This window comes from Leuciscus leuciscus (genome assembly GCF_965113295.1).
Source record: "Leuciscus leuciscus genome assembly, chromosome: 25".
In the NCBI taxonomy this organism is placed as follows: Eukaryota; Metazoa; Chordata; class Actinopteri; order Cypriniformes; family Leuciscidae; genus Leuciscus; species Leuciscus leuciscus.
The window spans coordinates 15961056-16104620 of record NC_138724.1 but is presented as its reverse complement, the minus strand read 5'-3'; the positions used below and the strand labels follow the sequence as shown (position 1 = coordinate 16104620).

General features: G+C 38.8%; 10 protein-coding genes across 14 annotated transcripts in view; 7 read left to right on the top strand and 3 right to left on the bottom strand.

Moving 5' to 3' along the window:
• Window positions 1–10282, top strand: part of dld (deltaD) — a 13054-nt gene extending 2772 nt beyond the window's left edge. The window contains exons 6-14 of the mRNA XM_082159325.1: window positions 3113–3213; window positions 3317–3457; window positions 4031–4132; window positions 4310–4500; window positions 4585–4755; window positions 4834–5023; window positions 5115–5252; window positions 5335–5424; window positions 10020–10282. Coding sequence (XP_082015451.1) covers window positions 3113–3213; window positions 3317–3457; window positions 4031–4132; window positions 4310–4500; window positions 4585–4755; window positions 4834–5023; window positions 5115–5252; window positions 5335–5424; window positions 10020–10085 — 1190 coding nt within the window. The 3' untranslated portion in view covers window positions 10086–10282. The remainder of the gene's footprint in view (window positions 1–3112; window positions 3214–3316; window positions 3458–4030; window positions 4133–4309; window positions 4501–4584; window positions 4756–4833; window positions 5024–5114; window positions 5253–5334; window positions 5425–10019) is intronic.
• A 14272-nt stretch (window positions 10283–24554) lies between these two features.
• On the bottom strand, window positions 24555–40388 carry sema7a (semaphorin 7A (JohnMiltonHagen blood group)). The gene is made up of 13 exons (XM_082159299.1): window positions 40180–40388; window positions 39870–40003; window positions 38737–38775; window positions 38544–38639; window positions 36904–36997; window positions 36629–36739; window positions 36039–36181; window positions 34948–35126; window positions 32894–33002; window positions 31366–31561; window positions 30749–30864; window positions 30468–30613; window positions 24555–28411 (listed from the first exon to the last, which is right to left on the bottom strand). The coding sequence occupies exons 1-13, from the start codon at window positions 40301–40303 to the stop codon at window positions 27988–27990; spliced, it is 1911 nt and encodes a 636-aa protein (XP_082015425.1). The 5' UTR covers window positions 40304–40388; the 3' UTR covers window positions 24555–27987.
• Window positions 40389–40816: 428 nt separating this feature from the next.
• commd4 (COMM domain containing 4) lies at window positions 40817–50706 on the top strand. The gene is made up of 8 exons (XM_082159347.1): window positions 40817–40928; window positions 41152–41223; window positions 41329–41394; window positions 41480–41519; window positions 42095–42214; window positions 49664–49744; window positions 49833–50009; window positions 50090–50706. The coding sequence occupies exons 1-8, from the start codon at window positions 40926–40928 to the stop codon at window positions 50128–50130; spliced, it is 600 nt and encodes a 199-aa protein (XP_082015473.1). The 5' UTR covers window positions 40817–40925; the 3' UTR covers window positions 50131–50706.
• Window positions 50706–56429, top strand: neil1 (nei-like DNA glycosylase 1). Of its 2 annotated transcripts, XM_082159334.1 has the most exons (11): window positions 50706–50786; window positions 53725–54218; window positions 54439–54558; window positions 54788–54872; window positions 54972–55065; window positions 55271–55392; window positions 55472–55499; window positions 55581–55642; window positions 55740–55941; window positions 56023–56124; window positions 56227–56429. In XM_082159334.1, the coding sequence occupies exons 2-11, from the start codon at window positions 53761–53763 to the stop codon at window positions 56274–56276; spliced, it is 1323 nt and encodes a 440-aa protein (XP_082015460.1). In that variant the 5' UTR covers window positions 50706–50786; window positions 53725–53760; the 3' UTR covers window positions 56277–56429. The 2 variants fall into 2 exon arrangements, with proteins under 2 accessions (XP_082015460.1, XP_082015461.1); XM_082159335.1 differs by lacking the exon at window positions 50706–50786 and having other exon boundaries at window positions 52662–54218.
• Window positions 56430–56518: 89 nt separating this feature from the next.
• On the bottom strand, window positions 56519–67213 carry man2c1 (mannosidase, alpha, class 2C, member 1). The gene is made up of 26 exons (XM_082159269.1): window positions 67040–67213; window positions 66673–66798; window positions 66478–66601; window positions 66325–66395; window positions 66070–66247; window positions 65733–65922; window positions 65063–65169; window positions 64726–64836; window positions 64301–64393; window positions 62465–62581; window positions 62290–62385; window positions 62058–62203; window positions 61745–61868; window positions 61204–61325; window positions 61037–61122; window positions 59627–59788; window positions 59384–59469; window positions 59216–59310; window positions 59021–59125; window positions 58748–58904; window positions 58499–58642; window positions 57706–57815; window positions 57518–57597; window positions 57089–57228; window positions 56894–56997; window positions 56519–56817 (listed from the first exon to the last, which is right to left on the bottom strand). Exons 1-26 carry the CDS (start codon window positions 67138–67140, stop codon window positions 56703–56705), a joined length of 3090 nt encoding a protein of 1029 aa, XP_082015395.1. The 5' UTR covers window positions 67141–67213; the 3' UTR covers window positions 56519–56702.
• A 1397-nt stretch (window positions 67214–68610) lies between these two features.
• On the bottom strand, window positions 68611–91489 carry ca12 (carbonic anhydrase XII). 4 transcript variants are annotated; one of them, XM_082159329.1, is made up of 11 exons: window positions 91163–91489; window positions 89695–89715; window positions 85100–85279; window positions 81744–81886; window positions 79928–80023; window positions 79619–79682; window positions 79367–79524; window positions 77455–77581; window positions 74919–74942; window positions 73841–73922; window positions 68611–71180 (listed from the first exon to the last, which is right to left on the bottom strand). In XM_082159329.1, the coding sequence occupies exons 1-11, from the start codon at window positions 91215–91217 to the stop codon at window positions 71102–71104; spliced, it is 1029 nt and encodes a 342-aa protein (XP_082015455.1). In that variant the 5' UTR covers window positions 91218–91489; the 3' UTR covers window positions 68611–71101. The 4 variants fall into 4 exon arrangements, with proteins under 4 accessions (XP_082015455.1, XP_082015456.1, XP_082015454.1 ...); XM_082159330.1 differs by lacking the exon at window positions 74919–74942; XM_082159327.1 differs by lacking the exons at window positions 68611–71180; window positions 73841–73922; window positions 74919–74942 and adding an exon at window positions 74968–76804.
• A 12875-nt stretch (window positions 91490–104364) lies between these two features.
• LOC309490269 (kunitz-type serine protease inhibitor A-like) lies at window positions 104365–109537 on the top strand. Its single transcript, XM_082159351.1, has 5 exons — window positions 104365–104472; window positions 108532–108726; window positions 108870–109046; window positions 109139–109185; window positions 109273–109537. The coding sequence occupies exons 1-5, from the start codon at window positions 104388–104390 to the stop codon at window positions 109327–109329; spliced, it is 561 nt and encodes a 186-aa protein (XP_082015477.1). The 5' UTR covers window positions 104365–104387; the 3' UTR covers window positions 109330–109537.
• Window positions 109538–109641: 104 nt separating this feature from the next.
• Window positions 109642–112773, top strand: LOC309490265 (boophilin-H2). Its single transcript, XM_082159344.1, has 6 exons — window positions 109642–109786; window positions 111404–111598; window positions 111796–111972; window positions 112059–112103; window positions 112186–112261; window positions 112367–112773. Exons 1-6 carry the CDS (start codon window positions 109702–109704, stop codon window positions 112494–112496), a joined length of 708 nt encoding a protein of 235 aa, XP_082015470.1. The 5' UTR covers window positions 109642–109701; the 3' UTR covers window positions 112497–112773.
• Window positions 112774–114518: 1745 nt separating this feature from the next.
• On the top strand, window positions 114519–129016 carry usp3 (ubiquitin specific peptidase 3). The gene is made up of 16 exons (XM_082159323.1): window positions 114519–114864; window positions 118353–118413; window positions 118677–118820; window positions 118943–119026; window positions 119117–119198; window positions 119495–119577; window positions 120265–120378; window positions 120947–121060; window positions 121944–122090; window positions 125755–125861; window positions 125937–126017; window positions 126109–126227; window positions 126322–126435; window positions 127060–127127; window positions 127315–127541; window positions 128362–129016. The coding sequence occupies exons 1-15, from the start codon at window positions 114774–114776 to the stop codon at window positions 127478–127480; spliced, it is 1575 nt and encodes a 524-aa protein (XP_082015449.1). The 5' UTR covers window positions 114519–114773; the 3' UTR covers window positions 127481–127541; window positions 128362–129016.
• Window positions 129017–132564: 3548 nt separating this feature from the next.
• Window positions 132565–142959, top strand: fbxl22 (F-box and leucine-rich repeat protein 22). The gene is made up of 2 exons (XM_082159241.1): window positions 132565–134082; window positions 139914–142959. The coding sequence occupies exons 1-2, from the start codon at window positions 133625–133627 to the stop codon at window positions 140260–140262; spliced, it is 807 nt and encodes a 268-aa protein (XP_082015367.1). The 5' UTR covers window positions 132565–133624; the 3' UTR covers window positions 140263–142959.
• The last annotated feature ends 606 nt before the right edge of the window (window positions 142960–143565 follow it).

The following is a 143565-nucleotide window of genomic DNA, read 5'->3' as shown; positions in this document are numbered from 1 at the left end:
GATGTAGGTGTCTTTTTTTTCAATTTGGATATTTTTAGGTCAAACCGTTCTTGTCTGTCAGTCATATAATGCAGGTCTATGGTCATTATCTCAAAACACATGCACAGAGTCCAAATTAAAACAATTCCCCGTCGTCCAAATTAAACAATTCCCCATCGTAAGTACACATTGATGGCCTAAGACACGAAACGAGCGGTTTGTGTGAGAAAACGAACAGTATATCGTTTTTACCTCTTATACACAGACATGTCCGAGTGATCTGATCTGACGTGCACGCAGACTGGTGCATAGTTATATACACTAGATGTAGCCTTAAAGACATTCGTTCCAATGAACTGCCGTAGACAAGGCGACATCTAGTGTGTATATATCTATGCACCAGTCTGCGCACACATCAGATCAGATTACTCGGACATGTCTGCGTATAAGAGGTAAAAACGATATAAATACTGTTCGTTTTCTCACACAAACCGCTCGTTTCGTGTCTTAGGCCATCAATGTGTACTTACGATGGGGAATTGTTTAATTTGGACGACGGGGAATTGTTTTAATTTGGACTCTGTGCTTGTGTTTTGAGATAATGACCATAGACCTGCATTATATGACTGACAGACAAGAACGGTTTGACCTAAAAATATCAAAATTGAAACTACTGCGGAAAAAAAGACACCTACATCTTGGATGCCCTTGAGGTAAGCTAAAACATACCAAAAATTTATTTCAAAGTGAACTATCCCTTTAAATCATTTGATAAAGGATCCAGTCTCTCTAAACTCCTGCTTTCTGAGAACCTACTCTGATTGGTCAGATGGCCGGTCTGTTGTGATTGGTCTACTCTGCTCTGATTGGTCAGATGGCCCAGTCTGTAGTGATTGGTCTACTCTGCTCTGATTGGTCAGATGGCCCAGTGTGTTGTGATTGGTCTACTCTGCTCTGATTGGTTAGATGGCCCAATCAGGGCTGCGTTCAGCCCCGACAAAACGTTGCACAACGTTTTTTAAACAGAAACGGTGATGCATTGAACACACTGTTCTGATGACGCAAGAGTTGCAACTATGGCAGCTGAGAAGGCTCATTCTTTGTGTTCTTTGTGAAGAATTTTCTGAGCCTGATGAAGTCGGTATAAATATGTGTTTAATACTACAAAATATGCTCGATGTTACAGTTACTGCACTTGCCGCCCAGAACAAAAGAGAACATCCCAATCGAGTGATGGGATTGCTGAAACTGAAATGGAAGCACACATCTTACCTAATTCAGACTAAAATACATCTATTTAGCCTCACATACTGACTTTATTTGTAGTTCATACTGTTTTAATACCCTGTATTTTCTTTCTCATTTTTAGGAAAAGCTCTTAATTACCATTGTTTATTTCTATACCAAATGTCATACACTTGCAATGAAGCTAAAAATATAAACAACTACATCATTATGTTGATATCCTATATTTTTACAATAAAACTTACGTCAAACATGTCTTCTAATATCCTCAGTTGTTGCGTATACCGAGCTGCATCGAACACATTTGTAAATTACTTTCCTTGACCCATTGTGCGAGTTCACTTTAATACTGATTTGTATACATGTTGCTTTATATACATGTTGCTGCTGATTGGACTGCAGTTCTGACACACCCACCAAACAAGAGAAAACGTATCTCAAACCCCGTTGCACACCGGTGCACGCCGTTTCCAGGAAACATGACGTTCAACCCGGAATCCGTAGCAAAACGTTGCGCACCGTTTTGAACTTGAACGTGCCCCAGGTGTGATTGGTCTACTCTGCTCTGATTGGTCAGATGGCCCAGTTTGTTGTGATTGGTCTACTCTGCTCTGATTGGTCAGATGGCCCAGTGTGTTGTGATTGGTCTACTCTGCTCTGATTGGTCAGATGGCCCAGTGTGTTGTGATTGGTCTACTCTGCTCTGATTGGTCAGATGGCCCAGTGTGTTGTGATTGGTCTACTCTGCTCTGATTGGTCAGATGGCCCAGTGTGTTGTGATTGGTCTACTGTGCTCTTGATTGGTCAGATGGCCCAGTCTGTTGTGATTGGTCTACTCTGCTCTGATTGGTCAGATGGCCCAGTGTGTTGTGACTGGTCTACTGTGCTCTGATTGATTAGATGGCCCAGTGTGTTGTGATTGGTCTACTGTGCTCTTGATTGGTCAGATGGCCCAGTCTGTTGTGATTGGTCTACTCTGCTCTGATTGGTCAGATGGCCCAGTGTGTTGTGACTGGTCTACTGTGCTCTGATTGGTTAGATGGCCCAGTGTGTTGTGATTGGTCTACTGTGCTCTTGATTGGTCAGATGGCCCAGTCTGTTGTGATTGGTCTACTCTGCTCTGATTGGTCAGATGGCCCAGTCTGTTGTGATTGGTCTACTCTGCTCTGATTGGTCAGATGGCCCAGTGTGTTTTGATTTGTCCACTGCTTAGAGCGCATGTCAGAAACCATAACATTATATCTGATTTTCAGCTCCAGATCTTCCTCAGCACTTTCATACACAGCGATATTAACAGTAACAATAGTGTGGTTTAACCGCATCAATTCGAGCCGACTGCCGAGTCCTTTGGAAGTGCATCAAAGTGGATTTGCTTTCAAAGAGCAAAAAACAGCATCTTCTCGACATGTTGACAACACAAACCAAACTCTTTCAGTCTCAGCTACAACTACAGGGATCAAGGGTGGGTTAAAGTCAAGTCAAGTTTATTTGTATAGCGCTTTTCACAATACAGATTGTATCAAAGCAGCTTCACAGTATTAAATTAAAATAATACAACAAAGTTTGTTTCAAGAGGAATTTATTGATTGATAAAATTAAATTAAATATCCCCAAAATATCCCCAACTGAGCAAGCCAAAGGCAACATATAAAGTATGTGGGTTCGAGCAGGAAGAAAGACTGGAATTACTCACGACTCGTTTCAGGTTCTTTCTTTTGGAAGACAATAACTCTATTTATTGTGCAGCTTGATCTATGAAACTTTGCAGACCTTCTACATTCATAAACAGCTTTATTGCGCTCTACATAAAAAGTTATATCTGAAAAAGCATAATAGGGGCACTTTAATAATTTTTTTAGTCATTTCCTAATAATTTATTTTTCATTAGTTCAGGGGATCTCACTGAACCTGGAGAAGATGATGGCGCAGAAGAGCGGGGCTGTCAAAGCTCTGACAGGAGGAATCGCACACTTATTCAAACAAAACAAAGTGAGCTTTTTCATTTGTTTTTGAATATTCATTGTTCACATGATGTGGCAGTAAAGCAATAAACCTTTTAAAGCCATACAGAATGATTGTTTTCGATCCATAGGTAACTCATGTCAATGGTTTTGGAATGATAACTGGTAAGAATCAAGTGACCGCAAAGACTGCTGATGGTGAACAAGTCATAAACTCCAAGAACATCCTCATCGCTACGGGATCAGAGGTCACCCCATTCCCAGGCATTCAGGTACATCAGCGATAGACGAGAAGACTTCCAAGCAGAAGCGTTTGATGTTAGCATGTTGCTAAGATAACTGCACAAAACTAATGCGCATAAAAAATATGTAGCAATATTGGGTAAAATGGTACATTTTAAATTATTAAAATATTTTATATTGATTTTTACAGTAAAATACAAAATCTGGTATATAAGAAAAAACATTAATTATAATAATAATTTTATTATACAGTACAGCTGTAAAATGACAATACTAATATTTATAACTCTTAATTTCTTCATTTTCAAACATTAAACTCACATTTTAACAGCTGGTTTTTCTCATTACAGGTTCATTTTGAAACACACAATACATATATTTAATTAAATCGCAGCCTTTGAAATTTGATAATCACACAGTCATATCACTATTTCATTTTTTTATTTTGAATATGTGTGTTAAATCATGTAAATATTTCGTGATCAACATTTTTCTTGCTTCGTACGCCATCTTGTATAATTATGCTCCCTAACAGCCTTTGTGTCAGCATGTTGCGTTCAGATCGTGAATATTAAATCTGAAATATTTTCCCCTTTTGACAGATTGATGAAGAAACTGTTGTCTCGTCCACCGGCGCATTGTCCCTCAAGAAAGTTCCAGAGGAGCTCATTGTGATTGGAGCAGGAGTCATTGGCGTGGAGTTGGTGAGTGGACGATTAGAAGGTTATGGAGTGAATATTACAGAATTTCATCCCCTATTCATCATAAGACTGATCTAAATGATTCATTTTGGTAATGAAAGTGCGTGTTTGTAGCATCTGAGGACTGATGATGCTTCTGAATTGGGTTTGATTATTGAGATCCCTTCTGTTTGTTCCCAGGGGTCCGTTTGGCAGAGGCTTGGATCCAAAGTTACAGCGGTGGAGTTCCTCAGCCACGTCGGCGGAATGGGCATCGACATGGAGATCTCCAAGAACTTCCAGAGAATCCTCCAGAAGCAGGGGGTGAAGTTCAAACTGGGCACCAAGGTCATGGGCGCCACCAAGAGACCCGACGGCAAGATCGATGTGGCGTGAGTGCGGCGTTTCTCCCAAATGATGTTTTAGGATTGAGTTCTTCTAGTGCTTTTGTCCATTATGTAATTTCCTTTGGATAGCGTGGAAGCTGCAGCTGGTGGCAAGAACGAGACGCTCACCTGTGACGTTCTGCTGGTGTGCATTGGCCGCCGTCCATTCACCGGAAGCCTCGGTCTCGAGTCTGTCGGGATCGAACTGGATAACCGCGGGAGAATCCCTGTCAACGGCCGTTTCCAGACCAAAGTGCCCAGGTATGTGGACTTCAAATGAGTTGTCTTGCATTTGTTGCGACAAACAAGTCTTAATTTGTGTTTTTAATCTCTTTTTAGTATCTTTGCCATTGGAGATGTTGTAGCTGGACCCATGTTGGCCCATAAAGCCGAGGATGAGGGTATTATTTGTGTCGAGGGAATGGCAGGAGGAGCTGTCCATATCGACTACAACAGTGTGCCCTCTGTTATATACACACACCCTGAGGTCGCCTGGGTCGGCAAGACCGAGGAACAACTCAAAGAGGATGTGAGTAGACCCGTTGTTATTTTAGCACACCTCTCCATCTTAGATTGTATGTCACATCAAACATTTACTTCTAAAATACATTATTTTCTAGGGTGTGCCATATAAAGTGGGCAAATTCCCGTTCGCGGCAAACAGCAGAGCCAAGACGAATGCTGATACAGATGGACTGGTAAAGATCCTCAGCCACAAGGACACAGACAGGATGCTGGGAGCACACATTCTGGGAACGGTAAGGATAAATCTGCTTTTGCTTTTCCTGTGTAGGATGTTTAATGATATGATAATTCATATATTGGATTTTCATTTTACAGGGGGCAGGCGAGATCATTAACGAGGCTGCGTTAGCTATGGAATATGGAGCGTCATGTGAGGATATTGCGAGAGTGTGTCACGCCCACCCTGTAAGTGTCTCTGAATATGGTTTACTGTTTTTTTATTTTCTCTAAGTTTCAGTTATTTAAGTGTCTGCGTACAGTGTGCGAGGAAAAAACCCTAATGAGCACTCAAATCTTAGCCATTTATTTATTATTATTTTAAATTAAATTAAGTAATGAATAAAAAAGATCTTAAAGTAAAATATTACTATTAATAATAGTAAATAGGGATGCACGATATATCGGCCACCATATCGGTATCGGCCGATATGTACATTTTTTATGTTATCGTTTTTGGCCTAATATAATTTTTTGCCTGATATGTTAAAGGAACACTCCACCGTTTTTTGAAATAGGGCTTATTCACCTTCTTTCCTACATTTAGATAGGTGGGAAAAATGCATTTTTGTGGACGATTACCGGTTTCACTATAAACCACGATAAAATGTACTGACGGTTAGTATTATCGTTCAAAATTTTATTATCATTAAAACCGTGTTTGATTATCGCGATTTTAATAACTCACTGTAAATCCTGTCCAGCCAGCAACAGGCTGACGCAGGCGCAGCACGCAATGTTGTTTTTTTTATTCGAGAAGGAATGGCGGCAGGCAGTGACCGTGCTCGGGAGATTTTTCAGCGTTTTAAGAGGACCAAATCTGAGGTGTGGTCATATTTTGGCTTTTACAAAAGTCCTGAGTGAAACTTAATCGAGGATGGTCACTACAGTAGGGGGGAAACACTTCAAATCTGCCGAGTCCTCTTGTGTGACCATCACCCACTGTTTATAGCAAGTTAACTTACCAAAAGCTACGTCTGGGAAATAATTGGGCACAAAATGTTGTTTTGAGTTGAAATATTTTCTCTCACTCACTTGAAATAAACGTGAAGCTTCCGTGAAGAAAAGTTTGCAGCAAGTGGCTTTGAGCCAAAGTCGAACGAACAAGTTCAAACAAGACTATCATTGTACACTTATTACACCGAATTTTATTTTTTTACCACACAATTACGGGGACATATTGAATTGAGATTAATGTTTTAAATCTTACCTGTTTATAAATCCATTTTGTACAGCGTACAAAACAATCGCCCAAGAACGGAGACACAAGACGGCAAGTTGTATTTGAATGAAACGAGAGAGCGCGTGCGCGTCCGTTGCGATACATGGATGTGCGCTGTGTTATAATGCGTTGCTATTGACGACGGTCATTATAAGGAAGGAAATGCCACAGAATATAATCTTGCTTAAAAAAGTGCATAGAGTTGCTTGTTTTATTTGTTGTTTGTTGATTTTCAAATATGAAACTGTTTTTAGTGTGAGCATCAGTTCTTTTTTAACACTTTCATCTCGTTTTAACAAAACCGTGATAATATTGATCATCACGATAATTTTGGTCACTATAATCGTGATATGAAATTTTCATACCGTCCCATCCCTAGTGCATGCATTGTTTTAGTATGACAGGGTCGGCGCTAGCTTAGCTTAGCATAATGAATGGAATCCTTTGTTGCCAGCTAGCATGTCCTGAGTAAAAGTGATATAAAAAATTAAAAAAACCCACCTAATTACTTCTTGTGGCCTGCGTATTCACAACAAGTACAAATAGCGATGCAGATTAACACTAGACGATTTCCTATGCAGATATTGACTTGGGACTATATTAGGGGGAAGCACAGTGGCCAGTTGCATAAACTGTTAAGACTAGTCTTACAAGTTAGTCATCCAGTTTTATTCTTTAAAACTGTTAATAACTTTTTAAAGTCAGTAACATAAAAATGTAGATTGGTCTAATTTGACACCGAACAGTAAGACTGATTACCCCTACCTAACTTCTAGTTGATCATACTAGTTCTTAAGACACCGTCTTAACATAATGGCTATGTTTATGCAACTGGCCCCAGGTGAAGCACTGCTACTTGGGCGCAGAGATATCACGCCCAAGTAGCAGTGCTTCGCCTGTGCTTCCCCCTAATATAGTCCTTAATATATAAGTCAATATCTGCCTAGGAAATCGCCTAGTGTTAATCTGCATCACTATTTGTACTTGTTGTGAATACGCAGGCCACAAGAAGTAATTAGGTGGGTTTTTAAAAAATGTTATATCACTTTTACTCAGGACATGCTAGCTGGCAACAAAGGATTCCATTCATTATGCTAAGCTAAGCTCACGCCGACCCTGTCAAACTAAAACAATTGCATGCACTGAGACAAAAATGCATTTGCCCACCTATCTAAATGTAGGAAAGAAAGTGAATAAGCCCTATTTCAAAAAACGGTGGAGTGTTCCTTTAAAGTCCCACTCCGAACATATTTTGAGCTATTTTTAAACATTCTCAGTGGTCTTTAAATGATGATTATGCCGTTTTTAGCCAAAATCACAAAACCTGTGCCGTTTTCTGGGACTTCTCTTCAGCAGAGCGGCAGTAGCTCATTAGCAATTCGCCTCTGCGTTGTGGGCGGAGCCGTGGGCGGAGCCGTTGGCTGAAGCGAGATACATAGGCAGCAACAGCCTCTTTCTGTCTTTCTTTGTCAACACAGAAAACATTTCATCACTGGATAGTTTTTTTCGTTTAATTAAAGTGTTGTTTTATGTCAGCTGAATGTCCGGAACGCTTTTCAGAGAAGATAAGGCAACTTATTTAGCACAATTCACACCCAGCGGCAATTCAGAAAAAGAAAAAAAAAATCTCAGAATGCTCCACATGAAACTTTGGTCTTCCGACCTTTTACCGCCGTGTCGATTTATTCTGATTAATATGTGCGAGGGAGAGAGAGCAAGACAGCGCTTAGTTTGGAGACGGTGAGGTCTTGTTTACATTTTCGCCTGGCTCCGAAGACAGAGAGTGCGCGCGCGCGCGTCCGGGTCTCTCTCTCTGCTCGTTCTTTCAGGTATAAACATGTCCTGTCACAAGCGCAGCAGTTCATCTACATTACTCACCGATCAAATAAGACTTTGGCGGGACAAAAATTCACTTTGGCGGGCGCTAAAACAAGTTCAATGCAGGAAAATTCATGCGTGAATTTAACTGAGTAGTACATGACTCTCAACAGCACTCGCACAAATGCGACCACATAAAATTTTAACTCGCACACTCAAAAAATGGTCGCAGTCTGGAACCCTGGAACGTAATCCATTCATCTCTCAACGCAACATGTTTTGGTAAAGCATGAAAGCTAATACCAATATCTCTCCTCTTAGCATTGCAACCCGGGCGGGGCGGAGGGGAGTATGAGCTTGTGGCCCCGCCCAGTGGAGTTACTACGTCACAACTCCAGTCTATTTTAGCCGGCATTTTAGCGTCTGCTACTGATTCACAGCCATTTGAATGCAGAAATACTCAGAAATACAACTTTGAGCTTATTTTTCTCAAGATATGTCCTCTAGCATAAGAAAAATGCCACAAGAACATGTTAACACCTAGAAAAACATGATTTTCATCGGAGTGGGTCTTTAAAGCCAATAAATTATGGATTATTTCCTTCAGCTGAGACGCTTCAGATGTGCATCTTGTTTGCCATGATGCTTTTGAATTGTTTGAAATATAATTAGAACCACTTAAAAAAAAGAAAAAAACGTTAAGTGCAACATGTGTTAGTCATATCGGCTACATAAAATAATAATGAGAACATTATAATTGTGTGCTTGGGATGTGGCTTTTAATGGTGAGACTTGTTTTTGTAATCAGGCTCTCAAAAATTATATAATAACTTTTTGAAAAGATTGATCGGCCAATATATCGGTTATCGGCTTTCAAATATAAAGAATTATTGGTTATCGTACCGGACAAAATGTTCATATTGGTGCATCCCTGATAGTAAATTGCAACATTGTTGTGTTGTTGTTGTTGTTGTTTTTTTTCAAATGTGATAACCAGCTTTTCCAAGTGTCTCTGAATATAGTCTACAGAATTTTTTTTTTTTTTTTTTTTACTTTATTTTCTCTATTAAGTTACAATTATTAACACTAATCTTGGCCATTTTGGGCCAAAAACAAATTTCATGTTTAAAAATATCTTGATTTAAAAGAATAAAATAGTAATAATAAATTGCAACATTGTTTATTTTTCAAATGTGTTACCTATATTTTTCCTCTTTGTAAAAGACTAAAAGCAGGAAGGATGGGAGGCTTTCGGGTTTAGCTTTACTGTACCTGATGACAGTCTCTTCCTTTGTTGTCTAAACAAAATTAACAGAATGTGGTAGAACTGCAGTTATGCTTAATATTAGAAGAAAATATACATACCGGTAGCACAAAAATTAATAAAAGCATATTACGAAAGAATACATTTAAATATTCATTATTACTGTTATTAATAATTTTTGCCCACCTCACAAGTGTCTCTGAATATAGTGTTTTTCTCTACTTTATTTTCTCTATTAAGGTACTATTATTAATAGTCATTCTGAAGAATGAGCGCACTAATCTTGGCCATTGTTTTTTGCATTTTTTTTGTTGTAAAATAATATTAAAATTACTTTTAAAAATGTTGTTTATTATTACTACTACTATACTACTACTACTAATAATAATAATAATAATATATTTTTTAAATGTGTTTTTTTTAAATAATTGTAACATTTGTTTTTTAAACGTGTTAATCAACCTCTTCCTCTTTTCCCAGACTGTATCAGAGGCCTTTAGAGAAGCCAACCTTGCTGCTTCATTTGGAAAAGCGATCAACTTCTAGATTTTCTTCACATACACTTGTATATAAATACACTATAGTATCTGCTGCATTTTTTTCTCCACCAAAAGAAAATCACACAATTTGTAGTTCTTCAATCTCTGGGCCTTCAGATGTACCCTTCATGCAGACATCCAGAATAATCCTGTAAAACATATAGTCTGTTATTTAAATGTTCTAATAAAGGAGTTTGGACCTTCGCCTGATCCAGAAAAATATTGTTTGGATTTTATAAATCAGTGTTGTTCAAGTTTCATGCCGGTGGTCATAAATAGTCTCCTGAACACCAAAGCAATAACTGTGATGGTTGGAAAAATTAACTTTGGCTGTATTGATACACATGGGGGATGAATAAAAGAAGTGTCATTATGCATTCATTAAGGGGTGCTGTGAATAACAGTTTAGGAGTTATGAGGTTTTAAAAGATGATTTAATGCAGCTTGTGGGGAGAAGTTGAAGGTTGCGTACATGTTCTGGGTTTTATAGAAAGAAGGAATTTGTTGCATGCTGTCAAATTAATCATCCATCAATATTAATGTGCGAAGAACTGAAGATCATTAACTGCAGCGCAGAAGTCACTTCTTTTTTAATAGGGAAGTAAACATCCATGAATTTATTTTATTCTTAGGGTTTACAGTAAGTCTGCATTTATAGTTATTTTGCAGATTTGCCTTCCCTTGTTTGCATCGGGATAAGACATGATTTGAAAGAACAATATGCTAAAATATGAACAATATGCTCGTTTAGTGATGCATGAATTTATGAGTTTACCTGCAGTTCCTCATCAGACCATCAGAGGTCATTATTGTCCCTCACAGAGCGCAATAACCAAAGTTGGTTTATCACATGTTCCTCTCAGAAAGAGCCCACTCAGCCCAGATAGATTCTACTTTTGTCTTAATTTAAACAGTTAATTCCTGTAAACTTAACTTCTGTTTCTGAGATGTTTTGCTTAAACTGTGCTTATGCAAGGATTCCTAAAAATAAAATGCTCATTGGTTTGAAATTTTGCCTATTTAATGCAAATTTAAATGTTTTCAAATACATTCTGGGGTTAATGTGCATGTGCCTGCTTAAGATACCTCATATTAAATTGATAAAGAAAGGCCATAACAAGTTATCACTAATGGCTTCGCTCAATTTAGATGACCTTCCTGCAATCATGCCCAGCTGAGACCTTCATGTCTCGCCCAGCGGGAGCTGTTGTGACTAAAAAGCAGGAAGCATGGGCGTAGATTACGCGGGGGACGTGTCCCCCCCACTTTTTATAAAATGTAAATTCGTCCCCCGCACTTTTTCATAGGGCAAGTGTGTCCACCACACCCGGTTTTCGCGGGTGTGCATAGCCTACATCGAGATTTAAAATCCAAAGAGTCAAGTCTATCTACATACGTGACTTTCACGTTTCCATGGTAATCAGTCACTCGTGCATCACGACACGCCCATGCTCGCACCCGCGCCCAATCCATTTTTTTTCATAGAGGTTGCAATGAGTTCAAAACGACAACAAACTCTTCAGTCTTAACTCGATCCTTTTTCACGAAAAAGTCAAGCGCTGTAAGTAAGTTGCCATGTGGTATCTGAATTGTGTTGCACAATGATGAATAACTCTGCCTATTTCTCTTGTTGAATAATTAACAAGTTTCGTTGTAAATTGAAAATATTCACTACCCGCACAAACGTGCGTTTATTTTCAATCTTTTTTTATTCGTAATGTCTTTTATTTTCACAGATGTTATCAAAGCCCTTCAAATTAGAATAAACATGGTGATTGTTAGCCTAATGCTGAATTTGTATTTTCATGCATTAACAGCCTGCTTGAATCAGGCAGTGTTGTAACATGTGTACATGATGACAAAATTTAAGTTCTCTTGAAAAAGCCTAACCAGAAAGTTTGAAGTAGTTTTAAAAGCTTGAAGTTTGAAGGTTTTCAATTGGAAAGTTTTAGTTTAGTAAGACAGACAGGCAGATAGATAGATAGATAGATAGATAGATAGATAGATAGATAGATAGATAGATAGATAGATAGATAGATAGATAGATAGATAGATAGATAGATAATAAATAATATTAATAATAAATAGGGAATTACAGATAATGCAAGGATGATTCTGATTTAATTTAATTTAATGTTAAGTGGCGATTGATAGCCTATAGTTGATAATAATACACTGACGGTAACAAAGTTTCAATTTGAAATGAAAGATGGAGCATAGGCTACATTTAATAAAATTAAGGAAAAAATGCCCTTTATAAAGGTAAAAAACTTATTCTGATAAAAATGTTTTCCAACAGTGATGTAATAATTGTAGTTTGAATAATTGTAATGTGATGATCAAATATCATAGGTTTGGGCGGTTGGCGGGTGGATTATTTATTTTTAACAGCAGATTCGGGTGACTCAAAGTGCACCAGATTAATGCATTTATCTTTAAAATGTACACAGACCCCCCTAGGGTACCGAGCTCCACCCACAAACACAGTATGCTATATGATGGTCTATGAAAAATACAAATTTCATTATCTTATTATTAAAATGCATGATCAGGATTTTACCACTTCCGCCTAGTTTTGAGCCAGGAAAAACCCTGCATGTGCAATATAAAGTAATGAACATCGTTCTTTCTTTCTGTTTTATTGCTTTAAAAATAAATAGCATATTAAGCCAATTAAGCAAAAACCTGTCAACAAAAGTCTGAAAAAAACTGGTATTACACTTGACATTCTGTCCCCCTCACTTTTGAAATGATGGCTACGCCCCTGGCAGGAAGGATGGGAGGCTTTCAGATGTACCTGATGACAGTCTCTTCCTTTGTAGTCTAAACAAAATTAACAGAATGTGGTAGAACTGCAATTATGCTTAATATTAGAAAAAAATATATATACCGGTAGCACAAAAATTTATAAAAGCATATTACGAAAGAATATTAAACATGGCACAAATTCTAGATGTTTTTTATAGCTTTCTTATTAACCTTGTGAGCGGGACGGTTCCATATATGGGATTCTTATCCCTATGCCCCAAAGAGTACGGTCCCACATGGGATTTGGAATGTTCAGTGACGTCACGTGACATAACAGCCAGATGATTCAAACAGAGTTGCCAGATTGGCCGGTTTTGCAATCTATTTTGCGGGCAAAAATGGGTTTGGGCGGGTGGATAAAAATTGGGCTGGTTTCGGATCAGAACATAGTAGATTGCGGGGTTTCCAAACTTAGGTAGCTGTCAATGCGGTTCATGACCTGTTCATGACACTTTTTCTTGGTCAGCGGCAGCGCCAACACAGATTTGAATATGATTTTGTCAAAGGTTTAGCAGCTAATAGACAAACGAAATGGAATAAGATCGCGTGGGTGTTTGAATCGAGATCACAGACTTTTAAAGATGAATCGTGCAAAATAAAACAATTTAATTTGAATTAATATCTGTAATATTCTGTAATAAAAAATAAATAGATTTTAAAATCATTAAAAAAATAAATAAATAAAAAACGCGATATTTAGGTGAATCGATTTTTTTCTCCCAGCCCTAATATGCATGTTTCATGTTGCCATTTGAAATAACTGAAATGTTAAAGTGGGTTCTTTTTATGTCCATATCTACTCGATGTTTTTATGTTACTGGATGCTTTTGTTCCAAGCGACTTTTAAGTGAAAATAAACAGACTCATTGATAGCCTAAGTTGATTGCATTATTTTCCATAACATAAGCTTATAGTTTAATAGTAAGCCTAGAATAGTCTGACTGAAGTCAGTGCCTACTTTTGCGTTCATTTAATTGAATCTAAAATCGGATAGGCTAACGCCGCCTTCACACTGGCAGTTGAAATCAGCTCCGTAATACGCAATACGCCCCCAGCGGACGTCGTACTACCGTTGAAAAGCTTCGGAAGCGAGTAGAACAAAAATGGCGGAGAGATTAACGGTTGATTTTGTCAGTGTCAGAATGTACAATTCTGTATGATCTCTCTGATGAGGGTTATAGAGACATTAATCGGAAGGCTGATGCGTGCCGTGCGTGGAGGAAAGTTCCCCAGGACGTTGATATGTCAGGTCGGCTAAATGTGATATAGTGGTATGGTCACCGTGATTTTGCCAATGTGATCTATCACGTGACAAGCGTGACGCGTTGCCATGGAAACATTAAGGGGAACATAACATTCTAAAATAACGATCGCCTTGAAAAAACTCACTCTGGGGGGTCAGTTAGAATATTTAACATTTACGCTTGAAAGGGTTAACAGACATTGAAATTGTATATTAAACACAAATTCAATTCTCGTTTGAAGATGTTAAAGCGGGATTTACTTTATTTCTTAACGACTAGCTGAAACATCCTTGACTGAACTGAACACACTTCAGACTTTTTCCAACGACTGGAGCAGATTGAACGCCACAGACTGAACGTTTCGCGTCGGGGTCCTGATCACCCTGTCGGGTTTTATTCTGAGATAGGCCTAACAACCGGCTGGATGTATCCCTTGTTATCCCTTACTTATATTATATCATATTAGATTAGATTAGATTAGATTAAAAATAAAATTATATTATATTATATTATTTATTATTTCTCTTTTATATTTTTTATGAAAAGCAATGTCACCTCACAACAAGAAGGCCCACGGTTCAAGCCCCGGATGAGCCAGGAGTCCTTTCTTTGTGGATTTTGCATGTTCTCCCTCTGTCAGTTTGGGTTTCCTCCGGGTGCTCCGGTTTCCCCCACACTGTCCAAATGCAGTTTAGGTAGATTGGATTTGATAAATTGGCCTTAGGAGTGTGAGGGCGCTTTCACACTGGCAGTTTAGTGCGGACCGGGGCACGGTTCGCATGAAAAATCGCTAATGTGAACGCTGTCAGCGGACCCGGGTGCGCACTAGAGTACCGAACCTGAGATAACCTGGAGGAGGTGGTCTAAGCTCGGTTGCTCCCGAACCGTGGCGCGGTTCGCGTTAATGTGCAAGCAACACGGACTCGGTGCGCGCTTGTTCAGGAAGTATAGTATCCCGCGCATGCGTATCACTGTCGCATCAGTGAAAAATCTTCTGCGAGCAGCAGAAACACGGCGTCCCCTGGATATGTGCTGAATTACACCATGTAATGAACATAAACGTATTGTCTCTCACTATGTTGTGCATAATAGCACCAAAAAAACAGACAAATTACAGCTATGCTCAGTCGAGTTGTATTCTCCATGCGTTTGCGATGACGTAAGATCACTGCAAACGCACCTGGGTTCGATACAACTAATTGAGTGTGAAACCAGACCAACGCTGCGGGGGGCGCCGGGAACTAGCGCACTCGGGTTCGGACCGCAGCAAACGAACCCAGTGGAAAAACGCCCTGAGTGTGTCCCAGCATGGAGAATACAACTCGTGTGAGGAAACAATGATATTCGAAAGTGATACGCATGCGCGGGATACTATACTTCCTGAACAAGCGCGCACCCGAGTCCGTGTTGCTTGCACATTAACGCGAACCGCGCCACGGTTCGGGAGCAACCGAGCTCAGACCACCTCCTCCAGGTAGTCTCGGGTTCGGTACTCTAGTGCGCACCCGGGTCCGATGACAGCGTTCACATTAGCGATTTTTCATGCGAACCGTGCCCCGGTCCGCACTAAACTGCCAGTGTGAAAGCGCCCTTAAGGGCGTTTTTCCACTGGGTTCGTTTGCTGCGGTCCGAACCCGAGTGCGCTAGTTCCCGGCGCCCCCCGCAGCGTTGGTCTGGTTTCACACTCAATTAGTTGTATCGAACCCAGGTGCGTTTGCAGTGATCTTACGTCATCGCAAACGCAATCAAACAATGATATCGACAGTGATACGCATGCGCGGGATACTATACTTCCTGAACAAGCGCGCACCCGAGTCCGTGTTGCTTGCACATTAACGCGAACCGCGCCACGGTTCGGGAGCAACCGAGCTCAGACCACCTCCTCCAGGTAGTCTCGGGTTCGGTACTCTAGTGCGCACCCGGGTCCGATGACAGCGTTCACATTAGCGATTTTTCATGCGAACCGTGCCCCGGTCCGCACTAAACTGCCAGTGTGAAAGCGCCCTTAAAGCCTGTTTTATGCTTCTGCGTCGAATCGACGGCGTACCCCCGCGGACCCCTCTGCGTCGACGCGAACCTCGACGCGACCCCTCCGCCGTAGCTTGACGTGCACCTCCAAAAAATTGTAACTACGCGTCGCGGTGACGCAGACCGCAGGGGCTGTGATTGGTCAGATTATACATCATTTCCGGAGTAAAATATATTAAAATAGAAAACAGTCATTTTAAATTGTCATAAAATATGTTTTGTTTTATTGTTTTTTATATACTAAACACAGCCTTGGTGAGCAGAAGAGACTTCTTTTAAAAACATTAAAAATCTTACCGATCTAAAACTTTTGACCGGTAGTGTATATGTATATATTTATATATATTCTTTTCTTTTTTTGTTGTTGCTAGAAATAAACTTCAATCAATCAAATCAATGTTTGTTTTGAAAAAAAGTTTGTTGTTTATTTACAATACAATGTTCACGGGTACATCATGGATATCAAGTAATTAACCAAGTCTGCCACGGGACACTACATTATCCTGCCATGGCACCGTGGTCGAACCCATTTTGTAGCCCAACCCGGTGATCTGTTGGTTTGCACCCGAAGATAAAATCTTTAAAGTCACTGCCAGTCTCTGAGCGAGGTCAATAGGCATACTGTGTGTAGTCTGATGCTGTATTAACGGCTTTAAACGATGAACAAGATCGTCAAATCGACCTTTCGACATCCGAAAATACTTAAAGTGCATTTCTTCGTCCAAGTCCCTCAGCGGTCGAACAACCGTAACAAATTCGCCAATCCTTCCCCTGTCTTCGTGCACTGGTCGTACAGACCACCTTCGCTGACGTCTTCTTTTTCTTCTACGATTAAACATTTGCAATAAAATCATTTGTTGTTCAACGTTGATTAGCTCCAGCTGCGACAACACTCTCTCTCTTTCGCTCGCCATTGTCGGAAATGAAAAAGCGGAACCGGCGCATGGAACCAAAACAAACTAGGAAAGAGATTCGCGAACCACACCACCCCCCCAGCGTTCTGGCGGTGAAATGCACCGCGATGCAACGCAACCCGACGCAGAACCATAAAACGGTCACGACGCCGTTGGAGTGACGGCGTAGCTACGCCGTGGAGTTGACGCAGAAGTCAATTAGTATTATTGGGTTGCGTAAGGAAGGGCATCCGGCTTAAAACCTGTACCAAATCTAGTGTGTGTGCGTGGATAATTCTGATGAAGCGGACCCTGCAAATGAACGTTATATATATGTATATATATATATATATATATATATATATATATATATATATATATATATATATCCCCATATATTTTCAGAAATCATAGTTTCTGAAAACAAATGATTGCTGAGGAAACTGCCACCTTCAAGAGCAAACAGATTGAAATGCATAAACCCATGATAATGCATCTATATCCGTTTCCGTTCCACTAATGCAATTCAATTCTAATTCAAGCTTCCTTGAATGAATCTAAATATAAAAAGCTTTCAGGAAGTGATACTCCTATTTATGGTCTATCATATGCTTCTCTGTGATTTTATTTCTTAGATGGCAAACCACCAATGTAAAGTCTAAAAGTTCACATCTAAATGATGACTATATGATCAGATTAGAGTGCTATAAAGGTCACACTGCATGCACAAGCACTTACGGGAATGTTTTAATGCCTAGAGAGACACACTGCTCTAAAGAACAACTTGAGCCGATTAGCTATAATTGCAAGGTGGATTGATGGTGAACGTGGAGTCAGAGAAATGCGTCATCTCCAGTTTAAGGATAAAGTTAGTGTTATATTTAATTCCGCTGGTTTTAGCTACTCTATTTAGCTTTTTTGTTAATTCTGAACAAGTTTCAGTTCCTTACATTACATTTATACTGCATGGTTCAGATGTGAAGCATCTGTCATGAACAATGATTTTCCAGTCACACAAAACAGGTTAATCTTAATGTTTTCCACATGATCATTTATAACTGTCTCTCTATAAATATCTAAAATGTTCAGGTTTTGAACATAACTGCTAAATGTGTAGATATGAAATATATACAAAAGGTAGGATGTAATACCAAAACACTGTTGCAATAAATAAAACATTCTGAAACAAAATCCTTATAGGCTATTATAATTACACAATAGAGACGGCCACATAAAACTATAAAGTGAAACCACTGTCTAGACATAGCCTACTAATTAAAAATGTCACATGAGATCCCCTTTGTCATTTTAACACATGTTACATAAAATGAGTCTCAAATCCAGAGTGCCTAATTTTGTTTGGAAAAAAAGCACCCTTCATGTGCTTAGGTTGGAGTCCTGTACTGGCAATAAAAGTCACTATACATGACGTTGAATTGTTATTTTTTGTGGTTTAAAATAACCTCAAGAGTATTTTGTGGAATTTGGTTTTCTGAGGGAAAGGCATCATGTACTGTAAATGCAAGGCACCATTTCAATACAAAGATTTATAGGGTCGTCTTTTCAGGATCTTGTGTCTAAACTAATTAAAACTTAATTAAATAAATGATTTCTCTCTTCCCAATAATTCTTCAATTCCCCTTCTATAATTTTCATTTCCCAAGAAATGTTGATTCGCTCAAAACAATTAGGGGAATTTTCATAGTGCCACAGATGGGACATTTCTACAGTTTGTTGGATTTTATGTCCCCATGAAACAACACTTCATATTTTACATAAAGTCCGGAGGATTTTACTATGAGGCACTGAAAGGGGACGGGAGTCCCAAACAACCCAATCGCAAGAGTTACAAATGGGTGTAATAATCCGAGTGAAAGTAAAGTGAAATTAGTTTTTTCTTTGGACAAAGGTGATAAGGTGATCTGCCAACACCCTTTTGTCAAATCCATTATCAAGTAAAAGCAAGCTGAACCTATCCGATCAAGCAGCTCGTCAACTTGAGGCATTGGATAAGCATCGAATTTCGATACAGCGTTCACCTTTCTGTAATCGACGCAGAAATGGACAGAGCCGGCCATTTTGGGAACCAAAACTATCGGGCTCGTCCAATTACTGTACGATTCCTCTATTACGCCCAACCCCAGCATGGCCTTTAATTCTTCCTGCATCACTTTTTTCTTGGGCTCAGGTAAACGATAGGGTCGGCTGCGGACCATCTGCGGGGTCGGACCGTTTCGATATGGTGTTATACGAGGTTCGCGCGACCAGGCAGGGGCGAGAACACATCTGCAAAGTCTGTCTGGGACCAGAGCAAGCGGATTGACTGGGATAGCCACTTCTGGTCCGAGAACATCCTCTCCCGAAACCACAGACGCTAGCTCGACCAAAATCCCCTCATTCCAGCGTTCTAGTAGCCTGGCTAACGTCAGACCTCGTCTCATTGAAACGTCGTCTGGGAACCATATGTTAATTTTCTCGTATTTGAGGCGTGGTTTACGAATGCCCAGAGCCGTTTATTGGGCGCTACGAATGTCTATCAAATGCGCCTGTACGTAGCTCATAGCCAATCGTTTCAATTATACCAGATGACGAATGTAGAGCGGCAGAAATTTGACGAGGAAGAAGACGAAATAAACTTGCGTTCTAAACTACTTAGAACACTATCTAAGACTGCATCGAAAGGTAACTTCGCGTCTGCTGCCATGTTGGATCCATAGATATAAACAAACTGCTTCGGTGTGTCGCATAAATGTCGTCATCGTCTTGCTGCTCCCTCCCCGTTCTGTGATTGGATCTCTTTTTGAGGGGAAAATCTGGTCCATGGTGTCCAGGCTGCCTAGCAGCGTGAATAAAATCGCACTGCGCTCAAGGCAGCATGGGGAAACCCAGGCTAGCGTTCTAGCAGGTGGAGCTGATAAATCTGACATGCCCCGGCCCGCACTCTCCCGGTGTAAATTGACGCTCTTGTGTACCCGTTGTACAGTCGACTTTGTTTGTTTGCACTGTAAATATGTCATGTAACAGGTTGGACAAATGCCATAGACTGTAAATGTAAATTTTGAAATATTTGGTCAGGATTGTTCGGTTATAGGCTACTAGCCTGAGTTTGACTACTAGTGTGTTTTTGTGATAGACAGGCATTTTCTTCCTCTGACAAGACTAAAGAATAATTGAATATTAAAGATATTTTCAACAAACCCGCTCAGTTCAAAATAATAAAAAAAAACGGAGAAATGACCCAGATAGTGTGATAGTTTTCAAGAAAACTGACCTATGAATGATTTTAAATTATGTTAAAGTCACCATTAAATTAAAATGGACTATTCTTATTAGTATTTATTATAAATGGTGTTTCGTGCACATCATTTAAAAAAAAAAATGTATGTGCCCTCATAATCTTTCATTAAAATAACTTCCCCCTCCCTCTTGCAGCAACATCTCTTCTGTTCTCTGATGACGTGTGTATTGGCGCGAGGGCGGGATCAACCTGTCACTCACATGAGATCGACCAATAGCAAACCACAACCATCCAATCAAATCCTAATGGACAAACCCAAGCCCCGCCCTACATTTTTTTCTTTTTCGAGAAGCCATTTCACTTAGATATCCATTACAATGGCGAAAAAAAGACTATCACAACTTTAGCTTCAATATAAAAACTGCATCATTTATGGCTTATTTTTCTCAAAGATATGATTTATTTACTGATTCATATTATCATTTGGACAGACTGGCTTGTAGGAGTCATGAGGTGAGCCAGTGAGAGACCAGATGGTTAAACCTGGAACAATGTGATCAGCTTGAGATTCTGAAAATACTCCCCTTCCTGGAATTTGTTTTTATTTTATAACAAAAACTCCCTGTGCGGTTCTGCTCCTATTTCAAAACATTAACCGATGGTCAAAAGGTTATTTTTTTTTATTTTTTTATTTTTTTTTTTGTGTGTGAATCTATCACTGTTTGTATTGTTACCACCAGTGTTTATTCAAAGAGACAGATCCTGACTGAACCATGAAGGTTAGATGTCTTCCAAATGTGCTTGCGCGTTTGTGCATATGGACATATGATTTCAAATGCTAAAAAATATATAATTATATATAAAGTACATATTTAAAGGATATACATAAGTCACGCATAAAAAATAAATGTATGTACAACATTATCGAGCATTATAAATCTAAAGGCTTAAAAGTCACATATAGGAAGATATTTAGCTCTAGGTGGGCATGTTTCAGTGCAATAATAAAAATAAGAATCATAAAATAATACTTAATGTGCAGCAAATTGTAAGATTGCCATAACAATAATAAAGAAACACAATGTCCCTTGTATAATATGATAAATTGTAATTTGCTTGAATATTGACATGAAATACATTAGAAGCCAGTTCACATCTGTGACTCTTTTGTCATGTTGTCATGTCCCTCTCAATATTTAATTCGTTAAGCCATTAAAAATTAAAGAGAACACTGTTTCTTTGTGTAAATCTTTGCGTGCAAGCAAAACCTTCATGCTGTTAATGGCATGGAAAACAAGCCAATCATTAAATGTCTGCAAGTAAAATTGCATTGCTGCAGAAAAATATTAGAATGAATATGTAAAAAAAAAAAAAAGGTTAAAGAATATAGTTTACATTTCTTTAATTTTCATAACATTCACAGTTCTATATTTACAAATCTTTTTGTCTACAGACTAATGTGCTCCTTTTTTATTCCGAACACAAAAGCTCCCAAACTTACTTTATTACTTAGTTGTCCAAATAATGAGTTAAAAATATAAGGTGAATAATCTTGTTCCCGTATTTGCTGCATATTTGAGGACTGTAAATAGTCCATATTTATTTTGCAGGCCCACATTTAAAAAATAACGACTCTTTAATATTTGTTTTTAAAGAAAGCACAGCATGTTTTCACTAAACAATAGTCAGCAGCCAAAAGCAATGAAGTCAGTCCATAGTGACCTTGTGTTGCTCACCGCACCCATATTCAAGCCCTGTTACTGATAATAACTTTATGAAATGAATACAATCACACCCCGAAATTCCTGTTTCCCTTTATGAAAGCAAATCAACAGGCCACTCGCTCTACACATTTTGAGGAACAAGTGCTTGAAAAAATACAAATGACAAAGAAGCATGCATAATTATAAAAGTGAGCCCGTGCGAACACGAATACAAGACATAATAATAGATAAAGTCATGCAATCTCACAAATATATCCTCCTGGGACCCAAGAATAGACTTTTGTCCACTGTAGTGGACATTATATTTTAGTGAATTTATCTGACATCATACATGTCACATGACACAACCTGGGTGTCCTGTAAAGAGCACATTCAGGGCTTTTCAGAGATACCAAATGTTCGGAGGTTTCACCATGAAAACAACTTCTCCTTGGTCTTTAAAAATGTCTGACATTAATTCAGTGATCAAATGTAGCATTCTTATGGAAATATGATAATATATTGTAATTATAATTTAAATTGGACTACTTTTCAAATTGTATTTCATAAAACAACATCTCAGGAAAATGTTATGGGGTTTCAAATAAAAAAAAATACTTTCTGTTACAGAACAGGGCATTGATTTCATAATGTCCACTGTAAAGGACGTCTTTAAATCGTCTTTATCAGGCATTTTAGGAGACACAACAAGTGAATATGGAAATAAATTATACATCAATATTCCTATGAAATATTAGATATTATTATTAAAATGTTGCCAATTATTACTCCAATTATTACACTTCTTTTTTCATTAAATGTTTGCTCCAAGAACACTTTAATGTGCAAATTAGATACAGTGTATAGATACATTGCATTGAATGGGAATATTAATTTACGGCCATTTTACCCACATATTGCATAAAGTAAAATGGTGTATCAATTCATTCCGTTATTTCTTTCATAACATAGTTGAGAATAATCTTTATACAAATTTAGGTTGAAAAAATCCTGAAACCCCAAAATGTATTGGTGATTGAAAAAAAATCCCATTGTTTTTGCCTATACATATAATTTCTTGTCATTTTATTTTTTAAACAACTTAGTCCTGGCGTCCACTACAGAGGACATAGCATAACGTATGAATAAAATATTATTTGTCAAAAATGTTTTTTTTTTTTTACCATTTGTTTATTGTGCTCCAGAGCCGATCAGCCCTATACGCACACTACGCAAAGTGCGTAGGGCCCCGCAAATTACTCAAGGCCCCGCCTCCCCCTCGTGTCAAAGCGCGTCAATCAATGTTTACTATATCGATGAGAAAATGAAGCGGAATTATCTTTCTGGTCACGAAAAGAGAGAGAAAAAAACAACATAAGAGTTCATTGCAGGAACAGTTATCAGGTAGACTTGTGACTCTCCTCTCAAAGTTTGATGTCAGCAAAGAACAGTAGGCTAAAGTTAAGTTGATGTGAGTTGATTTATTATGTTTAATAAACGACAAAGGACAACGGTGTTTGTTTATAAACTGCAGCTCGGAAAAGATAACCGCGTCGCGCGTTAACATGCGATCATATCATATGCACGTGCATGAAATGAAACGCGCACTTTCCAGCAGAAACATCTGTTGTGAGTCAGGACCAGTACAATACGGGCGTGATGGCACTCCTCATTATAGTTTTAAAACAAGACGATGATTATCTAGTCGCTCAGTCAAGGTTTAGTTACAACTCTGCCCAAATGCAATATGGAAAGCAATGTATTGACATTGACTATTGATAGGCTCCATTGAATTTAAAATGTTGATTGGCTGGAGATTCTGGTCAATATGGATGCACATCCCTCAGTAAATAATAACCATCAAGAATCAAGAGTATCAAGAATTACTTTTATCATTTAAAACACAGTGACATGCTATGGCGCCATTTTAGCTTTTATTCATTCACAGGATAATTATGCATTTTTGATATCAATAATTAAATTTTGTACTATTTAAAATGTGAATTCTTGATATTAAGAAAGAACTTTTTACTTGTAACAATGTCTTCTGATATCAGGAATTACATTTTCACTACAACTAGTTAAAGGAGGGATTGTAGTGGGAACACTGGGGTGTCAGGTGTGACTGTGTGGCAATGACAAATGGTTCATGGCTCACGGGTCAGGTATGAGGGCCCCTAAACAGAATTTTGCTTAGGGCCCCAGGGAGGTCAGGATCGGCTCTGTTGTGCTCTAAACAGTGTGATGACATGGAAAAAAACTAAATTCAAAAAACTTATTTTTTCTGGGTCTCAGGAGGATATCATGTCTAATGACAGGAATTTGTAGTTTCTCAGTAAACAAACACCGTGCAGGAAATTCCTGTCAAATCACCCTATAGTGCTTATTGTTTCAAAGCAGCTTTACAGTATCAACAGGAAAATAATGCAACAAAGTTTGTTTCGGCTGTACAGCAGATCTAGAAGAAAGTCAAAAGTCATTGTCCAGCTTAAAGGGCACCTATTATGCAAAATTCACTTTTACATGGTGTTTGAACATAAATGTGTGTTGGCAGTGTGTGAGCAAAACCACCCTAGAATGATAAAAATCCACCCAGTAGTTTTTTTACTATCTCAATAAATCACAAGCACTGTCTCAGAACGCCCTGTTCTAGATTTCCCTCACTGTGACGTAGAAATGCGCTAAGCCCCACCGACGCGGTTTGATTGACAGTCTGGTTTTGGCATAGACCCCGCCCTCGGTGATCTGCATCCTCCATTGTTTCAACGACAGCCGGTGTGTAATGTCTCATAAGAAGTGTAACTTAGGTGTTCTGTTGTGGAATTTAAGAATGGACATAGTAGTCTTCACTGACATCAGAGCCACAGAAAACGCAGCGGATGGATTTTATTTATGAAGAAACGGCGCCACTTAAACTTCCTTCATTTTCTGACTGACTGTTTAGTGAACGAGGGTCAAAGTTAATCAAGTGTGGATCATTGCCTACAGTTCGCGATTCAACGTCACCTCCAGAAGTAAGTGTATTTTATGATTTTTGAGCAAATAGTAATTTCAATCGATGTCAGCCAGTTCAACAACAAATGCGTCTAAAGCTATTTATTGTCGTCGACTCGTCGTCATAGAGGTCTCAACAAACAACGTCAGACAGTTTTAGGCTATCATTTTTGCAGCAATTACAAATGTAAATAAATTAAGGTCTGCTCTATCTCCATAGACAGTATATAAACGTCTATCTCCCTCCCCTTAAGAAAAAAATAAATAAATCGTTTGTACTTAGCAAACGTTATCACAGTATTTGTGTGTGTGTGCGTGTATGTGTGTAGTTTCAAAAAATTGCGCGAACGTTATCACAGTTCGTGTGTGTGTGTGTGTGTGTGTGTGTGTGTGTGTGTGTTGCACATCCATAATTGCAAAGGGGACGCGATTAAAACTTTGTAAGTACATAAATGTATCAAATAACCATTCCGAGACGTTTAGTCCATTCTCATTCGTGTCTCTTCATCATCTGGGTCCAGCAGCAGGGCGGGGATATGCAGCTCATTAACATTTAAGGTGGTACACTCCAAAACAGCTCTTTTTAAAACAGGCCCCAAAAATGACATTTTCAAATGGTTATAATAAATTAACTGTGGGGTATTTTGTGCTGAAACTTCACAAATGCATTCTGGGGACACCCAAGACCAATATTACATCTTGTAAAAAGTGGCATAATAGGTGCCCTTTAAGTAAGTTCAGTGATGGTTCATTTCTGTTGTAAAAAATCTATACAGCCGGAGAAAAGTGATGTCACCGGCCAGCTCAGTTCAGTTCTCATATAATGGTGTCAAATGCAGTCAGATCAATAATATTGTTGAATATTTAGTGTTCCCAACTGTGAACAATATGACCGTTTCTCAGATGTTACATCTAGAAAAGAATTTCTGGTGTGGCTCTCATTTCATAACATACTGTAAAGACACGCTATAGTTCATGAAAGAAGTGTTGAACCAGTTACATTAAGGCATTTAGTGCACAATTCAGAGTGATTTTAAGTGCTTTTGTTTCATACAGTGGGATCCAAAAGTGCACAAGAGTGCTGTATTTTAATCGCAGCTCTGCTGATGGAAAACAGCACAACTGCGAGAGTGAAATTGCTTTTATACAAAAAGTTCCAAATGAAATCCCAGCAAAACTGTTGCACGTCTCAAAGCAACACACAGTAGCTGTTTCGTTCCTGAATGTATCAGCGTTGTGGAATAATCAGTTGAGTGAATAATTCAATGACTCACTCACAAACACAGTCAGTGTTATGTGTCAAAAATCGCATACTGAGTAGGTACGTTTAAATTTGCTTGGTGACCTTTAAAAAAGTATGTTGTATATGAACATGGCCAGAATTCAGACATATTGTACTCGCTGTGTTGTTACTGTCACATGACCTACCAGCGTCAGTTGTGTCGCTTCACTGCCATTCATAAACTCTCTCCCTTGGCCTCATGAATCTCACCAGAAGTAGTAGGTCAGTGCTATTTTTCAATCAGTGTTTTCGAACAAATCGGTTGAATGAATGATTCAATGACTCACTTAAGTTATTAAATTCTAAAATGTCACTTTAGAACTAGTAATGAAGGAACATTGAGTCGTTTCATTGAAGCTTATTGTATTATGTGCGTTACCTGCATCTAGCTGATATTCTTCAGGTCAATATTCATAATCACAAAATCCCTTTGAATGTCTGCTGAGGAAATCTTTGTCTTTGACCATTTAACAGTTAATGGGATTTCCAATGACAGCTATAGCCAATGCATTTTTAACTAGTTTCAAATTGTTTAAAACTTTAAGTCCCTTTCAATATAAAGGTGAAATCACAATAACAAATTTCTCAATACCAAATACTGCATATTATTTAAATAAAATTGCATTTATTTGAAAAATATTATTTAAATAAACACTATCAGCCATTATGAAAGTATAAGAAGTTTGTACAATAGGAAATAAATACAAGCAAACAGTTCAGTCAAAAGTACAAAAGCAACATTAGTACAGGACTTCAGTTAAATATAAAGTTATGAAAAAGTAGGGCTAATAGATTAATAAGACCAAAGATTGCCTGCTTGATATACCCAAAAAATAATACCCCATGCTTAACCCCTTAACTGTTCCCACGGTCACGGCATTTTTGTGCCGTGACCGTGGAGGCGGGGACATGTGTGACGTAGCCATGGGCTCTTACTAGACCATCTCATTCTAGCGTTTAATGGACCACTTGCACTAAGTTTCGTGACGCACTTCCGCTTGGAATCGGGATAACAGCTGCATTTCTACTGCTGAGGGAACGTGCATTTTCATCCAGTGCTTCTCCTTTACTTGTTCCACCATGCGGTTCTTATGCATGTTGCGCACATGCCTCTTTAACGCAGCATACAGCGTTGTTTTACACTTTGCTAGTTGATGGATAAAGTATTCTTAAAGTGCATTCTAAAAATCGGAATAATTCGTAATGAATAATTAATTATTCATGGTATTTTGAAGTGCCCACGATAACAATACCGTGCATGTTCATTATCGTGATACATCGTATTAACATATATTTGCACGTCTAATTTATACTATATCTTTATACCACTAAATTGGCGAATGTTTTAAAAAGTGACTTGTGACCTAAGAATAGTGCAGCGTCTGAAATATTCCTTCATTTGACTTCATAATGGGTTTTTTTCACAGAAAAATTTCTGAATCCTGAAACTGTCCGAGCATTTCCAGGTTCTGAAGACAAAAGCCCAAATTTGCATTGCAGTCTCAGACTTTGGACCCCACCGTATACACTCAACAGAGATGGCAAGCGTGTAATCTCTTTCACTTCAGTGTTTACTTCCCTATAAACCTCACTTGATTAGGCCATAGTCTACACCAGACAACCACTGACACCTGGCAACGTGTTACTGATGGTTTTAATCAGCTTAAGTCCGAAATGCTGGAGGACGGAAGCACTGACATTTATATAACTACTTTGACCTTAAAGTGAGCAGAGATTGAAGGCACTAGTGACTAATGCGGCCATAAACCAGTCCTGGGCTCTGAGCTTGAAAGCATTATTAAAAGCAGACTTAGGAAAAAGGTCATATTCATTCACAGTTTTAGTGTAATCACGTTCATGGGAAATACATTTGTAATTTCCATACATGTCAGCCATCATGGCTGGGATGAGGAGGAGGCATTCTGATTGAGTCGGCTGGCATGGGCTTCTCTTGTCCCCATGTTCCCATACATAAGTGGCATGATGGGAATCAACAGGACAAGAGAGATAAAAGGGGACATCAGTGGGCACAGAGTGTCGGACACTTAATGGAGCCGTTGATGATTGTTGCACATCACGTCTGAATCTTGTTTTTTGGTGACATACGTTAGTCAGTCCATCAGCAATGTTTTGTATTCCTCCTCTGAAACAAAAAAGAAAATGATTTAAAACAGTGCTAGGGTGTTGTAGCAGGTTGCCAGGGTGTTGCTATGGAGTTTCTAACCCAGCTAACAGGAAATCTTCTCAGAACTTTGGCTAACATAACATTGTGGCAAGGTTCTCTCCAGTAATGTTAATAGAATGTTTGTTTAGAGTTTTCTGGGCCCGTTGCACCTGCTGGACGTAAAAAGTTGGACGCATAGTTGAGATGCCATTCATGATTTTTACAAACTTAAATTTGCTAATGCTAAAAAAAATGAATTTGCTCATCATAAATGAAGCTACTACACCATCTGATTTCAAATGAGTCAGATTACCTAACGAGTCAGCGTTTATCCAAAGTCTCCCTGTACATTATTACAACGTATGTAAATTGTTATTTATGTAACGTCCTAAACATGTAAAAGGTTATTTATAAGTCTGCTTATTAAAAGTGTGGGGATATGTTGTTTGAAGTCATATTCAAATCGAATTTCTTGAAATCCGTTTCAGTCTGATCGTATTTCGCGCGGTTTATGTGACTTTCTTAAGCTACGTAAAACATAAATGCCAGAAGTTGTTATAGAAAACATGCTGAAAATCGCTGCAGAAACAAGGTTGGGTTTTTGGAAAGTACCGGACGAGCAGAAAACGACAATATAACGGAGACATGTTGTGAAACCGGCGGAGACGACAGCACAGAATAAAGCAAACGCAAACCAGCCTCCTACCGTTCAGCCGTAGTGCAGCGGCTTCACAATGTCATGGTGTAAATGAGACAACATCTGTATTATTTACATATGTACATATAACATTATGCACATCTGTATTACAACGTTGTTATATCGCATATCATGTGTAAATGAACCCATCATCAACATTACAGTTCATGTCTGCAGTTACAATTAACTCACAATTGATTCAGAGAGATGAAACTAACCTTTTCCGAACAAGTCATGACTTCTCACTTTACACTTACCTTTGACTAGGTGTAAGATTTAGAATAATCAGTTGCGTGAATAATTCAATGACTCACTCACAAAGACAGTGTGTCCAAGATCGCATATTGAATACTACATTTGAATTTACTTTGTGACCGTTAAAAAGTATGTTGCATATGGTATAAATATGCAGTAATAATTCATTCAGACATATACTAATCTTTTCTGAACAAGTCATGACTTTTCACTTTACACCTACCTTTGACTAGGTGTAAGATTAAGTCTCAGACGTGCAGTGCCTAGATGGTGCAACAGATATAATTTCTATTCTATGCAGGACTTAAAGCTGCCGTCGGCAACATTTTTTTGATCATATTCAGTGTAATCGACACTATAATCCGACAGAACAACATAAATAAGGTGGTTTTAGAAAAAAACCCGAGCTTCTAACTCCACCTGGAGCGTGTTATTTGTTTTGCAAAAATCCAGCGCTCCCGCTTCATCAGGTCCAATCAGCGCAGGGGGGGTGTGATATCTGACTGTCAATCACAGGTCGTGCACACGCCACAGATCCCCCCTCACTCGCGCACGTTAATATCACATGCACACGCCACGCCTGAAGTTCGCCTGGAGATTGCATGAAGCGTGATGGCGGAGAGAAAATCTACTAACAAGCTTCCAATTCCTCGGTTATTGCTATCTATGGATAGATTAGCCAGGGCAGCCTACCTCCGAGTCCATGGTGTTGATAGATGCTGAAGAGACGGACGCGTTCACAGAAAATCAGGTACACACGCACAGTGACGCACTGACGAGCACGACCTCGATGGTAGGGTGCTCGCTGGTAGTGGGGAGGGGCATGAGAGTTGTAAACATTCAAAATTTTGGCTAATCGACCCAATCTGCCAGACTTGCCGACGGCAGCTTTAAGTCGCATTTTACATCCAGCCTAGTCTTACAACCGGGTGTATGTCCAGCTGGTGCAACTGGCCCCTGGTCTTTAATAATGTTCTTAAAACATTAGCACAAAAACGCTAGCACAAAAACTATATATATATATATAAATATAGCACAATAATATAATATTCTTTAATAAAAGAATAAAAAGATAAAGCATACTTAGTTTGTGACGTGCAGCCTCGTTCAGTCCAAGCGCAGTATGGATCACGGGAAAGAACACATTCCTCACAGGAAGCATTGTAGTCTTGACATCTCTGCAGGTCTAACACCGACAGCTGCCCAGGATATCCTACAAACAGCTTCTTCTGCAGATAAAAACAACAGCAGTGAAAATTTGCAGCAACTAGGAGTATTCGTACGAGGTACATTCTCTTCTCTCTTTTTATTAAATCTGTTTTTACTCCCAAAAAAGCTATTAAAGGGTCTCTGGACAAACGAACCTGAACAGAATCAAGTTTCATTGATTGTATGGGTGCTGAGCCATCGCACAGATGCGTTTCAGAGATGATAAAAGCTTCGGAGCCATCCTCCAGGATCTTGAAGATGTCGCCATTATCTAAGAGCAAAGACAATGAATGGGAGTAAGGCCGTCACACATCTGGTGCTGTGTGTAGCACCAGCTCTGCATATCCTTCTAAAGGATCCCATGCTTACAAAAGAGTGGCTGAAGTTTATAAAAGTTTCAACATGGGTTGTTGAAACATCAACAAACCAGTAGCTTGTGCAACAAAGTGCTACATTTCATTTCAAAGTCAAAAGGAGGGTTTCAATTGGAGACCTAAAGGCACAGCAGGAACACAGGGGGGGTTGGGATTTTAGGGGTCAGAAATGTTTTTCTTGTGCAAAGAACTTGACACTGTTTTCAGCAGATTTCAGGGATTGAAAAAAATGATGAAATGACCCATATGACCCCTTTAGGAAAACAACAAGACCAAAGCCGGTAATGAGGGAAGGGCTTTTTATATCAAGTGTTTTGTTATTTTCTCTGGTATGAAGGAAGTCACGAAGCAAACATCAATATACAGAGATCTTGAACCAGTTTACCACATCCATGTACCTGTTGCAAGCAGCAGCACATTGTGCATGTTTTCATCCGAAGCTTGGACTCGGTCAACAGCTATCTTGGTAAAGTTCTTATTACTTGTAAAGAAAGGTGTGTCTTGTTGAATGGGATGAATCCAGTCCTTCATCTCCGGATAGTCTTTAATTATGTGGAGGGTGGAATGTGGAATGGAATTGCTGTTTTCCACACACTGGAAAAGATGGGAGTTATATAATGTCATTTCAGTTAGCATTGTTTAAGGTTTGAGGTTATAACCATGTCATTGTTACCAAGACAAAGGCCATGGTCAAAATTACTGTGTATTTCCTCAAGTATAAGAGGAGATTTAAAATAGCTATTGTGAGGAAACAATAGCCTTGGCTCACCAACAATGGCTATAGAAATAACCCATAACGATTCACCTTGGGTCAAGAGTAAAATGATTGAGGAAGTTGTTGAGCATAAATAGGTACACAAAAATAAAACTTAGGAAAATGTGAATTAAATAAACATTTGCGGTGAAAAGGCTTCACTTGAATCAAAGGTTACTCAAAAAAAAATTCTAAACAATGTTTTAATGCAAAAAATAGGATGATCCCATTGTGATAGACCCAAGCAGAATGTTTGGTAAATGCTAATATATTTACACATTTATTAATTAAAATGATGATCTATTCCTTTTTATATTACTAAAAATAATTATTTACATTTTTATTATCATTTAATTATTTATTTTATTATTTTTTCCCCAATTAAGCTTTTCTCTTGCGGCCCCCAGGGAGTCTCCGGGGGTCAGTTTGATTTAGAACATTGTCATCTTAGAAATAATACAACAATACGCTGATTTCACGCAGCCGCCATTTTGAAATCGAAAGTGAGGCTCAGGTGGGAAGAACCCCGGAAGTAAAGATAAACAACAATGCCTTGGATTACCAACCTGAAGCTGCTGCCGCGATTTACACTATTGGATGTTAATATTCAATATAGGATATATATATAGTTCATTCCTGCTTCTTTTTTTACATTCTGAATTATATATAAAAAAAATATTTTATTTATAAATGAATTTCACTGTATATAGTCTAACTCTAAAGTATGAAAGAAATGTATGTACATTTTTAGAATTGACACACCATCATTAAACACAACAATACGCCATCGCATTCACGACTCTCCTGTGATTAAAGGCGACACTTCCGGTTTTCTTCCCACCGGAGCCTCGCTTTCGATTTCAAAATAACGGCTGCGTGAAATCAGCGTATACCAGTTGAGCTATTCATCATCTGGAAACAATATGTGGAATATTGTTGACAAGCTCATGGAAAGGTCTTGTGGTGTTTGTGAATACTAGGAAACTGAAAATAAAGACTTCCCTACACATTATTTGACCACAGTAGTTAACTTGTAGGTGTTGTAATGCAGTGTAGTGCAAAACCAAAAGAGGGCAGACTAACAGATCATTGAGTTTTTCTATCCAAACAAAACAAAATAATATGATAAAACAAGATGTTTATAAAGATTATTCTGGAATGTTGTTGCTCACCGTTCCTGGTCTTGGGCTGGGAATGGCCCTAGTATAACCTTTGAAGGAAGATTTCTCAAAAACATAATCAAGATCCTTCAAGTAGTAAATGCAGACAGCAGTAGAGTTCCTGTGCAAATGTTAAAAGAACAGATTGTTAACACACACACACACACACACACACACACACACATATACATATGATGGCTTTTTAGTTCGGGTACAATCTGCGATCTCTGGGCCAGTTTGTTTTCTGGCTTCCATGGCTTCAACTTGCTGTGTTTTCCGCCAACTGGCAACACGGGTTGTCGAAGTATTATTGGGTAAATTGGCAGTGGGCGGAGTCACATAGACCAAAACAAAAACAGACATTCCAACATGAAACACACATTTTAAAGTAGAATAACTGGCTGTTGCATTGTTTTTTCAGAGAAATTAGTTGGTGAACTTAGCATGTTTCCTAAATATCCGCTAACATATAGTATTTTTATGCTTTAGTACAGTCGTCATTTGCAGTGCTTCATGGGAGTAGGTGGAGCTAAAGAATTCTTTTGGTGTTTTTTCTTTTTCATTGACAGCCAATCAGAATCCTTCCTGCTTTCAAGAGCTACAGCATTTAAAGTGGCAAGCGACAAAACTACAGCGAGCGCGTCGAAAAAACTTAGCGTTATCGTTCGTTGGTGTGTGGATGCGAATATAATTTCCTCTTAGTTCAGCCTTCCGATTGGAACAATGACTGATGAGCTTAATAAACAAGCGACAATTGACTTTTTGTGTTTGTACTGATCACTTTGAGACTGTGGCCCGGTTTACACATGGTATTAAGAAGTGTTTTGGTCGATCGGATCACAAGTAGACGAAGAAAACACATCCCGTTTACACCTGGTATTATAATCTGTCTCTTTTGTCCAGTTTCAACCACTTATATCCTTATTTCTTCAAGGGGAGGGTAAATGTATGGGCTTTTTCTGATCTTTCGATCTAATGGACGAAGTAAGCTCACGCAATTTACATATCAAAGTGCCCGAAGACGACAGAAAAACATACGGAGAGCAGCAGCTTTTATTTCTGCTCTGAGAGCCGCAAGACGACGCAGAACGCGGTGAGTGTGTGTTAGAAATCAGGAATGGTGAGAGAACATTGTGCTTGGTACGTTTTCCTCTTCAAACCAAACTTGGCTCTCCAGTCAAAGTTGTAATCCTGTCTCACTAGCGAGCTTCCCATTATGTTTACGCATTAGATCAGTAGGTGGAGAGTAGATGGTCTTTTGTAGCTGTTCGAACGCATTCGACCACATGAGCGTTTACACTATCCGGTCGAATGCGTTTTCGACTACCTCTGGAAGTGGTTGAAAGTGGACAAGCTCAAAACATTTTAGACCCTGTTTACACCTGTATTTAGCGTCGTCCACTTGAGATCCGATCGACCAAAACGCATCTTAATACAAGGTGTAAACAGGGCCTGTGTGTTGACTCAGTTCTCTTTACTGCCATGATTATATATGGGTAGGGATGGAGACAGTACATTGGGTACTTGTTAGTAGCTATATTTCTGTCATGACAACTCTCGAAGAGATTGGCGTGGTAATGGATGTGGCAATGTTAATGTATTTGGTCTTGGCGGAATAGATCTGCTACGCTTCTGCTGCTGTAGAGCAAGTACCGAGACTTGCTACTTCCAATACCTTCACAGACATGCAGCTGCTCTACATATAACATACAGGTGGAGCTGGGGAAGGTGCAGGGTTTCTGAAGTGCCAAAACAATGCCAAGTATTTGAATGTTGAGAAAGCAAGCTCATTGGTTCCACAGCAACCAATCAGCTGTGCTATGTAGATAATGATGTGATCGCTAACAACTGAGTTAAGGACCTATCAGCCAGCGCCATCTAGAGTTTCATGACAGAACTTTGAACTTTTTATCTTCATTATGAGATGAAAGTAGTAAAAAAAAAAAAAAGAAAAAAAAAACTCTCCATTGATAAAGATGCTATTTTATTGCTCTTCTCGAAACCTTCTTAACAAGAAGTAACAGAGTAAATCCTATTTAAATATCAGAAGATAATGCAGTCTTTACCAGCTGCTGGAGAAGAGCGCATACACTCGCGACTTCTTCCAGTCCTCAGCATGCTGGATGAAAACATCCTGTAGCCGGTTGAAGTACAACGACTCACTAGGAATCCCACACACGAGGCGTGCCTTCAGGAAGGAGGTCCAGATATTCTGGAGGTACAGCTTGGGACCGCCCTCATCAACCTATGAGAGATTGTTTATTTTCACAGGTATATTTTCACAAATATTCAGCTGAATTTCAAGCCCAGATATCAAGCATGTCTATCCACATGCCATGAAAGCTTTGTTTCTCTTCAGAACGTTCTCAGATCTTCCCTAATGTTCTAGCAAGGTTCTCTCAAGGTTATGAACAAACATTCTTCCAGTAACATTAATAGAATGTTTAAGTGTTCCGGTCTTTGAAAATATTCTCAAAACGTTAGCACAAAAACATTGTTTATGGAAATATTCTTCTAAAACGTTTTATTAGGAATTTTCCCTAAACGACAGCCTACTACTTGTTTCAGAATTGACAAAGAACATTCAAAAGTAACGTTCCCATAATGTTTGCAAAATGAGTTCCCTTAACATCCGCATAACCAAGAAAAAAACTTTTTTTAAAAACTTAAAATACAAGATGGTTTATGAAAATAATGTTTTCACAAGATAATGTGAACGTTAGCAAACTGTTCTTAGAGCATATTTTTTATTGGTTGAGCAACTTCTGCAGCTCATGCTTTGTTTCCAGAATCTGATATATGTCCAACCGTCTTGTTTCCAGCTGATGTTTACTAAAAACTTTGCTGAAGTGCTGAAAGAAGAGTGATGACTGCATTGCTGGGCTGACATTGTCAAGTTGGACGCCAGGGAGGCTAGGAGTGCTGAAATGCAATCTGGCTTTGTAAGACATCTCTTTACCACCTCCACAATAATCATGGCAACCAATCTCTGACAAGCAAATGCCTTTATAAGTTAAGGCCATTCATCTTTCCTTGAAATGAGTAGGATGATAAAATTGCTTTTGAAGGTCACTTTTCCACAATAATTGTTCTCTCAGACATGTAGGAAGCCTCACAAAGAACAGACACATCTTTCATATCCAAGTGAGAAACCTACCTTACAAACTCTGGCAACTCTAGATATCCAAGGATCAGCTTCTGGGCTCGTGTCCGAGTTTTTTTCACGAAATAAGACGTATATCTTCTCATTCAAGGAGTCATTTTTGCGCTCGGCCAGAAAACTGGAGATAAAAGTGGGTTCTGTGGGGGAGTCCGAATAAGTCATGAATTATTTCTTTATTCATTCCACTTTTTACTAATTTCAATGAACCTCAACTTTAGCTTCAAGTGTGAAACAGTGACTAGGGAGTATTTTGACAGCTGAAGCTTGGGAGTAAAAAATGCTGCGCTGTATGCAGACTCAATCTAAGCAAATGAGGACCTTTCTGTTGCTGAGCAAACTCTTGTCAGCAAAACTAGTGTATAGGCTACTTAAGTGCAGTCTTTAAATTACATTAGAAGCAGAGTAAGATCTACGAGTTCACTTAGACTAATCTGTCCTAAGTTCCTTAAATCTGAAATAACCTTTCTTTGTGGACTTTGTGTCCTCAATTAGAAAAACAGTTCAAACAGTTCATACATAAAATACGAGTTTGCCTAAAAATGCTAACATTTAAATTTTTAGTGAAAATGTGTGATTCCACCAACCTGAGACCCACTGGTCATGCATCCATACGCTGTTTCGATTTCCAACTTTTCTTCGAAACTGCAGAAGGGTTCCATCACTGTAAAGAGGAGCTGCTGCATAGAGGTCTCCATCTGCACATTTAAATGGCAACATTCATTACGAAAGAGCTGAATCACTTTCTCGGATCTGTCTATCTGCTTAATGAAAGCCTATTCTAGATAAGCATGTACAATCCTCCAGCTCATTCACAAAGCCTGCAGATCAAAATATTAAGTGGCTTGTGCTCCGCACTTACCTGCCATCAGAGACAGCGAGTTCTGTGTACATGTGTGAGGTGAGATCCCTGTGCCGTCTAAAACCTCAGTGGAATGATTGCTTTCTGTGGGACACTTTGAAAGGAGACAATTAAAATTAAAGTTGAGATGTCAAGAATTTCTGTAAGTCCTCACATAATATTTTATATCAAGAATTCACATTTTTGTAATAGTAATAACTGATATAAAAAAATAGCCATTTTAACAAGTAAAAATTATAATCTTGATATCAGGAATTATTTTAACTAGTGAAAATTTGAATGTTGATATCAAAAATGATTTTTTCTGGGAATTAAAAGTCAAATTGGCGTTTGAACTAGTAATACATTGGTTCTCAATCACATATTTGAGTGTTTAAATGTGAATGTCACACAGAAATTACTTCATATTAATAGTTTTTCACTAAAGTTTATTTTATTTGCGGTAAAATTAACGACAAGCTGAAACCAGACATATGCACAGCCAGTAAAGCTGACAAAAATTACAGAGTCCAAGCTTATATAAAAAAAAAAATTTCTGTCTTTAATTAGTTTTGAGAATGGCACACTTTGATTGGGCGGAGATTTGCTGCGAATGCTCTCTGAGGCGAAAGTTTCGCGCTGAGCAGGAAGAGAGAGAGAGAGAGAGAGAGAGAGAGACATCTTTTTATTAAAATTATCTAGCCGCAGCCAATGCTCCCAATAAATAAAAATGCACTCTACGAAAAGTACATAAAAATACACTGTAAAAGAAGTTGCTGCCTTAAATTAAGTACAATCATCTTGGATGTTTAAGTCATTTCAACTTAAATACGCTCTATGCACGAACGCTGTTGACGTATTTCCGGTAGAATCTCAGCCAGCGTCTTTACTTCTGCTTAGCGCGTTCTAGCGGCAAAACCTTCATAAAATTCAAATATAAAATTTTCTCAGAAACGGAGACAACGATTTTAGAAACCGATTCGCTAGTCGGATTTCGCATGATATGAGAGAATACTCACCCTCAAAGTTGTCGATGTAGCTCAAAATATATCATTTAAAGCCCTTCTCTTTCTTACTCTTAGGTGTGACAGCTAAATGCCTCACAATATTGTTAACATCATTCACGTTAACCACTGGAAGTTCTTGTAAACAACGAGTGTAATTTACCATTATCTCCACCGAACGCAAAAACGGCTTCTGACGCAGCATGTAACAGGGCAGGCTGAGACAAAACGCGGAAGCGATCGTGCATAGAGCCTATACACAGCATTAATGTATAGATGAGAAGTAAACAAAAAAATATATATTTTATTTGTGTTTTTTTTTTTTTTTTTTACAATTACTCTTTGAATTTTTGGGGTCATACTATTTGGGGGGTCACCCCAAAGACAAGGAATGTAAACAGTAAACGAGTAGCTTATGAGGGTTAATCATCCAAGTTGATTGTACTTAAAAAAAAATTAAGGCAGCAACTTTTTCATATTCCGTGAATCTGGTGGAAATTTTACATACACAAATAGAGTTGAGTCAAGATACACATATTTTTTCCACAGTATGGTCTTACTAAAAAAAAAGGAAACAACACGGCAACATTTGACAGAAACTGCGCAGTTCTAAATATATCGCAGAGCTATATGCAAAAATCTAAATTAGTTTCTCACCAGTTTCCAACACTTTGGCTCTTCTCCATTCGTCCCACATACGAATGTGCAGTCTTGAAATCTCTCAATTACCGTGACTACATTTTCACAATAGCTCTGTATATATGGAGGAATATTAGAAAGACTGTTATAAACCACAAAACTCCATTTGTTCTTTTATTTTTCACTTCTTCAAAAGAATTTAAAAACTCACCTTACCACATCTTGGTAAGTTTGGATTCAGAGTGAAGTTCTACAAATAAAAATAAAACATCATCTGAATAAATTCTATAGTTTGCATCTCTATAAACCGTGTTTTATTTTATCATCTCAGTCACAAAATTATTTTTTTATTACATATTTGAGTACTACACTGTTAAAAAAATCTGTAGAAATTACAGTATTATTGGCAGCTACTTGCCAGTAACTTACTGTAGATTTAAATTGATGTCATTTACTGGCAACAGTTTGTTCAAAGTTAAATGAACATTAAACATTAACAAGTCTTTATCTTTACAGAATAAAACTAAAATAACAGCCTCATGCAAAGCATTCTGGGAACCAAAATCTGAAGGAAAATAACAGAAAAAGGTTGATGAAGATTTCTGGTTCCCAGAATGCTTTGCATTAGGTTGTTATTTTATAGTTTTATTCTGTAAAGACAAAGACTTGTTAATGTTTAATGTTCATTTAACTTTGAGCAAACTGTTGCCAGTAAATAACATTGATTTAAATCTACAGTAAGTTACTGGCAAACAGCTGCAAAACTACAGCAAATTTTTTACAGTGTATGACTGCACAATTATTTAACAAATATACAAAGCAACAGGTCACATGAATGTTTTCTCACTAATCAATCACACAATAAACATTTAAATAATGTATTGCAACCATAGCAACAGATTGGGCATGTTGATGGAAATAAATCTTTCATGAACACCTGATATTCTGCTTTTGTTTGATTACGGTAAATGACCTGAATGAAACTGCACTGACAGACACGTTTGATATGGACCCAGCTGTCTGTGTGCGTCATGGCTTCATTTCTAACTATCTATTCACAATATATAATTTAATATAGGCTCAATTTACCAATTACTCCCACTGCTAAAAGTTTCAGTTAACTTCAGTCTCAACTGAAGCGTTAAAAATAATCATTTCTCATTGATATGCTACAATGCTTTATATTCCAACTCTGAAATTAGTTTGAATAGAATTCAAATAATATTATTTTAATAAAAATAATAATTTTATGTAATATTTTCAATAGAAAATGGCAAAATCATATACATGCATTGTTGTGATTCATATAAATATCACATATAATTGACATTAATGGCCATTTACCTCCAAAATCTGACCAGTGTCTACATCAATATGTAGAACATTATTTAATCCTCCCAACCAAAGACTCCTTGATCCGTCTTCATGAAATAAGACTGTATGGCTACAATTCTTGTTGTATAACAGTAGAGAGTCATCTGAGAAAAATAAAATAAAACTTGGGTAAAGTTATGTCGTAGTAAGATATAATATATCACATCTCTCACAAACACAATTTAGACTGCATTATTTAATATATAAAATAATATATATATTTTTTTTTTTTTTTACTATAATTAGTCTGACTACAGGGTAAATTAGTATTTTCTCTTACCTTGTTTTACTGTTAATCTGGGATTCCAAGAGCAAAACACGCACTGAAAGCACGCTCCATAAATAAACCAAGGATACGCCAAAATGCCTTTGATGTCGACAGAGAAATATCGTTTTAGGAGCATTATCCTGGAGAGTCTATTCGCTCAGAGTACTCGAACACATCTCATCTACAGCTGAGTTCTTGCGTAGACTGGAAAAAAAGAAAAACCGTCGGTTGGGAAAAAAGTGAGCCTCTCCAATTGGATCAGACACACGTAAGAGCTCAAGGGTGGTTCCCTTTTGAGAGCTCATCTCAGGGACCCGAGGTTACGTCAGTAACCGAGACGATATCGCGGATTCACACACATCATAATGACATGTACACAGTTCTAGACTAATGATATAGTGTGTTGTTAATATTTTCTAAACATTCACCGTTAATAATTTGCACATGGGCGTTTGCAGTTAAATCTTTCGACTTCAGTCGGAACTCGGAATACAACATTAATTTGTCTTATTAAAAATGTCACTTCAGTTAGTGTGACTTAAAATAAGGGCCCAAATCAGTCAAATATTGTATCACGAACTTCTTAACTTTATAAAAGGAAGTACACTGATGACTGATAGAATATAAAATCTGTTTTAACCAACTTGACTCGTCCTCCAGTCCAGTCGGTGGCACCACACCGGAAAGCTGGTTTGCTTGCTATCCACCAAATACCAGAAGAAGAACACGAAGAGCAGAGCAGCTGACTGACTGTCATAATGGTATTAATTATCTATCTTATTTCTTATTGAACGATAGCTGAGTTTATTTTCGTTTCACATTTGAAACCATTAAAGCTATAATATGTGACTGCTTTGTTTTGTGGATAGTTGATTTATTTTCATTTTGTGGACAGCGCACGCTAATCGTCCAGTGTAGTCTTAAAGACTGAGCAACTGAAGTAAACATTCTTCACTCATTTTGCTCTTTCATTTTTTATTTCAGAGGTTCCGATTTTGTGGAGATCTGGACTGTCCCGACTGGGTCCTTGCAGAAATAAGCACCTTAGCTAGAATAGTAAGCGCGGGTTGTCTACTTTTAATTGGTGTTTTGATGCTCCCTTTGACACCTTCTGTCTAAAACTGAATTATATATAATTTGCTTCATTGCTGTTCTTCACAGTCGAGCGTGAAGATGAAACTTCTGTGTGTGCAAGTCATGAAAGATCTGCTTGATGAAGGCATTGATGTAAGAGAGCACTGGCTACAGCAGACTGCTATAATGGAAACTAGCCTAATCTAACTAATAACTGTATACAATTATCTGTTTTCAGTATGACAAAGTTTCAAAGCTGACCACAGATGCTAAATTTGGTGAGTATAACCCAGTTTTTGTGTCATGTGTTCTCAGTAATAGTGATGTGTCAAATAAGATTATTATAAATCAAATGTTTCAATACTGATAAGCTGATGATCATTTTCGTGTTATGGCTTATAACAATAAATGGCTGATATTACAATTATTTTCAAATAATATTTGATGTTAAATATTAATATTAAATTGAAACTAAAATTAGTAGTTTTAAATGCTACATGTGAATTTAGGCAATACAGTGTGGGAAAACAGGATGTGGATATTGATTTTGAGATTTGCTAAAGATAACATTTAACATTGTTATTAAACTATTAGTGCTTTTAAAGATTAATTGAGTGTCAGATGACGTCAAAAGTTAGGATATGAGCGACAATGAAATATCCATTGCTTACCTTTCAAAAAGTGCTTTATACATAAAATTTATGATTAATTGATCAATGATTATAATTTTTTTTTTCATTTTGACTGATAACTGATATGTTACCAATATGTATACGTCCCTACATAAATGTCTTTTCTGTTGTCTGTGTGTATTTTATGCCATATCTCTGGATAATGTATATTTTTTTCCCAGAAATTGGAGACATTAAAGCCAGTGTAGCTGTGCTGAGTTTCATTCTGTCCAGTGCTGCTAAACATGATGTAGACAGTGAATCTCTCTCCAGTGAACTACAGCAGCTTGGCCTGCCGAAAGGTAAGGATACGCACTTTATCATTTTGTGGACTTTATAGTAAAGTGCCCCATTATGCTATTTTAACTGTTACTAATGTTGTTTTGACGGTCTGCGGAACGCTAGGTAAATACAGTACAGGCCAAAAGTTTGGAAACATTACTATTTTTTATGTTTTTGAAAGAAGTTTCTTCTGCTCATCAAGCCTGCATTTATTTGATCAAAAATACAGATTTTTTTTTTATATTGTGATATATTATTACAATTGAAAATAATTGGTTTTCAATTTATTGTACTTTAAATTATCCTTTATTTCTGTGATGCAAAGCTACATTTTCAGGATCATTACTCCAGTCTATCACATGATCCTTTAGAAATCATTCTAATATGATGATTCATTATCAAAGTTGGAAAAAGTTCTGCTGCTTAATATTTTTTCATAACCTGTGATACTTTTTTAGGATACTTTGATGAATAAAAAGTAAAAAAAAAAAAAAAATGTTTTAAAAATAGAAATCTTTTGTAACAACAATATACACTCACCTAAAGGATTATTAGGAACACCTGTTCAATTTCTCATTAATGCAATTATTTAATCAACCAATCACATGGCAGTTGCTTCAATGCATTTAGGAGTGTGGTCCTGGTCAAGACAATCTCCTGAACTCCAAACTGAATGTCAGAATGGGAAAGAAAGGTGATTTAAGCAATTTTGAGCGTGGCATGGTTGTTGGTGCCAGACGGGCCGGTCTGAGTATTTCACAATCTGCTCAGTTACTGGGATTTTCACGCACAACCATTTCTAGGGTTTACAAAGAATGGTGTGAAAAGGGAAAAACATCCAGTATGCGGCAGTCCTGTGGGCGAAAATGCCTTGTTGATGCTAGAGGTCAGAGGAGAATGGGCCGACTGATTCAAGCTGATAGAAGAGCAACTTTGACTGAAATAACCACTCGTTACAACCGAGGTATGCAGCAAAGCATTTGTGAAGCCACAACACGCACAACCTTGAGGCGGATGGGCTACAACAGTAGAAGACCCCACCGGGTACCACTCATCTCCACTACAAATAGGAAAAAGAGGCTACAATTTGCACGAGCTCACCAAAATTGGAGAGTTGAAGACTGGAAAAATGTTGCCTGGTCTGATGAGTCTCGATTTCTGTTGAGACATTCAGATGGTAGAGTCAGAATTTGGCGTAAACAGAATGAGAACATGGATCCATCATGCCTTGTTACCACTGTGCAGGCTGGTGGTGGTGGTGTAATGGTGTGGGGGATGTTTTCTTGGCACACTTTAGGCCCCTTAGTGCCAATTGGGCATCGTTTAAATGCCACGGCCTACCTGAGCATTGATTCTGACCATGTCCATCCCTTTATGACCACCATGTGCCCATCCTCTGATGGCTACTTCCAGCAGGATAATGCACCATGTCACAAAGCTCGAATCATTTCAAATTGGTTTCTTGAACATGACAATGAGTTCACTGTACTAAAATGGCCCCCACAGTCACCAGATCTCAACCCAATAGAGCATCTTTGGGATGTGGTGGAACGGGAGCTTCGTGCCCTGGATATGCATCCCAGAAATCTCCATCAACTGCAAGATGCTATCCTATCAATATGGGCCAACATTTCTAAAGAATGCTTTCAGCACCTTGTTGAATCAATGCCACGTAGAATTAAGGCAGTTCTGAAGGCGAAAGGGGGTCAAACACAGTATTAGTATGGTGTTCCTAATAATCCTTTAGGTGAGTGACCTCATAGCTGGCTATGACCATTATTGGTTTACTCTGCTCTGATTGGTCAGATGGCCCATTCTGTTGTGATTGGTCTACTCTGCTCTGATTGGTCAGATGGCTCATTCTGTTGTGATTGGTCTACAGTGCGTGCCGGAAATGAAACTGCCTTTTCTGAATTTCAGCTCCAGATCTTCCTCAGCACTTGATATACAGCTATACAAACAGTAATGATGGCGTCGGTTTTACCGTATCAATTCGAGCCAGAGTTCTCATCCTTTGGAAGTGCATCAAATTGATTGGCTTTCGCAACGCAGAACACAGCGTTTTCTTGACATGTCGACAACACGAACCAGACTCTTCCAGTCTCAGCTACAACTAGTGATTGAGGATCAAAGTAGGGCTGGACCCGAATATTTGTTCGGTGGGTTGGTATTCGATTTGAAAATTTGACATTCGAATATTCTTTTTTTTGCACACCTGGCATCCCCCTCGAAACAGTTCTCATTTGCGCTTGAATATGTTCAACACTATAAAATCTGACGAAATACGATACTCTTTTTTTTACAATTATCTTATATAGCCTAGCCATTTTTAATAGGATGGACAGTTGAAGGAACCCAACCTCGGTATACTTAATAAATATATTTGCTTCTTTTTGGCCTATTAAAGTGTTCCTGCAACGGGAGTATTCTCTGGCTAGAGCGCAGAACAGCAGAGTGTGTGTGGACAGAAGTGCATGCCTGAGCTTGTATTTTGGGTTAAGCTGCGTTGCTTTGACATTGTGGAAAATAGAATAATAGAAACAAAATGTATTAAGCTTTTTTACCCGTTATCAATCTAAATTAATCTCGTTTTTAATTTAACTTCATTTCGTTTTTCTTTATTTAAATTTCGTTTTTTTCTTTATTTAAATTTAGTTTTTTCTTTATTTAAATTTTGTTTTTCTTTATTTAAATCTACCCTTTACTGTGTCAGTTATTTGGGTCCGTGTATCTTTTGGTCATTTGATTTCCTGTTTGGAATGGAATAACGAGAAATGAAAACCAGCTCATTTATTCATTTTTTAGTTTAGTTTAAAGAACGAAAAATGAGATTTTGGCTTGATTTTTCATTTTTCGTTAGTGGTTTACAAATCAGTTTATGGGTTCGATATTTCATTTGCACATGTGGGCGGCGCTGAAACGGCCCTTTCATCTGATTGGTCAAAACGCTCCGCCTTCAGTAAGCTACGAGCTTTTCTTTCTGTCAGGCAGAATAAGAGTCAGTACGAGTGCGGCACTGACAAATGCACTTTAATAAAACTATGTCTGAAACCATCACTCACTGTTAACTATGCACAATATTTGAAGCAGAAATATCTATGTTGCTGGTCACGTAATTCGTGCTAATGCGACTTGCTAGCGACCCCAATAATGTGAGCAACAGTATATGACAGATTATTTTAGCATGATGTATTTCCCGTTGATAAATACAGTGCAAATAGTTCCGTCTCTTTGGATAAAAGGGAAGTGGAAATAAAAATCAATAATAGGCTGAACTGTACTATGATAATATGTCCGTAACATGTACCACTCTCGTCTTTTATTTACACCAAAAGGCAGGTAGGCGTGTGTGACAAATGTACACACATATGTGTGTGTGACATATGCCTGACTGTAGGCTATAAATCATTTTGAAAATTGAATAGAAATAAAGTTTATATTTATGAATGTAAGCATGTGTAGCCTACTCAGATCACATGAAAAGAAAGAGACAGAAAAGAGAGAAGCTAGAATCAGTGAACGTACATTAATACTGACAAAATTACCAGGTTTGGGATTAATTAAATCATGTCGGTTGAAGAGCACGGCATACCTTTAAAATGTTATTAACTAATACAATTTTATTACATACTGAATTGGTCGATGTTTCTCTGAGTTTTCTTTATTATGTTGGCTTAAGAAAGCCAGCATATTTGAACATTATTATTATTATTTATTATTATTATGAAAAATTGACTCCGCCTAGAACTAATGGCGCTTTTCCACTGCATGGTACGGCTCGGTACGGTTCGACTCGGCACGGAACGGTTCGGCTCCCTTTGCTTTTCCACTGCGTGGTACGACTCGGCTCGGTACGGCACGGTTCGGTTCGCTTTAGCTCGGTTGCTTTTCCACTGCAGTTAGTACCGCTTCAAAGTGGGTGGGACTGATCGTTATAGTTGCCGTCTCTACTGCCATGACATCATCATATTAAATACGAATTTTTCATTCCGTGTTTCCCCATCAGCTCCTCGGCAACCAACGAGAGGAACGTCTGCACCACGTCCACTGACCACGATTCAGCCATTTCTTTTTTTTAAGTTTATACTCTTTTTTTTTTTTTTTTTAAGCAAATACTTTTAAAACAGGCGCTGTGTTGGCTGTTGTCTACTGGCTATTTAAATCTAGCGGGTTTAGTGTCTCGTGTTGTAAATACAATGACGCTGGTAGTGATGATTCTGTCTGACCAATCAGTGATCTGCAGTGTTTGCACGTCACATTTTAGTATCGGTACGGTACGCTTGGAACCTCAACAGAGGTGGTACCATTTAAAGCGAGCCGTACCGTACCGTGCAGTGGAAATGCGCCATAAGTGAGCCAAACCGAGCCGTACCGTACCATGCAGTGGAAAAGCGCCATAATGCTTCACCAAACTCAGCTCAGACCTTAAGACTGGTCTGACTCGCTTATATCTGTTCTAACTGGTCAGACTTACTTTCCCAAAAAATCAATCGACGAGCAATGAAGGCCGTAATACTTAATGGTGTCCACTAGAGGGGGCGACAGGATAATAAGTATTTTCTACTCTCTTTCCCTGTTTGCATCAGTTTTAAATGACAAATAAATGCATGAATTTCATTCATAAATAGGCCATGTCTGTGTATCCACTCTCTAGTTTATTTTAACATATTGTTATCCACACTGGTTTTTGCATTTAATGTTTGTCCATCTGGAACTTTTATTTGTCATGAGCTCTATATTTTAAGATGTAGCCTACTAGAGAGAAAAAATATGATTCAACAACACAAACTCTGTTTTTACTCTGCAAATTTGTTTTACTTTCAAGTAGGCTATAGCCTACAAGTTGGCCTGCTTTTTGCCATGGCTTGCCATACTGCCCAGAACAAACAATATTTTCTCCACACGAGATGTTTAAAAACCCTGCATGTAGTTTTTGTGAAGATGAGCACATATCTTACAAAGGTTCCAGTTCTGTTTAGGCCATTGTAGTTTGTAATGCTTGTTATGCTCCTAATTTTATATAGGCCTAACACATTTAAACTTCTATCTATCTATCCGACCGACCGACCGAGCTTCCTTTGAGAAAAATAGCTGACCACCTTTTTTAAACTGTTATTTAAAACGGTGGTCAGCTATAATTCACAAAGGAAGTGCATTTGTGCCGTCGTTGGCGTTATACGAGAGGGACATTTTGAATATGAGCCTACTGTAAAATCAGCTGACTTAAAAATGCGGATTGATCAGTGCAGTTATTCCAGACGCCTCCCGGTGCTGTTCGTACTGGAATTGTGTAATCACAGATTATGAACAGATGTTTTCAGAGGTGGACAAAGTACACAACTTCCTTACTTGAGTGAAAGTACAGATACTACTGGTCAAATATTACTCCGTTACAACTAAAAGTTGTAAAGACCGATTTTTACTTAAGTAAAAGTACAGAAGTACTCGTTTTTAAAAGTACTTAAGTATCAAAAGTAAATGTCAATGCATTGTTTTATTATTGTTGTGTGTAATACTTACAGTACCTTATGCCTCTGAATCTATGCCTGCCTACCTACCCTCATATCAATATCAAATGTATTTCTAGAACACAGTTCCAGTAGTGGGATTGAATGTGAGATTGAATAAGTGCACTCAATAATCTCCACAATGGTTTCGGACACCAAAATGGCTGTTCCCTCAAATAGTGCCATATTTAAAGTTTTTGGGCTTTTAGTATGAATATGTTAGCCTTACTGTTATCTATAAGCTAATGTGCACCAAAACAATGACAAAATTCGCATTTAGAAGACCAAACCCAACGTTGAAAATGAAAATCAGTTTCAAGTACAGTAAAATCAAGTAAAGTACAGATACTCAAAAAGTGTACTTAAGTACAGTACTCAAGTAAATGTACTTTGTTACTGTCCACCTCTGGATGTTTTACACAACAAGGATATATTCCCATTGGGTTGTTGGGTTTTCATGTTTAATGGGAACTTTAGACATAATGATTTTTATACTGTACAAACTGTTATCCCCTAACTCTAATGTTGACTTGACTTGACTTGACTTAATGTAACAGTTATGGGTAGGTCATCTACGGACATCTAATGTTACGGACATATTATCATGAGTTCAGCCTATTATTATTTATTTTTTCCACTTCCCTTTTATCCAAAGAGACGGAACTATTCACACTGTATTTATCAACGGGAAATACATCATGCTAAAATAATCTGTCATAGGCTAATACTGTGGCTCACATTATTGGGGTCGCTTGCAAGTCGCAGCAGCACGAATTACGTGACCAGCAACATATTTCTGCTTCAAATATTGTGCGTAGTTAACAGTGAGTGGTGGTTTCAGACATTGTTTTATTAAAGTGCCGTCAGTGCCTTTGTCAGTGCCGCACTCGTACTGACTCTTATTCTGCCTGACAGAAAGAAAAGCTTGTATAGCTTACTGAAGGCGGAGCGGTTTGACCAATCAGATGAAAGGGGCGTTTCAGCGCCGCCCACATGTGCAAATGAAATATCGAACCCATAAACCGATTTGTAAACCACTAACGAAAAATGAAAAATCGAGCCAAAATCTCATTTTTCGTTCTTTAAACTAAACTAAAAAACGAATAAACGAGCTGGTTTTCATTTCTCGTTATTCCATTCCAAACAGGAAATCAAATGTCCAAAAGATACATGGACCCATGTATTAAGCTTTTTACCCGTTATCAATCTAAATTAATCTCGTTTTTAATTTAACTTAATTTAGTTTTTCTTTATTTAAATATACCCTTTACTGTGTCAGTAATTTGTTAGTCAGAAAAATATTAGACTACCTTATTAAAAGTATTGCTTAAGTTAACAGACCTGTGTGTGTGTGTGTTACGTGCGAGTGTATTTACTTTGTGTTGTTCATGGGGAAGATGTGTTTAATATCACTAGTTCAGTGTCCGTTCTCGGAGCATAAGCCCTTCCTGCGTGAGCTGCGCCGCTTCCCGCTCGCGTTGTTCTGTAGTTTATTAAAAGTTTATTAATTCTGAACATGTCGCGTCTCGCGTGTCTATCTATATTGCACCAAATGCGACACTGCACTCCCTTGTGAAGTCGATTGGATGAACGGTTCTCGAAATAATCAAAATGCAAACGAACAGACCGAAGAATATGTTCAGTCCCCTCTCTCTGAAGCTTTGAAGCTCAAAAAATGGTATTCGGACCAGCCCTAGATCAAAGTAGACGTTATTCACAAGCAACCAGTGAAGACCATAGATGGGCATTATGCAAATTTGTACGATCAGGAAGGAAGACTGGAATTACTGGCGTTTCAGGCACTTCAGAATCGGTTCTTTCTTTTGGGAGACAAACACTCCATTTATAATGCACTTTAATCTTTGCAGACCTTTTACAGTCACAAACAGCTTTATTACACACTGCATGGGGTAATACCTGAAAAAGGTGCAATGGTTTAATCATGTATTTGTTTGTGTTTAGAGCACGCCTCAGGACTGTGTAAATCATATGAAGATAAACACAGTGCTCTACAGGAAAAGCTGAGGGAGAGCAGCCTACGATGTGAGTATTACCAATAAAAAAAAAAGAAAGGAAATACATTCCGGATTATTTATTTGCATATAATCTCCTGATCCATGTCATGTGTCAGTGGGTCGTCTGGAAGCGGTGAACTGGCGTGTGGATTACACCCTGAGCTCCAGTGAAATAAAGCAAGTGAATGAACCCACAGTCCAGCTCAGACTACAGGCTCAGGACCCCGAGACAGACTCCACAGAGACCACCGTTGTCTCCATCACTGCTGACAAGTTCAGAGTCCTGCTAACAGGTGGCCGTGTTTTCCTTCTGGGATCAGTAATTATACATTGTATTATGCATATTGTAAATTTCCTTCTTTTTGTTTTCCAGAACTCAAACAAGCACAGACTATGATGAATGCACTACAGTGAACCAGTCATCCTTTGTTGAAGAGGATTGATGAAATGTGTACGTGCACAGAATCTGTCCGTGTACATGAAATGTGCTTCTCAGAAAGAAAAGAATAATGTTTTTATAACATTATGTATTTTGTAGAGGTCTCCAAATGTGGTTGCTCAAATTGAGCACTGACCTTAAAAAAGCACATCAATCAGATTAAAATTTTTTATTCATTTCTTTTTGGACCAGACGTCACTAAACTTAATTTTGTCACGGGTTGAATGACATCCTGAGAACATAAAGCTCTTAGTGATTCATCTCACCTCATGTATTTGTCTTAATATCATGTGCATTTTCTTAAATATATTGTTGTTTTTTCTCTCTTTAAAAAAATGAAATGTAATAACAGTTCAGTTTCTATATTTCCTTAACGTTACTTACAATTTAATTTGTTCAATTTTTTATTGTTTGTTTTGTTACTAATGTAATTAACAGTTTGCAGTTAAAGGGGAATGGCATATCCTTAAAATACAAATACATACTATTTAGAGTTTATTCAGTCAGTTGGAAATCTTCAGAATTGAAGAAATAAACTACAACTCCCATGATCCTCCCGTGTCCCGTTTCATAAACATTAGCACACACCGCGCGAGTTTACATTATTATATAACATACATCAAGAGCAAAGGTGAGTTGGTGCACGATTCATTGAATTTAACCAGCGATTTACTGAATATGATCTTGCTGGCTATTCGGGAGAACACGTTGCAAAGCGACAATTCGTGAACTTTGCATGTAGCATCTAAACATGCATGTACTAGTTGCTTAGCGCTTACGGCAGACTTTCATAACAGCATCGTTCAACATCAGGAAAGGATTGTAAACCAGCACAGCACGCTTATCAGACGCTCTACATTAGAGTACAATAAACATCAAGCAGTCCAGTTGAACTATTTTAAGCATTAGAGGCACAAATAGCCGTTAATAAATTATTTCTCCACCGTTAATCAAAAACATATCTTGAAACTGTTGACAAATGGCAGGACGTAAATTGTTCGGTTTTTATGGACTTTTACACGGATTGTAGCGGCAACTGAATGTGCCGAGCTTCAAAAAAATTATATGTAATATATTATTCATTAATTTATCGGAAATATTTTATTACAATTTGTTAGTACGTACATGCTTCATTTAGGCTAAATCTTCCACTCCATTACCCATTTGGTCAGAAAAGTTTTTCCCTAAGTTTGTCCCTAAGAAAATTGCAAAAACACACATCAGGATATTTAGACAAGTTCTGGTTTTGGCTGCAAAAAGAAAGAAAGAAGAAGAACAAAACCAACTAAGAAATAAAGCAAATTAGTTTGACTGTGAAAACAATTTAGTTTGACTTAAAATCTGATTCTTCGTTTTCTGAAGGTTAATCACCTACTTTCACTAGCCTAAAGTGTTAAAGTCAGCATGAAGCGGAGGTTACAATAGTCTTTTCTTCCCTGTTGTGACATAGGCTATATCCGAGTGAAACAGCTACTTGAACAAGAAAGATGTAGCAGGGCGGACTTGATCGGATGGTTGTGGTTTGCTATTGGTCGATGTCAAGTCAAGTCAAGTTTATTTGTATAGCGCTTTTCACAATACAGATTGTATCAAAGCAGCTTCACAGTATTAAATTAAAGTAATACAACAAAGTTTGTTTCAAGAGGAATTTATTGATTGATAAAATTAAATTAAATATCCCCAAAATATCCCCAACTGAGCAAGCCAAAGGCAACAGTGGCAAGGAACCGAAAAACTCCATCAAGTGACCTAATGGTGTCCTAAAACTCCATCAGGTGACCTAATGGAGAAAAAAAACCTTGGGAGAACCCAGGCTCAGTCGGGGCCAGTTCTCCTCTGGCATTTATGAGCTAGAGGCCGGATTGTAGTTTGAACTGTAAGATTATATGAATGCCTGGCCGAAGAGATGCGACTTTAATCTAGTTTTAAACTGGGAGAGCGAGTCTGAGCAACGAACAGTATCAGGAAGACTATTCCAGAGTTTTGGAGCCAAATGTGAAAATGCTCTCCCTCCTTTGGTGGTTCTGAATATCCTAGGTATGACCAAAAGCCTTGAATTTAGTGATATTAAAGAGCGCGATGGATTATAGGGCGATAGAAGATCCGTTAAATAGACTGGAGCTAAGCCGTTTAGGGCTTTATAAGTCAGTAGCAATACCTTGTAATTAATACGGAACTTTATAGGTAACCAATGCAGTGATGATAAAATCGGTGTTATATGATCATATTTTCTTGATCTCGTAAGAACTCTAGCGGCGGCATTTTGGACTAACTGTAGCTTGTTTATTGAGGATGCAGGACAACCAGCTAATAAAGCATTACAGTAATCCAGTCTCGAGGTCATGAATGCATGAACTAACTTTTCTGCATCAGAAACTGATAGCATATTACGTAGCTTAGCAATGTTTCTAAGGTGGAAAAAGGCTGTTTTTGTAATATATGAAATATGATTTTCAAAATGATTTTCATGACACCGCTTCCAATCACGATGTCATGTGATTGACAGGTTGCCCCGCCCTCGTGCCAGTAAACGCGTCATCAGAGAAGAGAAGACTGCAAGAGGGAGAGTTATTTTGATTAAAGCAACATCAAAGATTCTTTTGTACCTTAAAATAATGTTTCCAAAATCGTTTCAGTGGTTCATCAACTCGTAACAGGGTGAACGGCACTTCTGCATTCGCTTTGCGGCCCTCTATCCACTATAACCACACTATGCAAGTTTGCCAGATCGGGTAGCGGATCTGTAGTTCGAATGAGACATAAGAAACTACAAATTTGACTTGCTTTACGGCAAGCGTTATAATGTCATTATTTAGTTTTACTTCGTTTCTGATGTCACAATACATCATACTTTAATAAAATCATGAAACATGCTCTACCTTGTCTGTGGACATCGTTAAGCCGGTGCTGGATAAACAAATAGCGTGCGTGCGAAGGTAGGCTAAATTATTTACGACAGCGGTAATGGTCAATTCCGCTTCCAAACAGTAGGGGGAACGAAGAGGAAAAGTGCTTTGGTGTTGCTTTAAAGATTTTAAGGGCACATGAATAAAAAATAATGATGTGCACGGATAAATCATTTATAATAACTACTGCAATATTCCATTTTAAAAAAAGAATTGCAGATTTTGATTTCATTGTGACGACTAAAGCCGCTTGTCCACCAGCGTCTCGATTTCTGACGCGACGCCAAAGCCCATTCATTTCCTATGGAACTACGTCAGGCAGCAAAAACGCCCCGCAAAGCATGATGGGTCGCGTCGCGTCGATTTGGTCAACAGCGGCGCTGCAAAAAAGTATCTCGGTGGATACTTTATGCAAATGAGAGCGTCAAAACGCGGGGCAGCAGCCAATGGAAACTCGGCGGCGAGAATTTGTGTATGGGCGTTGCTATGGTTTCATATTTAAAGTACATTTTTCCCGGCGCGAAAAGCAGCGAAAACGTCACAGGCGTCGCGTCGGAACAAAAATTGATCGGACGCTGGTGGACAAGAGTTTTAGGTCCTATTTTGAACCTGACTGTGGAAAGTCTCTAGTGTAACAACAACATCTGAACCCCTTATGTTTAGGTTTTTCCACAGACCATATTCCTTTCATGTTCGAGAATGCCGGAGGGTCCTGAGCTTCATCTGGCTAGCCTGTTTGTCAACAGGATGTGTGAAGGGCTTGTGTTTACTGGAGCCGTAGAGAAATCTGAAGTGAATAAAAATCCTGAGGTCCCATTCTGCTGCGATGCCTACATCATCAAAGCCCAGTCCAGAGGAAAAGAGGTCATACTCACACTCACACCCTTCAAAAATGATGGTGACAGTAAACGCAAGGTCGGTAAACATCAGTCTCAGCATCCGATGGATGTGGTTTTCCGATTTGGGATGTCAGGGTTTTTCCGCTTTACCTCAGAAGACGATATTCCAAAACATTCCCACCTGCGGTTCTACACTAATGAAAGCCCACGCAGGGTGCTGAGTTTTGAGGACACACGCAGATTCGGCAGCTGGCAAGCAAATGGGACGTGGCAAAAAGACAGAGGGCCTTGCGTCATGTTTGAGTACGAGAGCTTTAGGTGAGGGATTCACTGAACTCTAATGATCATATTGTACACATTAACGTATATCAGAAATTAGCATAAAATATTTAGCCTCACTTTTGTACAAATGTCTTCCCAAAACAGTGATTGATCACGGCCGGCAGTCAGAATAGGACAATTTCCTGGGATTTCAATTCATGGGATTTCAGTATCAATCGGTCCAGGATAACTTAGTATGTGTGTTTAAATATTTCAGGGAGAATGTTCTTTCAAATCTGTCTGACAAGGCATTTGACAAACCCATCTGTGAGGCTCTCTTAAATCAGAAGTATTTCAACGGGATTGGGAACTATCTTCGAGCAGAGATTTTGTTCAGGTAACTCCCTTTCCAATGTTTTCTACGTTCGAAATAAATTGTGTATCTTAACTTTGAGAATAAAACCACGTTGTCTATTTGAAAAATCCCCCTTTTTTTTTTTTTTTTTTTTTTACTTAATTGTACATTAAACCATTGAAATATTCCCCTCTTTGATGGCCTACTGTCATGACAGTCTAAATCTGATTATGAGAAAAAGGAACTGATTGTTTTCCCCACCCATTTTCAGATTACAAATCCCCCCATTTGTGAAGGCACGGACAGTTCTAGAGGGAATTGAGCTGAAAAATGAGAACAAAAAGGAGATCAAAAAGGTTATTACAGTTTTAGAGGCGAAGAATCTGACCCTATAGTCAGTGTATTAATAGGCACTTTGTTTGGCATTAATCATGAATCTGTTCGGTTTCATCCAGACAACAGATACTGCTGGAAAGAAGGGGGTGAAGGTTGAGACCCCAGACCTCCTTTCTTTGTGTCACACTGTTCCGTTGGAGGTGGTGAAATTGGGTTGGTTACACACTGCATTTAATTGTGATATATTCATTTATCAACTGCTATTTTGCACAGCTGTGTATGACAGTACATGCATACCCATCACATTCTGAATAACATGTTATCTCAGATTTGTAGTCGTAGTGTCAGTGAAATTGCCTTTTTAGCTTCAGATCGGTATTTGTGCAACTGATTGTTTACTTCATTTTTATATGATTAGGTGAAAATGGCTATACACCAGCAAAAGCTGAATATTCTGTGCTACAAGCCTGGATGCAGTGTTACTCTGTGGATGGAATGAACTCATTAAGTGACCACAATGGACGGACAATTTGGTTCAAAGTACGTAAATCTTTTGTAAAATCATATTTCTAAACCTGGAAACCATTAAGTAAAATTTTATTTAAATGCTTTGTTTCAGGGGGATCCTGGTCCTATGGTGCCCAAAGGTAAAACCACTCTGCAATTTAAACAGATGATTTATTCCTAAGAATTTTAGTCACTTATAACTAAAAAATATTTTCCATTAGGTGCCAAATCTCGCAAAATTAAGTGGAAAATACAGAAAGATCACGATTATACTGATTCAAAGGTGAAAAGCAGTTACTTTTAAAAATATATTTATATTTTTAACTTGGGTTCATGAACAGATACAAGATCTGACAGATACAACGTCTGCTTCACTCTAGAAAGCTAAAAAGACTCACACCGAGAGCATTGCGATAGAAAAGCCTGCCAAGAAAAAGGACAACATAAAGGTAAAGAAAGAAAGTGCAACCTCTAAAGCACAAGGTGGTTCAAAAAGGCAGAAAAAAGACACAAAGAGGGTCAAAACAGAACCTGCAGATGAGAACACAAAGTCGAAAAACCAAGGAAAGAGAAGCTCAAAAGGTTAGATTCTTACATTCTACATTTGTATTTTTACTTTAAGTATTATACAATGATTTCACTGCAATGTTGTCCTTTTTTAAGTTCCTCCAAGGACTGGGACTAACAAAATCAAAGGCCAACATGTGAAGGAAGTGACTAAAACTAAAAGGAATTCCGTCACCTCTAAGGAAAGTGCAACAAAAGGTATGAATTCAGTCGTGGGCTTTTAATACAGAAGCTGACTGTGCTCAGTGAGTTGTGGCGTCTTGGGTAGCTGATTCAGTCTTTGTCTGGATTCTTTTGTAGCAAAGCCACAGAGGAGAAGTAGTGGCACAAGACGAGGCCGTTCAAGATGATGACTTGAATCTGTATACTTCTCAAAAGGAGATGAAACTACTGTAATGGACCACTTAGACCTTTTATATTCAGTAAAAACTTCATAATCTATTTTTAACATAAAATATGTATACAAAAAATACCTGAAATATATTAAAAAACATTTCCTTAAATTCTACTGTTTAATCGACCATCTTTTCCCCCCCAAAATATCACTTAAATGGTAAGAGAGTTGAGACGAAATAATAACAGGAACAATACATTGTAAATCAAACATTGTAATTTATTTAATTAAACAAATAATTCAACTTAAGTGAAAAAAAACGTTTAAAAAGGTGAAAATGTGTGTGTGCACAACTGTAAATTTTCCAAAAGTGATGGCAGCTACTCAGGGACTTACAAGGGATTTCAGTACCTGCGTGATAACTGATACGGATTGAAATGATTCACTGTATAATTAAGAGGAGAGATCTGATCTGAAAGGGTTTGAACGTTAAGGATATTCCAGAGGTGGTCTTTGACACAGGAATGCTGGGATCAGGACGCTCCAGGAGATCACAACTATAAAGACGATAAGTTATTTATTAGTGTTCTTGACAATACAACAGCAGAAGGTTAGTGTTCATTGTTTACTCACTGCCAGGCTTCTTTCACTTGAAGGGAAGTTGACAAAGTCGCAGTCACACTGCTTCCGTGAGACTCATAGAGGCGAATAAGAAGGGCATTCTCTCTTTCTTCCGCCTGTGAGAAAAAAGGAAACTGAGTTTGTTCTCACGCAGTGGGCAAAATCTGTTAGGAAAGGTTACCGTTAGGTCATTTCATGAACAGGCACCTGTTTTATGGTCTCCAGGATGACAGCAGGTGAATTAACAGAGAACGCACTCAAGGGTTCAGAAATAGCACCTTGATAGACACGGAGCGGGAAGTTCAGGTTGTAGGCATACTGGATAACTGAAGCTTCCTGGAAGGGGCCTTTTCAGACAATGGTTTTATTAATGGTTGCCTGGAAATTACTTCTAATGGTGATGATACACAGGGCAACTTTCTGAGTAATGTTGCTGGGCAATCTTGCCGAGCGATTGTTGCTTAGGCACTTTCCCACTGAAAATGGGCAATAAATTTCTATCTGGATAATTTAGATCGGTGATGGGACCTGTGTCTCATCTGGTTGCCAGTTGACGGCAACATTACCCAGCAACATTGCTCAAAAAGTTGCCCTGTGTATCATCACCTTAATAGTTTAGATTTGAGATGTACCAACCTGTATGTGGCATTAATGCGTAAGTAAAATTATGACGCCCCATATCTGCATTGGCATCTGGCGCTTTTGGAGCCCGCAATCTGTGGGGAAAAAAAAAACTGTGGTGTTAGCAAAACATCATAATGACCGGTCTGTACTTGTGTGAGAAAAATACTGCCATGTTTGTTCATTCTGCATGGGTAGCTTACAGGGACAAGGTCATGATGTTTTCATGGACCGAGTAGCCATATTTGGAGTCATTAAGAAGAGCCACGCCAAAGCCATGCTCAGACAGATCAGCCCATTTGTGTCCCCACACCTATTAAATAAATCATAGAAATAACGTAATATTCTCCAAGAGAACATTAAACCACAGACATTATAAAAGAGGAGAGATGGCAGCTGCTGAGAAACCCATGCTGGGTTTGTAGGAAGCGAAGCCCTGTCTTCAAATTAAAAGAATCAGTCAGCCCATTGGGAAAGACATGGTCCTTTTGGTTTTGAACATGCAAGTACTTTCATTGCACCAACCAGAAAAAGGCAGTTTTTAGCCTGATTTGAGCTAAAGATTTAAGGTTTACCTTGAATTATTTTTGGTCGATTTTATTGGTGCTTGAACAGGTTACTGAAATGTACACTTGGCAAATAGAGTCCCAAACAAAGTACTTGACGTGAACTTAGGCATCTTGTAGCCTATTCTCACACAAGGCCAACAAGACTGTTAGGTGTCCCATTTATAATTTCATGTTTCTAAAGGGTGCTCACGAGCACCTCTTATTAGCCACAATGCTCCCTCATTGTGCCCTTTTTCCAAGCCCGCAACTGAGGACTTCACGGTAGACTACTACTCGACAATCTACTACTGCAATGTCACCAGAATGTGGACTCTTGAGGAAGACTGCTAGGATTGAATGCAACATTTAGAATAGGACCAGCTTTTGGCCATTCAGAAAGATAGGGGCTATACTTCTAATACCAGAAAATAACCCAAGTTTGCAGTACCTCAAAGCGAGCCCAGTCCCAGGAAGTGTTTCTATGAGTGGGCCTCTGCAAGTGTCCGAATTGGATCTCATAGGTAGCGTTTGGGCTGCGCACCTGCACAGGGAACTCCACCTTCAGAAACTTATGTGCCTCTTCCCAGTCCACCTGGAAACAAGATATCCATTACGCTTTACAGAGTTCCTTGAACAGCTGGGTGATTAAATATCAAGCATAAGATGACAAACTTAGTTGTAGTTCATCATTCCTCACCTGCGTATTGAATTTAATATAGGGGCAGCAAGCATCCAGAATAATCTCCTGTCTTATGGTGCTTTTTCCGCTGATCCTTAGCGAAAAGGAGACACTGCCCTGAACCCCCCCAGATCTCACTATCTTAGCCGGCTCAACAAGCTCAATTACAGGTTTCCTGGGAAAGTAGATTTATTGCCATCATTATGACATTAACTTGGGTTCACACGGAGTTCGAAGCTGGGTTCATACGAATCCGATCCCACCCACTGATGTAACAAGAAACATGCTCACCTTGTCTGAAGGTGGTAGTCCATCACATCCCAAGCATCCCAATACAGAGGCACATCATCGAACAAAGAAAACTGGTTTCCAAAGCCACCCTCAGAAATGGTTTCCCTGAAGTCATAACATAGTTGCTTGCAGTAAGTTCTATAAACAACCCTACAAGATTGTGCACTCTGCTTGAAGGCCTACATTATGACTCACCTGTTTGTTTGGACTAAATGCAGGGACATCAATCGACCTTTTTGGTCAATTGTGGCCTTCAAAAGGCCATTCTCCATCATAATGGTCCCATCGACCTGTATCACAAAGAGCAACCACTGAATGACGGAAATGTGTGGGATGAAGAAAATGTCCAAGGGAATTAAGTACCATCATTGTGACGGAGACTGTAGGCTCTATAGGCTCAGCCATCTCGGTGACTTCAGCTACGCCTACGCTAGGTACTCTCACCAAGGCTGTGGAAACAGGGGATATAATAGAGGATGTGCTTCAATGAGCCTTACTGTACTTTAATAAAATCTTACCTTGTCATTAGATATGAATAGAAGATATCTTTGAGGTTTACCCAAAAGAAGGTCATCTGAACAATGCTGTTTTGTTAGTGGGAAGTACCTAATCTTATTTTAGTGCCCTCCCCTGGCAGTGATATGACTTCAGTTCTCTCCCAGGGTAAAGTATTCAGTACAGCTGTGCTGGATCCTACAGCCTTGTCAGGAGAGGATCCCAGTGATTCACAAGCAGCAAGAAGTAGTCTAGATCCTGCGGTGCGTATCTCTGAAAACAAAGTTCATTAGGTTATACTCATCGTGATCTTCATCAAGATAATATCACTTATGTTAGCTTTGTCATACTTGATAAAATGATAAAAGTTAACAGGTTGTACATATCAGTTTTTTGTCATAGTTTACTCATCTTCATTTTTTTCCAAACCTAACATAATTGGATGATGTGAGAGTTCTAGGAGGTAATAATAACTCATTTTAATGACAAGCTCTGGCTCAGGCATTTCAGGATGACTAAAACAACATTTGAGAAGATGTGCAATGGGATTGGTCTGCTGGTGAACCCAGTTTTCCATTCACACAATCTGTTGAGGCAAAGTCAATCTTTTTTTGTGCATCGAAGAATTTGTTGGAAGTATTCAAATATGCCATGTGAGGACATGCACTAGTTTTGATGTCAGAGATGCCAAGTTCCACAAGTTCTCACAGGTCTTGTAACCACACATGCCTCAAATTTGAACATGCAGAAGTGTGAATGAGATTTGAGAGCTATGCCAAAGGTCACAAATTTCAGAAAATGACATCAATTTCAACATTTAACACACAAAACTATCATATACATGTTTTATTACTTTTATGAGTTTTTTTAAAAGCTAGACACAGGCAAGCCCAATTCACTTTAATTGTATGGAAAATAATTATTTTGTGTTCCACTGAAAAAAGACAATAATACAGAGTTGGAACAACATGAGGTTGATTAAATGATGCCAGAATTATCAAGCATCTCTTTAACATTACTAATTGTAATATTAAAACTGAACTTTAGAACTAAATATTAGGGATGCACTGATATGAAAATTTTGGTTGCTACCGATAATCAGTTATTCTTTATATTTGAAAGCCGATAACCGATATATTGGCAGATAAATCTAAATGAATAAACTTTTTATATAATTTCTGAAAGCCTGATTACAAAAACAAAAGTCTCACTATTAAAAGCCATGTCCCAAGCACACAATTATAATGATGTTCTTACTATAATGTTATGTAGCCTATATACACTGGACTTGCGCTGCACATGTTTCAATAACTGTATTTTGCTTTTCGAAGTGATTCCAATCATTTTTCAAGCAATTAAAAACAATAATGGCGAACATTAAGGACATCTGAAGTGTCTCAGCAGAAGGAAATAATCCATTATTTATCGGCTTTAATATATCGGCCACAGTCCGATAACATTAAAATTAACATTGTGCATCTCTATAAAATATGCAGAACATGGTAAAGGCAGATGGTTTACCATCATAGTACTGTAAAGCATCCTCAACAACCATCTCAATACAGCTGCCAGGAATCACATCATGGAACTGGTTGAGTAGAAGCAATCTGAAATAAAGACATGCAGAGAGCCACTTGAGATTTCAGCTATGCTCTTATCATCAGAACATTTAATGCTTGAGCACTTGCCTCCACAGTTCTTGAAGTTTGCATGCTGGATATTTGAAGCTATCTCTTTTACACAAGGCCAGACAGCTAGCCACCTCAACGTCATGAAGCAGAACTTCACATTGACGGTTTCCCAATTTTATCTACAGAGAAAAAAAACGACAAATTAAAGGGGGCCTTCCCATCCAAGTTGACTCAGAACATAAATCAAAAACAAGCTGGTCAATCAGAAACTGACAAATGACAACTCCTTTATATATCAACGCCTATGTAATCATTCAGCAGACCTCCCTTGATGAATAATGATGTGAACTACGTCAGTAAGTGGAGGTTAGCCAATCATAACACAAGTCATTTACACAAAGTCTTAAAGGTACAGTAACCAAAATCAGCCAGATTTCCTCTTATGACAGAGAATAGAAAGTAAAACAAACTGTTTTTAATGCAAAATCTTGACTATCAGAAAAAGTTGACGCGTTATATGCATCTTTATCAAATCAACAATGAAAATAAATGCAGTTAGGAAGTGCACTATTAGGGGGATCGGAAGATGGACACACACCTTTGCTTGTGTGGTGTAAGTGCCATTATGTAGCTCAAGGAAGAGCTCGCCAACCCATGTGCACAGAAGGGATGAGTCCGCTTCCAGCTGAGAGAACAGGACATCAGGACTTGACATCTGAACCCTGGATGACATAATCATGTTCATTAAATCTCACACCAAACTGACGACTCATTCTGGTAAGTATTTTTGAATAACGTCATGAATGCATCACAGGGTAAATAAAATATTAATATTTTTCTATAGTCTGTATAAATGACAGGAAATGGGTGTTTTTGTGTTACACCCTCAGACAGATGAAAAGGAAACTGACTTTGGCAGACAGTCGGTGTCCTGGACACGCTGTAGACGGTCAAGCATTAGCTGTGTTGGGCCACCGCCCCCATCGCCGAAACCAAACAGGGCTGCGCTGTGATTGGCTCGTCCCTTGTCTTTGTTGTTCTTCACTGTGTTAATCAGCTGTGTTGAGTCAAAGGAAGGAGAAATGAGCTGGCCCTTCATTAGAGGGAGCTCGCAAATGATACGTTACATGATGAAAAACGTACATCTTCCACTTTACCCTTCATCTCATAGGAGTTACCCGGAGGAAAATGAGTGAGAACCGGTGTCCCATCAATACCTTCCCAAAAGAACGTGTTATGCTGGTGGAAAGAGGAATCATGAACATCACAAACAACCATAATAAGGGTTTTCACATGTACAGATGTTATAGGCACCCACCGGAAATGTGTTAACAAGGTTCCAGCTCAGCTTCTGAGTAAGAAAACGAGAGATTCCACATCCTTTCATGATCTGAGGCAGCTGTGCGGAGTAGCCAAACGTGTCTGGCAGCCAGAACTGTGCGAGATACAGTAGACAGTGAATTAGTACAGGAAGTGAGTGGGTTTTTTTCTGTAACAGTGACTAGCATACTGTACAAGATATACATATATAGTCATAATCAGACTAGACAACAGTTACTTTTTACTGATTGTATGATTACAAATTCACACAATGGCAGTATATTATCATATAGTTTATGTACATTAAGTCTAAGGAAATACTTGTTTTTATTGTCTGCAACGTATCCACCTTTTTCCTAAGCCCCATGATGCTTTGCACAAATTATGGGAGTAACTTCCGTTAAACTGTAAACAATTTGCAAAAGGTTCGCTCTATGAACACAATACGCATTTTCATTATAACGAGAATGTTGGTAACCAGACAGTAGACGGCAGCCATTGACTTCCATAGTAGGGAAAAAAATACTATGGAAGTCAGTGGCTGCTGTCAACTGTCTGATCACCAACATTCTTCAAAATATCTTATTTTGTGTTCAACAGATGAATGAAACTTATACATCTTTGGAACAACTTGAAGCTGAGTAAATTATGACAGAATTTTCATTTTTGGGTGAATTACCCCTTTAATCAAAAATGTTCATTAACTGGAACATTGAGTGATACAATTTTAAAGTAATTTCCATCATTTTGACAGACAATAGATATTATATTTACCTGCTTTGGAAACATTTGAATTCCAGTAAACACTGCTAACAGGGATTAGAAGTGAAAAGGGGAGACAATTACATCTGAATGTGAAATGCTTCTTAGTTCATTCCAGTGAATTATTCATGAGATGAATCATAAATTAAATCGGGAGAGTAGACCACAATTGCACAGTATTTGTTGTCTTTTTATACCGTTACAGCGGAATACAATGAAAAAGAGAAAAGAATGAGGAGGAAAAGAATGCAGCAACTGAAAGCCTTTGCCATCGATGCCATTCTTGTGATACCATGTCACATTAAAATACTAATCTCCTGACGTCTGATAACAGAATATAAAGGAAATTTTTTTCAGCACATTCAGTCAAACTGACGGATAAGGATTATTTATAGCACAACCTAATGAGTTGAAATGATTTGTCTCAGTCTTTTTGAATGGAACTTCCCCAAACCGGAAGTGCCTCCCATAATCTAAAAACACAGTGGGCTCTTTAAGAAAAAGATGGATAGACGGGAATCAGCCGTTAAGCAACTGAGCGCCAGTAGCTTATGCTTATGGTGTGATGATGCGTAACTATTCGACAATGTCTTGTTCCGGGAGTCATATGCAAATGTCTTTGCCCATATTTTCCCATGGGACCTTCAAAATGAAAGACATTTTAAGCTGACACTTGCAGGATGTTTTAATGGTACAAAGTTTAAGGAAAATTTTATTTCTCATGACAGAACCACTTTTAAAAGGTTTGGTTAATTAAGATGAATTTCTTGTCGTTGTGCTCTGTTACTTTATCTCATCTCAAGGTTATGTCTGACAGATATACAGCCTCATGTGCCCTCCTTTCAGGTTCTCATGCCCTCCTCAGCATTGGCGGAGAGAAGATATGCACTGTTTTTCTTTCTTAATCTGTCCTTTCCCAGTAAATTTCAAAGATTCCAAGACCTGGTTGATTGTGTGACCATGAGTTACTGCATCAAATTCAACACTGATAATGATGTTAAAAAAAACTAAATGTAAACTGTATTGTTATGGGACTGAATGTACCTATTTGTTTTTAGACAAACAGAAGTACCTCTTTACAGTAATGTCCAAATTCATCCTTGAAGAAGTTCTGGCCGTGTAGAAAATGTCTGACCATGGACTCCCCAGATGGCAAGTTTCCATCCTGATATAAAGAAACAGACCAAATAAGCTTGTTAAAGGGTTGGTTCACCCCATAATGACGTGAATTAATTAATTTACCCTCATGTCGTTCCAAACTCGTAAGACCTTTGTTTAACCACTGTGGTGGACTATGGACTAACATGGACTATTTTCACATTTCCGGGCCTTGAAAGTGAGGGCCATTGCGTTGCTGTCAATGAAGGGGACCGAAAGCTCTCGGATTTCATAAAAAATATCTTTATTTTGTGTTCAGAAGATGAACGAAGGTCTTACGGGTTTGGAATGAATTTGGGCGAACTATGCGGTGAGGAAACATAAACAACAGTGTCCTACCATCTCTACCCACGTGCCTCCAACTGGAATAAACTGGCCTTTCTGCACAAAGCGCTTGATCTCTGAGAACAGACCCGGATACCAGCTCTTCACCCACTGGAACTGTTGTGCCTGCACAAACACATCTGTGTTTTTATCATTTCATTGACATCTATTACTTTATACTGAGCTTATTTTTTTATTTTACTATGATTTTTACAAAAAAAATGTTTTTACATTTTAACTATCCCAACATTTAGTATGTTTATTAAGCATTTTCAATTGGCTAATGGCCAAAGTGAAGGCAATTCCTTCTCATTGTGCCTAAAAAGAAAGAAAATTTGTAACAAAAACGTACTTGGGAGCATGTAAAGACAAACTCTGGGTTCTTCTCCATCAGTCTGATCACAGTGACCCAGCTGCGAGCACACTTCCTGATGGTCTCTTCATACGGCCACAACCAAGCTGAGGACGGGATTGAACACATTCAACAAGATTTAACAATTCCTACTGTACCTACATTACCATTTAAAAGTTTGGGGTCGATATGACGTTTAATGTTTTTGAGAGAAGTCTCTTATGCTCACAAGTCTGCATTTATTTAATCAAATACAGTAAAAACAGTAATATTGTGAAATATTATTACAATTTAACATGATGACTATCCTATTTGATCACATTTTGAATCATTACTAATATGCTGATTTGAATAATTTCTTATTATTATCAATGTTAAAAACAGTTGTGCTGCTTAATATTTTTGTGGATGCAATTTTTTTTTTCTGGATTCTTTGATGAATAGAAAAAAACAGCATTTATTTAAAATAGACTTTTTTTTAACAATGTAAAAGTCTATAATCTGATCATTTTTGATCAATGTAATGTGTACATGCTGAATAAAGTGATAATTGCTTTCAAAAATATAAAAATCTGACCCAAACTTTTAAACATTAGTGTATATTTCCACCTGCCAAAAGCGTCATTATTTAAAAAAATAACGAAGTGAAGTAATACTTATTTAATATTACCCGAGTCAATATGGCAGTGGCCCATGGCATGAACCACATGTTGGCTTTCCCCATTTTTCTGGGCAAAAAACTTCTGGGCTAGACTTCGAGCAGCAGCAAATGAACTAGGATTGGCTGGATCGCACAGATTCACCATCTCATTGGCTGTAAACAAGGCCTGGAATCCACGCTGCTCTCCATCTCCGAGTAACTGTGCAAACAGCAAAAAAATTTGACCGGGAATGTTTAAATTGTTGTTCTACTGTTCACTTTAAAGGCAAGGTAGGCGATTTGTTCCAGAAACATTGCAAAACATTGCCTACCCTACCTTAAACATCACAGTTCAATGTGAAAATACCTTGACAATGTCCACAAGCATCTCAAAGTCGGTGAGAAGCTCCCTAACATCTCGATTGAAAACAACAAGCTCGGCCTTCTGGAGAGTGAACTTCCTCTTTGGGTCGGGGGCGGCAATCATGGAACCTTGTCCGGCTCCAAAAAGTCCATTACATGCAAGTTCCACGTATAGGGTAATGCTTAAATATGAGATTAAAACATGAAAATGGAAGCAAATGTATATCAGTTTAGAGTCAGACTTTAGATTTCCACTAACCCATGAGGTTCACTGTCCTTCAAGCACTCGGTCAGAACATAGCTGGTCTTCTCACCTTCTTTGGTCAAACCCTGAAAAATAATTCACAAAGCGTGAACTCTTAAATGTTAAATGTCATTCATGAGATCATGATCTGGTCTTGGGTTTCCAGACCTGAACTGGTTGGTGATCCCGCCACACCATCCCCTCTCCATCGCTCTCCCATCTCAAATGGACCTCCTTCTCTCTCCAGGCCTCTGGGATCTTCAAGACCACTTTGAACCAGCACGTCCACCATCTGCCAAACATTTTTAGTCAATACACTAGTGCTATACAATTTATTGGACAGTAAATATTTACACAACTTACGTGGGTCCGAATGCATCACCAACATTACAAGGCTGAAAGTTTTGCTGGATGGCCTCTGAATAAGGAATTCTCTTCTCCGACAGGAACGCAGTGATGGACTCAAGTGGATGAGTGTCTCCAAACAGTCTGCAATGAGAGTGTTTACATCACTGCTCACAACAAACTACTAAACAAGGTCAAAGGTCTTACATTAACCTTCAATAACTTGTTTACAAGAAAAAAACAATACAAATATTCATTATTTAAAGACATATTAAGTACAAATAGTTCGTTTAACATTAAAACTGATAAGTGAATTTGCATGAACACTAATAATTAAATATCAAACATTATTAGAGGAACAGTGTACAGAAGTGCACTGGCTTACCTTCCTCTAAGATTGCAGTCCGTGAAATATATATCGGAGGTAAACTTCTCCGCTCGCTCCAGTAGAGTCCGTCTGTTTTTCAGTACAGGTTGGTGATACATGATTAAAAACTAGTGTAGTTATGAATGAACAGATCAGCTCCAGACGCGTCTCTGTATTAGCACCCGGAAGTACTTTGACAATAACAATAATCTGTAAATGCTGTGATAAACACTAGAGGACGCCATTGCACCATGTGTTTCCAAAAATATAAGCATGGCCGGTGCCATGAGAAATCGAGTCCCCTCTCATGATTATACTTGTACATACGAACGATATTAATTTAAAATATGTATAGCTTAATAGTGCATAATAAATCAAATTGAACGTAATTTATATCTCTTGATAAACTGTTACAATAATAATCTAATAATAATTGAACATTATTACGCTAACTGAAATATTTGGACATTTAACACTAAAATTAAAACGTAATTACATTTAAAATTATTCTGAATAAATGTAGGGTAAGTATGCATGCATTTATAAACTAAGCTATCAGGCTAATCGGGTATCTGTATGTTCCATCCGTCTATCTATCTATCTATCTATCTATCTATCTATCTATCTATCTATCTATCTATCTATCTATCTATCTATCTATCTATCTATCTATCTATCTATCTATCTATCTATCTATGTCTGTGGCATGTTTGCCAAGGAGACAACACTGTCAGTGGAGAGCTTGAGATGAAATAAGAGATGTGATGTGTGAATAGAACAAAGACAAGGTAAATATCACAATATTTTTATTGTTTGTCCAAATGTTTTTATGTACTTCTAATTTGTATTATTGTTTTCAATATATGAATATATTAGTAAACATATAATAATATGAAATAATATTACTGTAATAACATAGACTAATTACTGTAATAATAATTATTCTCTTCTGTAATTGAGGTTTATAGCAGGTGTTATTAGCGATTAACCACAAATCTAAAAGGGAGGCGAGAGTCCGACACCTGCTATAAACCAATAAAGATAATTTGTTATTAATAGCCCATGTCTGTTGTCTACAGTTTTTGTTAATCTATGATATTTTTGTATTTTTTGGCCTGTGTAATAATAGAAATATGTTCTACCCCATATATGCCAGAGATACGGTATATAGTTTCTTCTGCTACTTTAAATTTAATAAGATTTATTAAATTTTTTTGCTGCTTCAAACGACAATAAACGACTTAAATTTGCAAATAAGCAGCTTGTGCAGACTTATTGTTTAAGACTAGATAAGTATGAAATTATTTAGGTTTTAGTGCTACAATCAGTTAATTTCTGACATAAGAATAAGATCATTAGATGCTTTGGCGTTGAACGCCTTACCTGTAACAACTTTTGAAAACTATGATTATGTTATCCTGAGGAGAAGATTTTGAATATTAAGTCAAAATTAAGTACTTCATATTTAATATAATAGTAGTAGCCTAATAAAAGATTGAAGTTCTACACATGCAATTTGCATAATAAAATACGAAATAATTATATATTATTAAAAAAATATAAATAATGCTAAAAATACTATTTATTTCTTTTTTTTTACTGGGTCAATTTATTAGCAGCACAAAAACATCACAACACAGTAGTTCACAATACCAAAACACTTTAAGACACTTTTAAGACAAATGAGGAAAAATACAATGGAAAGTAACACCTCAAAATTCACACTGTTCATCACAAATATGTGCACACAGCTAACCCACATACAATAAATCAAAATCACATTCTGTCGCCTTTCTTTTCACATTTTCCATCAGAGGACAGTTTAGTTACAGATTCAACGAGTGCTTAGGAGAATATGATGGATTCTTCAGTCAGTCAGCTTCACCTGACCAGACTGGTTAACCAGCTTAACCAGAATAACCAGCCAAGAATGGCATGGGAACTAGTATAGCAAATCCCACCGGATTATGGAAATATGGACTTAATTTGCTTAGTGTCATACAGAAATCACAGCTTCAAAGATCTCCAAAGTCATATCATAATCAATATGACAATTCTTGAATAATCATTTTTCTCATTATTTTGTCGACTCAGGTAGGTGTTGCCGCCGTTCGCCGCAGGCAGACCGAGGTCACGGTCTAATCAGCGTAACCTCCGAGCCACACCGGCCTCAAGTGTCTCACGGAGGAGCTCCGGATGGATAAAAAGAGGAATGACGACAGTGAAGAACGAGAGAGAACCAGGCCTGGACAATTTTACATTATGCTTTGTTTATGTTTGTGCGGCAGTCGTCCATGAGGGGCTGCCGCTTTACTTTTTTTCGTTTTGTGTTTCTTTATTTTATATTAAAGTTACAATGAAAGTTCGCCGATTCCGCCTGAACTATTAAACTTCGTTACAGTGACATTCTACTCAAATCTGTTCACGTCCTCGAGCTTGGAATTATGTATTTTTATGGCAACACTATAAACTCTTAAATTAATCTGCAGCGGTCAGGTGGTACAAGTAGGAGCTCTCAGAACATTCGCAGCTTACAAGTTGTTATTACGAGCTATACGAAGACGTGAATGCTTTGTGATTACGGTTATTAAGACATGGCCTGAATGCAATTTTCGGCCCAATAAGAAAATTTGGCCAATATATTAAAGCCGATTAATAATGGATTATTTCCTTCAGCTGAGACACTTCAGATGTGCATCATGTTCACCATGATGGTTTTGAATAGCTGTAATATGACTGAAATCACTACAAAAAATGAAAATACTGTTAATTGCAACATGTGCTGTCATATTGGCTACAATTATAATGAGAACATTATAATTGTGTGCTTGGGAGATGGCTTTTGATGGTGAGACTTTAGTTTTTTTAATCAGGCTCTCAAAAATTATATAAAGAGTTGGATTTATGTTTATCGGCCAATATATCGGCTATCAATAAAGAATTATCGTTAACGGTTTCGGCCAAAATTTCATATTGGTGCATCCCTAACTTTATTATGTTTGGTCTATCTCATCTCAGTGAGCTTTTATTACATTTGATTCATGCGCAGTGAGATGATTTTAGCATTTCAGACGTTTCAGTGTAGACAAGTAACTTTTGGAAAGCACTTGAAAATGCTTTGAGAGCAAATGGACAGAGACCAGAGACCAAAAAACCTTTTTCAAATGTACTGTATCTGGAATAAATGTAAATGAAGCTTCAAATCAAGCAGCTAATCAAGATCGTTGTGTACTTGAAAATGACAAGCAGGTGAAGGTTCAAAATCAGGAACGAGCCCCCCTGATGTAGTGTTCATCAAGCTAATCACTCCAGTCATCATGCAGTATCTTCACAGTTACAAGTCAGAGCATTACAGTACTTTATATTTGTACGGGTTACTGGGTCTGGGTGTGCATAGGCGTTTAGTCTCATGATTGCTCAGGCAACGAGAAGTCAAAGGTCAACCTACACGCAAGCTGGGGAACAATAGGCCAGTTCTGTGGCAAGCTCAGTGGGAACCGAGAGCGTGGCTCTTCTTGTACCCTTTCATTACTCTAATCGGTCAAACAGCACAATAGTAAATATAGGGTGGGGACATCATAACTACCCATCTCAGGCCACCACATATCCATGCTGAACCAGAACGTCCTCGTTGCCTTGGACAGAAGCTGTGTTTTCCCACCACATCTGCCTGGCACTGCATAGAGAGATGTCACATGCCGCTGGACAGCAAAGGAAGGCCACCGTAGCAGAATACTGTATGATGGTTTCTGCTTCACAAAGCACCAGGTTTGATGTTGGCTGGTGGGTTATTCGCATGGTGAATTACATACTGTACGAAAATTACATATTTTTACTCTCCTCTTGTGTCATCTTAGGTTTTTGGATCCTGTTGGATTAGAATGTGGTTGAAGAAGAACTCGGTATTCATATAGTCTGAGTTCCTTGAACATTTTTGATCTAAATATTGCATGCAACCAGACGGTTCCTTAGCGACCAGGCCCATGAGCCAAGGAGACAAATGGAAATGATGGAAAAACGGATCTAATGCATGTGGATTTCAAAGCGTAATTTGCTCAGGTTTCATCAGATGTTGAGAGGTTATACTTTGGAGATGTTTTCTTCTTTCTCAGCCAGTTTGTACGCATTGGTTTTGTCTTTCTGCTCTTCGGTGTTAGATCTAATTAAAAGAACAGGAGATGGTTAATAGTGGGAATATGTGGAACGATAAAACTGGTAAACGTGCATTAAGATGCAGTCACATCCGTGCGGCAAATTCACATGACCAACTTAAACACAAGCTCAATTTGTGTGGGGAACTTTTTCGCTCGTTTTTTAAACTCCTGACAAGGCATATTCCAATAAAATGCTGGATTTTGCCCACACAACGCACAATTTTACAGAGCAACGGTACATTTAATCTTATGAAAACTACTTATAATTGAATGTGGCATTTCATACATATGTGCACATGTACTGTCAGATCATTTCTATGTTAAAACAAACACATTGTCCTGGTAGTAGGATAAAAGCTGGAAAAGCAATGGATCTTAACCAACACATTCCTATTGAAGGCACCTTATCCATTTAGTGGTCTGTGCCTGAGGCTCCCTAAATTAATGTTAATTAATTATGGTGGGATCTTTACAGCAACGTCACATTACATTGTGTTAAATAAATGCATTATTATTCATTTTAATTTTAAGCCTATGTGGTACACACAGTTTCCCTTCACTTGCAACAAACTGAATTGTGTCTTTTATGCCACATGGCATTTGATTTTCACACTAGTTGTTTCTATAGTGGCAGAATTGCAATATGCAAATGTTTCCCCAAAATATTTCTCTCAAATTCAAAGTTCTGTCATGAAACTCTAGATGGCACAGGCTGATAAGTCCTTAACTCAATCTGCTGCAATCATATAATTCTCTATCTACACTTTTTCACCAATGGTTCGCGTCTAGAGCCAGAGCCTGTTCTCGGCCAGGCGAACCGGCCGCGTGTTTCCACAGACATGAGGAACGAACGGTGATATAACTCTACTATGTGTTGTTTACCTGCCTATAGACCCTTTTTGTGCCAACAACACTATTACGTCACAACGTTAGCTTGAGGCAAAACAAAGGGAAAACTGGAGGCGGCCAATACAAATCAGCTAAAATGTCATCTTGCTGTGTTGTTGGGTGCCAGAATCGACAGAGTACATGCTCCAATTTGAGATTTTATCGCATTTTGCCTGACAAAAAAAAAACAGACGACAGCTGTGGTTAAATGCAATAAAACGAGTGGACTGGACAGAAACAATCATCAAAAATGCTCACGATTACAGCGCACACTTCATATCAATAAACTATTGGCTTTGGTTGGTATGGATTATGGTTTGGTTGCGTGTCTACATTTCCCATGCCCGCCCACCTAGAGAATAGAGATGCCATCAGAAATTGGGGAACAAGTTAAGTGATTTCACACGTAATGCTAATTTGTTTAGCGCATAAGTTAGCTAACTTTTTTAGTCGTACAACTTGCAGTTAGGTAACTGCTAGCTAACAACCAGAGACTAAACATAAAGTGTTTGTGTCATCTCCTTATCTACAGTTGCCATAAGTGCAGTGGAGGTAATCCTGTCAGATCGTCCATCCACTGAGTGAGCGTTTACTGGTCGGCAAATCTGGCTCCGTCCATTAAAGTTAACTTTTCCAAATAATAATCACGGTTCCGGACAGTGAGTGACCTTACAGATAAAATTGGATTTTCTCCAGTCATTGTTAAAAAAACAAGCTAACAAAACTTGCTAGCTAGCGTTAGCATTAGTAATACCGGGAGTGATTCTAGCGAACCGGTAGCTCGCATAAACTGCCGGTACTCTCATCTGTCCTTTTCGGAGATAAACTAAAACTGAAACCGTTGATTCACTCGCTTCTCTTGCACGCTGGGTCTCTCTTGAATCTAATATATTTAGATGTAAAGTGTAATGTAAGTTATTACATTGGTCAACGAGGCAGCAGCAGCATTTCTCCACCCCCCTCTCCCCAGCTTTGTTCAAGACCAGCAAGTTTTTAGGGTCAGAGATGAACCGGTCTTTCCGGCCCGGAACCCCCTTTTCTGCAGTGGAAAAAGGTTGGAAACCCACACTGGCATCGTGTCGGTAGAAAAGGGGTAGGGCACAGCTGATTGGTTCCTGAGCTCGCTGCTCAACCTTGAAATACTGGTCAGTATTTTCTGTTAGCAATTGCAGTTTGCTTTCATGAACCCTCCACCTTCCCCAGCTCCACATGTATAGATCTGCTATGGCTAATTCATTTAACCTATATTGTATAGCAGCAGCATGTCTTAATTTCTCACAGCAGCGTGTCTGTGTATGTATTGGCAGTAGCAAGTCCTGTATTTGCTCTGCAGCAGCAATGACTAACAGCAGTAGCAGCACCAGATATATTCCGCCATGCCAAACATATCAACATTGTCATATCCATGACCGTGCACTCCCAAGAGTTGTCATGACAGAAATAAAAACCTCTTTATACTTTTGTTGTTGGATCTATATTTTACGTCAAAATATCTAAGATGATTAAGGGTTAAAGTTTACAAGGAAACTCAGTTCTTGGCCTTAGCTTCACACAAAAGTATTGTTCAAACCAAGCAGCTTTCTGTTGGTCAACGCTGCGAATTCGAGTGGCCCATTTGAACCAGTTGTGATATATGTGTGGGGAAATGTTTTGAATCAATTCCCGATCCCGTAGATTACTATTGAAATAACACGATTTCGACTGAAAATTCTCAGAAGGTAAATGTGACTGCATCTTTATGTCATTTGTTTCATTTTGGTATGAAGTAAACACTCACCTTTTTCTCAAAAGACACCAAACTAGGGTAATGATCAGTAGCAGTCCTAGCATGGAGGCCACTATTATTGTTGCTAGTATACCTGAAAGGAAAATTTACCTCATAATTAACAGTATGTTTGATTACCCTCAATTGTTGGTTTAATGCAGCATGCCTTTATTTATTTTTGTTAAGTTTACAAAGTTGCCATTTTAACTTTGAACATGTCTCAACGAATATGATCATAACCTGGTTTAAAATTAATTTTGTGCATCAAATGAAAGCCAGTGACATTAAAGTCAACATGAAATGGCATTTGCAATCCATTTTATATTCATAAAATAATGGATTTCTTGAGTGAAACAAGATATTAAACAAGAAAACGCAGCAAGATTTGTTTTTATCCATAGGGAATTGATTGGATTGTGAAAAGTGGATGTTGACAAGGAAAGTAAACGCTTTTGATCATTTTTCTTTAGAATAATGTTCACTTTTGAATCGTGGAAGTGAATGTTTATTAAGAACATATAGGGTAAATTTTGATTTCATGTTGACTTTATAAAAATAACTTAACTGCTTAACTCCTTAAATATACCCAGATTAGCTTATTGGTTAGCTGTTCTCAGTATGATTAGCAGTCATCACCACAATAATGTTACACAACTGACATAATGAACAAAAGTACACAAATGTGGATATGATTACATATGTGGTGACAAAACCCAGTAGTGTCAAATGAGACACGCATGCTCATGGGCGCAGTGGTTTAAAGTAAAGATATATGTCAGCCACTGCAGCACTACAATTAGAACTAAACCATAGATACGTCAATGATAAGGTCCTAAAGTCATGCTAAATGAACAAACATGCCCTCTCCATATGTTCAAACTTATGTCAACAGCAATCATGCTGTGGTCAAAGACGAGTGACGTAACACTGCAGTTACACGTCACTGCATGGCCACCAGCAATTCGCCTCGCATATGAGTGTCATAACGCAAGTCTGTTAGCCAGAGGTGAGGAAGTATCTGACATCACAAACACACACACACACAAACACACACACTGACACATGCACAAACTGTGTTACCATAACATACCCCAGCTCATCCAAGTAAAGTCTCCTTAGAGGAAAGAAAAGAAAACTAAATTGAGAGGAAAGTTTTGCAAACATATTGCACACCCAAATGAGCTATTCAGCCCACATTGTACATGCAATGAAAGTCAATGGGGTCCAAAACAACATTGGACTTTTTTTAAATTTCTTTTTTAGATCTTCATCAGCAGAAGAAATAAAGTCAAATGGAAAAGAAATAGGTTTGAAATGACATGAGTAAATTATGACAGAATTTTCATTTTTGGGTGACATATCCCTGTAAGGTCAAAACATAAGATTCTGATAATTGTAGAACTTTTAACTCAATACAAATTCAAACATAAACAAATATGGCCACAGTAATACCTTATAATATTCACATATCACTTTTGAACACCATTTAGAATAAAAACAGGGACATGGTTCTCCTTTACAAGTGGAAGAAGTGATACATTTTTAATTGACGTTATGCTTTTATTTTACAATCCATGATCTAGACATTTCACAAAAAAATGATACTGACTAAAATCTGAGTCAGTGTACAAAAAGATTACTCTGTCTGCTTTCTCCTTGGTCTCAGATCACACCCCAAAAAAAAACCAGTACCACACAGAGTTTGAGAATGTTAAAATACTTAAAGTGCTGATTTTGTCCCTTTTAATTTACGAATGACTCTTCAACCACAGAATACAATTACTGCAATATGCAGCTCAACTTTTCTCAATAAAATGTAAAAATATGCCCTCAACATTATGGTCTTCTGTCTTTTTGTGCATTGCATATAATAATTAAGATTGTTGAGTCATACTATCCCACAAAAATCACTAATGCTTAAAACAGACCAGCTTTTAGTCTGGACTAATCATTAGAGCATTAATATGGAGGTTGGAAAAAGGTCTATTTTGTGGTCCTGTCGACAGCCATCTAGCCAATGTTGTCTAGCATACTGTCCAGTTCTTTGTAAAGTAACTACAAACGTCTTGGTAATTAGCGGCATAACATATCATGAACATTATTTGCTCACCGATTCATTTCATCTACTGCAAAAGCAACTAGTTTGAGAGTCTCTGAGACAGTGTTAGAGGGGTACCATCAAACTAAATAAATATTAGTCAAATGATGTGCTAGCCTTAGGAGCAGAGTTGACTAAATATTGTGCGTGACAGCGTACTGCGGAAATTTAGGCCCTCTGGGAGGTTTGCTGTCTTCTCTGGGACTAATCTTCCCATTCAACACGTTGAGGTCTGTGGTAAGTCGAGGCCGAGTTGTAGTCCTTCGGTAATGTAGCTTGAGAATGCCCCATGGTGGTTTCCATGTTTGGGTTTCTATGTTGTTTGATTTGTCTCCTTATCTGCCTCAGCATGGCTTTAGTCAGTGATTGTTCAAGCTCAACTGCCTCATCCCGAGATCTTCCTTTTATGAGTTGTTTTATGGTCTGAAGGTCCAGATCAGACCGGCAGTGCAAGTAGCTCCTGAGGTTCAACTCAGGAAATACAACCTCTCTCAGAGCTTCGACCATCAGACCCTTTGCATGGTATCTCTCGAGCTGGTGAACGACATTCTCCTCCAGGGATACAAAGCACATCTCTTTATCCGTACCCAATGCTCCCATATACCACGGTGTTGGTGTTTTCTTCCCAACGGAAGAGGAGTAGCCAGTGTTGTTTGGTACTTTATTGTTCGACCACTGCTGTTTTTGAGTTGCCTGGCTCCACTGTCCCTGCTTCTTGGTCTTTTTCCACTTTTTATCCACTCCCAGTTGGGGATTCAACTTTGGCAGAAGCTGGTAGAGTCCTTCATCAGCCAAGTCCGCAAGGTCACCCACCAGAAGCTTCTGGATGACTTGCTTCCTCTGAAAGGGGGACGCCACTGAAAAAATACCGTGCAGTCCTGCACCAGACACAATGTAGAGGGGTGTTCAAGCAGAGCATTGCAACGGAGGACTGCCAGGGCAAAGCCTTACTAGCGCGGGGGCTGAAAGGAAAGTTTAAGGACCAACCTTTCTTCTTGGTAAGTCAGCTTTTTAGGAAACATTGCCATGCAGTGAAGAATGCAGCAAGCGGTAGCCTGGGATATTGGTGGATTGAGCCTTCATGCAAAGATGTTAGAAAACAGCAGGACTAAAGAAGATAACAAGGCTCCGGTGATAACAGCAATCCCAAGCTTCTCTCATGGCATCAAAATGCCTGAGAGTTAGAAGCAAGCTCTGTTATGCACCAACTCAGGTTTAAAGGAAAAGATTTATGTCAATGGAAGCATCTAATTTAAAACCCAGCATATGTTTCGAAGGAGCCTGAAGTAGCGAAGGTCTTTCATTGAGGAAAAAAGGTAACAGTGCATAAATCTGAGGCCTTACGCAGATGTTGAGAGAGAGAGACAAAGCCATCTTGAAAGCTCATATTCCTATAAATTATTTGATAGGAAACCATGACGCTCACATAAAGCACTGCAGCAGATATTTAAGCATTTCAGCTTTAGCCCTTTATTAGGCTTCCAGGTCATATCATACACATTCAAATAGCAATCTAAACTGTACTTACCGTCCTTAAAAGAAACCAGTACCACTCTGTTGTCTGTGAGTTGTGGCTTCCGGTAATTTCCATGAAGTGGCACGGTAATAGAATCTTGGGCATAAGAGGCATACAGAGCTGTGGCCAATGCCAAAAACTGTAAAGACACAACAGTAACATTACTACAATATGGACAGCTGAAACTATTGCCTAAGAGGTGCATACCACACTCAGGGCCCTATCTTGCACCCAGCGCAATTGACTTTGACAACCGACGCATGTATCATTCCTATTTTGCACTCGACGCACAGCGGACTTTTCCCTCCACAGACACACGTCGGTAGATTAAGGAATGAACTTGCGCTCCCAGGGCGGTTCAGCGAAAAGAGGAGGCGCGTTCCAGCGCAAACGTTCCCTGGTGCTACTTTGCAGTTTCAGAAAACAATTCCGCCACAGACAAGGAAAAATCTAGTCTAAAGCCAGTGGTTCAGATGCTATTTTAAGGGCGCATGCTTGGCCATAATGTAGCGTGTGCACAACACGCGTACACTTTGCTTCTCTCATCTACACAGACGCAGGCAGCAGTTCCCATTTTTGCAAACCAGATATAATTACAAGGAAAAATATTACCACACAAGGGAAATCATTGTGGTGTCCATGAAGATGTGAAAAAAATAAATCTAGCTTACACATTTACCCAAATGATTATACGCCTGTTTAACCGAAGCTAATTTGGGTGGGTTTCTCCCATCCCCATATATGTCACTTCTCTATCTTTTACGGCCCTGACGAGAACGTCGGTCTCCTTGGCTGTGAACCGCTCCTGGCGTGCGCCTGGCAAATCCGCCGTTATAATAGCATCCGCCATGGAACAAGCGCGCCTGCTTTTAAAGGGAATGTGAGATGACGCTCTGATTGGTTTATTTCACCTTACGCCCAAAGCACACCTATGAGTAATGTAGCTACTTCAGACCAACCCATTTTAGATTTGTGCCAGGCGCATGAGTCATTTATCCCGCCGGTATAATAGCAACAGCGCCCGAGATCCGCCCACAAAGTTACTTGCGTTTCGCGTTTGATACTTGCGTTTCAGAACAATAAAATAGGGCCCTCAAAGTGTCAAGGTTTGGCTAGTTAGCACCTGCTGGTAGATGCTGTAACTAGATGTACTACTGTTGATGACCATTCAATGGTAGTCATGCATTCTGACTAAATAAATGTTTCCAAGCAACACATGAATAATTTTTTCTGCCTTTCATATCACAGCTTATAAAATTTGCTAGTTGTTAATTGCAAACATGGCAGATTTCAACAGCATTCTTTAGCATTGAATGTGAATGCTAATGATTAGCTTAGCTCCAGGTATTATAGACCTTTTTAGAGAATGTGTATATTTAATAATAATTGCCCGATTTGATTTGTTTTTAAGCACACAGTGCTCCCATTATCTGTCTTTAGTTTACTATCTGTTTACCAGTCCTGTCTTATATGTTATTAGATAGAACTGTTATGCATAGAAAGTAAAGTAGCGTTTACCATGTGGTTGATGTCCAATGTCACTAGCTGAGCAGAAATACATAATCATGTTTCGCTTGGTCAGCCCCTCAAAGTCGCATTGGATTTTCTCCTTGGCTTAGCATAAAGGTTGAGAGGTCCATCTATCTCCGTTTTCGATGTTTGTAGAGTTAGTTTGTGGAATAAATAAATATGCTATAATCTGTTTGTGTACAAAGCTTTTTTTGAAATGGCGTGTGCCGGTGTTTCGCGTGCGTACACGTCACTGGTAGTTCCTATTGTGCTGGTTTAGACCCTACTCTGAAGCAGGAGCTAATTTAGTTCCCCCAAAAGGCATTCCTAGTACTAAAATCATTCCCAAATCCTGTGGTGCGAACATGCCAAAAAGCACGATAAGCTTTTGAACTATAAAGCATGATTAATTTACTTGTTTTCTTGAAATGGTGACAGGTTTCCTGAACACGGTCCATAGCACACTGGGATAGCAGGGCGGTGTGGTCAGAGAACCATCGTAGCGGTAATACTCGTCCAGACGTGCTGGTAGCAGTGCACGGACGTTAAATGCTGGGACCTGTATTTTCTGATCTGTCAGATAACAGGTTAGTAATAGGAGTGTTAGCATACTTTTGTTATGCACATCATAATTAAAGATATTTGAAACTATATGAAAGTAACATACCTCTGTACTTTATCCCATTTATGTATTTGAAGAATTTGTCAAAAGCAGGATTAAACTCTCCAATCTAAACAATATAAAACACTGACTGATTAGAAAATAGACTCATGCTGGGGAAACTTCTTGATGTGACTTTCAAGCAATGAGCTTATTATAGGGACAATTACCCTAAAGCATCTGGAGTTAAATGCCTTGTGGTGATGGCCCATTGCTCAGTTGCGGGAATCAAACCAGCAACCTTCCGGTCATCAGCTCGAGTCTTAACCACTACACCACATCAGTCTCAGTGGTTTGTTTAAGGTCCGGACTCACCTCAATGAAAACTCCCAGCACAGCCAATCCATCATGCTTGTCCACAGCCATTGAGATGTTTGGGTATTTGTCAGAATTGAAGTGTACTACATGCATCTGGATACAACAGAAAAGGCTGCCTTTAATGAGGAATCATAAGTAAATCCATCCATCCATCATAATACATTTTTTTAATCTGATTCAAACCACATTTGGAGGTGGTTTGAAATGCGATTCCAATCAGATTTTTACAGACGAGTCTCAGTCTGGACACTCTGGCTGCATAAATCAGATTAAAAAAATTATTTTGCATCACTCTTAACGCAACACACAATGATAATATCAAAACCGGTGATGGAAATGCTGGAAGTACCCCTCGGTGCTCAGCGAAGCAGGCCGCTTATTTGGAGAGCAAGATGATGCACCTGCATTTTTCCTGCATCCATTTTGAAAGCCTTGTTACCAAAGCAACCCCTGCAAATAGGTTGGTTAAGTCTGGACACATAAATCTTATTTGATCACCTGCAATTCATAGTGTGGACAGTCTGCCTGAAAAGCTTTCCTGTAGCTCAGTGGTAAGAGCATTGCGTTAACAACACAAGGTTGTGGGTTTGATCCCAGGGGATTGCACATACCTATGTATAAATGTATAGGATAATGCAATGTAAGTCGCTTTAGATAAAAGCGTCTGTCAAATGCATAAATGTAAATGTAAAAGATCTGAAGGTCTAAACTTAGCCACAGTGCTGCATCTGAAACAGCAGACCTTCGCAGAGGAGTATCCACACATTGCAAAGGCATTTGTCGACTCGCTTGGGCATGCTGTTTGGTTGATTAGAGAATTTTAGGCTGCATTTACACTGCAAGTCTTAATGCACAGATCCGATCTTTTGACCATATCCGAGTTTTTGGTTTGTCTGTTTACATTCACTTTAGACAGCACTGGTATCCGCTTTCTTTGTTTACATTAATTCCCGGCCAAAATTATTTTTGGTGATTGTTTTACTATGCACATGGTAGACCCTGGTTTTGGGCCGTGCTATTAAAATTATTTATATAATTCATGTCGGGTGGTCATGATTTTTTGCCAGCATGGATAAGATAACAGCTGTCATGACTCATGAATGTTTTGCAGCGCAAAATCTGACGGAACAGATAAATAGTCCGGAAATTATTTTCGTTTAGGCTATCTACAGCTCAGATCTAGAATTCTGAAGTGAAATAAAGTAGCCCTGTAATATATTTAATGATTTCGAATGAATTAACCAGAGAGAGAGAAAGAGAGAAAGAGAGAGAGCACGAGTAAGAGAAACCTATTAGTGAAGCGTGTTGGTTTACTTACAGTAAAGTTATCATCTCATTGCTGAGAAATATAATGTAGCTTTCAGTAGTGAAGCTGTTATATTTATAAAAGTCATGGGCAGAGGTTGAAAACCAGCTCCTGAATGTTTCTGTGTTCGCGCAATTTCTTTTCTTTACAAAGATAAATATAAAGTTCCCACCTCAATAAAAAGCTGTGAGCTACCGCGTACAGGCACGTCTGCCTCATAATACAACATTAAAAAGCTATCTTTGTGAATAAACATGTTGTCCTCGCCTTGTGGTGGCTTGGAATTCAAAGGGGAACACAAACTGTGCAGACATTTTCCTTGTCCTAAAGTGATAAACAGAGATGAAAATATTTCTGACACCTCAATACACATTACCGAACATTGCATCATGCACTGTTGAGTCCTCACTTCTTTTTAAATCCTCTATAATGAGGTTTAGGGCATTTGTTCAAGCATTAAAGGTGTTCACAATAATGGTAATGTCTTGTTTTGGGGGTTTACTTTACCTCTCCAGCAAACCGAATGCCATTAACCGTGTGTTCTGATCCAGTCAGCAGACTGGAGGAGCCCCAGTGGAAATGGAGTTGAGCTGCTGAATATCTGTGAGGGAGGCTGGAGATGTGCATGTGAGACGGCAAGGACAACAGCACTGTGGGTACAAAAGGAAAAAGACAATGTTCATTGCCAAGAGTGTAGAGATGCTCGAAGAATCACTCACACAGAAGTCACTTTCAGACAAGCAGCATTTTGTCAGTCAATGTGGCAAATTTGTGTGAAAAACAATAACCTAATACAAAATAAAATAAAATAAACATTATTATTTTTTATTATTATTGAAATTAGTTCATTTTTACGATGCAGAGGCAAATGTGACCACACCGTGTCAGGTTAACTCCTCGAATAACAAATATTGGTCACAGCATATCATTTTTTCATATTACATATTACATATTCATTTAGACTACCCCGACCCAGATTCCACTCCAAAATACATGTTAGAAAGAGCTCAACCCCAAAATTGCTCAATTATCTTAGAGACAGTTTGCTCTGGTCTCAGTAATATGAGAATAGTACCACCGGGATGGTATTTAATCATTTATAGCATGGGAGTGGCAGCAGGACCTCAAGAACCATCCTGTGACAAAGAGTTTGTGACTGTGATTGCCAGTCATAAAGCAATCACCCACTGACCCCTTTGGTGATCACACCTGTTACAACATCTTTGATGTGGGAACCGAAGATTATCACTTCAACGATTGTCCTAATTTACATTTAAAACGAAACCTTGTTTACATGGTGAGTGGGAAGACTAGTGTCGAAACGGTATAAAATGTTTAAGCCTGTATTATTAGGGGTTCAACCCAAGGTGCTTTGTGTACTTTGTCACTCTTACGCTGCAATAAACTTCTTCATCGAGACCTTCAACATTTTTTTCATACACTACCCTGCTGAAAAATCCGGCATGAATTCCATGCTGGTCCAGGCTGGTTTATGCTGGTTAGAGCTGTTATAGTGCTGGTCTAGCTAGTGGACCAGCATAGTCACTTATAATAACTTTAAAAGTCCAATGCCCATAAAGGTACTAAATGATTAGTAAACGTTTATAAACATTTACAAATAATTAATAGTTGAAATTTTAGATTGGCATTTTAAAGTCATTTTAAAATGACTAATTAAATTAATTAGTTAATCACATTTTTCACAACATTTGTAAATGTAAAAAAGTGCATTAGTTAATATATGAATCGAAGTTTAATGAGATTTGTTAGCATTTTATTTACATTAAATAATGATTTGTTAATCATTATGTAATTTTAATATGTTTATTTAAATATTAACAAGCACATTATCTCATAGCTATTTGAATATATATGAACTAATGATCTGTAAAGCATTATATGTTTGTTAATGATTTATTAATGAATACTTTTAATCATTGTAAACGATCGGCCAAAATCATTTGTAGATTTTTAAGAAGTGCATGATTGAATTGAAAGTTGAATGACATTTGTAAGCATTTCGATTTACATTAAATAATGATCTGTTAATCATAATGGGCCCTCTTTTAAGGATCCGAAACGCAAGTATCAAGCGCAAAACGCAAGTAACTTTGTGGGCGGGTCTTGGGCGCTGTTGCTATTATACTGGCGGGATAAATGACTCTTGCGCCCGACGCAAATCTAAAATGGGTTGGTCTGAAGTAGCTTCATTATTCATAGGTGTGGTTTGGGTGTGAAATAAACCAATCAGAGCGACATCTCACATTCCCTTTAAGAGCAGGCGCTCTTGTTCTATAGCGGATTACTATTATAACGGCGGATTTGCCAGGCGCACGCCAGGAGCGGTTCACAGCCGAGGAGGCCGACGTTCTCGTCAGGGCCGTAAAAGACAGAGAAATGACGTTGGGGATGGAGAAACCCACCCAAATTAGCTTCGGTTAAACAGGCGTATGATCATTTGGGTAAATGTGTAAGCTAGATGTATGCTTTTATAATAATCTATCTATCTATCTATCTATCTATCTATCTATCTATCTATCTATCTATCTATCTATCTATCTATCTATCTATCGTAATAATGTATGATTTGAAAAAATGAAAACTGCTGCTTCTGTGTGAGAGAATCAAAGTGTATGCGCGTTGTGCACACGCTACATTGATTATGGCCAAGCATGCGCTCTTAAAAAAGCATATGAATAACATGCGCAACGCGCCACTGACTTTAAACTAGTTTTTTTCCGGTTAATGGCGGAATTGTTTTCTAAACCTGCAAAATAGCATGAGGGAACGTTTGCGCCGGAACACGCCTCCTCTTTGCGCTGAACCGCCCCCGGGAGCACAAGTGTATTTCTTAGTTAACCGACGCACGTCTGTGGAGGGGAAAGGCCGCTGTGCGCGGGTGCAAAATAGGAATGATACATGCGTCAGTGCACAAAGTCAATTGCGCTGGGTGCAAGATAGGGCCCTATGTAAGCATCATTAAACATTAACAAGCTGTCATAATTATGCTTAGTTTTGGTTTCGTTTTCTATCAGTCTGTTTAATCACCTGTTTTATATACCTGTTTAATATTAAATGTTAGGTTTTTGTTCAGATATTTACATACCTTTTAATAATATGGCTGAGGCCTTGCATCTCTGCATTAAGATATCCATTCAACAAATTCTGCAAGCTTTTCGACTAATAATCCTGCCTAACTTTTTCCAAACCAAGTCTGAAATGGCTCCAAAACCCCAAACACAGTGGCTCACTGTCAGAAAACTTCATCAGTATTCATCCTCGTGGCAGTAATGCACACTTAGTTATGGCTTTCTGGAGTGAGAGTGCATAAGATAAAAGAGTCTCGAAAGTAAACAATCACAGTCGGGAGATGGTAGATGGAACAACTTCAGTCTGTTTAGTGCAACTTGGACCAAAAATATGGCAGAAAGTACTCATTACCTAGTAAAGTATCACTTGTTATGTTGTTTAAGACGTTACCTCGAATCAAAACCTTGCCATATTTTCCAGACTAAAATACAAACAGCTTTGTTTTATCATAATAAGCGGGTGATTGTGGAAAATTGCTATGGCAGAGATGCAAAATAGATCCTTCTATCATTTTCTCCACGTTGACCTAGAAATTAAGTTAGAGAAGAAAGGCTATTTTACCTTTATGTCTGATGCACGGTCTCATTAGTTTAACAACCACAAATCCTTTAATCTATTATTTCGAATGAACAGTCTATGTTTTGCCTTTAGACATTACAATATGAAATGCAATAGCCTATCTAAAAATGTATGTTTAAAATGCATGTACTGTGACAATAGTTATTAGTAATGTTTAAAAACAAAATCATGCTCTGTAATCATACAGCACCAACCAGAGTGTCCGTTGTTTCCGAGAGTGAGCTGCTCATTGGTTGACAGGTTGTAGTTCTGGACCTGGATGGGCGGCAGGTTTGGATCGTATCTCAGCAGCTGGGTCTGGAAATCGATGGGCGACTGGAACGCTCCTCCGCAGAACGGGTACTTGCTGGACCAGTCGTGTTCTCCATCAGGTCCTGAAACCAAAAGTCAAAGAAAGTTGTGGTCACAAAACATCTTTCCCTGACCAGTTCTTATCTAGTGGTGTGCATTTAAACATCTGGGGCCAGAATTAATAAACAGGGTAAATCAGGGTAAATTCCATAAGTGGAAAGATGACGCGCAAATGAAAGAATACAGACGCAACCGTATCGTTTCCATAATGACCAATGCAATCTACCAAGAACAGCGCAAATTAGCATCTGGTTTAAGTTTTTTGGGCATTAGATAATGGTACAAATACCAGTAAATCTACGAGCGCAAAACACCTTGCATGATTCATTCAATACTCTCCTCCCATAAATTTTTCATCTGAAAGGGAAACTCCTACAAATGCATATGCAATAAAGTCAGCCGCAAAAAAAACTGTCCACGCCTTTTCAGCGCTAATTTTTCACTGCGTGTCTTTAGTAAATCCTTAAAGTAGTTTTTTAACGCCACAAGAATGTTTGCGCTTGCGCAAGCTGTTAGTAAATCTGGCCCTTGGTGTGGCCAGAATTGGAGTGCATTAGCCACAAGTTTTGCTAAGACACAAGCTAAGGTCACCGGTCACAGAACACTGCCTTACAAAATGAATGCCCTTACATGAATACCACACCCAACAATAAAAGATGATGTTTTGTTGCTTTGGAGGAGGCTTCGAAGTCACTCCAACAGAGTGTATGCTTGTCTAAGAGACATTTCTGGTGCACTGTGGATCTTTTAGAGAAGAGGGTATAGAAAAGGATTTTTTAAACAACATAGCAAAGTTCCTTAACATAATAATTTCTAGCCTTTTAAATGCAATCGTCATGGTTTCTGTTTCTGTAAACACTGGCAGTAAGAGTGATTTGTTGTTGCTGTGGGTTTAAAACATCACATTAAGTTATTGCGTATTCTTCGTCAATGATGATCATGGTTTTGTGGGCAGCTTTTGTTTTCTGGACCGCTGTAACTGCGAAACTACACATTGTCTTATTTAGTAGCTTAACACTCTTAACTTTCCCTTGCGGTCATAATTACTCACCGTCCAGTTCATTTTTAATCTAGACTAGCTTCTCCATCATAATCACATCAGATGCCTGTGGCTGGGCCCGTAGAGGGTCATAACTCTAAATCATAACTGTCAGCCTGAGATGTAGTCGTAATGAGCAGGCCTCTACAGTAAAACATCTGAAGCTCTCTGGTCTGGATGTGTTTGACATTAACGCACTGAACCGCTGGAAGCTGAGGTCATGCAGCAGTTTGAAACAAATCCCTTAAGTTGAGAAAACTTTAGTGGTAATAGATATAAAATACAGTAGCACATACAATTATTTCACATTTTATGAAGAAAATGCGTGGTTCTTGCTTACAGTCCAAATCGAAAGAGCCCAGTCCCAGGTCTCTAGGATATTCTCTACTCAAAAAGCATGATTTGAGGTATCGTTCATGTCTGTGTCAGACCAGGATAAATTATGCTAAGATAAGCTAACTTTTTTGAGTAGTGCATATGTGTTTTCATCTTAGGCAGTGGATGTTTGACGTCATTACGTCCCTCTAAGTGACTATGAAAGGCCTTGACTCAGCGGAATTAATTCAGGCTCAGAATGTCAAGGGCTCTCAGTGTTAGCCAACACAAAGGACAACGCTCATCTGAGCTCTGTTTGATATGCTTGATAACAACTACACAGCAGCACAAGCACTGCAGTGTTTCTCTCTGAGAAATTTGTCATGGTATTTCAAGCAGTGGTCAGTGCTTTGGACACTTTCACATAGAAACACCCTATGTGACACCCTGCACTTTTTCACATAGAAACACCATAGCAACAGCATAACAATTATAGAGACATGAGGGTGGGCTCTAGTAAGTTGGCCTATAGCAACCACATAGCAACACCACAGCAACCACATAACAATTATAGAGACATGAAGGTAGTACTACGTCTTTTGACTTGGACCACTTAGAACAGCTTAGGAACTACATAGCAAAACCTTAACCATGCTTCTGCTAACAAACAACCACCTAGAAACCACTCAGTGCACCATAGCAACCACATAAGAATTATAGAGACATGAGGGTGCGGTCCTTTGATTTGGTCCAGTAAACAACCACATAGCAACACCCTAGCAACCATGTTACAAAGTTGGAGGCTTGTCTGACTTGGACCAGTAAACAACCTCTTAGCAAGGGCATAGAAACCACTCAGAACAGCTTAGCAACCATATAGCAACACCCTAACAACACTTCTGCTAACAAACATCCACCTAGAAACCACTCAGGGCACCCTAGCAACCGCACATGTTAACCGCTGACTTTTGCATGAGTACAGCTCATGTTTTCTTCAGAAATTGCACAAATCTAGTTTTAGTAGCAGCTAAACTTAGCAATTTGCTTAATGAGGGTGCTTGGTTTGATAATCACATTGTCTAAAATTCTTAGTCTACAAGCCTAAAATACAGCACATTACAAGGTAGTCTGACTTTGCAGGCACTGTAAATTTGCACACAGGAGTATAACTGAAGGGACAGAAGAGATTCAGCTTGTAAATTGCAATGTGCCACACACAAAGACAGAATAATATAATGCATTGTTCTCTCCTAAGTATAGAGAGCTATGAAATTTCACAGCCAAGCAATTAGACGAACAATCACTTCCCAAAATAAAGCCGTTATAACAGCTCTGTTTTGCAGTTGAGGTCCCTTGAGTTGCCTTATATCTTAGTTCAACCAGCTTTAAAATAAATCAAAACTAGACATGTAATGTAATGACGTAAATATGTGTAATTCAATCATGGAACCTACAACTCAACATGGCCTCCTTGAGAAGCCAATGAGAACACGTGAGTGACAGTGGCACGAGGAGAGAGCCGAGGGGGAAGCTAACAGGAATGACATGTGAGACATTGTGGGAATCATTTCAGAGCCATAAGATCCAAAAGGGGTCAAAACGAGGTCAACTTTGCACCACGAGTTCCCTTTTTCCAGCAGCAACCTGTTTTTTGATACCTTCATCATGGTTGCCAATGGGTCTCCATGTCTACACTGGTATGGCATACTGGGATTGTTCAAGATAACAGTTAAAATAACAGCCCAGGAATAGGCTTGACTCATGACGATGGTAACCAGAAGCCTCCTTGGTTCCCTAGGTGAAAGCAATTGACCAGAACTCTGCGACAGCAGTCGTGATTAAGCATGTTTATTTTAAAGCTCTTCAACGTGTAAAGGGCACGTTCTGTTGGTCTCTGTGTGACTGAATGACCTTTTTTACTGAGGTGAAAACGACGGCATATGGCCATTAAGGAAACGCATTACAACTCAATTACTTACAGTAAGGTGAAATATTAAATATTCACATTACACTTTCAATTATTTTGCTGGCGAAATAAAAATCATAAGCAACATCGTAAAAATGTATGTGCTTTTTATTTGACCATTAAGTTCCCTAATGTCAGTTTTACTATCCTCTTTTTTTTTTAAGTTGCTGCCTTAAATTTTTAAGTACAATCAACTTGGATGTTTAAGTCATTTCAACTTAAATTACATTAAACTGACTTAAAAAATTTGTTGAATCTTATATAATTTATAAAAAAAAGTTAAAGCAATGTAAACATGTCATCATAACTTATTGATCATATATTTTTTTACAGTGTAAAGTCTCAGTAGTGAAAAGGGTGTTGCAGTTTGATAAATTTCTATGAATTATTTCAAACAGTTTGTGTCATCACCTCATGACTGTGTGCAGAGATGTCTCTAAATGGCATTTGTCATATGTTAAAATGTTTTAGTAAAAAAAAAACTAAAAACATTTCTTCAGCAAGGATACAATAAATTGATCAATAATGTGACCGTAAATACTCTTACGTTGTAAAAAAAAAAAAAAAAAAAAAACATTAAAAAAAAAATGCTGTTCTTTTGAACTTTCTATTCATAAAAGAATCCTGAACAAAATGTATCAGTTTCCATTAATATATTAAACAGCGCAACTGTTTTCATCTTTGATAATAATAATAAATGTTTCTTGAGCTGCAAATCAGGATATTAGACTGATTTATGAAGGATAATGTGACACTGAAGACTGCAGTGATGATGCTGAAAATTCAGCTTTGCATTACAGGAATAAATTAACTATTTTGAAATTTATTAAAACAGTTATTTCATATTTATTTTCAATTTTGGTCAAATAAATGCAGCCTTGGTGAGAAAAAAAAAAATCTTATCCAAACTTTTAGGTATGCAGGTATATTTGACTGTTTATGACTATGTATTTCTATATTGGTGGATATAAAAAAAAATATATATATATATATATATATATATATATATATTCTTTCTGGTGTTCATTTAGTGTGGAAAACATGGCTGTCTTACATGAAACACTTTGAATCTACATTGTAAAAATTATTGAAATTACAAAACAAAATAGCCTACTTACCATTATATGTCCATTTTGCCCCTGAAAAAGAGATGGACATTATTATTAAACAGTTTAAAACTGAATGTCGAGCTTCATTCTCCCAGACCTGTTTTCATGCAGTTCTAACAGAATGACTGAACTCCAGTCATAAATCAGTCAGATAATGCATTCCCTTGCAGCTGGACTCCATTCTGGCTGCAACCTGCTGCTCTGGGCATTGCAGGCTATTCTCAGTCAAGCTGACGGACAGGCTGAGTCAGACTCTTGCTGGTCTTTCCCACAGATTTCTGGTTGACAACGAGGTTCCCCGGGAGCGTGTATAATCTGCCGCTTCTAAAAATGCTGAAGAGCAAGTCAACGGAAATCAAGGCATTTCTAAGTCCAAACTAAGATTTAAAAGACATACTTGTCTAGTCTATGATGAAACCTAAAAACATTTTTGTGTGGTGCAGCTATTTATTTATTTTTTTACAGGAAAACTACTATGCATTAATTATACAGTGATGGAAATGTTTCTAAATGACATAGGAAATTATGATATTTTTCCAAATATGAGACTGAGACTCCAAACAGGAAGGTGCAAAAATGTCCTCAGCAATTTGGTCATCACTTTCTTTCATAAAAGTTAATCTTCCTTGCTATTGTGGGAGCGCAGGTTTTTCCTGAACTGACCCTTTTTGGGGAAGATCTACAGACAAGATATCAGCAGTGCAATTAAGTCAGCACCTGGGCGCTAATTTGGCGTGACAAATGTTCCTCCTGTGGTTTTCAATACACTGGGGTCATTTAAGGCCATTTGTCAGATCTGCAGACAGAAATCTTCACGCTAATTCAGAGCATTTTGGGGTTCTGCAAGTTTATAATTACACATTTGACATGTTCTTTACTCCCAAGGTTGTTCATTTATGGAAACAACATTCACCCACTCATTATGTTAACAACTCAAATGAACTTCCAGGAATCTATATTTGATGTTACATTTTCTCCGAAATTACTGCTTCTACACCAATATGAGACCATATTGTCTAGTTAAAGTGATGCAAAATGTTATGTTTTTATTTTTTTATTGACTATTTTTCACAGTAATAATTCGTTTTCATTAACATATATGCAAATAGAGACATTTTCTGAAATGTGTTTTAAAATAATGTAACAGAAATGAGAGTAAATGGTACATTTCTGCAGCATATTTATCCAATTATCATATATATAATCCATTATTAGGCAACAAAGACTACTAATAACTTTCACTATATTAGCAAACATTTCCACATTATAGGTAGCTATCTAATGTTTAACAGATCAGCCTACTAATTCACTTTTTCTTTTATTCCTCAATATGTAAGCTACAATTTTGAATGCACATGTATTAGTAATCTGTTAAGTAACAGTTTACCAAGTTTTTGACCTATCAATGGAAGTTTAGGCTTATTATAAAGTGAGCTCTGCAAGACTTTGCAGACTATAGTGCGCGAGACTAACTTACCTGTGGACGCGAGGGGACACGCGATGAAGATGATGAAGAGAAGTGTAATTGTCATTGCAGAGAAGTGCAGGCTTCTCACGTACCCTCAGAAGTCGACTCAGAAGAAAGAAATTTTGACATAGCTGTCGGAACCGTCTCTTATATCAAGCATGGTGCGCTCGCGAGTTAAACAAACTGACGTCACGGTGATGATATCTGTCGCTCGTTTGCAGTGACTTCATACAAATCTGTGGCTGTGCCTCCTCGAGTGTGGCTGCTACCCAGACAGCTTTTTAAGCATCAGAAGCGCACAACTTTGTCTAAATAGCCATTAGCCACACGTTCTCAAACCGGTCATTTTAAAACTCCGCAAACAATGTACAATGGTGCGTCATGTGATATGAAAAAAAAAATTACAGCTTATGACAGTGATAATATCTCCATATTGTAACATTTGCTTGGTGTTTACTGAGCCCGCAAATGACACACTGCGTTATTATAGGTGTCTATGTATTGCAGGTATTGTGTTTAATGTGCAAATATAGCCTATACATTATCTTTGACTGGTTTTGCTACGTAATTTATCATCTATCCATCAAGTAGGACGGAATGCCGCCTAGCCAATCAAATTCGAGGACTGGAATTATTCCTTTATTCACAGTAAATAGTTCACAGTAAAACAAGTTTTGATAACGTTACATTAAGTTATGAACTTAAAACTTAAGTTTAAGTTACTTCAATGTTCTCTGAACGTTCAAAATGTCAAGTTAAAAAAAATAATGTGGTTGGGCGAAGTTGCACACATTATTGTTACTTTTGAATGTTCTCCGAACATTCTGCAACAAGTAGGCCTTGTAACATTTAGAAATGTTATACGAACATTGGACGTTTAAACGTTACAGGGAGAGGAAAAATAAAAAATTAGTTCCACAAACGATGTATAGGCCAGGCGCGGATTTATGGGTATGGCACGTGCCCACCCAGATTGACCGGTGGCCCACCCAATCAGATTAATAAAAACAATTAACATTTTAAATTTTAATAATAATAATAGTAATGAATTAATAAATAATTTCATTTTAATAGTGTCCTGAGGACATTTATGTACAGTAGCTACGAAAAAAAAATTCTGCACGGGTCGACCACACGCTCTCCGTGCGCGCACTGACTTATACAGTGGCGTAACTTTGTTTTAAAAAGTGGGTGGGACAGGTGGGGTGGGGGTTGCTAATACAATGGTAAATCAGATATATGTAACATTACGATGTCCAGCAATCGATTTTAATAGTAGGCTACATGGGGTTTAATTTGTCGTTTAATGAGATGTAGCCTAATGTTGTCAGTGCAGAGAATTTGTGTGAATAAATACATAGATCCGCCTACTCGACCAACGTGTATCTTAATGGTCCAGTAGTAGAACTTTCGCCAAGCGTATCAGACGTTCTGGATTCTACTCCGCGCTCTTATAGTTTTTTTTTCGTGTAGTTTTTTTCTCTCATCAAAACCGATTATGTTCATCAGTGGTTGTATATCAAGCAGGGACACGTTTGTGTGCAATATGTTTTGTGATTTCACCTGAACGAATAGAGAGTAGGTTATCCGCAACGGATTGAAGCGCGCGTCCGAGTGAAGACAGTGCGGCGTGTGCGCGAGCCACACGAGAAAACACTGTTTCCGCGTCACTGATCGCAGCGGCAACGAGCACTTTGATCACTTGATTTAAAAAACACATTTCAGCGCTAGATCGTCTCTTATTTAAAAAAATGAACGAAATGAATGCTCTGCCAGTTAACTGGAGATGTTTTATTTATTTGTAGAATTGGTGCCTCGAGATGTTTTAAAAAGTGGTGGGGACAATATCGACACTGGCAAAACGTGGTGGGGACATATGTCCCACCCGCAAATTACGCCTATGGACTTAACGTTGTGATAGTCTACATGCGAGTCGCTTGTAATGACAGACAGATGACCTTCAGGTTTAAAGCAGGCGGGAGGGCTGACTGACATGAGTACAAGGCATAGGCCGCGGCCACGCCCAGTCCAGGGTCTCGTCCTGCCGAGACCGCCCGTCCAGGGTCTCGTCCCGCCGAGACCGCCCGTCCTGGGTCTCGTCCCACCGAGACCGCCCTTCCAGAGGCTCGTCCCGCCGAGCCAGAGACTGTTCACGTCAGCCTCGCCGAGCCAGAGACTGTTCACGTCAGCCCCGCCGAGCCAGAGACTGTTCTCCGAATTCCCACCCAGCCTCCCTCTCCCACCTCCTCCCATCTACCACCTCTCAACCCTTCTTCCACCACTGCCTGTCAGCTCCTCCTACCACCTTCAGGGAGGTGGAGTCGCCGTGGGTCTGCCGGCCTACAGCTCCAGCCTGGTCGGTGGATCCCTGGTCTCCACCTCCAACCTCCGCGACCCGAACTCCACCTCAGCCCGATGGTCCATTAATGTCCCCTTGGCTTCTACCTCCCTCAGCTCAACCGTGGCCCATCTGGTCACCAGTTCCGTCAGGCTCCCTCTTCCCCCCGGATCCACCTTGGTCGCTCGTCGACCTTCCCTCACCTCTGGACTGCACTACTCTAGCTACGCCTCGTCCCTTCGCCCCCCCGGCTCCATTGGACTCCTCACTCCCTTCAGTTCCTTCTGGGTCCTCACTCCCTCTGTCTCCACCGTGCCCATCTGTGTCACTGTCTGCACCTCAGTCGCCAGAGCCGGCGGCCCCGCCATGTCCCGCCGGATCCTCGGCGTCGCCTGGACGCGTCGGCTCTCCGGCTCCACCCTGGTCTCCTCTCCCACCTGCTTTGCCCCCGTCAGTCGGCCCCCTGGAGTCGTCAGCCCTGCCTCCTCCACGGCTCCTCCCTCCATCGTCTCCGCCCTGGCCGCCTACACAGCCTGCTCCACCCTGGTCCCTCCTGCCTTCAGTCTGCCCTCACCCGCTCTTCGTCCTCCTCCTGAGTCCTCTCCCTCCGCAGTTAGTCCTTCTACGGCGCGAGGACGCGCTTACCGGGTGGGGGGAGTAATGTCACAGTTGTGTTCTGTTTAGTTTGTTTTCATTGGACTTGTCTGCATGTCATCATGTCACGTGTCTTCTTCACTGTCATTATTAGTTCAGTTGTATCACCTGTGTCTAGTTAATCATCATCTACATCAGTGGTTTTCAAACTGTGGGTCACACAGTGAGAAAAGGTCGGTCGCACAAAGGCACTTAGCTGCAGCTAAATTTACGTTACGATGAGTGAAACAAAACCAGTCCGATTAATGACCAAACGACTATGAGTTTTAGCGCCCGCCAAAGTGTTATTTGATCGCTGAGTAATGTAGATGAACTGCTGCGCTTGTGACAAAGTCACAGTGCATGTTTAACTGAAAGAACGAGCAGAGAGAGTACTCGGTCGCGCGCGCGCACTCTCTCTCTTCGGAGCCAGGCGAAAGTGTAAAAAAGACTTCACCGTCTCCAAACTAAGCGCTGTCCTGCTCTCTCTCCCTCGCACATATTAATCAAAATAAATCGACACGGTGGTAAAAGGTCGGAAGACAAAAGTTTCATGTGGAGCATTCTGAGTTTTTTTTTTCTTCCTCAATTACCGCTGGGTGTGAATTGTGCTAAATAAGTTGTTGCCTTATCTTCTCTGAAAAGCGTCCCAGACATTCAGCTGACATAAAACAACACTTTAATTAAACGAAAAAAAAACTCTCCAGTGATGAAATGTTTTCTGTGTTGACACAAATCTTGGATGTCTATGTCCTAACTGCTGGGATAATCACACAACGCGCACGACATGTCCAATTCGCGAACTAATGACTCCTTTGAACGATTCATTTTAATGAATGGACAACTGATCTTTCCAACAGTGAACTCAGGAGACGTTTGAATCAGTAACACTTTACAATAAAGTTCTATTTATTACATAAATTACATAAAAAGTACAGTTTGCTTACTCAAGCTTAAGCTTTAAAATAAATAAAACGTACTCGGTTACTAACGTAACCTCGGTTCTCTCTAGAAGAGGGAACGAGTACTTGCGTAAGATATCTTACGCTAGGGGAAAACCTCTTTTCCTCAAGATATTGAAGCCAAAAATTATCCTTAATTTTGCAATAATGTAAAACGCATTGCAGCAGCATGCAGACATGGGCGAGACAGCTCGCGCGCCCATTGGCTGCTCTGCGGCAACTGCACCAGCCTATCGATAGAGGCTCCTCATGACGTCAGAACCAATGAGGGCGCTTCGCGCCCATTACGTCATGTCCCGCCAAAATCGGGTGGGGCCAGGGCTATAAATAGGGCCCAGAGAGGCTGGTTTGGTCAGTTTTTCATCGCTGAAGCGAATCAGAACATGACGCATGCACGGCAAGATACGCAAGTACTCGTTCCCTCTTCTAGAGAGAACCGAGGTTACGTTAGTAACCGAGTACGTTCTCTTACGAGAGGTCTCTCGTACTTGCGTAAGATATCTTACGCTAGGGGAACACAATGTAAAACGCCGTGCGTGCTTGAGACATAACACTAAAGTCCCAAGGGCAGGTGCCCGGGGCTCATACAGTGCCTAATCACAAGGGATTCACAGAGAATCCGGGGAGAGGGGCTAAAATAGCATCATTCCTGTAATATGGAGCTCTGATAAGAGCATGTTATATCAAGTGTTCCACACAGCCAGGGCGAACTCGGCCTGGACTGGTAAATATGGGGGACTTACGCACTGCCCACAGAAGTATACAGACGATCCGTGATCGACGCTCTAGCAGTTTCAGCATCCCGAGCCAATAGCATCGGGCGGGCAATACTGAAAAATTAAACCGAGAGCAACCTAGCTTGCAAAGCGGGAACCTCGAGGTTATAAAACCTTATAAATGTAGACGGGGAGGCCCAGCCTGCCGCCATACAGATATCTTGCAAGGCAATCCCACTGGACCAAGCCCACGACGAGGCCATGCCTCTTGTGGAGTGCGCTTTGACACCTATCGGGCATTGCAGGCCCCTGGATGTGTAAGCTAGCGCTATAGCATCAACTATCCATCTGGATAGACTCTGTTTTGACGCAGCTAGTCCCTTAGAACGTCCGCTGAACAAAAACAAAGAGCTGCTCTGTCTGTCTGAAAACAGATGAGCGAGACACATAGGCCCTAACGCCCTGACCGGGCAAAGGAAGCCTGCGTCCCCTTCCTCTTCAGATACCGGCAGGGCCGACAGGGAGATCACCTGTGCCCTAAACGGTGTATTGAGGGATTTAGGAACATATCCGTGCTTTGGTTTGAGTATGACTCTCGAGTCATTCGGCCCAAACTCCATACACGTCGCGCTCACTGAGAGCGCTTGCAAATCCCCTATGCGCTTCACTGAAGCGAGAGCCAGAAGAAACACTGTTTTGAAAGACAAGAGTTTCAGGTCTATTGACTGTATTGGCTCGAATGGGGCACCTTTCATGGCTTCCAGAACCGTGGAAAGGTCCCAAACGGGAACTGAGGGAGGTCTGGGAGGGTTCAGCCTCTTAGCTCCTCTAAGGAAGCGAATGACCAGATCGTTCCTTCCTAATGACTGGCCAAGCGGTGGTTCAGCGAACGCTGCTATGGCCGCCACATAAACTTTGAGCGTGGATGGGGTTCTGCCCTTATCCAGAAGTTCTTGTAAAAAGGAGAGAACCTCCGGCACCCCACAGCGTGAGGGTGAAGTGCCACTCGCTGTACACCAGCTAGTGAACACAGACCATTTTGAGGAATAGAGCCGCCTCATAGATGGAGCTCTAGCCTGCGTGATCGTGTTTAACACTCCCGCTGGGAGGTTAACGGGTACCCGCTGATGGCCCACACATGTAGGGACCAAAGCTCCGGGCGAGGATGCCAGATCGAGCCGTTCGCCTGCGAGAGGAGATCCCTCCTCACCGGTATCGGCCACGGGGCGGTACTCGTCAGCTGCATCAGGACTGGAAACCAGACTTGGTTTGTCCAAAATGGGGCGACGAGTAGCACTGGGCATCCGCTCTCCCTGATTCGCTCTAACACCTGGGGTAGGAGCGTGACAGGGGGAAACGCATAGAGCGGGCAGCGGGGCCAGACGTGAGCCAGCGCATCCCTGCTCTTGGAGAAGAATTCCTGACAATGAGCGTTCTCTTGAGACGCAAATAGGTCTATTTCCGCTCTGCCAAATGTCCTCCATAGCATTTTGACTGTCTGTGGATGTAAAGACCATTCTCCTGTCGGCAGATTGCTACTGGACAGTCTGTCTGGTCCCACATTCAGATGGCCGGGCACATGCGCTGCCCTGAGCGAGCGCAGATTGTGCTGAGCCCAGACCAGGAGGCGTTCCGTCAGCCTGTGAAGGATTCTGGATCTGATACCTCCTTGGTGATTTATATAAGCCACCACTGACATGTTGTCCGAACGGACCAAGACGTGGTGTCTTTTTATCTGGGGACAAAAGTGCCTCAGCGCGTTGTCGACTGCCATCATTTCCAGGCAGTTTATATGCAGAAGCTTTTCCCGTTCCGACCACTGGCCGAATAACGGTCTGCCCTCGAGCAGCGCTCCCCATCCCGAGGTTGAGGCGTCCGTAGACACCACCTTCACACTCGAGGAAGTCCCCAGGCTTACACCTGACCGGTACCAGTCGGTCACTGTCCAAGGTTTCAGAGCTGCGACGCATTTCTGATCGACCTTGAGGCGCGCGAGACCGGAGGTCCAAGCTCTGCGCGGCGCGCGCTTTCAACCAATACTGCAGCGGGCGCATGCGAAGCAGACCCAGCTGAAGCACTGAGGATGCTGAAGCCATGAGACCCAGCATCCTTTGAAACTTTTTGAGCGGGACTAAAGCGCCGTGGCGAAAAATCTCTGTCATGCGCTGAATACTTAGTCTGCGCTGCGGCGACAGCTGTGCTGTCATAGACAGCGAGTCCAGATCTGTGCCCAGAAAAGATATTTTCTGACTGGGAGACAGTGAACTCTTTGCCCAATTGACTGTGAGACCTAAATTCTCGAGGTGATCGAGTAATATGGTCCTGTGTTCTATGAGCTCCGACTGTGATCGAGCTAGAACCAGCCAATCGTCCAAATAATTCAGCACTCGTATGCCTCGGAGCCTGAGGGGTGCGAGCGCTGCATCCATGCACATCGTGAATACGCGAGGTGCCAGGGATAGGCCGAATGGCAGGACTGTGTACTGATATGCCTGGCCCTCGAAGGCGAATCTCAAAAATCGCCTGTGACGTGACGCTATTTGTATTTGAAAATAAGCGTCTTTCAGATCTATCGACATGAACCAGTCCCCTTGGCAAATTTGCGAGAGGATTTTCTTGGTCGTGAGCATTCTGAACCGTCGTTTCAGAAGTGCTTTGTTTAGTCGTCATAGATCTAAAATGGGTCTGAGACCCGCGTCTTTTTTTTTTTTTTTTTGGGTACCAGAAAATATCTGCTGTACATGCCCCCTTCGCTCTGAGCTTGTGATAGGGGTTCTATAGCCCCTTTGCTCAGTAACTTCGCTATTTCGGCCCAAAGTAGGTGTGCTACTTCCTTTTTCACCGTAGTACCGATTCGCGCCGCTTTGCGTTGCGGGCGTTGACCGAACTGTAGCGAATAGCCTCTTTCTATAATGTCTAGCACCCACTTCGAAACCCCGGGTAGCCTTGCCCATGCGTTTGCACGAATGGCTAGGGGTTGAATGCGAAGCGCGCTCTGGTCGCTCAGCGACAGAGGGGCTTCAGTGTGCTGCAACATAAGCGTCGCGCTTATGACATTTGAGGCAGGGGGCGCGCTGATAACAGCGGGCAGATTGCCCGCGCTCGACTCCTCTGCGGTGGTCAACCGAGAGGGGGAGGGCTGGGCGAGTCCCGTAAGACCTGTCACGTCTATGTGTGAATGTGGGCGTGGGATAGCGGGCACATTTACAACACTGAGAGCATTGTCTGCCTGAGCAGAGCGAATGCATGTTGGTTTCGTTTTACAGAAACCTTGAGACATGCAGAACGTAGTGTTTGTGGGCACTGGGCAGTGGGCACATTTACCACATTTAATGCGCAATCGATCTGGGTCGATTTCATGTGCGCGAGCCCTGTGCGACGGGCTGTGTTTCTGTGTAGGAATGAGCACTGGGCAGTGGGCATTTTGTTTATACTCATAACACCATCGGCCGTGGCCGGAACACCAGAAAATACACTCTATGGGATTTATCTGGGTAGCCGTAAAGCGGCGTTTGTGTGCAGGCAAGTGGGCTGTGTCGCCGACTTGTTTACTGCAGAATACACTGGAACAGTCGCATTTACTGGAACTGAACGAGCGAGAAGTTGCCATAGAAACAGAGAGCATCAACATGCTGGCGTTTGTTTGCAGGTGTGCGTGTATTACAATAGACTCGTCCACTGCAATATTGACATTTCCAGAGAAATGTGTGAGAATGGAGGTAGTGACGCACGGAAACCATAGAAACGGTGCTTGGGTGCAGGCGAGCGGGTTGTACAACGCGCTCGTTGGCTGCAAAAATACACATCTGCAGTCGCCTTTTCAGGGAACTGACAGAGCGAGCATTGACGGCCCAAATTTTTTTATAAATTTTTTTGCCGGTAGACCCGGGATCGAACATGGGTCTCTCGCGTGAAAACCTGAGAATCTGCCACTGGGCCACAGGGGAAGACACAAAGAAATTTATATAGCGCGAGTATTATAAGAGAAACCTGTGTTTCTGTGTAGGAATGAGCACTGGGCATTTTGTCTACACTCATAACACCATCGCCCGTGGCCGGAACACCAGAAAATACACACTATGGGATTTATCTGGGTAGCCGTCAAGCGGCGTTTGTGTGCAGGCAAGCGGGCTGTGTCGCCGACTTGTTTACTGCAGAATACACTGGAACAGTCGCATTTACTGGAACTGAACGAGCGAGAAGTTGCCATAGAAACAGAGAGCGTCAACATGCTGGCGTTTGTTTGCAGGCGCGTGCATTACAACAGGCTCGCTCACTGCAGTATGACATTTCCAGTCGCCCGAACTTCAGAGGGGAATGAGAAATAGAATTCGGCCCGGCCGCAGCGGGACATTAACACTCTTTTCTCCTTTCGCCAGTGACGCACGGGAACCATAGAAACGGTGTTTGGGTGCAGGCGAGCGGGTTGTAAAACGCGCTCGTTGGCTGCAAAATGCACATCTGCAGTCGCCTTTCAGGGAACTGACAGAGCAAAGCATTGGAGGCATAATTAATCTGCCGTTAGACCGAGATTCGAACTAACGAATTACTCGAACTAACGAACTAACGATTTCACATCTCTCGTGTGAAAAACCAAAGATTCCGCCACTGAGCCACAGGGGGGAATACAAAGGCTTTCAGATGCACGAGCATATAAGAGCGTCAGCATGTTTTCTTCGGCGTTTGCTTGCCGGCGCTGCAATATTTATATTTCCAGTCGCCTGATCAGGGAACTGAGAAATGTGTGAGAAAATTCAGGTAAGTCCAGCCTCGGCGGGACTAAAACGCAATTTTCTCCTTTCGCTGGTGATTGACGCGTGAATGGGGCGCAGAGGCAGGGTAGCTTTCTTGTACGTAAAGAAAAACTAACCCCGACCGTCCGCTTCCAGCCTCCCCTGTGAACGGCGCATTTTGCGCGGCTCGAACAGAGAAGGTATCATCCTCCAAGCAGGCAAGGCAAGCGGGCGCACCGGCGAGCTTTGCGGGTTGGGGGGGTAAGGGGCGTCTTGAAAAAGACGCCCGGCTCTTTTAGTGCAATGAGAGTGTGTGTCGCGGCGGCGAACACACACACATACACAAAACACAGTAGCAGAGAAAAGGATATGTACGCCGGAAAGCGTCAGCAGAAACGGCGACTGAAGGCGGCGAGATGTCGACCAGCAGCTTCAGATGCACTAATCCCGCTGGGTGCTTGACTCAGACGGCGCGGCTTCCTCTCAGGATCCAGCGATGCGAAGGCCCGCTGAAGAGATGAAAAACTGACCAAACCAGCCTCTCTGGGCCGTATTTATAGCCCTGGCCCCACCCGATTTCGGCGGGACATGACGTAATGGGCGCGAAGCGCCCTCATTGGTTCTGACGTCATGAGGAGCCTCTATCGATAGGCTGGTGCAGTTGCCGCAGAGCAGCCAATGGGCGCGCGAGCTGTCTCGCCCATGTCTGCATGCTGCTGCAATGCGTTTTACATTATTGCAAAATTAAGGATAATTTTTGGCTTCAATATCTTGAGGAAAAGAGGTTTTCCCCTAGCGTAAGATATCTTACGCAAGTACGAGAGACCTCTCGTAAGAGAACCCCTTGTTTTTTTTTGAAAACCATATGACTACATTTTTCCACACAGTGCTATCAAGAATCGATAAGAGAATCGTTAAAGAATCGGATCGATAATCAGAATCGTCAGTGGCATTATTATTATTGATAAAATCTTATCATTTCCCATCCCTATGTGAAGACGGTAAAATTATAATCAAACATTAAAGAACATACATGTTTTTAAAAGTTTTTTTAAGAGTTAAAAGTTTAAAATATTTTGCTAACATGAAGGCTTGTCACTGTCAGTCTTTTTACATCAGTGCAAAACTAGGGAATGCAGATTAAGACCATCAAGCATGCATTGATTAATCCCATTGCATGTAGAAAAAAAAATGTGCGACCAAATCATGCTGGTGCGACCAACTGATAAAGTTGGTAGCACCAGTGCAAGTGGGTCTTGAGATTGATTATACTTGTCTAGGTGGGTCCTAGAACGAAAAAGTTTGGGAACCCCTGATCTACATCACCTGTGTTCAGTTAATCAGTGTTCATCTGTGTTGTATTTAAGTTCCTTCAGATCAGTCAGTCTTTGTCTGTTATCTGTTTTACTTAGTGTGTGAGTATCCTGCCTGCCTGTACCTGTTGGAATTTTGCCATCGCCTTCTTCTACCTGCACCACACCCTGACACCCACCCACACTATTACACAAAAGGTTCATGTGTATATTTAATGACAAATATTCACTTTGGTAAAAAAGTATAAGTATAGCCCCAGTCTCTTTTTACATTTATTTTAATAGTCAAAAAATCTATTTGTTTACCTTGTATATTTTGAAACAAAAATTGTAAGTGGCGAGATAAAGATGTTCAGATTTTGTTTTTTATACACACTGGTATACTTTATATGGAAGCTTGTTTCCGCCACAGAATAAAATAATAATATAAAGTTAATTTTTACCTCACAATTATGACTTTTTTTTCTCACAATTGTGAGTTACCTTGCAACTACACTTTTTATTATTTTTATTACACAGTTTATTACTCAGTCTGAACAAGCTTCCAGCCACTCCAAGCTAAATCTGTCACATACATATGTCACATACTATGTGAATCACCCACTGGAGACACATGGATGATCATTTAGTGAATCAAAGGTCAAATGAGGGAGAAGTGATATACCAGCTGAGCTGAGCCGCTCCAGAATAAATATATTTTGCATTTTTACATGTAACATAATATATATATCTTTTTTAAATAATCTTATTTATGATGGGACTGCAGATTTGAATCGACTTAATTGTGTGTTAATGTTCCACTATTAGGAACAGCCAATACTGAAACCTGAATCTGCCACATGATTTGTGGAGCCTCTTTGGCATCATGCTACTATTTTCACTTGTAACCTCTAAAGAATTCTCCCATAGCGAGGTGCATAAAAATGGTCATTATACACATTATTATATTATGTTATATTATAATATTATTGAATATACAGTATATTGATGGTCCTTGATTATGATTTTTTTTTATTTATATTTAGTTCAGTTAGTGTGTAGTGTTGCTGTTTGAGCATAAACAACATCTGCAAAGTTACGAGGCTAAAAGTTCAATGCAAAGGGAGATATTTTCTTTTACAGAAATTGCTAAGGACTACAACAAACGGCTGGTAGTGTCACGGCTCGTCGGAATGAGAAGAAGAAGATGAGGATGAGGATAATATCAAATGCTTTAATATGCATTTGATGAACACAAACGATGATGAACACAAACGACAGGCAGCTGTGAGGAAGGTGATCATGGTAACAGATTGGTGGCGGGAAACAGACAGGGAAACACAGGTGATGAATGAAAACAACTGAAAGTCTATGAACTGAACATAATGGTGACAGGTAGGGACTACAACGAGCTTCTTCCCGGGTTGGTGACATCACAAAGCCTAAAATTTACATAAACCCTGCCCCGGAAACATGCAACAAAGTGGGTGAGGCCATGTTGGGCTGCTTAGAAGAGGAAGAGTTATTGTCGCTGTTTTTCACACACAGGAAAAAGTTTGTCCTAAGGCTACCGAACTTAGAGAGGGTAACATTTATTTTTAACACTGTTCCTGAACATTATAACCTCAACGTTCGCACAAAAGCTTCTCCTGAAAGACGTATCCATTCCTATTTTGTCGGGACAATCTGTTGTTTATGGATCACAACTTGTAAGTGTGTCTTATTTGTAGTTGTGTTTTCTATTATCAGTTCCAATTATAAACTTTATTGCTATGATAGCTATGATGTAAACGAAGGGCAAAGCTTTGCCCTACTATACTGCAACTAACATTACAGTGAGCAAAAATTATAAAATTATGTTGTGATCGATCACTGTTTGTATTACCATAGTTTTCTGACAAATATGATTAAATGGTGGATAACATCGTATCTATAAGAAAATTACAACAACAAAAATACCACTCTGAAACGTCCTGTGAAATATGTGCTTGCAAAGTCCGGGCTTGAAATCCGTTCAGCACAATCCTCTTGTTCATTAACATTGTCAGGGTCTGAATCAGGCTTGAATTGGTTTGAAATTGAAGCCATCTGACATCTGAGTAGAGCTCGCGGTTATGAATGGGGCATGACATTTCCCGAACACGCGCTAAGTCCTGCCAATCACAACACACTGGGCCAGCTAACCAATCACAGCACATTTCGTATTTCGGAAGGAGGGGCTTCGTCGAAAACGACGCGTTCAACCAGACTGGGGAGAGAGGAGCAGTAATAATGTAAAATATGTGAAAATATGCATTTTTTGAACAATCAAGCATGAAAACATATTACAGTACACACCAAAAACAAAATCAAGACTTCGTTAAAGGGCATATGATCCCTTTAACTAAATGCCATAATGATTTCATTTTACTTGTTAGCGCTGTCTAATCGACTTATTAGAAATCATTCTTATCTCCTCCTCTAAGTTTTATTGCTCTTTAGACACAGAACAAAGATCAAATAATCTTGTGTCTGATCATAAATTGATCAAACATTCATTTACACCAGCGTTCACACAACTATGTGGTTCACTATGAGGGAACTTGGCATCATTTTATTCCTTTTTGCTCTGAACCACAACATTCAGGCACAAACTCAGAAACCAGGTAAGTGTTGTTATTGTAAAATGTAGATAAATAAAACACAAAGGTTAATTAATGAATTTGTTAACAGGGTTTATGTCTGGTTTGATCTTATAATAACTTGTTCTGTTTGTCACTGTGTTTTAGACCAGTCTTATAATAGTATATAATAGTAATAACCCTGTAAACCACTTGGCAGTGGCACATGCAAACTCATTGAAATTGGCAATTGAATGTTTGTGTTTAGGTATGATTGCAAATCAGTAAACAGTACAAACAGAAAGTTAAGCCATTTCTGTAGGCTACAATTAGTCACCTGTTACCCAAGTGTAAAACGCTAGTAATCGTTAAGATTTCCACAAAATTTGAGTGATTTAGTGACCCTTAAAAGTCCACCTGTGCTAAAAAAAATCTAGTTTTTAATGTTGTTTATATTTCTATATGGTGTTTTTAATATGCTTTAAGACAAACCATCTGCAAATTCATAAGTCAACACCATTGCTGAGTATTTTCTCCTTAAAACTGCAGTGAACCAAAGACAGTCTCAAAATCACGGTTTGAAATCGCTGGTGTTTCTGACGTTACAAACTACCTTGTAACCAATCAGGTCAATGAGTGATCGACAATGAATGAATTTCTGAGCTGGTGTGAGTGAGTGGAGGTGGGGCTAATTTGCAATTATGAAACATCAGGATATTACTATTTGTTGAGTCTTGATGAAAAAGCTTTAATAGTTCAAGTTCAAAACTTGATGTAAGATTAAGAATTTGAAAAACTGTGTAAAAAAACAACAACACACAACTGTGTAAGAAAAACTTTACTGGAAAACAACTGGCTGTGATTGCCAGAATAATGATGTAAAAATACAGTAAAATGTAAACAGCTTTACAGAACAACCTGTACATTTTACAGTTTAAAACTTGTAATTTACAAACAATAAATAAATAAACTAGTAAATCCAACAGTCCTTTTCTGCTGAGTAAGCATAACCACACTGCAACTAAAATCTGTTTTGATCCTTTAACATATACTGACAACCACCATAATAACACAGGTGGTAAAGAGAAAGCCACACGACGATTCGAAGTTCATCACAAGATGAGGTAAATACTAATATATAGAAGGTGCAAGCAGTGTCATTTACTCACAAATACAAAACACCATCATGGTAACACTAAAATAATGCAATAAACGTTCATGTAGAAACATAAAACCCTAATTTATGTAACTTATTACAAAACTAATAAGAAGTCAATAATTGTATCCCTTAAAACTCATCTTTGATCACCAAAATGACCAAGTTAAAAGTTTTTTCCTTCAAAAAAATTGCTTGAATGTAACTCGTTACCCTTGTTTAATTTAGTATACACGGTTCTATGAATATGCAAATTAGCCCCGCCTCCACTCACTCACACCAGCTCAGAGATCCCCTCGTTGTCGATCACACGCTGACCTGATTGGTTACAAGTCAGAAACACCAGCGATTTCAAACAGCGATTTTGAGACTGTCTTTGGTTCACTGCAGTTTTAGGGAGAAAATACTCAGCAATGGTGTGGAATTATGAATTTGCACATGGTTTGTCTTAACTCATATTAAAAACACCACATAGATATATAAACAACATTAAAAGCTTGATTTTCACCACAGGGGGACTTTAAATGAAAGACCATCAAATATAGAGTGTCACACAGGGAATGTCAATTTACATGTTTCACTGTACATTATAGTATAGTTTGTATTTTAATTATAAAAATGCCACATTTAAAATTATATGAAATGATATGAAATATCTATTATAGTTTTTAACCATATAGTAAGAGAACAAACTGTTAAGTTTAACCAATTAACAGGAAGCATTTTTACAGTTAAAATCGCAATAATTTCTACAGTGTGAAATTCAGAATTGGGCAAAGTCTCTGTAAAATAGTGATCTGTGACATTGGTTTACGTTGAATATCAAATATTTTGTGTCTATTTGTTAATAGGGGATTTGTGGACACATTTATGTTTTCAGATTTGTGGAGTAAAGTTATAGTTTTTATTTTGAAGTAACTGACAATTAAAAAAAATATATTATTAATAATAAGAATCAAATCAAAAGTCATTTATACATAATAAAAGTGGGGCTTCTTATCCCAGGTGACCAAATTACCCCAGTAGTGGGGTAAGATGGTCTCTTTGAATAATTTTACATTTTGTTCTATAACAACTAAATAAGCAAATGTTCCTATTTATTTCCTATAATAATAGGGTGGATTGCCCTAATGTGGGACATTTTTTGCTTTTCAGACTTTTGTAGAGTATTACGATGTGAAGACCATACATTAAATCCACATCCAATACCTTTTTGGAATCCTCAGGGGGTTTTCTAATCAAATCAAAAGAGAAAATGCAGATAACACATTCATAAAATAAATTATACAGATATCAGTGCTTTTAGTGCCTAATTGTCTGAGAAAATGTGCAGCTTCCTAATGTGGGACAGTCATTTGCCTAATGTGGGACACTGTAAAGTCTATGTTAAAAGGTCTAAACTGGTGCACCTTCATTCATGAATAATAGTAAAACGTCCTCAATAAGTAATTCTGTCTATTTCTTTAATTCTTTATTTTTATGTTCAGTCATTTTACCATTTGCAATGTTGTTCCTGTCATAAAACCAAGGTTTAAGATGAACGTTGGACAATTGAGTATCATCAAGCAAATAAAACAACATTATGGTTTTGCATGCATGAATTTATTATTAACTTATTATTATGAATGTATTTATTATGAACTCGTGAAGTAGCCTATATTTAAAGGTAAATATATAAAATGTTGCATAGGCTTATTACAATATATCAAACAACAACAGATGAAAAAAACAGCAGATAACAAATGGCCTGCAGAAGTTAATAAGTCATGAACTCGTGAAGTAGCCTATAGGCTATTTAAAGGTAAATATATAAAATGTTGCATAGGCCTATTACAATATATCAAACAACAACAGATGAAAAAACACACACACAAACACAGCACACACACACACACAACCTTCAAACCGCAGTAAAAATGTCCCTCAAACCGCAGTATAAATGTCCCTTGCCCTTAAATATCTGTAGTAATAAAGTATTTTAATACTGCAAAAGATCACTAAGAACATGTAAATAACCATTACTGCTGCATAAACCATGCTTCACCACACATTCTTGACTGGCATGTAGCTTTACAATTGTCCCACATTAGGCTAATCATACAGTCCCACATTAGGACACTACCTGTCCTAAAGTGGGACAATAGAAAAATTTATTAAAAAACAAATATATAGCTTAAATATATACTATGCTATACTATTTTTTAATGAACAAACATTTTATAAACACGTTAAGATAAAAAGCAGCATGATTATTTTGATAATGATTAATTTATACCCTTAACACTAATTTGGTCAAAATTGTATGTCACTGACCTTCTTGCAGCTTTCACAGCAAGTACTTCCTGTTTGATGATTGCCCCGCCCTAATTTATGACTGGACAGGTCAAAGGTTATATGATTTTGTTCACATGACACTACAGCTTTGGCTTTCCCATAGTTTCAGTGACATTCATTAGTTTGGGGAAGAGCCACACCCACTGGAGCTTAGGTGTCCCACATTAGGCAGTGTCCCACATTAGGGCAATCCACCCCTACATTGGATCATGCATCATCATCCATGCTAAACTTAATCTAAAGTAAATGCACATTGTTCTTAAGGGGGGCATCTTACCCCATGTTACCCTACTTTATCCTGAAAAACAGTAAAAATTACACACAAAAAAAATTAAATTTCCGATAAAAAAATGGACAAATTGAAAATAAAACATGGGCAATCAAAAAACATATCTATAGAGATGATTGTGGTGTCATTTCTGTAGTTGTGTGGACTGACTAGTCAAAAATAACATTCAAGATACAAAACTCATTCTCTTGATATCATTTCCATGGATGATTTGAACTTTGGCATGTAGGATGTATAGTGTAGATTTTACAACATTTTAATTGAGGACCTCGGACAGAGAATACAGTACAAATCACTCTCCTTTTTCATTTTTCTCCAAATCTAGAGGCCTGCAGTCTGAAACCAGATGAAGGAACGGGTACATCTGATCCTCTGGTTTATATGTACTACGATGAAGAAAAAGACAGTTGTTTTCCATTCCGGTACAAAGGGGAGGGTGGAAATGCAAACCGTTTCATTATAGAGAAGCAGTGCATGAGAAACTGTTCTCACAGAGCTGAAGAGCTGTTCCCTAGAGACGGTAATCTTTCTACTCACATTCGTCTGCAATAATGCAACATACAATCTTTTTGCATGAAACAGATTTTCATTTAGGCTACTCTTAACATCTTTGACTTAAGAAAATACTGCCACCCTGTGGTTTTTATTTTTTATTTTTTGCAGAACGCAAAGCTTGCCATCTTCCAAAAGAACCTGGGCAATGTTTAGGTCACTATCTGCGGTATTACTACAGTCCTGAACATCACACATGCACGACTTTCTACTGGACCGGATGTGTGGGAAACGGAAACCGATTCCTCAATTTTGACTGGTGCAATGCCACGTGTTTCAATGCAGCAGGTACGTGTGGTATGACATTAAACTTATAATAGTGATTTTACCCAGAGATCTATATGCAAAAAAACATAATTAATGTAAATTTGTTTGATTAGATCAAGGCCACGAGGACTCAGGTGAATCAGGTGTAGCCTATCAGTTGGTAATGTGAAACTTCAATATGATATTTTCAACTCATTCAACTCATTTATCCACCGATATTAATTCAGTTAATCCATTATCCCATCAGGAATTATCTGGGGTGTTGCACTTGGTCTTATTGGTGTCATTATTTTCACTGTGGTGATCGTCTTTGCTGTCAAGAAGAAGTCTTCCCACAGACAGGTGTCATATGAGCAGTGCAAAACAAGTCAACCATTTTACATAAACTTGTCAATATACACCCATTAATGTCCAATCAATTATGTCTTCTGCTATATCTGTAAGTGAACTTATTTCAAATTCTGCAAAACAATAAAGTTTAATTTGACGCTATAAGCCATAAGTCTCTGTAATCAAGTTATTTGAAAGAAATCATACAGTGAATCTACAGTAACATTAGCGTTGTCCCCTCCTCAACATTTATTGCTCTTATCTCAAGGAAGTACAAAGTGCAAAGCATCCTCCCCTCACTGATTATTATTTGCAAACGTTCATCTACACCAGTCTTCACACAACTATGTGGTTCACTATGAGGGAACTTGGCATTATTTTGTTCATTTTTGCTCTGAACCACAACATTCAGGCCCAAACTCAGAAACCAGGTAAGAGGGTTTTTTTTTTAAACACAGAAAGGTAAAGATATTCATTTGTGTTGTGAGTTATAATAAGGTTTATGGGTTTGGTCTTTGTTTTTAACTCATTACTTAAAAAAACGAATGTTGAAAATACGATTCTCAAGGTTGTATCATGTATTCTGTGTGATGAAATGTAATGAAAGTAAAGTGAAGATATATAAGCATTAGCAAAGGTTCCGTCTATGAAGCTCCGTCACACCTAGAAAACGAAGGTTTGTTGAGACAAACCTTGGATTATTGCTTAAAAAGCCCTAAAAATTGTTTTTACCTATAAACATCTACTTAATTTTTTAAAAACATCTTTATATTTAACAAATTAACTTTTATTATATTGCCGAACACTTCGTTAGAATTTGTTTGAATTGTAAATCAGCAAATTCCACTTCCCTTAATTTCTATGCAACTTCCTGTGGGGCGTGGCCTATTCAATTCAAATCCACACTCAATGGAACAATGGAAAAGTAGTGAAGTGAATTGGCATTCTGTTTTTTTTACGGAATTTGCATAATATTTACAAGAATCAGTCGCATAAAAAAATGGGAATAAAAATGAAGGGTTAATGGAGTTACAAAAACATAAGTCATCTAAAGCTGTACAGACCACTCAGTAGGCTACACATAACATAAGAATACATACAAACAGATTAGAACGGACAAGTTTTAACAGACTTCACTCATAAGACGTGTGTAAACTTACAACACTGGGCATTGCAATTGATTATATTAATGAGAACAAGAAAATGTACGTTTGTGTTTGTTTACTATTGCAAATTAACGTGGACTTACAACTACACATCTGATACAAGAGAATATGTTTAACTGTACAAACAGGCACAAATAAAACCATTGTGCCAGGTTTTTGTAGGCCACAGTCAAGGTTGTCCTGGTTTAAAATGTGAGTAATCGTTAACACGAAAGTGTCTATCTTAAAAAAATAAAAAATATGACAACATTTACAACCGTCATAAAAACTAGGTGTGGACTGTATCTAGACTAGTTACACATTACTCATTCAAGATACAAAGATCACTCCCATTTCCATGGTTGTTCCGACCAAGTTAGCAGAATGTACAACAAGATATCGTGGCAATTCATTCACTATTCATAACTATTTTACGAATTGGTGGCTAAATCGTATGATTCGTAGCATCTCATTTGTATAAAGGCCCGTTCAAACTAAGAACGATAACGATAAAAAAGAATAGCACAACACAACTATAACAATAATGGCACAGACTACGATATTGTGATGCATCCTGCTTTAAAGAGAGAGTTCACCTAACATTTTTTATTTTGTCATTTACACAACCTCATGTTGTTCCAAACCTGTATGAGTTTCTTTGTTTTGCTGAACACAAAAGAATATATTTTGAAGAATGTTGGTCACCAGACAGTTGACAATTTTAGTGGTGAATTCATATAGAATTTTTTTTTATATGAAAGTCAATGGGTGCCGTCACCTGCCTCACTGGTTACTGACATTCTTCAAAATATCTTCTTTTGTGTTCACATAGTGGGGGTTAAATAGTGCTATATCTTGGACAAGAACCTACTCTTCCTTTCTTTATTTTTTCAAAAAATCTAGAGGCCTGCAGTCTGAAACCAGATGAAGGAACGGGTACATCTGATCCTCTGGTTTATATGTACTACGATGAAGAAAAAGACAGTTGTTTCCCATTCCGGTACAAAGGGGAGGGTGGAAATGCAAACCGTTTCATTATAGAGAAGCAGTGCATGAGAAACTGTTCTCACAGAGCTGAAGAGCTGTTCCCTAGAGACGGTAATCTTTCTACTCACATTCGTCTGCAATAATGCAACATAAATCGTTTTGTGTGAAATGCATTGTGATTGATTGATTCATTTGTTGTCATTTGTGTACCAACTACAACCATACTTAATGCGTAACATTTTTCGCTGAAGTAAATACTGCCACCCTGTGGCAAAAACAGATTTTTAGTTTTAGTTTTTTTTTTGCAGAACGCAAAGCTTGCAAGCTTCCGAAAGAACCTGGGCAATGTTTAGGTCACTATCTGCGGTATTACTACAGTCCTGAACATCACACATGCACGACTTTCTACTGGACCGGATGTGTGGGAAACGGAAACCGATTCCTCAATTTTGACTGGTGCAATGCCACGTGTTTCAATGCAGCTGGTACGTGTGGTATGAAATTAAACTTATAGCTAATAGTGATTTTACCCAGAGATCTATATGCAAAAATTGTACATTTGTTTGAATAGATATAGGCCAGGAGGACCATTCAGGTGAATCAGATGTACCAGTTGGTAAGTGAAACTCGAATAGCCTGTGATGTTTTCTCATTCAACTCATTTATCCACTGATATTAATTTCTTATTTTCCCATCAGGAATTATCCTGGGTGTTGTGTTTGGTCTTATTGGTGCCATTATTCTCATTGTGGTGATTGTCTTTGCTGTCAAGAAGTATGTCATTACAGTACATTTTTGTTTGTGTTAGGCCATATTATTTGTTACTTCACTTTGTATTTACGCTGGAATTTCTATCATTCATTTTATTTATTTTTCTAGGCCTAGCTCGAAGAAACGTCAGAAGAAAGATGGGAAGTCAGCAGAGCAGCCGCTGAAAGAGCAGGCCATTGAGATGGCAGGAGGGGAAGCACAGCCAGCCACTCTTGAAATCTCTACAATCCAAACTTGAAATCTCCCAACTTACATTTTTAACCCCAAATGTACATTGAAACTTTTGCCCTTTTTTTTTTTTTTTTTTTTTTTTGGTAAAGTGATTTTTTCTTTTTTTTTAAGAAGCAAAGGCTTGACAAAAAAAAAGGGCAAATACATTTTCTGTTGCTTATTTACTTGTACTTTATACTTGTGTCTTCTATGTTTGGAAGCTTCTAATTTACATTGTTTTATATGTCCGTCAAACTGGTCATATCACAATAAAAATTTTAAGTAGAAATGGCTGTATGGTCTTAAATGTAAAACGAGAACATCAGTGTATGGTGATAAAGCAGCGGCTGGAGGCTCTCATAGGCTACAGGGACCCCATGGGGCTGTAAAGGGGTGAATGAAAAAGTTCAGAGAAAGATAGTGAGTTACCATTTATGGAAATAATTGTATTATGTTAGCCATAGTTTTATGTTTCTCTTCAGAAATAAAATAAAATGAAATAAATAAATTGCAATAATAAAAAATTAATAAAAAGTTAACATTTACAGAATTTATTTTAGTGTATAGTCATAGTTGTATGTTTCTCTTAATAAAATAACTTACATTTATTTAGAAAAATAAATTGCGATAAAATAATAAATAAATGTTAACATTTACAGAATTAATTGTATTATATTGTTAGCCACAGTTTTGTGTTTCTCTTAAATTTTTTTTTTTAAAGATGAAATACATAAATAGATTGCGATAATAAAATATGGAAAATAAATAAATAAATAACATTTACAGAATTAATTCTATTGTTAGCCACGGTTCAATGTTTCTCGTCAGAAGTAAAATGAAAAACTATAACAATAAAATAAATAATATAAAAATGAATGTAAAATTAAAATTAATTAATAAAAAATTACATTCATAGAAATTATGTTATATTGTTAGCCATATTTTACATTTCTCAACAGAAATAATATTAATTTAATAAATGAAATAAAAATGAAATAAATAAATGTAATAATAAAAAATGTATAGTTAAAATTTACAGAATTTATTTTATTATACTGTTAGCCATACTTTCATAAAATAAAATAAAAAGATAAAATAAAATAAATAAGTTAACATTTACATAATTAATTTTATTACACATTAAAGATTCAAAAGATTTAAATAAATAAATAAATAAAATATTTTTTATTTAGTTTAATTTTTTTCTTCAGGATTATATATAATTATAATGATTATATGAATTATATTATATGAATAATGAATTAAATATATATATATATATATATATATATATATATATATATATATATAATTCATTATTCTCATGGTGGGTAGAAAAGCCATACCTTATAGACTTATGAAATATTTGAAATATTTGTCATATACTATTTTACACTAAGGCCTAATTCACTGTAGGCCTAATTCAACCTATATACAGGTTTTTATACATTAAAGCTTACCTTTTTATTTTAAGGAGGGGACTTATAATGATATATATCCGGGATAATGATATATTGCGCCCATGGTATCAAAAAGTTTGTTTGTTTGATTGATTGATTGATTATGTTTATTTCATTCATGGATATTTTCCAACAAAACTTACTTCATCATCCTCATATATATAATTTATAAAACCATGATGAAAAGGAGGCAGGGTGAAGAATATCTTATATTTCCTGCCCCCTCAAAAAAAAAAAAAAAAAAAAAAAAAAAAAAAAAAAAAAAAACATATCAAGTCCCCGCCAATGCATGAAGATAACAAATGAAACAAACTAGAAACCAAAAAATCAACCTGTATCAAAAAGTTTGAAACCACCTGCAGTAAAATATTGATTTGTAAATTAGTTACACTTTCTCACTTATCATCCACTATGACAAATCTCTTAATTCTCTCTCATCATCACTGCTCTCCCTATGACCCTGGATCTGAATTAAATCATGACTTTTCTCGATTAACACATGCTTGTGTATACATCCCATCAAAGTAAAAAGTAAAGTTTGAAGATTGTCAAGTACGCTCCCTATTTAGACTGTATTTCTGCTGTCTAGGTAGGGAGCTCAGCGGGGTTTTGAGACAGCCCGAGTCTGTGCATGCATGTCTGCCCTCTTTAACCATAACAACACTGTCTTCACTTAGCAGAGCAACATCACTGCTAACACATCTATACCTTTAGGAATCTACATACTGCTTCTTGGAAACACATTTTGTGGCTTTTAAACATACACGTTTAGAGTTTAAACACAGAGATCGTGCAGCAGAGGACAGACTGTGTTAGCTAGTGCTATAGCTAGCACACACAGGCTCATGGAGTGCCCTCACCTCAACTCCAGTGTCTGTATGACGGTGGACCCGAGCCGCTTCCCCAACGGTTCCCCTTCCTCATGGTGCTGTTCTGGTGAGTTAAATGCGAATACAAATGAATATTCACTAATAATCACTAAAAATTAAGTCCGTTTCCTGTGAAATAGCTCGAGCTAGCCGAGCCGGCTAGTGCTTTATTGCTCACAGCAGCTCGCGCTAGGAGACTTTCGTGTGTTTTTTAAAACAAATATAACTGAAATTCGCAGAAAACCATAATCATACACTATAATAATATGATGTGAAATGTTAATATTTTGTAATTTTACTAATTTTAAACCCCAAACTAAGTAGTTTAGCTTCACACAGCACTCAAACTCGCTAAAACTTGCTAAGCGCAAAGCTTATTGTTCTATGAACACATTTTAGGGTCAATGTTTTGCTTTTAAATAATATTAAACGGTTGTCACATTTCTCTCCTTATTGTACAGAAATGTTGTGTTGTCCTTTGCTTCAGAAAGTTAAGTGAGACAGCTTTGGCTTTTTAATCTTGGATTGGATTTCAATTTGTCATTTGCTTTATGTCGAGCTGTTTATTTCATATAAGTTACAGACCTGCTGATGCACAGTCAATTATTAATATTGGTCTTTATGTATTATTATGAAGAAAAATTGAGCAGTCTAGATGCAGACCTTGATATCAAAATAAACCGGAAATAACATCTGCAAACGTTTTTACAACATTAGTGTAATGCTAATGCATCCATGGCCTTAAATGAGTGCTTCAATGTGTGAAAGGATCAAAACAATGAAATTTAAGAGGATCTAAATTTTCAACTTTTCTATCTTCTCACCTTCGTTTTGGGTTTGGTCAGTTGCTGTTTGTAGGAAAGTATTAAAAGTGGCATTTGGGCCAGTAAGGGCCAGTTTGCTGGAAAATGTTCCCGAGGACATTAGAGGAAGCCATTAAAGGTTGGAGAGACCTTTACAGTAAACCATTAAGTCTTATGGCAACGAACTTGTGTAAAGAAAAGAAGTGTGGGATCTAGTGTCCAATGATTTTCACCAGAATCATATAGATTTTTAATAGACCAAATAAAAACAAAATGTAAAAATAGGTGTATTAGAGGGTTTATTTCTGGGGGTGCATACATCAAATTTTGGCCGATAATAGTTTTTTATATCATGGACAATATCAATATTTTTGAAAGAAGTCTCTTCTACTTCTGCATTCATTTGATAAAAAAATATAGTAAAATATTACCTTTTTTTATATATCATTTATTCCTGTGATGGAAAAGCTTAGTTTTTAGCAGCTATTTCACCAGTCACATGATCCTTCAGAAATCATTCTAATATGCTGATTTAATGCTCAAGAAACACGTCTTATCAATAGAAAACATTATTATAAATGTCTTTACTGTCATTTTTGAGCAGTTTAATGTGTCCTTTCTGAACAAAAGTGTACATTTCTTTCTTTTGGACCCCAAACTTTTAGTAGGCTAAAATTGGATTATTTTGAGATTTTTTACATGGATATATCTGATAAATATCAATGCAGAAACATTTCCTTGTTTAAGATGTTTTATAGTGAATATAAACAACTAGTAAATGCTGTGTACATCATGCACATAATATACTTTAATATTTATATACATTCATGTGTAGTCTATATATATATATATATATATATATACACCTATATTGTGTAGATGTATATTTTGTCCATCTTCCTCTGTAGATGTCGGCCTAGACAATAAAAAAAAACCCCATATCATGTGACTTTTTATAAATATTTATTGTTCCTGTAAACAGTGCCTGTTTTTGAACGCCATTCACACTAATTGACATATTTTGAATGAAGGAAATATAAGTTAAAACCAATATATCATGCATCCCTAATTGAATCGAACATGAAATTTCAAAGTAGAAACTGATAGTATTTTCTTAATATCTTTGAAAAATCTTTGTTTTTGCAGTGCATGATAATGTTTATTTTTGGTCGAGATGAATTGTCATGTTAGATTACACTGAAAACACATGAACATTCAGGGCGTGACGCCAGTGGCCCTTCAGCACACCCACGGGACATGCGAAATGCCCCATATCTCATGTTTAACACATTTCACACTTATGAAACATGTCTTTTCAGTGACCCTCTCTAGTTACTAAAAATACTTTAATATTCACTTAAAATGATCAAATTAGTAAAGCAGAGCTATGAACTACCGTAAATACCATATAATTCAAGATAGCTTCAATTATAAACTACTTTGTGGCAGATTCATTGAAAAAATCATGCAAATTGTACCTGCTTACCTAATAAAACTGACTTTGTTAGAATGATTCTTTTGTATTAAGCTCATTATATAAAGCATGTTAGAACAGCACAGCATTGCTTTCTTAATCAGCGCACAGCAGGTTCGAGGAGACGCACGGGGTCTATTGACTTTTTCCACATTTGTTGGGTCGTGCACAGACCAGCATTCACCAGAATCGACCGTTCCTTAGCAACGGCTAATTCAGATGCTTGTTGTGCACTCAGAAGGGAAGGTGATCAAGGCAATTAGAACAAAGCTCTCTCTCCCAGCAGGACACAGCTAGAGATTACTTTCACATGAGGTTAACATGCCACCTCAGATCAGCGCAAAACTGCTTATTATTATACACTAGGGTTCATGTTTTTGCTATGTGGGTCAGGATTTATACTTAATTAATGCCTTGTTATATTTGTAAAATTATGTTTTGAAGGGAATTTTTTTTTTATGGAAATATGAAAAAAATTATACAAATAGTAAAAAAAAAAAAAATTATATACAAATACAGAAGAATTTTAGGAAAAAAATAGAAAATATTATAATGTGTGTGTGTATATATATAATATATATATATATATATACATACATACATACATACATACATACATACACACACACACACACACACACACACACACACACACACACACACACACACATACACACACACACACACACACACACACACACACATATACACACACATACATACACACACATATATATATATATATATATATATATATATATATATATATATATATATATACATATATATGTGTGTGTGTATGTATATGTACATATATATATTTGTAATATTAAGCCCAAGATAAGAATGTGTGTCTAAATATTATACAGAAAACATAGAGAAGAATGTATATGTTTAGTATAGAGCTTAAAAATATGCCTTGTTGGAAAATGTATAATAATTTAAATAATAAATTAATAAACATGTAAATTAATTAAATAAATCAAATTCGGGAGAAAATTCATTAATAAGAAATAAAAAGTTATAAATACGGTATTAAAAAGAAAAATAATAGATTATACAAATAACATTATTAATATTATACAAATAAAGAGAGAGAAAAAAAATATAACCCCAAGAGAAGTATTTATTTTATATATTTTTTTAAAGGTATTAAAAATGAGAAAAGATTGTCTGGTTTTATAAATTTGTAAAATACCATGTTATATCATGGATGTTATGTTATATCAATATATATATTGATCTAGATTTTTTATTTTATTTCATTTTTTGTTGCAGTTTGCCGGTCAAACAAAAGCCCGTGGGTTTGCCTGACGTGCTTGAACGTGCATTGCGGAAGGTAAGTGCTTAAATTGATGTTTTTTAGTCTGTGTGGTTTCGGTGTGTGCGGTTATCTTTATGATTTACAGTAAATATTACATTCAAGTGTAAATCCAGAGTTCTTTGATTTACTATTATGAAGAATTATATTTAAGCTGTATTCAAATGTATTCAAATCATTTTAGTAAGTAAATTGAATTATAATCAATCAAATTTGAATGATTAATAATATATTAAATTTCACACATATTAATATTCCTTTGCATCTGTTTGCTGTGACAGGTATGTTAACGGCCATGCCAAAAAGCATTTTGAGGACATTCAGGCTCCAGGTGGCGGTCAAAGGAAGCCAGAGCGAGAGAAGCTGAGCGAGAAGAGTCAGCAGCACTCTGTGTGTATGGACTGCAACAGTTTTAGCACATACTGGTTAGTTTCTTTACACAAATACATTAATAAGATAAGAGTGTTCTTAAAGGGACAGTACATACAATATTATTCAGTGAGCAGTGTTAATCTTTCCCATTGTTTTTTTTCTTCTTCTTCTTTAGTTACAGATGTGACGAATTTGTGGTGAACGACACAAAACTAGGAAATGTGCAGAGGGTCAGAGAACATCTTCAGAGTTTGGAAAAGTAAGATTGATGTTTGTCGAAGTGCATCCATTCAACAATCATCATCACATGAATACATTGTTTCTGAAACGATTTATTCTCTTTGTTCAGCTCTGTGTCTAATACCGACAGACAGAGGAAGAGAAAGCTGTCGGACAGTTCTTCTCATGACAGCAAGCTGAAGAAAGACAGCGTAAGTTGAATTTGATTCTAGATATGTGTGCAAAAGGGCCCAGTGTGCTGAGAAATGGTTCAGAAAAAATATTACATATAATATTATATGGTGTAGTGAATGTAATATTTTAATAAAATACAACAAATAATAAAAACAACTATATATACATATTAAATATAAGTTAAAAATAGTAAATGCTTTGTAAATTTAACTAGTGGTGTGTATACATTCACTATTAGTTTAAATTATGTATGCATACTTTTTTCAAATGTGTGCTGGTTCCATTATTATTTTTCTGAAATGTCCCCACACAGGACGGCACTCTAGCACACTGTGCCACAGGCCTCCGCAATCTGGGCAACACCTGCTTCATGAACGCCATCCTCCAGTCCCTGAGGTAAGAGCAACCCCCACGACCCCGAGCCAAGGGCAGCCGGCTGTGTGTGTGTGTGTGTGTGTGTGTGTGTGTGTGTGTGTGGCCCGGCTGGAGGAGCTCGAGTGGCTCTCTGCTCTCTGTGGCCAGTGAGCTGGCTGGAGTAGAGCTTGATGGGAAGCCAGGTGAAGGATTAGGCCGTCTGCCCGCTCACCACAGCCAACCTTACACTGGCTAAACCGCAGCGACTAGCTCATGCCAAATATCATAAACCGCCAGGCCTGTGTTATTATGAACTAGTGAGGGGAAGCATTGAACATGGTCTTATTGTTCCCATGGATTTTGTCAAGTTACAGAATGATAAAAGATTATCGCTAAAGCTATTTTACTTTGAGCAAATAATATCTGATTATTTTTAATTATTATGGTTTCATCATTTTTTTTAAACTGTCATGGGTCTTTTTAATGATTGCATTGGTTTTAAGGCCTGGATACGGTTTAAATCTACCTAAAAGAAACCTTTCCATTTGCAGACTTTTGCTGGTCATAATCCATGGAAAAGGAAGCTTTGGCAAGGTTTCCGAGGATTCTGGCATATTGTCAGTGTTTAGTTTGCGTTTTGGAAGATATACTAAAAGGGCGTAAGGATTTTGAGTCATGTTAGAGACAGATCTGTTTAGTTAAACGCTGTTTTTTGTTTCCTGTCTCCAGTAACATCCAGGTGTTCAGCTGTTATTTCAAGGAGCTGCCCTCGGTGGCCTTACGAAGCGGGAAAACAGCAGGAAGGAGAATGTACCACACCAGGAGTCAGGGGGACAGCAGTGTGTAAGGTCCTCTCCACTGAATGGCAAAGAGGGGGGGGTCGAATGGTGTCCTTTATTTTAAATTAATAATATATCACATTATATAAAAAAATATAAATAAAATATAATATATTTTTTAGATATCACTTTTTTATTATTTAAAAACTTTTTTTAATTCAACTTACATATTTTAATCTTTAATTTGTTATATGTAAAATAAGTACAAATACAGTGTTTATCAACTGGTTTTGCCCAAGAATATGCATGTTTTTTTTTTATGTTAAATTTTGCTGTCTTGTTCTCGGTGGCCAAAACACAATGTGGTTCATGCAGTCTATGGTTGGTTATCCTTAATACAACCTGTATTTAATAGTTTGGGTCTTTTATTTTACTTTGTGTAGTTTGTTTATGGTTTTCGTGGATGAGAGCAGGTCATGTATTTTATTATCCTAATCACACAATTATATGTATTTAATCCATTGCATTAATCCAAGTTTTTTGTCTGCTCTCTGCCACCCCAGAACAGGCCTGACGTATCAGTCCCTGTAATGTCCACTAAAATGCCAGTGTGTTTCTGCTCTGTTGTGCAGATCTCTGGTTGAGGAATTCAGGAAAACACTCTGTTCACTTTGGCAGGGGAGTCAGACCGCCTTCAGCCCAGACGCCCTCTTTTATGTCATTTGGAAAATAATGCCAAGTTTCAGGTATCATAAAAATCACACCATGTATTACAATTTATTGCACAATTTATAAGACAAGTCACACTAAAATGCAATTAAATGTTTCATTATTCAAGCACCCAGAAAAATAATTTCTATTTCATCCATTCTTGATAGTGGTCGACCGTTATGGATTTTGTTTGATGGCTTCTCAGAGAGCTGGATGGCCAATGGCTGATACAAAGCCGATATATGTGATTTCAGTTACAATATTATTTACTAATGTAAAGTTATATAATTATAAATAAATAATTTGAACTTGATAATAAATTTAAAAAAATCTGTAAAGTAAACCGATCTATTCTTTAGATAGGATCTTCTTGATTTTGTAATCTTATTATAGTAATTTTTACAAATATAGTATTTGTATGTTTTCGCAAATAAACACCAGGTTTTCCACACTGGCAAAAAATAATGGCAATAATTTAAAAAAAGCCAAATATTTATACTTTCTGTGTGATGACATGTATTAAATATTACATTTTAAATGTAAAATGTTTACATTTGACTTCCGTAATTATATAATCTAATTGTAATAACAATGAGTAATATTAGTGACCTAAAATATTAAATGAGAAATAATGTGTCCTTGATTGTGAAATATGCTGCCAGACCAAATACAGTTTTTTCTAAACCAATGCCCAAATCGCTATTTGATTATTGGTTAACATTATCCAATAGCCTGCATGGCCTCAGTGATGTCACCGGAAAAGCAAAATGTTTTCTTGGTTAATTTTGAAATAAAGTTTACGAAGTCCCCCAAAAAATTTCTTTGAATTAACGCGCTAATGAATCTTCAAAAAATGCCAAGAACATCTTACAGAAAGTAATTGGGAGCATTTTTGACTTTTATCTGATGTTTTTGCAGGGGTTACCAGCAACAGGACGCTCACGAATTCCTGCGCTACCTGCTGGATCATCTTCACAGAGAGATGCAGGGGAGCAAGAACGGGTCGCCCAGTCCCGCCCTGACCCCGGACCGACCCAAACATGCCTCCGAGAGCAAATGCTGCATGTATGATACCCCTCTGAACACATATATTTGTAATTTCTACTCCCATGTCTGCCTTTGTTTGGACAAACAGATAGTCCTGCCCAAAACTTAAGCCGCCTTTCCACTATCTCTGACATTCGCATACGATTGTATTCCCCTAGTGGCAGTTGCACGTAACTTTCAAATTGGTCATAAAGTAACTGTTACTCGCTGCTTATTCACTATGTTAAAATCAATAGAAGTCGACCGATTGGTTTTGTTGATTAATCGGCACCAATATCCGATTGCTGGAATGATCGTCAAAAATCCATATTGATAGTTTTTCCGGGTTGCATCTGTTGCTTGAGTGGCTGAGAAAGGTCCACTGTCATTATACAGTACGAGAGCGCCCTCTAGAGGTCAAACCTAGTTTTTGTTATCGGGAAAATCCACCATCTGTCGACCCATACAAATTATGTGAATGAATGATTTGAATGAAGGTGTGAATCCACACAAAACAAATGACACCCAACATGTCTGAAAGAAAAAGTAGATTTTCTTGGGCGAAACAATGTGAAAAATTATTAAATCATTATTTATTTCCGAATTATTCATGAAATTGTGTTTCAAGAACGATGTTTTAGTGGAAAAATACTGTTCATTCTCCCCTCGCGCTCATAGTGTTGATTACATTTCAGATCCGAAATTTCTGCATATGCATATGTTTGGAACTCCTCAAAGCTCCTGTACTACTCGACATCAAAAAATGAACAACTTCGGTCTGTCGCTTGTTCGGAAATTCTGGAAAGGCAACTTTATGCCACTGGTTAAGCAAGAACGAGTTTTTTGCAAGTGCCACAGTAGTGGAAAGTCTTTTAAAGGAGTCATAACCTAGTATTACCTTGGATACCCACGCTCTATTATAGTCTCTCAGGCCCTTCTAAAAAAGAAAAGTGGAAAAAAAATAAACACAGAGCTCCTCTGACCCTTATTGATGCGATATTTTGGCTGTCGTGGACGGTCATTTTAATAATGCAAATGAGGGGCGCGTTGATTGGTGGCAGGAAGGAGGGGGGTTGACACCGCAGGTAACTTCAGCATATCATTCCAAAATGACATCATGGCGCAAGTTGTGAATGAACCCGACCTGGCCGCGACCTACGGAATTCAACCGTATATGCACGAGCCAGACTCTGAACCTGAGCTGGAAAGGGAAGATGTAGAGTCGATGGAAGGACGTATACATCAAGATGTCTCTGAATGGTAAAGACAATCATTTTGACTGAGACATACATTATACCTTTTATTTAATGTAGATTACATTAACGGAGATGTAGTCTACTTTTTTTTTATCAGCTTACAGTGGTTATTGAGATCAACGTTTGCTATCATGTGGTGTTTTTGCCTTGTTTCACGTTGTGGTTTATTAGACAGTCAAATTTGTGAACGATTCCGGCGTAAAATGATTAGCACAGACACCTAACGTTAAGCCAGTGGGAAGGGTTGTAGGAACCGCGTCATTAAAAATGAATTTAATCCACTGGTCCCTGACAGCTTGGTCCGTTCTTGGGAGAGAAAACACATTTAAGTTACATGTTGATTCTGGCAGTCAACAACAGAGCAACTCACGTGTGCACTACGTTTCTGCATCTTTCGCGACTGAATATGAGGGGGAGAGGGGCAGGGCGGGCTTCCTGCAGCATAGGTCTGCGGTGTCCATATATGGTATATCCTGCCCTGTCTTGACGTCAAGTCGGGGCAGAAATTAAAATCTCGTATTTGAGTGCGCGTGCACGTGGGCTAGTTTACGAACCCAGGGGTAAACAAACGCTTCACTTTTAAATATCGGCTTCCCGGCCAGTGTATAATCGTTTGGCAATCATAACATACATTGATTCTCGTGGAAAAGTGAAAATTACAGGTCATGACTCCTTTAACATATATAAAATTCACAAATTGTCTTCAGTGAACTACATTTTTTCCTAGTCAGAGCGGTACACAGATGGTTCGGGGCAAATTTCTAATTCGAGGTAGGTCTATCTCAGCAGGCCGCCCCTCGTTCCATATCTCCCCTGCTAGTTTAGCGAGTACGTGGGCAGCAGTGATAAAGATAACTCTTTACGGCACGCAGAGGGAAGTCTCTCTCGTATACAGAGACTGCTGTTCCCACACTTGCCTGCTGCTAGAGGCAGAGCCACCCTGTTGTGTTTGTATTAATAGCAGCAGACAAGTGAGGAAGCCCCCAGCCTGGGCTGTGAGGGTGACCTGAGTGGATTTGCGGGGTTATTGAAAAGGAAGTGCAGTGTTGTGTCGTGCTCACTGGATTGTGCGGAACAAAATGGCAGGTTAATCCTGCTGCGAATAGATGGACTAAATGTGCTTTCACAAGGGCCTGATTCTGTTGAACACATTTGGGAAACGGTACTGGCTTATTTAAACAGGACCTATTATTCCCCTTTCGGAGTCTTCATGTTGTTTTGGAGGTCTACTGGAATAGGTTTTCATGCTTGAAAACATTATTTTTCACAAGTTTGACATTGTCGCAGCGCCTTTCTTCCCAGTCTGTCTGTAACGCTCTGTTTAGTTCCGGTCTCTATGAAGCCCCTCCTTCCAAAAAGCACAATGTGCTCTGATACCCCTTTTCCACCAAGGCAGAGCTGGTGCTGGTTCGGAGCCAGAGCCTAGTTTCAAATCGGTTCTTTGTTTTTCCACCGCCAAAGCACCAGCTCCGAACCAGTAAAAGTGGTTCTTAAGTAGCACCAAATCATTGCAGGGTCTAGAACGGAGCCAAGAAAGAACCGCTTGCGTCAGAGGCTGGGGGCGGGGTTACCGTGGCCAACAAGACTGAAGAGAAACTTGTGACCGCCATTTTTAAATAGCAGCTAATCGAGCTAATAGCGGCTCGATTATAATATCCGTCTATGTAAGTTACGGCGAGCTGCACGAACGCGTTGGATTCGCCGTGTTTGGATGCCGATTTATTTTCGCAAACCCATGCGCATCCATAGTAACGCAACGTCTATTATTGTTGATGCCTTGTTCGAGATGCATCGGAGCAGCGTGGACCGATCAGAGCTGCGGGAGTGTTTGGAGATCATACGACTCCTTGTGCTCTTTGATCGCTTTGATTTCATGTGCTGATCGTTCTGCGAGAAGCCGATGCATCTCGAACAAGTCTGGTGTGTTTGTGTTTGACGCTGCCGTACTAGCGTTGCTGGGCAACGTGATACGTATGCAGTGACGTAAGATATAGCTCTGTTGTGGCTCTCTGGCCGGTGGAAACGCAAACCGGTTCTTAGTAAGCTCGTCAGTCGAACCAACTCCGAACTGGCAATAGCTCTAGCTCTGAACCAGCACCCGGTTCTTGTTGGTGGAAAAGGGGTATGATTGGTTGATTGGTTCAGTGTGTTGTGATTGGTCAACCGCTTTGAGCGTGTTTGGGAAATGTCACAGCCCTTACCAATAACCGCAAGTTTCAACACACTAGCGCAACTCAATCAGGCCTCGCCCCTTTTTTTTGCATAGGACTTGGGCGGGAATTATTTAAATGAGGAATATTGTGATGTGGCCATTCCCTGACGAAAGACTCAAGACTACAATCAAGGCGTTTCAGGGGGTTCAGAAACAGTGTGCTGTGTGCAAAACTCCCATTGGAGTGATAATAGGACCCCTTTAATAATGCAAAGCGGTTTTGCTTTTCTGCTAGAAACGGGACCTCCACTATCGTTACATCTGTGTTTGGTGGCGTCCTACAGAATGAGGTGTACTGCTTGATATGTGGCACGGAGTCTCGGAAATTTGATCCATTCCTAGGTGAGTCGTCAATCTGGTCCATCAGCTCTAAAAGCTTTTGTTGCCATGGTTATGCCAAATCTTGCTCTCCTCCAGATCTCTCATTGGACATTCCCAGCCAATTCAGAATCAAGACCACAAAAGACCAAGAGCCGGGGCCAACGTGCACTCTGAAAGGTAAGAGATGTTATTAGTAACTATTAAATTCAGTTAATTTTGTTCTCCAGCAACACTAATAGGTTGTGTGCCGTCTCTCTGCCGGCTACAGATTGCCTTTATAGTTTCACAGACCTTGAGGAACTTGATGAAACTGAGCTCTACATGTGTCACAAGTGCAAAAAGCGACAAAAGTCCACCAAGAAATTCTGGATCCAGAAACTGCCCAAGGTGATGATGGAAGTAGCCTATGGAAATATCTCATTTTGAATTCTCATGTTTCATGTAGTTTGTAACGGTTATATGATGTCTTGTGCCTGTGCAGGTGCTTTGTTTGCATCTGAAGAGGTTCCACTGGACAGCGTTTCTGAGGAATAAGATTGACACCTATGTAGAGTTTCCCATGCGTGGCCTTGACATGAAAAGCTACTTGTTAGAGGTGAGAGCAAACCATTTAATTCTGTTAATTCTGTAATAGTGTTACTTATAACTGAAGAATGTTTTTTGGGGGGCAATTTATGCACTTATTTAATAAATGTCATTATATTTAATTAAATTAAAGATTATTTATAATTATAATAGTATAAAGTGTGTTATATATATATATATATATATATATATATATATATATATATATATATATATTAATTATACACACATATTAGTCATAGTACCCTTCAAATATATTACCATTTCATTTAATAAGCATTTATATAAAATAAATACAAAACATTACAATTATTTACATCAAATATATTACTATTAAATATTAATTATAATACTTTTTTGTTATTTCATATTTAAATAAACACAAGTAGATAATGATAGATACAATTACTATTATTATTTATTCATATATAAAGTAGTAATATTCATATTACTATACTATAAATAAATTGATTAATTTAAGATAATTGAATAATCATTCATATTTACATAAAAAAAGTAATTATACCTTTAATCGATATGATTAAAATGATTACAATAATATTATATAATAAATATTCTTCTTATTATATGATTGTTGTTATATAAAATATAACAATTTTGTAATTATATTCAGCCTGAAAACAGCTTGCCTGAGAGAGGCCTGTATGATCTTGCTGCAGTGGTGGTGCATCATGGGTCTGGGTAAGTAAAAGCTTGTAGCATACAACTCATTTACCAGCCTGAACATGTGTTTCATTCTCATCCACTAGGGGGGGATGTTATATCAGTAGCGGCTTCCTATTATTTCCTGTGATGTCAATTCACACTCTGTACAGATAATCAGATCACAGATAAATATACGATATTCCATCTCCATCCTCTCCCGCAGCATCGGCTCAGGACATTACACGGCATACGGGCGTCACGAGGGCCGATGGTACCACTTCAACGACAGCACGGTCACTCTGGTCAATGAGGAGGCTGTGCTGAAAGCCAAGGCCTACATTCTGTTCTACACAGAGCACAGCGATCAAGAGAGTCAACCCAAGCTTTAAGACTTCAGTTATTGGACCTTCATACGTGTGCCGTCATCCGTCTCATGTCCTATGCTATCCATAGTGGTGCAACGGATCATCATTGATCCGTGATCCGTTCGGATCAATATCTTCGGTTCGGCACTCACGTGATCCGCGGATTGATTTATGAAAAAAAAGTTGTGCGCATGTTCAGTCCACACACAGCGTGGTCATGGCGAGCGTTATGAACCGCAGAGAGCGTGACGCCTCATTCGCGCCGCAAAACCTCCAGACGTGCGTATTGTAAACGCGTCTTTACATTGACTTCACATTGAAATCACTCGCGCCAGACGCTCTATTCGCGTTTGGTGTGAACGCAGCATGGGTGACGGCGAGAGAGAGAGAGAAAGAGTGCCTGCGAGTGCGAGCGAGCAAGGTAATACGTTGTCAAATATGTTTAAACTAAAATGAACTACATATACAAGTAGTTATGTCTCTTTGTATTAATTTGTCCTGTTATTGACATAGGCCTAATGCACGTCATTGACAAAATGCGCAACCAGATGTTCGAATAATTCGAATATGTGTTTTTTAGAGGGAATATTCGAACGTCATTTTTGAGCAATTTTGACAGCCCTATATGACAGTGGAAACACATAAAGCATTGGTCCATGTTTAAAGGAAGGAGATGCCTTTTTATGTTGCACTTTAAGTTGTTTTTCATTAATTATGTTAAAAAGAAGATATTATGCCTTGTGCACTTTAAGTTGATTTTATATATTTTAATTTAATAATTTTAAAGTGTTAATACATTTTTTTAATTTTTTTTGCTGATCCGAAAAATGATCCGATCCGTGACTCTGATCCGAGAAACGATCCGAACCGTGAGTTTTTTGATCCGTTGCACCCCTAGCTATCCAGTTATGTTTTCTCCGTCACAGAACCTCAGTATAAACCGAATTGCTGCTTACATTTTGACTTGATGACTTGCGTTTAATAGACTGTCCCAGTTTTTTTTTTTTTTCATATGCCATCAGTGTGAAATGAGATTCCAAAGGCAATTCTTCAGGGGGCTGAAAAAATTGACTGTAGAAACAAAATGCTTTACAATTGATTTTTTTTTTCTTAATTGAGTGTGTTTCCGTCTGCTGAAATGATGACAGCTGTCTCGTTTTTGTGTCAGACACTTGACGTTTCCTACTCACGCCAACGTTCTGCTCGCTGCTCCAGGAAGGTTTTTTTTTTTCCTGTTCAGCTTGGAAATTCATTCTTGTCCTCTGAGCCTGCTGTTCATTTGATCTAGGTTGGCGTTGGAGGTATTTCCGAACCAAAACTTGAAATGTATGATTTTACGTAACAAAATGTGTCCTTTTTTTTATCACAAAGCAGTAGTTGACTCAAACACAGCTATCACCTCACTAATGTGAAAATGAATTTTGAAGAGAAGGGTCCAGTAGTTCACATGTTTCGTTTCGTTTCGTTTCATTTCGTTTCCTTTACGCTTGGAAATGTCTGACCTGATGTAAAGTTTCTGTCCTTTTAGAATTAAAGGGATGCATATTGTGCAAAAGTTGATTCGTGTTTTTATTATATTCTCATAATTAAAACGCATACAATGAATTATTGCATTTACTGGTCCATTTTGAAGCTTATTTTTTAAGCTCAAACGTGTTGCGTAACACCAGAATGAACCCTCATTGGTTCTTGCTGAAGCTCAAACGTGCTGCGTAACACCAGAATGAACCTCATTGGTTCTTGGTGAAGCTCAAACGTGCTGCGTAACACCAGAATGACCCTCATTGGTTCTTGGTGAAGCTCAAACGTGCTGCGTAACACCAGAATGAACCTCATTGGTTCTTGCTGAAGCTCAAACGTGTTGCGTAACACCAGAATGAACCTCATTGGTTCTTGCTGAAGCTCAAACGTGCTGTGTAACCTGAGAATGAACCTCATTGGTTCTCGCTGAAACTCAAACATGCTGCGTAACACAAGAATGAAACTCATTGGTTCTTGCTGAAGCTCAAACATGCTGCGTAACACCAGAATGAACCTCATTGGTTCTTGCTGAAGCTCAAACATGCTGCGTAACACAAGAATGAAACTCATTGGTTCTTGCTGAAGCTCAAACATGCTGCGTAACACAAGAATGAAACTCATTGGTTCTTGCTGAAGCTCAAACATGCTGCGTAACACCAGAATGAACCTCATTGGTTCTTGCTGAAGCTCAAACATGCTGCGTAACACAAGAATGAAACTCATTGGTTCTTGCTGAAGCTCAAACATGCTGCGTAACACAAGAATGAAACTCATTGGTTCTTGCTGAAGCTCAAACATGCTGCGTAACACAAGAATGAAACTCATTGGTTCTTGCTGAAGCTCAAACATGCTGCGTAACACAAGAATGAAACTCATTGGTTCTTGCTGAAGCTCAAACGTGCTGCGTAACGCGAGAATGAACCTCATTGGTTCTTGCTGAAGCTCAAACATGCTGCGTAACACAAGAATGAAACTCATTGGTTCTTGCTGAAGCTCAAACATGCTGCGTAACACCAGAATGAACCTCATTGGTTCTTGCTGAAGCTCAAACGTGCTGCGTAACACCAGAATGAACCTCATTGGTTCTTGCTGAAGCTCAAACGTGCTGCGTAACACCAGAATGAACCTCATTGGTTCTTGCTGAAGCTCAAACGTGCTGCGTAACACCAGAATGAACCTCATTGGTTCAAGCGAACATGCTTGAACTTCCGTTTTCCGTTTTAGTTAATGAATGTTTATATGTGAATTAAAAGCACATAAGTTCATCAAATTTAGCGATCAAGTCGGAAAACTTGGACTAAACCGCTCAACTCTATGAACTTTTTTTGAAGCACATAAGTTCATCAAATTTAGCGATCAAGTCGGAAAACTTGGACTAAACCGCTCAACTCTATGAACTTTTTTTGAAGCGTCAAAGTGTCCGTTGCGTAGCTGTCAGTGGAGAGCACAGGAAGCTCTCAGATTTCATCAAAAAAGATCTTCCTTTGTGTTCTGATGATAAACGGAAGTCTTACGGGTTTGGAACGACATGAGGGTTAGTAATTCATCAAAATGTTTTCCTATTTTAGTGAACTATCCCTTTAAATATTATAACCCTGGTTCTGATTGACATATAAAAGGACCAAACATTCATTTTGGTACTATTTAGGACTGAGTGAAGATGAAATCCAATGATTCATTCTCCTGTTAACATGATTTTGTTTCCAGAAGTTGTGCAAACCGAGCCAATCAGAATAGCTTGCCAAATAGAGGAAGTGCTTGGCATTTTTTGTGTGCTAATACGCGTCAGATGGTCCGTGGGTGTGTCGGCTTATGCTGGGACTAGCTATGCCCCACTTCCATATCAGTTATTGCAAATAGGGTAAAAATGTATAGATCATAATCTGTTAATAATGAAAATAAAAATAAAAATCCTAGAGGAAGTAAATCTAAAAATGCGCCATATTTAAATATATGTCGTCAATACAAAGTCTTGCATTCCCAATCCCTTTCCAGTGTAATCAATTCTACGACACATTTGCGTGTGTAAAATAATATTAATATTTAAATATATAATAAAAGATAATATATATATTTGATATAAATAAAATATTAGGTTACACATGCATATTATATTTTTAATGTATTATATATAAACTATACCCATTGATCTCAATGTTAACCTGGGCGTATGTGACCAGGAATGAAGAACATTTGAAACTTTTCAAGTTTAGTTAACTTACATAATTTATATACAAAAGGACATGCTGTTACTCAGTTTGAATTTGCTCACAGTGGGTTGAATGATTCTGGTACACACTGTTCTCTCATACGGGTGTGTGTTCAGTCAGAGTGTCACAATGTACAGGATTGCTTTTCTTTCCTCTGTTCTGCCCATCTAATTGCTCCAGGTGGAGTAGCTTTCTCCTTATCCTCGCTTGAAATATAGTGGCAAGTACACTAGTTCTCTATAATCTTTTTTTTATTTTTTATTATGACCACTTACAGTGTCACCCACTGTGAAATGTAAATGCTGAATGGTTTTTAATGACGTAAAGCGCTCCAAAACAACAGCGTATGAGGGTGTGCATTGTTCCCATTGTGAGTATTTCTTTTCCTTCCTCCTCACTCCTTCTATCAATTGTTGCCACCCACAAGCACACTCCCGGGGACACACGCACACTGGGACTTCCCCACACGCCACGTGCAAGCGAAGAACAGGTGAGGAACAGCTGCTCACAGGTGTCTGTCTGAAGCTGTCACACTTTAGAAAGGACAACAACGTTCTCTCTCTCTCTCTCTCTCTCTCTCTCCCCCCTCTGTTAGGTCACAGCTGCCAATAAGATCACGTTGCTTGTGTTATCAAGTGCCGCTGTGTCACTCGTGGCATGTCATGATGACTCATTGAAAGTGACTCAAACGTTACAGAATGAAATCGCACTTTACTTGGAAAAAGATTTGCCAGGTCCTCTGTGATTCACCTAATGATAGCAGGTGGTATTGGCAAATTACATATCAAGTGTAGTAGATATCGTCTAGATAATTCCAGTAAGGGGCAGGAATGCTAGCCTTGCTAATTTAGAAGTACACTTTGTTCAGTGCGCGCAAAACGTGCAGGACTGCAGCTCACTCTGTACTTTCTTTTTGACATGTTGCCAAAAAACGAATGCCTTCCTGTTCCCACCCCACTAAACACTAGGGTTCTGACTAGCCTGACACAGCAATTTTGGCTCAACCAATGGTGTGAGTTTGGGGTGTGGGTATCTGTTTGGCTGACCAATGACAAGGCGCATCGTAATTTTTGTCATTTCAGTTGGTGCCGCAAAATTACTTTATCTGCAGTATTGTTAGAAATATATTCACATTCAGTCAGGTATGTTCAAACTTTTGACTGAAAAAATTAAGTAACAAAACCTAAACAAGGCGACTTACGTTTACACTCAAATTCTGGAAATTTGTGGACAAATTGCTGGAGAGCCTTTTGTGTAAATGCAAGATGGAAACGGAATCCAATTCTGGATTCTAAGGGTTGTTTACAAAACTTTATGCGTTTTGGCCGTTCATTTACACGATAACAGCACTTTGGGTGTCTGAAAACGCAAGTTTTTGAAACAAAAACGCGAATCTCTGAAGACAATGGCGTCATGTACATGCGTATTACGTGTTCAGTCTAGAGTGTTTCATCGCCATCTAATGGCCTGGTAGCAGAATACAGGGTTTTTATTCGTTTTCGCAGATCAGTGTAAATGGGAATCGTTTTGACAATGGTGTCGCCTGTGCGCGGAAAACTCAAAGGAAAAACTTCTCCGTTTTAAGCATATCGTTGTTGTGTAAACGTACCCTTAGTCTTGTGGGTTGCGCTCTGACATATTGCTTCATTCGAGTTCAAGTCGAAATCTGTCCCGATCCTTTTCCCCTTGCTTCTCTCCCATCACATCCTGTCTCTCCATAACTATCAAAAGCATGTCGTAGCAAAATAAGTTCTTCTCGAGAAACCCTGATCTTTAGCTTTTTTATCCTTCATTATCCTTCATTTACACTACAGCGGTGTTTTGGGGGCCTGAAAACGCAAGTTTTTGAAAACAATACAGCTATTGTCTCTGTGTAAACAATAAAAACGTGAATTTGTGAAAATGGTGATGTTAATATGCACATGCTTATTATGTATTAAGTCTATAGGCGTGTAGTGTTTCTTTACAAAGTGACATCGCCAACTACTGGCCTGGCATGAATAATACAGCGTTTTTAGTTGTTTTCGCGGATCAATTCGTGGATTCGTGTGAACGGGGATCGATTTGATAACATTGTCGTCTGTATGTGAAAAACGCGAAGAAATAACTTTTCTGTTTTTAGTACATCTTTGTCGTGTAAACATGCCCTAGTGTGTCGTCTTTTATCAACCAAAATGCAAGCAAAACCATGAGTAAACGGGGTCTCGGTGTAGAAGAGTGTCTCGCCATCCCCCATCCCCAAAGATGCAATGCACTGAATGAAGCCTCTTGCAAGTGATAAACAGAAGCTGCCACACTCTAAACGTCCCTGACACTGCCTCCTGTCCAGGCGTCAGAGACAGATGGACCGGGAGGGTCCATGTGCCTCACACATTTCCATTTTTGACCGTGCCTGCAGCGGTCTTCCCAAAATAACCCCCATTCCTTACGACCTTATATGTGCAAGACCTCAGTTAGATTACAGTCTGGGGGAGAATCACAAATCCAGGCCACACAAGACTCGTCGTTGTCTCGTTGCTTTGTGGTTGTTAGCAGGCCTGTTATTGTCTTCAGTCTTGCTATGCATCTCACAGAACTAGATCAGGAGTGTTTGCTACACCTTTTTTCGTACCTAAACAAGGACAGTCGCCGCAGCCTGTCCCTGACTTGCGTACGACTAAGACAGGTCTTCCTGGACCCTCAACTGTGGACGCTACTTCACTTCAGGTCTCCATGCGAGTTAAGGAGGGACAACTTTGTTCTGAGCTCTTCGCTAAGGTACCTGGCTGTGTGCTGGCACTCGAGCAGGGTCAAAGTGTGCAACATCGAGGACTGGATGAAGACCACGTTCCAGAGAGACCTCTGCAGAAAGCACGAGAGCCTTGTCAGTGACTTCCTGGAGCGTGTTTGCCACATGTGAGTGTTTCTGTTTGTCTTGGCATCAACATTCATTTTGTCATTGGCTTGATCTCGGACAAGCAGATGTTCTGCCCTGATATATTTAGACAGATGAAGTAACCATAAAAGTAAGGACTCCAAAATTAAGTTACTGTGATCGTTTACTCATCCTCATGTTATTCCAAACATTGGAAGAAGAATATACAGAGCTCTGTCAAGCTCCAAATAGTGCAAAAACCACAATATTATTAACGTAAATGTTGTCCATACAAAAGCAATATGATAGATTTGTGTGTCGAACAGACCAACATTTTAGTCGCTTTCGTTTTCGCTTAAATCTCATTTGCACTTGCATATATTCAAACTTAGTGCATAAAGACAAGTTTTACATCAGTGACACCAAATCACATCTGATTTTTTGTTTCATACCCTATCATGACTTGTCAAGTTTGATATGCACAAGCGCAAATTAGATTTGAAAGCTGTGGTGGAGGGAAAATTGTCAGTAAAGTCGGCATAAAATCGAAGCCTAGAATTCTTATTTTTTTTACGGAATGTTGCAGTGTTTATTATGAATGATTTATCTGTGCGCATATTTTTAATCAAGATCATCCCCTCACTCTCAAACATCATCACTTCTATCACGTTACATGGGATTGCAGAAATTAGCAAAATTACGATCCAATCAATTCCAGATGGACAAAATCAAGTCATGCCCTATTTTCTTTCTCATTCAAGAAGCCGCTTCGCTCACAATTGAAAAGAAAAGACAAACGCAGTTTCATTGTCATGCTGATTTTGTTCTGTTCCTTCAGACTTCATACTGCTTTTGGTGTATGGGAAAAGAGTAGAATGAACATTCTTTAAAATATCAACTTCTGTTCCACAGATGAAAGTGAGTCATACAGGTTTGAAGCATGAGGGAGTAAATGATGAAGAGTTAGTGCTCGCAAATTCTGTCAAGTCGCAAAATCTTGAAACTATTTTAAAACAACTCAATGTTTACGAATTAATCTGGTTTACGAAGGTGCTTAATAAATTTGGCTTAAATAAAGGTGCTGGCTTAAATAAATAAACTAAATCTCTACATAAAAGATTCTAAATGGAAACAAAGACACCAACTGGAAAATTTCACGCATTGCCTGCAACAACTGGCCCATCACTCCACAGCTACAGGCACACCGCAGGCCCTCAGTCAACAGGGAGCTGTGGGACTGTCACTCAATGTATGGAAGAACAGAACACAACACTGGCCCACTTTCTTGTGTGTTGCAGCAAATTACTCATTCACCAGGTTCTGTTATGGGTCGAAAAGATTTACATGAGTACAGAACGTTCAGAAACTTGTTTTTGAGGATCGCAGATACATTAGGACGTAGCGTGATATTTTTCAAGGAACAGACATCAATGGTGGAAGCTTGAAATTACTTCAGCATGAATGTTCCTCCCGTAGCCATTTAACTCCGCCAGTGTCTGACTAATGGGGATCTACTCAAACCTTCATTCCTTAAAAGTTCATCATAAACACATTTTAGCCTCAAGCATGCACGTCATCACAGTCTTCCACCGATAGATGCGGCTTGCGTTCGAAGCGTGCTGAGGCTGGGAATGTAGTTTGCCTCAAGTTTTGAATGACACGAGGTCTGCGGTGTAGCATGCAGTGCACAGCTGAATTACCCTCTGGAGTTTTAAGGGCAGATCTGTACAGCCTCTTCCAGGCAGCCAATAATAACGGGAGACATGATGGAGCTCTGCGGTTTCTCCCGCTGCTGTTTTGCACTGTAAACTCACTTACGAGAAAAAAAAGAAAAAGAAACTGTGATTTGGCAGAGCTCTTAAAAAAAGGTTCTTTAGTAATTCTCTGCATTGCCCTCAGAAAAAGAGCCAAACTTTGCCTTTACTGATCTGAAGAATGTGTTATTATGAGACATCAATAACTCTTTCATTTCTGAAGAACCAGAACCAGCTTAGTCAACTCAAGGTGGTTGTTAAAGTTTTTTGGGAGGTTAAAGTCAGTGTGGACTAGAAGTTGCAACTGACTTTACTTCAGTGTTGTGACGTATTTCCAAGTGAAACAGAATATTTGATAGAGGGTGGGGTTTTATTTTAGCGCTCCTCCTCTCCATCCCTTGCTCATAGCAGACTGACGGTTGGAGGGGAGTTTTTTACAAGAAACATGAGAAAGCGCCATCAAACAAGAAACGTCATTCCAGATTTGAAGCAAATATTCAGATTTTGATTAAAGATTACCACAACAAACAATTTCTTTCTTTCTATTAACTTGCGCTGGTTAATTTTTCCCCACAAGACTCGTAATGTGCGCTAACAAAGTAAATAGTGTCAATTTTGATTTCATGCCGACTTTAATTATTATTATTTATTTATTTGTTACATTATAGGTTCCTCAGGTCAGTCTCAGGTTTCTAGGTTATTTAGTTCTTCCTTTATTTTTAAGAATGAAAGACAAGTGTGAATATGGATGTATACTGACCAGAGATTTATGGAATGACACATGATGAGATCAGTAGGGTTCTTGAGTTGGCTATACTGTTACTTGTTGATGATTAAGTTCTTGATGTTCATTATAGGTTCTTCAGATCAGCATGTTACTTTTTGGTCTGTCTAAAGAATTAGAACACGATAACCAGATCATTCTAAGGTTCTCTTATGACATCAGGGAACACAATTCTCCAGAGATCCAATGCAACTCAAGATGGTTTTTGAGAGGATTCTTTAGGGGTAAAAAAAAAAACATGTTACATTAGGGGTTCATCAGCATAATGATGGTTGTCCCTTGACCAGAGAAAGAGCAACACATGATGAAATTGGAGAGAAGCAGAAAGAAGTCCCTCCCTTGTGCGCTCTCCTCTCATGATTTGCATTGGCAGGTGGAGCCTACAATCAGTTCTTTGTTGATGAGGGTGGAATGCACATGTGCGTCACAGTCACTGTGCACTGTGTGTGCACGTGTGTGTGTGTCTCGCTCACTTTCCTCAAAGACACACACACATACACACACACTGACTGACGCCATTGTGGTAATATATTTCAGCTGCAGGATATTTTTATAAAACAGTGCCTAGGGAATAGGAAGTCTTGGTGTCATTAAGTTCAAGTAGGGATCTAGTTTTATTCTTCAAATAAAACATTGCTTTATTTCTCTTTCTTGAACACCTAGAGCAACTTACTGTTGCCGTCCACTAAAATTCAGAACGGAATTCAGAAATTTTCATGGCCAAAAATGCTAACACTAAAAAAATCATTTCAACGATTTGATGGCTTAGACCTTTGGCTCCACAACAAATAATTTGTTATGGATATTGCACATGATGAATAACACCATTTATCCAAACAGGTTAATAGAAATGAAAAATTAAAGAAAATGAAGAACGTAACTACATCTGACCACATCCATGTGCTGTGTGAGACTTTTTCTGTTGATGTTCTTGGCGCAGACCGATCATTATTGCCGCTTCAGGGAAAATAAGTCTCTAGACTCAGTCCTTTGGCCCTAGACACACCCTCCAGAGTGTCCCGAGAGAGACATTAGCCTATAGGAAGACTACTGTCACTGTGATGACTCTGAGTTCAAAGAAAAAGCATTAGATTGAATTCCTGGTAAATCACCATACGCGTACGTCCTGCCACGTGTGGGATGTATATAGAGGCCATATCCTCATGGAGAAACCTTCACACCCAGCCTCATTCTCAGAAGCAAAGTAAAATAAGACTTAGTTGAGTCTTTGTTAGTTTTTCATAACAAAACAAAAAAAGCCTGTTTGATGGAAATCTGTGCTTAAAAAACCCCAAAACAAACTAAACATCTGCACAAGAGAAGGGCGGAGCCACGAGAGGAAGACGTGCTTATGTAACCGGAGATGATGCGACGCATATATCTATTGTGTTTACTTCATCTGGCCAGCTCTGAAAACTCCTCCCGCTCAAACACAATGGCTGAAAGCTGCTCCAGCAGAAACTGTCAAACCAACCGATCCCCGAGGCTTCGAATTCTTGTGAGCCTGTCTCATCCTTCCTCTCCCGTTGATCCCTTTATCAGACCGTCTGTGTCACAGATGGCCGTCTGTGATGATGAAAGCAATGGCACGTGTAGCGTGAGATCTGCCCCATGGCCAGGGTTATTGGGGCATAACACTTACAGGCGGCTGGAATGTGCCGGTCTCACATGTGGATAAATGGTAAGATTATGTAAGAGTTTATATAATCTGCATCAGTAAACGTGAATGACATCTCAAAGCTACAGCCATTAACTCGCTCCATGTGAGCGTGTGTGAGTGTTGACCCAGTGTGAGTCCACCAGCAGGCTGCAGCAGAGGAGAAACACGGACACACAGAAGGGCCACTCTCCAGAAGCCAGTACAGAAGGTTCCTGTTGCCCGAGCTCACTGGTGTGGGCATGGGAAATGGCTCGGCTTTCAGCTGGTGCAATTTTACAAGAGCACCAGCTGTGTTTATGTGGCAAAAACAGCTGATGCCGCAAACACTGACTTTGGGAATGGTTTTTGTTATGCTACAGGTATGCTTGGTTGGTATAATACCATGCAAATGCCTGGTGGGGCCACATAAATTACTGCCTAAACAGTTTTGAGTTACAGTTTTTGACAGCATGGCACGTTTATTATACAGTCTACCACTTCATGTGTCCCCCGAGGAATAAAAAGCATTCACAATGCAGTAAACTAGTGCGTTTTCCAGCCAGTTAATCTTTGGCAGCTGCTTACATTTGTGAAATTCATATCATATTTCTCACTGTCTAGTCACTTAAAGCTGTCTTAAAAAAAAAGAAGAAAATACTTTCTTTGATTCCAGATTAATATGTCAAGACATACTGAGATGATTAATATGGCAATAGTAACTAAGATGTTTAACTAATCCCCAACCCCCCAAAAAAAGTATTCTGTCACTGTTTTCAAAACAGTAACAGAGATTTCCGACCAGCCTGACACGGCAACACTGGCTCAACTAATGGGGTGAGTTTTGGGGCGGAGCTATCTGTTTGTTTGACCAATGGCAGATGGGGGAGCATTCAGGAAACCTGTTTGAGTGCTGTTGATCTTATTTATAATGCTGTGCAATTAATAAGTTCTTAACCAATTAGATTAATGATTTTCTTAAGTTCTGTACCACACAATGCAGCTTTTTTTTGTTAAATTACTTTCTCCAACTGTAATGTGCAGTGTACAAGTGCAAGTTAGTCATTGTTGAATCCTCTGTGGTGTTTTTAAAACATTTCTTTTGAGCAAGACATGGCAACACTGACTCAACCAATGGGGTGATTTGAGGGCGGAGCTAAGTTTTTGTTTTACCAATGGCATGACAGGGGATCGTTCAGAAAACGGTTTTGGCGATTCTATATAATTTACTTAAGTTCTATGTCACACAATGTTTTCTTTAATTACTTTCTTCTATCCTAGTATAATATGCAGAGACCACGGGAATCTAGTCATTTGTATGTTGAATCCCACAGTCTTTGCGGTGCTTTCAAAACATTGCTATTTGTTTGAAAATCCTGACCAGCCTGCATAGCAACACGGGATCAACCAATAGCATGAGTTTGGGAGGGGGGCTATCAGTTTAATTGACCACTCACATACAAGGGGAGTGTTTAGGGAAACCTGTTTGAAAAATAGCAGCACAGAAATTACACACTTCAGCTTTAACGGACACTTGTTCGTTACTCGATAATTCACTATTCAAATCTATTTTTCCAGGCAAATAGCAAGCACACTTGTATGCACTGCATATTGCTCTTTTGTATTATTATCAAATTATAAATATTACTTGTTATTTCTGTCATTTAGCATGAGAAATTCTGCTTCTTGTTTCTTTAGGTGTCCGAATCTAGTCTCGCTGACTCTGTCTGGATGCGGACACATTACGGATCACAATGTCATCGACGTGCTACAAAGCTGCAGGAGGCTAGATAGCCTTAGTCTAGAAAACTGCGCTCGGATGACTGACTCCGTCCTCCAGGCTGTGGTGGACCACGGTAAAAGTCTCACAGAGGTGAGGGTGGACTTCTGCCGGAACGTGACCCAGGCAGGGCTGCAGGTCGTCAGAGACAAGAGACCAGAAGTGCACCTGAGCGCATTACACAGTGCAGATATGATTCCAGACAGCAAGCCTGAGGAGAAGACACAGATCAGGAGAGCTCTGCAGAAGTTCTTGATCTTCTCCTGACAGCTAGAAGCTATCTAGAGACTTCATGTCAAATTGAGGTTCACAACATTGCCCAGTACTATTACAAATGTTTTATTTTTTATCTCACTATTGATATTGATATTTTATTTTGCCATTTCAAAAGTTTCCGTGACACACAGTTTTCATTTCATTTGAATTTTCTGTGTTTATTTGATCAGCATTCTCATTTCAAACAAATTTTTTTTTTGTACCTTTGCTGTCATGGGTTGTTTTTCATTTGTTTGTTTGTCCATTTGGCTCCATGAAATGACTCCCCGGTCAAGTACACAGTACAAAGACTAAGTATTCAATATGCAAGGCAGTGGCCCAATCCACACATTTCAACCAAATCTTAGGTTTTGATTATAAAACATTTGCAGTATTTCTTAAAAGCACAGCTTGTTTTTGCTTGCATAATCAAGGTTTGTTCTGGAACAAGTCATAGTTGGTTATTCTCATTGTGGGTTTTGGACTTCCTCCTAGTTATGCAAGAACAATATTTGACCGAGCACAGGTTTACAGCCTTGCTGCATGACTTTTATTAAGCAATAAGGTGTGTGAGGCTGTATTATATTGTGAATATAGTCATATTGTGAATCAGATCATGTTAGGAACTAGGGCTATTTTCACAATACACCATGGCCTTGAATGCCATATTGCTCCTATAAAACTTTATTTCATTATGCAAATTAATTTATCTTATATTAGAAAACCGTTCCAGTCCTGGTTGCTGATTGATCAACACAGCGTTTCAGCCATGCGGAATATATGCCTACCCATAGAGACCAAACTTCAGTTTACATATATCAACTACTGGATTTTCTAGCAGAATGATCTAACAATGAATTTGCTTAGTAAAATAATGTTTGTTTTCGTTGTTTTATTCGTATCTTTTTTTTTTTTTTTTACTGCATAATTCCTGTACATTAAGACTATGCACTTCGATGTAAGAACTTGATGAACCGTTGATGAAGAGATTTATGACCTAATGCCTGCACAGAGTTATTTGAGGCCATGTTGGAAGTCTTCCAACGTTGTGATTAGAAAGCCATTATGTAAGAGCTGTGGAGTGTGGAAGTAGGTTGGCCAGTGTCTGTGTTGTCCACGTGACCACACTATTTTGCATCGTAATTGCAGCAAATATAGTTGTTCTTGCCGCTTGTGCCTGTTTGACCTTTCTCAAGTGCATGCAATCCAGCAAACACAAGTACAGTTTCCTCAAACCCTCAGGGCATTCATCAAGACTGTATGAAGAACAATCACACATTCTGTACTTAGCCTGTGATGTTATTGGAGATAAATTGAGATAAAATCATTTTTAATGAGTCTTAACAGAAAGTCCCTTGTTTTACAGCCAACGTTCTCCACAGGATGTTCTCTGCAATGGATTGAAGGCTGGAGGGTGACATAATATTGGGATAATTTTTTCTTTCTCTCTCATTCTTTTTATCAGTATATCTTTCCAACTCTCGCTCTATGTTTTGTACTTGTCAAGTTACATAAGTAAATGTCTGAAGAAGAAAAAAAATTCTGCTATTGTGTTACAAATGGAGATGGTTAGATAACGTTTGTCTAATCAATACTTTACAATAATTCCCATGACCATAATCATCGGTGGAGGATGACGACGAGGGCCTGTGACTTACGGTTCACCCATAAAACTATTGTCCCGGGCCTCATGAAATCAAGCACTGTGATATTTCGTAAGACTTTGAGAGGTTAAATGAGCCGCAAAACATGATCAGCATGCTGTGATTGCCTAAATCAGGTATTTCTTTGTTGTGGATGTCAATCCACTCCAAGTGGTTATGCAATCCAGTTAGCGTTTGATAACATCAAGGATCCAGCCAACAGATTTAGAAAGGCTGAAAACATTAGCCACTATTTATATGCACGATCACATTTAAGCAATTAGCAAGTGAAGCCAAGAAACTGTAAAAACTTGTTATTGCCAGAGTGTAGACCTTCTTTTTCTCAAAACTGAGAACTAGTAAACACCCATGGGCAACTTTAAGGTTGGTGTTGATCGGCTGTAGACAGCAATGGGCCTATAATGTGTGTGATTTGCCTGAAGCTACACGGGTTTGTGTTGCTGAGGTTACAGTTGTAAAGCATCTCATCTGTGAAGTCTACTATGGGCAAACACAATCTCTGAGGAGGTCATAAAACATGCTTCACATCACAAGAACTATTTGTTCCGTTTAATTTTTTTTCAGTATGAGAAAGCTTACTGTAATGGCAGGTGAGTTAGACATTGGTAATGGCAGACATAAAGTTTATACGTATATTTATTGAGACAACAAGGACCTTCAAAATGGCTGTCTCAATATGTTGCTGTCTTATGCAACATTCTTATGAATGCCTGATGAAGATTGTGAGCCTGAAAGTTGCTGTATTAATATGTTGTTGTTTATTACACCATGCTTTCTGTACGAATGCCTGAAGTAAAAAAAAAAAACTGAAATCTTGTTTCCTAAATACGTTGCCTGATCAAGTTTGTATAAGACCAAAAGGTTTGTCTTACTACTCTGCCATCTTTGACAACATCCTTACAAATACCTGCAGTTCGTGTGTTTGTAACATTGCTGTCTTTATTCATTGCCTTTTTTACGACCTTCAAGAAAATAGCTGACAAAAATATCACAGTATGCTTCCAACTCCCACAACTTTGTTTGAATGCCATCTTTAATGTGTTTAATAATGGTATTGGTATTGAGACACAAACGTAACGCACGGACGTTTCAATCCGAAGGTTGTCTCAATCCATACAACCTTTTTACGAACGTAAGCCCGAAATGTCCCAAATCTCAATACGCTGGAGTCTCTAATGAATTCAAAGGAAATGCTCAATAAATCCGAATAATTCTCGTTTTGCACGATACAGCACTATGCAAGACTTTTTCTTGTTTCTTTGTACAATTATAAGCTTAAAAGTTACTTTAAATAGTTATGGACGCACCTATTTCTTGTCAAAATACAAAGGATTTTTATCAAACAAAAGTCCAAACCACAGTTTGTTCTCAGATCAAGAACTTCAATACCTTACAGCAATTTAGATAAACTTCAAAGCAAATTGCTTAAAATGCACCACAGCCGTTTTTTCCAGATGCAATCGTTCATGTGGGATTATGAGGTTGAGCCAGATCTTTAAGACCATATAAGAGCCAGTTTCCTTCAGGCTGCATATAGAAATGAATTATTAGTCTGCATCAACCTAAGAGTCTCCACGTGTCAGTTGAGAACAGTTCTTGACCAACAGCTGCGTATATGTAAGCCAGAAAAGTATGCATTTGACGGGAAACC

Excerpts from the sequence above, each read along its gene's own strand:
- commd4 (XM_082159347.1), top strand. Across the intron at positions 49,745-49,832 it reads GAGGGAGAGCAGCCTACGAT|TGGGTCGTCTGGAAGCGGTG; the intron begins GTGAGTATTACC and ends GTCATGTGTCAG. Across the intron at positions 50,010-50,089 it reads GTTCAGAGTCCTGCTAACAG|AACTCAAACAAGCACAGACT; the intron begins GTGGCCGTGTTT and ends TTTGTTTTCCAG.
- LOC309490269 (XM_082159351.1), top strand. The coding sequence starts at position 104,388 with ATGTGGTTCACTATGAGGGAACTTGGCATCATTTTATTCCTTTTTGCT. Across the intron at positions 108,727-108,869 it reads AGAGCTGTTCCCTAGAGACG|AACGCAAAGCTTGCCATCTT; the intron begins GTAATCTTTCTA and ends TATTTTTTGCAG. Across the intron at positions 109,047-109,138 it reads CACGTGTTTCAATGCAGCAG|ATCAAGGCCACGAGGACTCA; the intron begins GTACGTGTGGTA and ends TTGTTTGATTAG.
- sema7a (XM_082159299.1), bottom strand. The coding sequence starts at position 40,303 with ATGCTCCTAAAACGATATTTCTCTGTCGACATCAAAGGCATTTTGGCG. Across the intron at positions 38,640-38,736 it reads ACTTACCAAGATGTGGTAAG|AGCTATTGTGAAAATGTAGT; the intron begins GTGAGTTTTTAA and ends CCATATATACAG. Across the intron at positions 30,614-30,748 it reads TGAAACTTGATTCTGTTCAG|AAGAAGCTGTTTGTAGGATA; the intron begins GTTCGTTTGTCC and ends TTTTATCTGCAG.
- LOC309490265 (XM_082159344.1), top strand. The coding sequence starts at position 109,702 with ATGTGGTTCACTATGAGGGAACTTGGCATTATTTTGTTCATTTTTGCT. Across the intron at positions 111,973-112,058 it reads CACGTGTTTCAATGCAGCTG|ATATAGGCCAGGAGGACCAT; the intron begins GTACGTGTGGTA and ends TTGTTTGAATAG. Across the intron at positions 112,262-112,366 it reads ATTGTCTTTGCTGTCAAGAA|GCCTAGCTCGAAGAAACGTC; the intron begins GTATGTCATTAC and ends TTATTTTTCTAG.
- ca12 (XM_082159327.1), bottom strand. The coding sequence starts at position 91,217 with ATGACAATTACACTTCTCTTCATCATCTTCATCGCGTGTCCCCTCGCG. Across the intron at positions 85,280-89,694 it reads GGCAAAATGGACATATAATG|GACCTGATGGAGAACACGAC; the intron begins GTAAGTAGGCTA and ends TTTTGGTTTCAG. Across the intron at positions 79,683-79,927 it reads TGCTGGGAGTTTTCATTGAG|ATTGGAGAGTTTAATCCTGC; the intron begins GTGAGTCCGGAC and ends TATATTGTTTAG.
- usp3 (XM_082159323.1), top strand. The coding sequence starts at position 114,774 with ATGGAGTGCCCTCACCTCAACTCCAGTGTCTGTATGACGGTGGACCCG. Across the intron at positions 126,018-126,108 it reads GCCAACGTGCACTCTGAAAG|ATTGCCTTTATAGTTTCACA; the intron begins GTAAGAGATGTT and ends TGCCGGCTACAG. Across the intron at positions 126,436-127,059 it reads TGAAAAGCTACTTGTTAGAG|CCTGAAAACAGCTTGCCTGA; the intron begins GTGAGAGCAAAC and ends AATTATATTCAG.
- fbxl22 (XM_082159241.1), top strand. The coding sequence starts at position 133,625 with ATGTGCAAGACCTCAGTTAGATTACAGTCTGGGGGAGAATCACAAATC. Across the intron at positions 134,083-139,913 it reads CTGGAGCGTGTTTGCCACAT|GTGTCCGAATCTAGTCTCGC; the intron begins GTGAGTGTTTCT and ends TTGTTTCTTTAG.
- neil1 (XM_082159334.1), top strand. The coding sequence starts at position 53,761 with ATGCCGGAGGGTCCTGAGCTTCATCTGGCTAGCCTGTTTGTCAACAGG. Across the intron at positions 54,559-54,787 it reads CGAGCAGAGATTTTGTTCAG|ATTACAAATCCCCCCATTTG; the intron begins GTAACTCCCTTT and ends ACCCATTTTCAG. Across the intron at positions 55,643-55,739 it reads ACGATTATACTGATTCAAAG|AAAGCTAAAAAGACTCACAC; the intron begins GTGAAAAGCAGT and ends GCTTCACTCTAG.
- man2c1 (XM_082159269.1), bottom strand. The coding sequence starts at position 67,140 with ATGTATCACCAACCTGTACTGAAAAACAGACGGACTCTACTGGAGCGA. Across the intron at positions 59,311-59,383 it reads CAGTCTCCGTCACAATGATG|GTCGATGGGACCATTATGAT; the intron begins GTACTTAATTCC and ends TTTGTGATACAG. Across the intron at positions 58,643-58,747 it reads ATATTAAATTCAATACGCAG|GTGGACTGGGAAGAGGCACA; the intron begins GTGAGGAATGAT and ends TCTTGTTTCCAG.